The sequence below is a fragment of the Vulpes vulpes genome, chromosome 1, assembly GCF_048418805.1.
Source record: "Vulpes vulpes isolate BD-2025 chromosome 1, VulVul3, whole genome shotgun sequence".
NCBI lineage: Eukaryota > Metazoa > Chordata > Mammalia > Carnivora > Canidae > Vulpes > Vulpes vulpes.
This window is the reverse complement of record NC_132780.1, coordinates 114745726-114867621: the sequence shown is the minus strand read 5'-3', so window position 1 is coordinate 114867621 and position 121896 is coordinate 114745726. Positions and strand designations below refer to the sequence as shown.

Genomic DNA, 121896 nt, shown 5'->3' with positions numbered 1-121896 from the left:
GGCCCTGCGTGCCTTACCCCAAAGCATGTCCACCAACCCTTGATTCTGTGGGTGTCCCCATCACTACCCTTTATTGACTATACTTGATGGAGCTGCTGCTTAATATAATGGGAAGCATATGGGCTCTGCAGTCAAAAAGCCTTGGCCTTCCACATTGGTCCTGTGTACTAGTGTGTGACCTTGGGTGACTCATCTAACGGCTCCTTGCCTCAGTCTCCTCGTGTGTGAAACAGTGCGCCCACCCAAGAGGCAGGCTGGACAGGATACAGACAGCCCCGTAGAGCACGTGGTCGGGGTTCAGGAAGCAGCACCACCAGTGTCGCAAGGTACTGCGTGTTCACACTAAACAGAATTCCATCTGAAAGAGGGTTTAAAAAGCTACTGCTTTTTAAAGAATGGCTATGTGCCGCTCAAAAGATAGATTCAAAACAGACGTTGTTTTTGCCAAAAAAAGAGAAAAAAGTCACGAGTAGCTTTTTACAGTAACTGTGTCTGTGGTGCTCTGCTTTCTGGACCACACACTCTACGATTTAGGAAGTCATCCTGTTCCCAATTGTAAATTATCTCCTGGGCCTGTTCCTTTTTGCGCTGAGTTCCCTGTCCTCCCACTCTTTCCCCTGCTATTCAGGACTGCATATGGCTTCTGAGAAAACCATCTGAGTTTCCCATTTATCTCACAGTTTTTATTTCTTCCTTTGCTTTCCTTCACGTGTGTGCACATGTGCTCGCACGTGTGCAGTCTTCCCCTGTCCTGTGTAGCCAGAGATGACTAGCCTCTCCTTGGGTCTCTCTGCAATGCTTACTACTGTGGGTACAGGTCAGCTTCTGCCGAGGAGGGAATTCCACTCATTCATTCATAGGTTCATTCCTTCCTCCCTTTGAACACATAACATGTGCTGGCCATGTTGCCAGGCACTGGGAATATAGAGATGAATTATGATCCCTAAGAAACTCCAGAGCTAACAGGAGAGACAGATGAGTGAACATAAAACCTGAGATACCACAAGGTAAAATACCTTTAAAAGGATTGTAGTTATGGGGTGGGAGAGAGGATTCCCATGAGTTCAGTTTCTACCTAGGTAAGTCAGAGAAGGGAACTTTGAGCTGGGGTAGGAGTTTTCCAGGAGATGATATGTCCATCTGAAAGGAACCCTGCAACCTCACTGCTGTTTTGCCATCCTTTAATCAACCCTTGTCATCTCCCTGAGACATCTGTCTGAGGATTATCCTGTGGTACCACAGGTTCACACATTGGGCAGGCCTTGTCGCATGCTCTGCCATCTTGCTCTAGGGATGAGAATGTCTGGAGGTGAGGTCCCTCCACTTTCCTGTTTACCTTAGTGATGTGGTGCTTCACTCCTCTTCCTTCCTTTCCTTCTCTCTCAGAGGAAGAGGTCCTTTCTCTTTCTAAAAGCAGCTCTTCCTCAGGGATTCCAAGCCAATTTTGACAGAGAGAAATAAGAATAGAACTTTCCAGGTGAAGAAAACAATTTCAACAACTGTGTCAACATGGGAAAGTACCATGGGTGTTTGGAAAACCGTGAGTAATCCAGATTTGCTGAAGCTATCTAGTCTAATTTAATCTTCTTGATGAGTATGAAAAACTACATATTCCTTTAGGAAATACATAGTAAGTGGCATGACTTAGGACTGTGGCTTATGCTTGCTTCAACAAAAACATTTATTTGAGTGCTTCATGTTTTTTGTTAGTGCAGGTACACACACACACACACACACACACAAGATCATGCAGGGTGGTGTGGATACACAGACCTTGATCTTGAGGAACTCACAATCTCTTAGGGAGGAGGGAATAACAACTTCATATTGTAAAGACTATCAGTGCTAGCAAAGATGTGTGCAGTGCCTCTGGCAGCCAGAGAAAGGAAGAAAATTAAGTTGGCATGGACTGTAAGGGAAACAATATAGATAGATAGCATTTGATTGAGGCCTTCAATAATAAGTACAAGTTTATCAACGAGATAGGGAAAAGTAGGGTGTTTCAGGTAAAGGGAACAGGAAGAAAGGTGTGTATGTGTGTGTGTGTTTAGTGGGATATGGCGTGTGAATATGTGTTCATAGAAGGGCAAGTTGTGTCATGGGTTAGAGCAGTGGTTCTCAATGGAGGTGAGGTAGTTATCCCTGGTGGTTCTCAATGGGGGTGACTGTATGTCCCAGCAAACATCTAGTGGTATATTTGAACATTTTTTGATTGTCATGACCTTAGGGGTGGGGTGCTACTGGTATCTAGTGGGTAGAAGCCAGGGTTGATGCTAAATGTTCTATAATGCACAAGACAGTCCTTTATAACTAAGAATCGTCCCATTCAAAATGTCAACAGTCCTGAGACTCAGACACGTGGGGTAGAGTATGGCAGTCCTACAAATAGTGGCAAGACATGAGGTTGGGAAGACAGATTAGTGTTAATTTGTGAAAGGTCTTATATGCTATATAGTATAATAGAGGTTTCTAGAAAAGCAGGTTTCATGTTTATTCATTTGATTGGTCTCAGTTTACTCAATAATCCTCATTTATAACATAGCTCACTTAAAAGTGATAACAGAGCATTTTCTGTACAAAATTCCATAACTAAAGCTTTGATCACTTGAATCAAGATCTCCTTATGGAAAAGTGTTCATTTGTGTCCCCTTCCTCGTTACCAGCTAGATTTCTTTGCCCTCTGCCACTCCTTCCCCACCTCCCTGTAAGTTGTCCAGGGTCATCTGCTGAGCCTCTGGTTAAGCTGAGCCATGAAGTACAAGGGCTGAGCTCAGGGTAAAGGTGGACCTGGTCCCTTTGAGACCATGAGTGATCTGCTCACTTGTTTAGAATTACAGTTAGGTATGGGTTTTCAAGAAAGATGGGCTCTGATCCAGGACTAATACTGGCTGTTTGTGAACAGAAGTCTGAGGATCACTTTTTCTAAGCCTTATTTATATTGGAAAAGCTGAATTCATATTCTCTTCACTTAATTCAGTACTTTCCCCCACATTCTTGCATTATGAATCCCTGCCCCATCCCCAGAATTTGGTGTTAGAGCCACTCCATTATTAGGAACTTGATAATTAGCTAGAGCTTACTTAGGAAACACAGAAACTTCCAAGGCCTAGTTTCAACCTTCTAAAATAAGGTATCTGTCCAGAAAGTATTTTCCAAAGAATGGGTCCAGGAAGGTTACAGGGCAGGCTCCTCATTCTGATGAAAGACGATTTAGTGATCAGTCAATTACTAGAGACTGTGTATTAGTGCTTCTCAAAACGTGGAGGCCAGAGAACATTTTCAAATACTGGAATTTTTGATGGCACACTTAAGGAGATTAAATGTTATCTACTGTTATCATCCCACAATGAATGTATTCATATACTGAAGTTAAAATGATAACCTATGCCCAGAAAGGAAGAAAGACCACACATTTTATTTTTTTATTTTTATTTTTTATTTTTGTAATACTTATTTAGTGTTTAATATACCTAAGGCAGGGTAAGGCAGGGTTGAGACTAGAGTGAGGCAAGTACAATACTAATTCAGAAGCAAAATTTAAGAAAACGGCAAAAAAGTAAGTCACCAGGATACATAATATTTTCAAACAAGATTTTAAAAAATCAAAATTGATGCAAAAAATCCATTTTGAAAAAATATCCAAATCATAAATACAGACAAGTTTGGTAGTAAGGTGCGAAACTCTTTGCCTACTTTGTCTGATTTAATACCCGAACAACCATATGAAGTTGATATTATTATACGTATTTTTATACATATTTTACTGATAAGAAATGACTCTTAAAGTAGTGAAGAGGTAAAGGAGGAAGAAAGATGGGACAGCTTGCAGTTCCCAGGTTAGGATTAGTGTTTGCTGAGAAATGAGTTCAAAGGCAGACAAAGGTATGTGTCACTCACTATCCATTGTGCCCTGGGCAGTGTACAGTGATCTAGGCAGGACTGGGTGTCACATGCAGGGAGGAGCGAAGACCACACATTTTAAAAGTCAGACAAATCCCTCACCCTTCTTCTCCAGAAGTATATGCTTCAGAGTAGGACTGCCAGGTAAAATACTGGATGCTCAGCTAATTTTGAATTTCAGATAAATAATGAATATTATTAAAGTATATAAGTGTGTCCCATGATAAGTTCATTTATCTGAAATTCAAATTTAACTGAATACCCTGTATTTTTATTTGTTAAATCTGGCAGTCCCACTCCAGAGAGAAAATGAGATGGCAATCTTGTATTTATTCAGTCAGGATCTGTGCCCATATGCTTCTCTGGGGTAAGCGGCTTGTCTCTCTGAATATTATTCTTGTTAAAGATGTACACCACATGTGCCCTTGACCCTAGGCAACTACTTCACCTAGTGTTCAACCGAAGAAATCGTGATCTGCCTTAATGCTGGAGGTGGAGAAAAGGCTACCTGGAGAGGGCTTACTCAGAGATATTGCTCTCTGATGCGGTAGGTTTCTTAAGTATTTTTTTCACTCAACAAGTATTAATTGAGTGCACTTAGGAAAGGTCCTTAGTAAGAAGAAGGAAGTCATTTCTTGTTAAAACAAGAAACAAATAATTCCTGTTCTCATGATGTCTACGTGCTTAAGGGGGAAAAGTTTTAATACTAATCTTAATATCCTTAGCTTTTATCCTAGAGTTGATCTGAGTTAGATGTGACTCCATGTATTGGCTTTATCACACTTGAGCTCCTTGTTACTCTTTGAATACGTTTGCTTATGGCCCTTGATCATGCTTGCTTTTTTGCTTTTGGGGGTAAAATTCTCGCTCTCTGGCATCTCTTACAGTAGATTCTATTAAAATATGCAGCGATATATATACTGGTGTGAAAAGGAAAGCTTTAGAGGCGTGACTGTCCTGAGCACTTTTGTTTCTTGGGTGTGTGCATGTGTATAGGTGTGTTTGTGAGTATATCTGGGTGTACAGATGATGGGTCTCTTGAAAACGCTGGGTGTACAAAGATTATCTCTTTTCTGAGTGAGCCTTCATTTTTAAAAACCATTTCCTTAACTAGTTTAGTTATAAAAGCAAACAGTTGGACGGCTCCAGTAACAACTTCTTGGGCAGGAAAGATGGCTGCTGCTCAGAGCTTGGTTGAGTAGCAGACACCGAAATGTGGCTTGGCTCCGTCCCCTGGCAAAGCATGATGGTGTTAAGTTCCACTAGAGGCCCTGGTACCTTCTCAGAAACCTGCCAAATCAGGCACAGACTTGCTAGCAGCCACAATGGAGGGATCCTACTGACCCATGCCCAGTTCTCAGGAGGTAACTGGCAAGAGGGAAGAAAGCAAAACAAGCAACCAAATCCCTATATACCTTATAAATCTGACTTGGAAATTCTGCCTCAAGGCTGTCAAAAAGTAGAAATAATGATTTCAAGGCCAGTTCTTGGACATTTAGTCTTTAACATAGAAAAAAATAGATCTAATTACTTGATTATCAGCTTGTTTTTTTTTAAATCTAGCCATTCTCAGGATCAGATGACTCTGGTCCTTTGCCTGTGAGACGTTTCCTTGATTATCTGAATCTCCTCTGCTAGAGATAAGTTGATTTGTCTCCATTCTGTCCGAGGTTGTGGAGCTAGGATTCCCTTGGAGAAATGTAATGTAGATTAAGTTCCTCTGCTTGGCTTCTGACTGAAGCCAGAAAGAGGATTTAGAGACAGCAATCTGGGCACGGCCTTTTGCTGCCCTCTGGAGGAAAAGGTGGGTATTGAACTAGCCTTAAAGACTGTTGTGCCCGGTAACAATTTATACTTAAAGCTATTAAGTTAAACTAAAATGTGAATCTACATGTCACAATAGAAAGATATATTAAATAAATGGAGTTTGAAAGGTTTCTCTGTAAGAGTCTTATTTTCAGTAAAGGGATTTTAATTCCACCCCCTATTTTTCTGTTTGCTAAGAACTTGTTTCTTGTTTTTCTCTCTAAATTCTTTTTTTCCTTCAACCATCATTTCATGTACCTTGAGAGAGCTATAAGAATATCATAAAGAATAATCTTTAAACATGTTTAAGAAGTGAAAACCAGCATTTGATTGAGAAAAACTGTCATTCTGACACACTCCAAATCATAAACTCAGATTTATACCTATATATTCAGATCAAAATCCAAACCAAAATTCACCTTAAGAATTCAAATGAATTATGTTAGTCTTATACCTTCTGAGAGTCCCTCAACGCAGGTGAGAGACTTTTGCATGCAAATCATACTTTTTGTTTGTTTGTTTTTTAAGAAGGCTCCCTGCCCCGCATGGAGCCCAGCTTGAAGTTTGAACTCAACAGGAGCTGAGGTCAGGAGTCCGAATGCAACCAACTGAGCCACCCAGGCGCCCTTTCACTTTGATTTTGGATAGAAATATATGCCTAGCTCACCTAACAGTCCAAGCAGTTGTTCCTGGTATACAGTGACTTTCCTCCAGGCAATGATTCCACCAATGGCTCCACCATCCTTTAGGGCTTTATCCTATCTCCTGAACAGGAAAGAGTGTGTGAAAGAGGCAAAATTATTCTAAAGACACTAATTTAGGGATGGCATCCATTGTTTAAAACTCAGTGACATGGTCACCCTAAATTCAAGAGAGGCTAAGAAGAGCAGCCCAGCTGTATACCAAAGAATAAAAGGAGAACCTCGATCTTGTTGTACAGCTAGCAATCTCTGATACATGGTTTGTGTATCATGTTATGAGTTTCAGGCTTTATCGTGGACTTAATATGCCATTGACAGCAAAAGAGTAAAATGATCATATTTTTAATTTTGGAAAAGTCATTCTATCAGCAGCAAAGAGAATGGCTCGGCTGATTGATTGGCTCGGCTGATTGATTGGATAACCGGGAAGAGAGAAATGTTATTCAGTAAAACACAGGAAGAGGTGCAAGTTCACAGGGAGGGGGTGGGAAGTAAGTGCAGTTAGGGACGTGCTGAATATGAGATGCTTTCGCATCATCAGGGGAAAATACAGATACATGCTCTGGTTGCCTGCTCTAAAGTCTGAAGTTCAGGAAAGAAACCTGAGCTGCAGATGGGGATTTGTGTTTTCATCTTCTGGAGGTAGCCATTGGAGCATATAGAGAACCACTGGGCAGAGGGAGAGGGACTGGCAAAGGACACTGAGTGGGAGCATCCCAAGCAAGAAGGAAAAGTGGCAGGATGTAATGTCACAGATGCGCAGGAAGAAATTATTTCAAGTAGGCAGTAGTTAACAATGTCCAAGCCAAAAACAGGATATTTTGAAAAAGAGGCTGTGTGTATATGCTGGTTATTCGATTTATCTACCCTTCTCTCCCTTTCTCTGTGCCCCAGAGGCTGAGACCTGTCAATACTTTACCACTTGAGGTCCTTTGCTCTCTGGCTTCCAACTGGGTTTGGCCAATGGCAGATTAGAAAGCAGAAAAGGGCAAGATATTTTCCTCCATTCCTTCCCTGTTTCTGTGTCTCGTCTCAGGGAATAGGTACATCAGTTGACTTGACTTCAGTTCCCACCAAGTGTCCGGCTCTCCTGTTTTAGTTCTCACTGTGCTACCTTCTTTTTTGTTTCTTCACCCCCAGGAATGATAATGGTTTACCACTCTCCCTACTGTCTGAGTGCATCACCATCACATGGCTGTTGCCTACATCTCTGTAAGTAACCTCTTCTTTTGAGCCATCTGGAGTGGATTCCACTTCCTTCTGGCACACTCCTTGATAAAGCAGTTTTAGTAGGAAGTCAGAAACCAAACTGTCATGGGTTAAAGACTAAGTACATAGTGAAGAAGGAGTTTGACATCCAAGAAATCTGGCCACGGAATTAATTTTTCTCTTATTGTGAAAGGGAAGGAGAGAGAGGACAACCACTATAAATACCCTGAAGTGGAGGGAGGAGTTTGTTCTTTCCAAGATGGAAGAGACTTTATGTTTAAATGCTGATGGGAAAGAGTCCATAGAGAAGGGTATATTGTTGATATTCATGAGTAGGTTCATCTATTGCCTAAAGTGTATGAGAAGGCAGAGTGATTGGAGACATGGAACACAGATGGGGACTTGCCTTAGGTGAAGAGAGGATTGCCTTATCCAATGTAACTGGTGGAATGGAAGAGGGGATGGGTAAGGAGGACAAGAAGGTTTATAGGTTTGGCATTAGGAATTTGAGAGAATTCTTATCTAAGGGCTTGTTTTCTCCTGTAATCACATAAAATTCAGAGAGTGGAATTAATATGGGGGTAGGCATTTGCCAGGCAGATGTGATAAAAGTATAATGAGGTGAGGGGGTTAGGAACATCAGCAAGAGATAGACTAGGAGAATCTAAGCTACATACAAATGGGGATGAAGGTGAAAGGGTATCAATGAGGAGAGAGAAAGAGTTAAGGACTGGTGCTTCAGGGAGGCTTAAGATCAGTTTTATAAGGAATAACTTGAGTAAGAAAGTTGAAAAGACAGAAGCTGATGTGACAAAGAGAAATGTCTGACTTTATGATTTCAGAGATGGAACAATTGTGGATGACAACAAGATTTAGGATATGACTTGTGAGTGCACGAATGGAATGAATTTGAAAGTCACCAATTAGGAATGACTATTATTAATACGATGGCATCATTTTCACTCCAGATATAGATCTTTTTTGCCTCTTCCCCAACTTAGAGTCATACTCTATGTAACATTTTATAACCTCTTTTATTTTTATTTTTTTTATTTTTTTATTTTTTTTAAATTTATGATAGTCACAGAGAGAGAGAGAGAGGGGCAGAGACACAGGCAGAGGGAGAAGCAGGCTCCATGCACCGGGAGCCTGACGTGGGATTCGATCCCGGGTCTCCAGGATCGCGCCCTGGGCCAAAGGCAAGCGCTAAACCGCTGCGCCACCCAGGGATCCCTTTATAACCTCTTTTATAATCTTTATATAACATGAGCATTTCCCTGTGCCATTACATATCTTTGAAAAATGATTGTCACAGTTTTTACCTGTTCACCAAAATCCATTTCCTTCTTCTTGGACTATATTTCCATGGCTCTCCTGCTGATAGGTGTAGCCAATGGAAATGACTGAGTGTAATATGTGCCATTCCTGAGCCAATGCTCTCAAGATGGTGTTTTTCCTGTGTGTTATCTGTTCCCCCTTCTTAGAGCAAGATGCAAATGATAAGGCCCCATGGGAATTCAAAGTCAAAGGGAAGAAGGAGCCTAAAATTCTGAATAATCATGTACTGAATACAATGTGGATGAGAATAAACAGGTTTTGTGTTTGAAACATAATATTTTTGGGTCTGTTTATTCTAGCAGTTTTACCTATCCTGTTTTCATCCTACTATACTTTTTTTAATTCAAAAATTTTATTTTAATTAATTTTTTGAAATTTGAATATAGTCGATACAATGTTACATTAGTTTCGTTTACAACATAGTGAATCAACATTTGTCTGTGTTATGCTATGCTCCCCACAAGTATAGCATTTGACAGATGGTCACCATACAACACTATTACAGTATCATTGATTATATTCCCTATGTTGTACCTTTTATTCCTATGACTTATTTATTCCATTCTTCCACTCTCTTTCACACATTTTGCCCATTCTCCACCTCTTTCCCCTCTGGCAACCATCAGTTTGTTGCCTGTATTTCTAGGTCTGATTTGGCTTTTGTTTACTCATTTGTTTTTTAGACCCCACGCATGTGTGAAATCATATGGTATTTTTCTTGGTCTCCCTTATTTCCCTTAGCAGAATTCCCTCTAGGTCTATCCCTGTTGTTGCAAATGACACAATCTCATCCATCTCAAAGGCTGTGTAATATTCCATTACATATGCAAATATGTATATTGTGAACGTGCGTGTGTGTATATATACATACCACATATTCATTATCCTTTCATTTACCAATAGACACTTGGGTTGCTCCCATAGATTGTCTATTGTAAATAATCCTGCAGTAAATCCAGCAATAAACATAGGGATGCATATCTTTTGAATTAGTGTTTTTGGTTTCTTTGAGTAAATTCCCAGTAGTGGAATTTTTGGATCATATGGTATTTCTATCTTTAATTTTTTGAGGGACTTCCAAACTGTTTTCCACAGTGGCTACACCAAATTCCACTCCTACCAACAGTGCACATCCTTTCTCTATATCTTTGCCAAAACTTGTTATTTCTTGTCTTTGATTTTAGTCATACTGACAGGTCTAAGGTGATATTTCTTTTTTTTTTTTTATCTTTTTTTTTTAAGATTTTTTATTTATTCATAGAGACAAACAGAGAGAGAGAGGCAGAGACACAGGCAGAGGGAGAAGCAGGCTCCACGCAGGGAGCCCGATGCGGGACTCGATCCTGGGTCTCCAGGATCACGCCCTGGGCTGAAGGAGGCGCTAAACCGCTGCACCACCAGGGCTGCCCCTAAGGTGATATTTCATGGTGGTTTTGATTTGCATGGCCCTGATGAGTGATACTGAGAATCTTTCTTTACATGTGTCTGTTGGAAAAATGTCTATTCAGGTCCTCCACTCATTTTTTAATTGGACTGTTTTTTTTTATGTTGACTTGTGTAAGTTCTTTATATTTTTTGAATATTAGCCCCTTATCAGATATATCATTTGCAAATTCCTTCTCCCATTCAGTAGGTTGCCTTTTTGTTTTGTTGATGGTTCCTTTCACTGTGCAAAAGCATTTTATTTTTATGTAGTACCATTGTTTATTTTTTGCTTTTATTTCCCTGGTCTTAAGAGACACTTCTAGAAAAATGTTGCTATGGCCAATGTCAGAAAAATATGGCCTGTGTTGTCCACTAGGATTCTTATGGTTTCAGGTCTCATATTTATTTAGGTCTTTAATCCACTTAGAGTTTATTTTTGTATATGGTATTAGAAAAATGGTCCATATTTCATTCTTTTACATGTAGCTGTCCGGTTTTCCCAGCACCATTTGTTGAAGAGACTGCCTTTTCCCCCCACTGTATATTCTTGGCTTCTTTATCATAGATTAATTGGCCCTATAAGGATGGGTTTATTTCTGGGCTCCCTATTCTGTTCCATTGATCTATACATCTATTTTTTTGTGCCAGTACTACACGGTTTTGATCACTACAGCTTTGTAGGTACATCTTGAAATCTGGAATTGTGATACCTACAGTTTGTTTGTTTTTTCCTCAAGATTGTTTTGGCTCTTTGGGGCCTTTTGTGGTTCCATACAAATATTAGTATTATTTTTTCTAGTTCTGTGAAAAATGCTGTTAGTAGTTTGAATCTGTGGATTGCTTTAGGTAATATGGACATTTAAACAATGCTCCAATTCATAAGCATGGAATATCTTTCCATTTTTTAGTGTTGTCTTCAAGTTCTTCCATTAATGTTTTATAGTTTTCAGAGTACAGGTCTTTTACTTCCTTGGTTAAGTTAAGTTTATTCCTAGGTATTTTGTTCCTATTGGTATGATTGCAAACAGGATTGTTTTCTTAATTTCTCTTTCTGCTACTTGTGTCTAGTGTATAGAAATGCTACAGATTTCTGGGTATTAGTTTCATATCCTACACATTTATTGAATTCATTTATTACTTAGTTTTTTTGTTTATTTTTTTAAATTTTTTTATTTTTTTATTAATGATAGGCACACAGTGAGAGAGAGAGAGAGAGGCAGAGACACAGGCAGAGGGAGAAGCAGGCTCCATGCACCGGGAGCCTGATGTGGGACTCGATCCCAGGTCTCCAGGATCGCGCCCTGGGCCAAAGGCAGGCGCTAAACCGCTGCGCCACCCAGGGATCCCTGTTTGTTTATTTTTTTGTTTTGTTTTGTTTTGGTGAGGTCCCCAGGGTTTTCTACATATAGTATCACGCCATCTGCAAGTAGTGATAGTTTAACTTTTTCTTTACCAATATGGACACCTCATTTTATTTTCTTGTCTGATTGCTGTTGCTAGGACTTCTAGAACCATGTTGAATAAAAGTGGTTAAGAGTGGGCATCCTTGTCTTGTTCCTGATCTTAGAGGAAAACCTCTCAGTTTTTCACCATTGAATCTGATATTAGTTATGCATTTTTCATATATGGCCTTTATTATGTTGAAATATGTTCCTCTAAGCCCACTTTTTTGAGAGTGTTTTAAAATCATGAGTATTCAATTTTGTCAAATGCTTTTCCACATCTGTTGAAATGATCATATGACTTTTATCCTTTCTTTTGTTGATGAGTACCACACTGCCTGATTTGCAAATAATGAACCACCCTTGCATTCCTGAAATAAGTCCCACTTCATCATGATGAATGATCTTTGAATGTAGCTTGTTAATATTTTGTTGAGGAACTTTGCATCTATGTTCATCAGAGATATTGGTCTTTAAGGTTTTTTTTTTTTTTTTTGGTGTTTTATCTGGTTTTGGTATCAGGATAATGCTGGCCTTATTTGAAAATTTTCCATTCTCTTCTGTTTTTTGGAATAATTTGAAAATAGATACTTTTTTGGAAATATTTGTTAGAATTCACCTGTGAATTCATCTGGTCCTGGATTTTCGTTTTTTAGGTAGTTTTTTTTTTTTTAAATAACAATTCAATTTTGTTTCTAGTAGTTGGTCTGTTTAGATTTTCTATTTCTTCCTGATTCAGTTTTGGAAGATTATGTTTCTAGGAAATAATTTATCTCTTCTAGGTTGTCTAATTTGTTGGTATATGTGTTTTTCTAGTAGTCTCTTATAATCCTTTGTATTTCTTATGGTGTCAGTTGTTACTCCTCTTTCATTTCTAATTTTATTTATTTGGGTCCTTTCTCTTTTTCTTTTGATGAGTCTGGGTAAAGGTTTATCAATTTAGTTGATCTTTCCTGAAAACCAGCTCTTGGTTCATTGTTTTTTGTTTTGTGTTGTTTTGTTTTAGTCTCTATGTCATTTGTGCTATGATCTTTATTAATTCTTTCTTTCCACTCACCTTGGACTTTGTTTTTCTTTTTCCAGTTCCTTTATGTGAAAGTGTAAATTATTTATTTGAACTTTTTCTTATTTTTTGAGATTGACCTGTAATGCTATATGTTTCCCTCTTAGAACTGCTTTCACTATGTCCTAAAGACTTTGGATTGTGTTTTTATTATCATTTGTCTCCATGTATTTTTAAATTTCTTCTTTGATTACTTCTTTGACCCACTGGTTGTTTAGTAGCATTTGTTGAGCCTCCACAAGTTTGTGTTTTTCATTTTTTTTTCTTGTGATTTCCAGTTTGATACCATTGTGGTTGGAAAACATGCATGGTATGATTTCAATCTTAAATTTTTTGAGGCTTGTTTTGTGGTCTAACATGTGATTTGTTCTGGAGAACGTTCCATCTGCACTTGAAAGAATGTTTTCTGTTGTTTTGGATGGAATGTTTTGTATATCTGTTATGTCCATCTGGTCTAATGTATTAATCAAAGACACCGTTTCCTTACTGATTTCCTGCCTGGATGATCTGTCCATTGATATAAGTGGGGTGTTAAAGTCCCCTACTATTATTGTCTATTTCCATCAATTTCTCTCTTTATGTCCATTAATACATGCTTTATGTATTAGGTGCTCCAGTGTTGACTGTGTTGATATTTATAACTGTTATATCCTCTTGGTGGATCAATCCCTTTACCATTATGTAATGTCCTTCTTTGTCTTTTATTACAATCCTTGTTTTAAAGTTTGTTTTGTCTGATCCAACTTTTTTTCCTTTTGCTTCCATTACATGGTAAATGTTTTTCCATCCCTTCACATGAGTAAGGTGGAAGGGGAATGTAGACTGTATCCTTCAGACCCTTCCACCCAGAGAGTGTTCATAGCTCCCCTCTCACCACAGCTGCCAGCTGGTAGAGTTCTAAGCTTGGTTCTTTTTATGCTAGTTGCTCTTTTAAACCACGAGTTTTTTTCTGTGCCCCAGCATGACTGCAGCTAGTATGGGTTAAAGGGCTTGGAGCTTGCTAAAGCAGCAAAATTGGCTATAGTGTCTGGACCCTGCTCCAGCCTGTGCTTTCAAGGTAGAGGAGGGACATAAACTCTTATCATTCTCCAGTCCCTGTGACTCAGAGAGTGTTCCTGAAGCTTCTCTCGCCATTTGGTGGAATTCTGGGCTTGCTCTTTCATATGCTAGTTGCTCTTAAACCAAGGCATTTTTTCCTGTGCTAAAAATTAGCACTATTTTGCAATTATTCTGGAGTATAAACTATCTCTTTCCATGTCAAACTTTATATTTGTCTCCATGGAGCAAATGGATGATCCTACTTGAGGTATAGCTCTAGGATGATTCTTTCAAGTTGGGGTGGGTCTTATGGTTTTTATAGGGTCTTTACACAGGACTTCTCAGACACAAAGTAACAGCCTACTCCCAGATTGTCAGATTTTCCCAAATCAAATTAGATAATTCCTATCCCCAGTTTTGGGAGTCCTTTTTACCAATCAATGCCCTAACTTGTATATACAAGACTTGAGAGTCAATAAATTCAATTTAGGTTGGAATTCTTCAACCAACAAAATTAAATTTGGGGTCAAGTTCAGCCCTGCAGCTTATAAGAAATAAGTGATTCTTGCAGGACCACCACAGAAGCTCTCTGATTCTCTATGGCTAGAGTTAAAAGTTAAAGATCTGAGCTTGTCATTTTGTGTAGGCTCTCCAGTGCACTCAGAAGCATCACTGCTACCATAATTGTTATCTAGTCCTCTTGGGGCTTCAGTAGGCATTTCATCACAATCAACTTCAGGTAAGTAAGCAACAAAATACCCCACAGCATGGGTTTATCATATTTCAGTTCCTCTTGATAAGGAGATCATTACTGAGTTCAAAGCTAAGGGACATGGCCAAACCAACAATATCCCATTTTGAGGGGCTGTTTCACAGGACTACTTCTTGTTCTGAGTATCATAACAGTCAGGGTCCATTAGGAAAATAGATTCATACTATTCCACTAGAGAGAATTTAACATAAGGAACTGGTTAAATAGATGTTTAAGAACTGAAGAGCATACATGCAAAAGCAGTTACAATTCCTGGAGCTGAAGAAACAAGGGGAAAGGTTTGGGATTATCACAATATAGACTTTTGGAGGAAGGGATCTGCAGAATTAGGACCAAGATCTTAGAGGAAAGAACACCATCCAGGTGCTGCTATGACCTCTGAGGGGTCAACTAGTTCTGCTAGCATGTCAAAAGAGTCAGAGACTAGAACAAACTGCCAGTACCCAGGATAAAGAGCTGTTGCAGAGTAATACTGTTAGAAGGGAGTAAACAGGAAGGAACAAGTCCTTTTCCTCCTTTTTTCTGCCTTCCATCCTCCCTCTAGTAGTCCATATTAATGTAATTACCAGCTGGCAAAGATGATTTGGTTTTGCAGAGTCCCAGCCACAGCATCACAGAGCAAAGTATAGAAGGGTAGGATTGAAATTGAGAAGCCACAGTAAGATGGCCCAGAATGCACATGTTTCTAAATACAATGGTGCACACATGTGCGTACACACACACACACACACATCCTGAGACTGGTGTACACTATTTTGGCATTAAATTTTTTTTCTCATTATATTAACACACATTTCTTTCCTTATTTTCCTTTCCTTTAAATAGAAAATACAAATAAACTCAAAAGAAAAAAGATGTATCCCACTGCTGGAAAGATGACCATTGTTAACACCTTCATTTAGATTCTTCTAGACCTTTTTTTCAATGTGAAGGGGTGTATTTTCCATGAAATTGGAAATTTATATACAGTGTTATTTAAATTTTTTTTTTTACTTAAATTCAATTTGCAAATATATAGTATAGCATCCAGTACTCATCTCATCATGTGCCCTCCCTAATGCCAGTCACCCAGTCAACCCATCTCCCCACCCACCCCTCCTCTTCAACCCTTCATTTTCCAGAATTAGGGGTCTCTCATGGTTTGTCTTCTTCTCTTTTTCCCCATTCAGTTTCCCCCCTTCCCTTATGGTCCCTTTCACTATTTCTTATGTTCTACATATGAGTGAAACCATATGATAATTGTCTTTCTCTGACTGACTTATTTTGCTCAGTATACCTTCCAGTTCCAACCACATCAATGTAAATGGCAGGTATTCATCCTTTTTGATGCCTGAGTAATATTCCATTGTATATGTATACTACATCTTCTTTATCCATTCATCTGTTGAAGGACATTGTGGCTCCTTCCACAGTTTGGGTATTGTGGACATTGCTGCTATGAACATTGGAACATTGGGTGCAGGAGTCCCATCATTTCACTACATCAGTATCTTTGGGTAGATGCCCCATAGTGCAATTGCTGGGTCATAGAGTAGCTCTATTTTTAACTTCTTGAGAACCTCCACACTGTTTCCAGAGTGGCCGCACCAGCTTGCATTTCCACCAACAGTGCAATTTTAGCCATTCTCACTGGTGTGAGGTGGTATCTCATTGTGGTTTTGATTTGTATTCCCTGATGGCAAGTGATGTGGAGCATTTTCTTATGTGCTTGTTGGCCATGTGTAGGTCTTTGGAGAAATGTCTCTGTTTCTTGACTGGGTTGTTTCTGTCCTGGGTGTTGAACTTGATAAATTCTTTATAGGTCTTGGATACTAGCCCTTTATCTGATATGTCATTTGCAAATATTTTCTTCCATTCTGTAGGCTGCCTTCTAGTTTTGTTGACTATTTCCTTTGCTGTACAGAAGCTTGCTTTCTTGATAAAGTCCCAGTAGTTCATTATTGCTTTTGTTTCCCCTGCCTTTACAGATGTGCTTGCAAGAAGTTGCTGTGGTTACATACAGTGTTCTGAGCTGCTTGAAAAAAAACACCTTATCGTATCATCAAAAATTGCTCACATCAATACATAAATTTATTTATTTACAACAGTGGGTTCAAAACTGTTCTTATAACACTTAATGGGAGGGCCCTGCATTCTACCATATATCTCAATCACAACAATTCCACTTTTACTTGTTTTACATATTTGATTTCCGTGGGGAAAAAGAATTCAGTGGCCAAAATATTAGAAACCAACTGTTTCATCATATAAGTATCATATCATTTTCCACTTTTATGATAACCAAAGATAACTTTATATTTAAATTTTTGTAGAAAACCCTAGTAACATGGGGTATCATGCTTTTTATGTTTCTACTCATTTGACAGTACCTGAAAATTATTTTAATCGGCATTTCTTGGATTACTAAGATGGCCAAGGTTTTATTTATTTGATGGTCATTGTGTCTGTGGCAGTCTTTCTTTACAGACTCTACATTTTCTAGGCATGGATCTAAAACCTTACTTTCTGTCTAATGTACAGAGCCCCTGCCTCTTCCACACCTTCCCCTCACTCCCCCACCCCCAGTTCAAGGAAGCTCTGACTTGAAATATCCACTGCTTATCTGCAACCCCATTTCCCTGCCCTCTACACTTGGTAATGATTGTATATCCTCCTCCACAGACAACACAGATGCTTTTGCTCTGGGGTCCCTCATCCTCCTAGTACCCCACACTAGACATCACATCTAAAGCTATTTTTTATTTTTCTTCCTGGCTTGGATAATAAAGGCTTTTTTTATCTTTAAATCAACCCCTTTACCTGAATACTTGATCCTATCCTTGTTGGTCTCCTCTGGATTTAGTATGGTGCCTGGCAAACAATGGATGCTCAAAAACTATTGAATGAATAATGGATCTTGTTCTATTAATTTTCTCCCTTCTATCTCCGTAGTATGGCTAGCTTCTCTAACTCTTCTCTCTTTTTGCCTCCTTTCCTTTAGTCTGTATGTGAGCAAGTCATTTCCTGTTCATAATTGTCAGTTTTGTGTATTAACTGGGCTAGGCTAGAGTACCTAGTTACTCAGTCAAACACTAGGTGTTTCTGTGGAGGTGTTCTACAGATGGAATTGTCAGCTACAATCAGTTAACTTTATGTGAAAAAGAGATTATCCTGGGAAATCTGGGTAAACCCAATCCAATCAGCTTAAAAGGTTTTAAAACCAGAACTGAGGTTTCCCTGAAAACAGGAAAGAGGAAGAAATCCCATCAAACAGAAGATCAGTAGCTTCAGCTCCTGCTTGAGTTTCCAGTTTGCTCTTGTTGGCCTGCTATATGGACTTCAACCTTGACTATCCAACCTCCACAACTGTGCATGTCAATTCTTTCAGATAACTTCTATGTTTTAAAAGCTATCCAAGTAATCACAATCAGCCAGTTTTGGGAACCAACAGCATTCAGGGTAAAACCCAAGTTCTGCCCAGGATCTGATACCACAACTCCCAGCTTCATCCCTCAGCACATACCATGCTCCAGCTATTCTGACCCAAGACTAATGATTCTTCCAACCCATGTTGTTTAACTCTTTTGTCAGGGATGTCCTTCTTCCCTTATCTGCCTGAGAAATTCCTAATCATCTTTTAAAAACTCTATTCCAGCATATCTAGTCTCTTACTCAACCAGTAAATATCGATAAACTATGAAGTTATATATATGTGTGGTTTAACCACATTAAATATGTGTGGTTCTTTGTATAGCAATTATACCTCAATAAAGCTATTAAAAAATAAAGCTATTAAAATCTACTGAGGTCTTACTATATGCCAGGCTCTGAGCTAAGCATTAAGAGAAAAAATTAGTAAACTATACTGGTAGTACTGCCTTCAGTAAGCTCAGATGCTGTTGGAGAGAACATACAAGTACACTAATACAATACGGTGAAGTAAATTTTTTTTTACTTAGATTTTGTTTACTTATTCATGAGAGACACACAGAGAGAGGCAGAGACATAGGCAGAGGGAGAAGCAGCTTCCTCACTGGGAGCCTGAACAGTGAAGTAAATTCTATGAGAGAGTACGTGGTAGCTGAATAATGGCTCCGCAAAGATGTCCACATCCCAAACCACGGACTCTGTGACTGTTACCTTACATTGCAAAACAAACTTTGCAGATGTGATTAAGTTAGATTCTGAGATGAGATTATATTGGATTATTTTGGTGGGTCCAATGCAATCACCAGGGTACTTCTAAGTAGGAAGGTGGATGAGAGAGAGAAAAGGAGGGTGGAGGGAGTTTGAAAGATGCTACATTACTGACTTTGAAAATAGAGGATGGGGATCCCTGGGTGGCTCAGGGGTTTAGCACCTGCCTTCGGCCCAGGGTGTGATCCTGGAGACCCCGGATCTAGTCCCACGTCGGGCTCCCTGCATGGAGCTTGCTTCTCCCTCTGCCTGTGTCTCTGCCTCTCTCTCATGCATAAATAAATAAAATCTTAAAAAAAAAGAGGATGGACATATGAACTCAGGAATGCAATGGAAGTGGTCTTTAGAAACTGGAAAAAATTAATGAATTTTCCACTAGAGCCTCCAGAAGGATCCAGCCCTGCCAACTTTAGTCCAGTGGGATCCATTTTGGACTTCTGACCTCCAGAAATATAATTCTTTTAAGCAATGAAGTTTGTCATGATTTATTACAGCAGCAATAATAAGCTAACACAGAGGCCAATTCAAAGCACGATGGTAATATATAAAGAAGTCTCTATATCAAGCTATGGACTGGGGAATGGGATTTCAGGAAGAACCACCAGGGGAAGGAAGACTGTGTTTCATAGAGTTGATCCAAGTGGAGGAATTAGTATTTGCAAAGGCATGCAGGAAGAGCTTGGCAAATGTTACAAGAGGACAAGATGATTACTCCGATGAAACAGTAGAAATAAGAACAATATTAATTCTGGTAAGAGTAAATATGTTTGTATGCCAGACACTGTTCTAAAGCACTTTACAACCCTAAGGAAGAGGCTACTATTTTCATTTTACCCCCTAGGACACTAAGGTTTGTTGGAGTTAAGTAAATTTCCTGAGGTCATAGAATTAGTAGTAAATGGCAGACCTAGAATTATAACCTTGGTGGTCTGTCTCCAGAACCCATGGGCTGCCTTTCTAACACGTTATAGACCTTTCTCAAGTAAGGTGTCGTCAGTGTGGCTGAAGACAATCTACCAAGAAGTTATTAATGAGGTGAAGATCAGCAGAGCTTGCAGCACCAGCTTGCTGTAAACACTGATGGAGGATGGGGGTGCCCGACAGTCGGAGAGATGGGGAACCTTCCTGGACGGGCTTGGACAAAGTAAATCTCCTCTTCTGTGTTTCAAATACCACACCTTGCGTAAGCCTCTTTATTTCGTTTCTTCCGCTCCCCCTAATGTCTGATGCGGAAATGGGGGTGTACGGGCGGCCTCCGGGTCTACACCTGTAAAATGCCTTTAAGTAATTCCGAACTTCCCCGTAGGGAAGCCTCAACACAAGGCAGATTCCTACCCTCTTCGGCGATTCTGAGTAGGACTGGGACGGAGCTTCCCCCCACCCCGCCCCTCCCCGGGGGTTTCGGATCCGCGGCCAGGTATCGGAGACCAGGGACTGGACGACCGTCCTTTCCAGGCCACTGTATTTGGTCCACGATTCGCGAAGGCCCCGCCCCTCGCCCGGGCCCCGCCCCCCCGCCCGGCCCCGCCCCGGGGCCCGCCCCCCGCCTTCTTTCTCCCCCCGATTTCCTCCCTTCTCTCCTCCCCCGGTCGCTCCGTTAGGTCTCGCCCAGCTCCGCCCTTCCAAGCCCCTCCCGGGCCTCCCAAGATGGCCGCGGTGCTGGCGGGCCCGGAGCCGTGGAACCGCGTGAGAATCCCGAGGGCGGGGAGCAGCAGCGCGCTCACCGTCCGGGACCCCGACGCCGCCCTGAGTGAGTGAGGGGCCCGCGACCGGCACACGCTTCCGGAGGCGGCGTCCGGCGGGCCCGGCGCACGTGCGCGGGGGGCGGGGCTTCCTGGGCCCGCGGGACTCTGGGAAGGGGCGCGGGGCGGGACCCGGCAGAGGGCTCCCGGCGGCCGCTGATGCCGGCAGCCCCGCGGGGCCCGTGGCTCGCTCTGGAGTCGCTCACTAAACCCACGACGCCGCCCGCACGGCCCGGCCGGAGCCAGCCCCGCGCGCAGGGGGCGGAGAGGGGGTGCAGCTCGCCTTGGGCAGGAGCGCTGCCCGGAAGCCCTGTGCCGCGGGCCGCCAGCCGCCCCGTTCGCCCTGCAGGCTGCGCTGAGCTCCCGCGAGGGCGCCGGGGCCGCCGCCTTTACCCTGCGATCTTTCGGGCCCCCAGGTCCTTAGCTGTGAAACGGGGTTCGGGGCAGCCCGGGGGGCTCAGCGGCTGAGCGCCGCCTGCAGCCCGGGGGGTGACCACCCTGGGGATCCGGGATCGAGTCCCGCGTCGGGCTCCCCGCTGGAGCCTGCTTCTCCCTCTGCCTGGGTCTCTGCCTCTCTCTCTCTGTCTCTCATGAATAAACAAATAAAATCTTTAAAAATCAATCAATCAATCGGGGTAAGTCCTCCCTACCTCTCCCTGGCTGTTAGCATCTAATGATGTTATGAGGGGAGCGTGCTCCTACACCTGTGTTTTAGCCATGGTCCCTGTTTTTAGGCAGAAGGGCCCAGTATTGGGAGCCTGGCTCAGGGGCCAAATCGGATTTGAATCCTGGCACTTCGCTCTGCGGGCGCGGGCAGGCCGGGGGTGTCGTGTAACCCTCTCGTGCCTCGGCTCATTTTCAAGTGCAGGTAAAAATAGTACCTGCCTCATAGGGCTGTTTGGAGGAAGAGTCACTGTTAAAAAGTGCTTGGAACAGGGCCTGTATGGTGAATAGACCTTCAAGGGATAGCATTAAGTACAACCTATCAAATCCTCACACCCATCTCACCATCCACCCAACCTGTGCAATGTATAGATTCATTTTGCCTCTTCCTCTATTCAAAAATTCTTTAACAGGATTTCTGTGAGGCCTGGAAATTCAGCAGCTCCTCAGAGCGGTCCATTCTGGCTTCTTAGAGTTGGGCAAGATGAAGTTCTCCGTGTTCTACAGGAATCCGTCTTTGTATTACATCCATCTGGGAGGCTGGCGCTACCCTTACTGCCACCTGGAGACATTAACTCCAGCTTCTGCTTCACAGCTTTTGAGACTAGGAAGCAGTTCCCTCCTCCTGCTGAGCACCCCGTGTTCAGTCAGGCCTTCACCAGTATAACTTGCAGTTGCCACACTGGTTTCTCTTTTCTGAGTATATCCTTACCTGAAAGTAGTACCCGCATACAGCACCTTTGCTTTTAAGGAGTTTATCCATTCTGTCTTGCTAGGGGATTTTTACTTTTTTTAAAGATTTTATTTGTTTATTCATGAGACACACAGAGAGAGGCAGAGACACAGGCAGAGGGAGAAGCAGGCTCCACGCAGGGAGACCCACGCGGGACTCGGTCCTGGGTCTCCAGGATCACGCCCTGGGCTGAGGGCAGCGCTAAACTACTGAGCCACCCGGGCTGCCCCTAAAATAGGGGATTTAGAGAAGTTTATAACACATACCCCACTGTCAAGGTACTTAGGTGTAAGTATACACCAAATGATTGCAAAGTATTCATATGAAAGATTAATAAAAATCATAATAACATAGGATACAAAGACACTAACAGAAGCTCTCCGTGATTTCTGGACTCTATCTCATCGGCCGCCATTTTCTATCTTCTCACTTAGAACTGTTCATTATGTTCTTATAGTTGTTTGTTTTTAATCCACTTAATAAGGAAAGATGTTCCTTCAGAGTATTTTTACATAATAAACTTAATGTAGAGATACTTACTAAGTCTTATTAATATCTCTGGTTTAGACCTCTGTGTTGCAGCTGTAATTAGAGAATGCGGTCTTGTTACACTGTCACTGAAGAGCCAAACCTTAGATGCAGAAACAGATGTGCTATGCGCAGTCCTTTACAGCAATCACAACAGAATGGGGCGCCACAAGCCCCATTTAGCCCTCAAACAGGTAAGGAGGCAGCCTTGTGTTAAAGACTCAACATGTTTACTTGATGAAAATGAGATCACACTGCCACCTAATACTTTGTTATTTAGGGAAACTCAATTACTTGTGATTCAATAGATCCTTAGTCCACAACTGCCTGTGGACTTTCATTATTGTTTCCCCTGAAAGCATTTCAAAAACCAATTTATTCAGAAAGGAACCATGTTTAATTCTTTCTCAGTCTTGTTTCTAGTGGGTAATTTTCATGAAAAGTTTTCTTCATTATATGTAATCTGTAATAAATTACAGTGCTTTTGCCTAGTTCACAGATACAGTGATTTGAGCAAGACAAAGTGTTGGATTAAGAGAATTTTCTGAACACAATAAAAATCCTGAAATCATAAAAACAACACAAGTTGTGTGCTGTGGGGCACATAATCTAATCAGTAATATATTAGACTGAATGGTTGTATAACAAGTTATGGAAAGTGGTTTCCTATAATTTTTAGAGTTTAAGACAAAATGGGCCCTCTTTGTTAGGGACTACATCGTATAGTCAAGTCTAAGCTGGGTTCCTTATAAGCTCATTCATTCATTCACCTTATTCATTCTGCAGGTATTTTTTTTATAACTTTCTATGTGCCAGGCACTGTGCTTGGTGCTCAGTATACAGGGGTGAAAAAGACAGACATGTTCTCTAACCTCACAGATTTGTGCTCTCTGGTTAATTTTCCACTCCTATTACCTAAAGCAAAAGAATGGAGATTTCTTCATCAAAGAAAGATCTGGGAGCATGGTCTTTCTCTTAAGTTTTCTTCTCTGGGGCAGCTTTTCATCTCTGCACGAGTCTTATAAAACCACACTTGAATGTATTTCATATTGAACATACAGACTGAACCTATTTTTTCCTTCTGGCTTCCAAGCTGTAAATAATTATTCAGTCAGAAAAAATTGGTGTTTTCTCTGCTTCTTCCTTTTATTTGGCTCTCCCATTCAGTCAACTGATCAGTCAAAACTTCCTCTGCATCTAGACCCATCTTTGAGTTCTGGCTGCATCTTCTTTTTTCAGACCTTGTCAACTTTCAGTTGCCTTGCTATCCTAATTGATCTTTCCTCAACTCCAGTCTTTACTATACTCTGGCATATTCCATATGCAAAGCCAGGTTAATCATCCTAAAAAATAGCTTTGATTGTTTTCTAATGGTTCTCCTGAATAAAGATGAAACCTTTTAGCTTGACTTATAAGATCTTCCATGATCTGGCCTTTTCAGTTTTCTTTAGCTCAGGCTTCTCTCTCACTTTCATATATTTTATATTCTAGTCAACCTGAACTCTTCACAAGTTCCCCTGATCACCATGTTCATTTTCTCCCCTGACTTTTGCTTACCTGGTCCTGTATGTTTAGAATGCCCAGCCCATCTGATGCCTGGTAAAGGCTTTCCCATCCTGCAAGTCCCATTCCAAGCCATCTGGCATTGATAAACTTCTTCCTAAGGTGTAACAGGAGGGCATATTGTGATAATCTCATTTTAAGTTGCATTTTTTGATTATTAATATAGTTAACTCCTCTTTTATGACTGTGCGCTATTTGGGATTCCCCTTTGTGCTTCTCTTATGATATTGAGTATGGTCTGCATGTGGCAGTTATTTGTGTACGTTTTGTGCTCCCTACTATAGGGAATGTGTTTTATGCTGCTGCAGCTACTATCCCCATTCCTACTACTGCCTTCTATCTGTTTAACATTTCACTATTTACACATTACTGTCATCCACTTGACTTTTTTCTCCCTTCAAGGAAAGCTAAGTAGGAGAATTAGCATGCATCCCTCTAATGTTTCCATACATACAGCACAGAAAATAGTCTTGATTCCCCTTTCTGTATAATACTTTTGGTATATGAAGACTGTTCTTAGCTTGTTTCAGTTCTCTTTGCCTTGCTACAATTCTCAAAATTATTTTCCCTTATTTGTTTTGAATCATAGCTCACATACTGTATTTCCCAAGTTAATTTTACCATCTTGGTTTGTCAATACTTCTCTCAAAGTATAGTGTCCAAAATTAAAAACTGAAAAGATAGGTGCTAACCTCCAAAATTTGAAGATTATTGCCTCTCTTGTTCTGAAAACTATGCTGTTATCACAGAATCAACTCTGAAAATTTTCATTAGTATGTATGTGCTTTGGCAAGATATCTTTGCTAGTATCAGTGTCCCATTCAGATTTTAGACCCTCAAAATCCAGATGCAGTCCTGTACATGCCCTTTATGTGGTATTTCCTGAGGACTATAGAATTCTTACCACATTTTGCATAATGGATAGCTCTTACTTTTTTTTTTTTTAAGATAAAAATGCTGTTAGGTGCCTACTTAACACTGTGCTAAGTACTGAGTTATAGTGGGGGATAAAATAGATGAAATATATTGCCCTCATGGAGCTTACATTGTAGTTGAAAGGAGAAAGACCATCAATCAATTAGTCAGTTGATCAAATGTCAGATGGTGGTAAGTGCCATGAAGAAAAATAAAGCAGGAAAAGGAAGAGTGCTGAGGGGATTGCAATTTTAAAGAAGGCATATCTTTTATTTTAGTATTTAAATACTTTATACGTCTTATTTTTACTACTAGATTTTTATAACAAGAGAAATAGTAGATGTTCAGTATACATTTGTAAAGTGATTTGTAAAATCCGTCACTTGCCTCATTTCTGTGGCCATTTCCAAACTGTTGAAATTTAGTAGTTAATTAATTTACTATCTTGTTTTAATAGTTTGAGAATAATCTCATATTTACTTTGATGCACTTTATAGCATCAATCACATCCTGGCATATAGTAAATTTTTAGTTATAACTTGACTTGAGACATATGTTTGGCTGGGTTAATTTCAAATTTTTAAGCAGGAGCAATTGCTTTTGGGGTGGATTACCCTAAAATAAAGTTATTCTCTGGTATTCAGTATATTTCCATACTTTTAACTTTTGCATTTATTTGCTTTCCTGGTCACATCAATGGCCATGTCAGTATTATATGAATTTGAGCTGCTCTTCCCCTTTCAGGTTGAACAATGTTTAAAACGTTTGAAAAACATGGAATTGGAGGGTTCAATTCAACATCTGTCTGAGTTGTTTTCTTCCAAGTAAGTGGTCCAGTTGCTTTCTGATGGGCTTTGTGGTGGGTTGGGAACTCATGGTCTTCAATATGATCACCCTTTGGGGACTTTTCTTTGCCTGGTGCTGGGATATAACCCAACAGGGGAGCTTTACAAATTTTGTTTTAATAAGGGGCACCTAGGGGACACCTTTGTGGCTCTGGGGTTGAGCGACTGCCTTTAGCTCAAGGCATGATCCTCGATCCGGGATTGAGTCCCACATCAGGCTTCCTGCGAGGAGCCTGCTTTTCCCTCTGCCTGTGTCTCTGCCTTTCTGTGTCTCTAATGAATAAATAATTACATCTTTAAAAGAAAAAATAAGGGACACATGGTTTTTGTGATATTCTCTCCTCAGTGGGAGGGACTGGCATGACACTGGTAGGGTAGATTATATTGAAACATTATTACATAATCTACCAGTCATTATTGAACATAACTACTTCAAATTGAGCTTCTAGCTCATCTGCACTTGAAAACTGTACTTTACAATTAATGAACTTTAAGAATGAAAGTAACATTCTTTTCCATTTTTGTGAAGCAAAAACCAGCCAGTAACTACCAAAGCATGTGTTATTCCCAGCCAACCAGTGGTCGAATTGGTGCTCATGAAGATTTTGGGAGCCTGCAAGTTGTTACTTCGCTGCTTGGACTGTTGCTGCAAGACATTTCTGTATCCTTAAATTAACTAAAATGCTTTCTTCTGAATTGGAATTGTTTGGATATACTTAATAGTATTTCTGTTTGAAAGCTAGGAGGTTTGTGGAAGTTATAACCTATTAAAATTTTGCTTCTTGGCCTCCTTTTCCTAGGAATTGCCTGATAGAGCCATTGCCAGAGACTACCAGTCTTCATCTAGCACATACTACCCTAAGGGCATTGATAGAAATTCTTAGTCGTAGAAGCTAAATAATGAGAGCTCTATTTTTTTTTAAATTTTCCATGACTGAAATAGAACATGTTTAAAGCTGAATTTCTTCAAGAAAATTCTATTTCTAATCTGTTTCTTTCATAAATATAATTTATAAAACCCAAATTACTTTGGTTTTGTTTTCCAACTTTAACTTGATTCTCCAGCTTGACTGTGAAACATCTAGGTTTGCAAGAATTCATTATTTTAAACCTTGTGATGGTTGGGCTGGTGAGCAGATTATGGTATGTATGTATGTACAGACCTCTGAAATAATTTTTTTCATCTAACTCAGCCTAGGTTTTCATATTTGTTTTCCCATGGGATGTTAATGGTGCAGGGGTTCCATTTCTTCACTTGATCAGAGTTTATTTGGGGTGAATTGGGAACCTACGTGTTTGGTCAGGTCTTTGATGTCTTAACCTGGGTTTCTTGAGTACTATTTCCAATCTTGTTTATTCTGCTTATTCTTAGAGGTAACGACATTAGAATTACCAATAGCTAACATATTATTCTTTTCTGTAATAAGAACAGCTTTAATTTTTACTGATTATAATAATAATACATGCTTTATTTAGACACATTCCAAAAGAATAGAGAAGATGTGAAGAACCTGAAATTTGCCTAAAATCTCACCACCTAGCTAAAACCATACATAAGATATTGATGCATATCCTTTGAGACATCTTTCCATTTAGTACTTTATTTAGTTTTAAGTAACATTTTTTTTTTTTTTTTTTTTTTTTTCCTGTTTGGGCTAGACTAATCTGACTCTGCAAATATGTGCTGGAGCCTTTTTTTTTTTTTTTTTTTTTTAATCTATAGTGGCAGACTGATACACATTTATTTTCAGCTTTGAATCTGTTGTAGTTATTACATAATTTGCAAATTATAATTACTGGCTAATTCATGACTTCCTATGTTTTTTTCTAGGGTTCTCTATAAAGGTATTTTGAAAAGGCTGATCTCTTTATATGAGCCATTGTTCATATTGCTTCAGGAGGTCTCTAGGATTCAACCACTGCCTTACTTCAAAGATTTTACCTTTCCTTCTGATATTGCTGAATTTTTAGGACAGCCCTATTTTGAAATCTGTAAGAAAAAAATGCCTACAGCTTTTGCAGCTAAAGGAGTAACTAAATTGTTAAATAAACTGTTTTTAACAAAAGAGCAATCACTGATGTCTAACAAAGAAACTGTGCTCAGAATTTCCAAAAAAGCTAAAGAAATGAGGATCAGTACACAGAATACTGTGGATCTTGGGCAGCCAATAAAGAATAAGAAAATCATCAAAGGTAATTTGCTTTGATATAACACATACTCTTAAAATTCTCTTTATTTCTTTTGTAGTATTTTGGCAAGAAATATCATATACTTAAGAATTCATTGATTTGAAATAGTATGCCTAAGCTTTTGTATCTGTGGTCTCTCTATCTCTGCAGAAAAGTCATCAGAATTTGACGTGAGAGTTTTCTGCAAACAGTTGAAACACAAAGCTATGCAGGTTTGTCTGGCTTATAATTACTATGGCTTATGAGTTCTGCTAATTTGTAGAGTAGATGTCACTTAACCAAGGGCAGAGATCGAATCTTTGTTTTTATCCCCAGCTCTTAGCTTAGTGCTATTATAGTTCCCAGCCTATGCTTCTGAATGAATAGAAGTACTCCCAGGGGTCTAAAATCAGGTTATAGAATGCCTTTAAAAACATTCTATTCAGAGTTCACTAGAATTTTAAAGTGTCCCTAGGACCCATTCCATAGGTGTGGAATATATTAAGAGAATAAGCTTTGGGGGCACCTGGGTGGCTGTTAGTCAAGCATCTCACTCTTGATTTTAGCTCTGTGGTCAGACAGAAATGGTTTTAGTCCTGGCTTTAGTTGTGACCTTATGTAAGTTTCTTGACCTGCCCACACCTCTTTTTTCTAATATAGTATGCATCTCATAGGGTTATGTAGTTTTAATGCATGTAAAGTGTTCAGCAAAGAGACTGGAGTATGGTAAGCTCTTAACTGATGTTAGATGTTATTAGCTACTGTCATCGTTACTGTCATCCTCATTTTTTGTCATGAGGTTTCTCTTTCCCAGTTTAAGCTTTAACATGATTCCTCTTAGTGTCTGTCACCCTCTTTCATGTGGTAACTACTTGACTTCTGTTACCATCTGTCCTCTCAGATTGTTTTCTCCTAGTTTTCTGCATGGATTATTTCTTTTTTTCTATTTAAGAACTTTTAATCATTTCTGATAAGTCAGAGTACTTTCTTGAATGTTTACAAGGTGTCTAGTTTAGATTTATATTCTGTCCAATATATGAGTTCCATCATCATCATGATAGTCATAATAATACTAATACATATATTGCATTTACTCTTGAAATGCTTTGCGTGTATTATTAGTTCCTACAATCCTTGCAAAAGCCTTGTAAGGTTGTTGCTGTTATTATTGTTTCCATATTTCAGGTGGGAAAATCGAGGCCTGGATAGGACAAGAAACTTGCTCAGGCATACCACAAATACGGGGCAGAGTTGGGATTTGAATGCAAGCAGTTTGGGTTCACAGTCTTTGTTCTTTACCATTATATCAGTCCCCCAAATCATTTTCTCAACTCTGTCTCTAGAACTATGGCTCTCTGATCCTTGAAAGTTCTGTAGTCCCAACCAGCTGTTCCTGGGTGAGCTGGTTGTGAAGCAGTTTGGTTGGTCAGCAGCCCCTATTCATGACTAGTCACTACCACAGTTTGAGCAATTAGCACTAACAGGCTCAGCTTCCTTTTAAGGTCAGATTTCTTTTATCAAGTCAGCAGCACACAATATTGATAGGTCTCTACTTTTATATTTTCTACTTTTTTTTTTTTTTAAAGATTTTATTTATTTATTCATGAGAGACACAGAGAGAGAGGCAGAGAGAGACACAGGCAGAGGGAGAAGCAGGCTTTATGCAAGGAGCCCGACGTGGGACTCGATCCCAGGTCCTTAGGATCATGCCTTGGGCCGAAGGCGGTGCTAAACCGCTGAGCCACCTAGGCTGCCCGATATTTTCTACTTTTTATGTTTTTCTTGAGAGTCAGAAATTTGGAACAAGTTTTGAATGAAAGATAAAAGCAGACCTAGTAAGTGGCATATTTTCATAAAAACAAAAGTTGATACAATTCAAACTTTACTTGACAGAGGGGGTTGAAAAGACAAAGGTGCCACATCAAACGATGGCTGAATTGGAAGTGTTGCTCAGTTAAGCATTTTTAACGTACATTCAGCATCATTCCTGTCTTAGTGTGTTTTCAGCAACATTTATGACTCATCATTGAGGAGTAACTCAGGGTATAGAAGTAAGTGACAAACAAATTTGTGGTAGTGTATTAGTATCAAGGAAAAGGGCTCTTCAGAGATTATTTTTCCTACCAGATGGGCTTTGACCAATATTTATTCATGTAGAGTTTCATTCTTATGTATAGATTAAATAGATATGTTAGAATATTTATATTTTCTGTCTGAATTCAGTTATAGATAGGACCTTTGCTGCACAGAGGGGAAAAAATCTTGTGTTAGAAGTGATGGATAAAAAATTAAGATTTTTAAGACAAAGGAAAGCACATTGAGCTTTAAGTTCTCCTTCTTTTATTTTATTTTATTTTATTTTATTTTTTTAAATTTTTATTTATTTATGATAGTCACACAGAGAGAGAGAGAGGCAGAGACACAGGCAGAGGGAGAAGCAGGCTCCATGCACCGGGAGCCCGACGTGGGATTCGATCCCGGGTCTCCAGGATCGCGCCCCGGGCCAAAGGCAGGCGCCAAACCGCTGCGCCACCCACGGATCTCAGTTCTCCTTCTTTTAAAAAGACATTTTCTAATTTTTATAGTCAACTTTTATCTGTTGTTACATATTTACAAGTCAGTAGCAAATCCAATATACTTTTCTCACCTTTCCATATTTCAGGAGACTAAATGTTCTCAGTCCAAACTAAAGGCAACCAAACATTCTCCTCAGAAAGCAACAGGAACTCCCAGTGCCAAAAGTTTTGTGCAAAGATTTCGAGAGGCTGAGACTTTCATTCAACTTTCTGAAGAAATCCAAACAGCTATTTTATGGTGCAGGAGCAAAAAACTCAAGACTCAGGCCTCCTTTCTGGGTAACAAACTTCTTAAAAGTAACCGGCTTAAACATGTGGAAGCTCAAGGCTATAGGTAGGTATATACTAAAAATTATATTCCTTTACTTTTTCTGTTGTTACTTAGGGCAAAAGTGTATATATTCAAGTCAGCTTTTTAAAAAATGGAATGTCCAGTAGCCCTAGGGGGGCTAAGAGAAGGATCTATTCAAACTGCAATTTTGTTTGCTTTTGTTGGGTACAGCTGTATCATTGGGAGGAAGAAAGTTGGTTAACTGGATGTATTCATTTATATTTTTCACCATTCCATGTGTTCATTCAGAAAGCCTTAGGAGTGTCTATGGCATGCTAAGCCTGGGGATAGGTTGTGTAAGACAGATTTAATCCTCATGGAGCACTAGCTCTAGTTCTCACTCTAGTAGGAGACAGCCAGTCTGCCCACCTCATGCAGCAGGATGAGGGTGTGAGAGAAGTGTCTGCCTCTTATAAGGACACACACCAGACTCTGGGTTTTGGGTCAGGCAGTGTTCATTCATGGGTGCCTAATTCTCCATATATTGATTTCTCCCTTTTCCTGATTTAGATTCGCAGAACTGCTTAAGGATGTGAGCCAGTATTACTTGAAACATAACACTGAAGTTATGAATGAATTGTTGGAACTATTTCTACATTAGAGTCATTTAAAGATCTGTAGCATCTAAAAAGGATCTATTCTAGGGTGAAAACTCAGCCTGAGATGGAAAAGGGGTAGATGAGTTACAGATAATATATTTTAAGAGTTAATGAGAATGGTAACAAAGTGGTATTTGGTTAAACCTTATTCCCTACCCCACAAAAATACTGCTCTTTAGTACTGCCCTGTTTTGCTGCTTCAGTATGTTATATATTACAGTACATTTTAAATTTACTTAATGTCCATGATAACTCTGTGAAGTAGGCAGTATTACTCCCATTTTGTAGCTGAGGACATAGGGGATTTTTCTCATATTGTTAACAGCTGGAGATCTAGAACTCAATTCAGATCCTCTGGTTCTTCCGTTTTTGTTTTTCTTCTATTTCCATTTCAGTTAGGAAGTACGCTTACCCTCTTCCCCACTTAAAAATCGTCACTTACAGTAAGACAAGAAAAGTGTTTAGAAACTGATCCTCCTGAACTACTACATTATAAAGAGCTTCCTCAAAGTTACATATTTATTTAAAAAGGAAAAAGGGGAGGGTGACAGGGTATAAGTTACAGACCCATGCTAATCTTTTGAAATCTATCACAGTGAGGCAGTTAGCAAGGCACTGATGTACCTTGTCACCATACCTTATTCAGAAGCAAAACACCTAAACTAATCAGCTATTTGAATTCTGAATTCCCCAACTTGAAGACGACGTATGAGTCACAATTAGGGTAGCCCCAGGTGTAGGTGGTCTATGTCAGCAGCTCTGTCTTCTCATTCTTAAACTCCCTCCTCCACTTTTATTCCTTTCCACTTGTTCATTCTCAGCTACAACATGAAGTTGTTTATCCAGAAACGCATTACTGCATCCAGGCAGATTGTTCTATTTGTGATACATCCTTTCCCCAGCTCCACTATTACACTCTGAACTTTAGCAGTTATCAGGGAAAAGCTCTGACACTGAAGTAAGGAGGGATCTCACCATTCAGCTGTCTTGGTAGGCAGTTGTAGGAGCTACTTTATGTTGGGAACATAATGGGGGCATACTTGGCTACACCCTGAATCAACAGGGAAGCTCTGCTCTGAAAACACAGATTTGGGTTGAAGCTCCTATTTTCATATTTTTTGTGATGATTCTGGGGTTGTACACTTGTAGGCATAGGACTTGTAGATAAATTGTGTACTTTTCTTTTGGGAGTTGGTAAAATAGAGACAAAAGTTTTTGAAAATGTTTTTCTATGTCTTAATCCCAGATTTTTCCTTTCTCTTGCTGTCTTTTAAAGTTTGCCAAAGAAATTAGAATGCATAAAAACATCTATTTGCAACTGCCTTCTTCGTGGCTCAGGAATCAAAACTTCAGAGCGTCTTGTGAGACGAAGAAGATCTCAGAATAGATTTTTACTGGGACAGAGGAAACCGCAGAGAAAGTTGCAATTGACTCTTTCAAAAGAAATTCAGCAGTCCCCTCAAGGGACTCAGAATGCTACAGATAGCAGTAAATGGAGACTCTCGCACTGTACAGTTCATAGAACTGATCTCTACCCTAATAGTAAGCAACTCTTGAGTAGCAGAGTTTCAGACCCTGTCATACAAACTAAAGAGAAACAAATTCATGAAAACCTTATAGGAAGCAATGAAAATGAAACTGATTCATGGAAAATGATGCAAATGGACAAACATAATACATCAGGAACGATTAAGGAGACAGATGACATTGATGATATTTTTGCTTTAATGGGAGTTTAGATGCTCAAATATAGTGCTCACATTTAAGTGCTTAACAAACTGGTCCAGTTTTCTGCTATTTTACGTGAAACTGCTAAAAAAAAAATCTGCAAGGACTTGGAAGTGCTAAGAGGTACTCAGAGGAGCTGCTTTAGTATAACATTGTACAGCAGTTCATTTCCGTTCAATAAACGTTTATAGTAACTGTCATTTAACTGACAAGTATTTGACTATTAGTCAAATTTTGACTTTTAACTTTGTACCAGGGGTTAAGATGAAGAAACTACCATATCCTATCTTTGAGAAGCAGATATAATTCCTTGGTTAAAGCTGGTGGATCCCTGGAACAACAGAATTAAGAACTGAGTGAATAGGTTTATAAAAACCTACTCTGTGCCTTCAGGTATATGGGGAGTTGAGTGGGGTGGGAAATATCAAGTGACCTTAAAAGGTCACTTTGGTCTTACTGGCTCCGTTTGTAGGTAAAGTAAATCCACTGCTGAACACCGTTTGTAGCTTCAATGCCTGTGCTATCTTGATTACATATTAGAATCCATCATCACAAGGGACTAAAAATTTTGCCACTAACTGTATTATCAGGGAGACTGGTCATGCCATTAGTTTACTTCATTTGTTCACTTTATCTCACAGGAGGGCATCTCACAGGAGAACTTACGGAGTTCTCCAAAAGTTTTTGGCTTTTTTTTGTTTTGTTTTTGTTTTTGGTTTATTTATTTGGGTGCTAGTGACAGATTCTAAATAAACTTTTTCAAAAAGGATGTAATGTGACATGTGGTTATTATACCTGAAATACAACAGGAAAACAAAGTAGAAATAGATGAGAAAGTCAAATGAAAAAAATAAAACTTAGCTGACACAAAATAGACCCAGGAGTGAGGTCACACATAAATTTATAATTTAGTGCTGATGCTGTCATCTGACATTTGTATACTGTTAGCACTGTTGCTCAGGGCAAATCGTATGTATTTTTGAATGGTCTAGTTTACTAGAATTAGGTCAGTAAGCTATTTGTTAAGAAGTCTGTAGCCTTAAGTTTTATCTTACATGTAGATTTATAGAAAAATAAAACAGTGCCTGGTATGTACCACATCTTTCTTTTCCTTGGCCACCATCACTCTATTTCCTTTCCATTCTTTATTTGGCCTATTCTTTCTGTACATTTTCCTGCTTATCTATACTAGTGGTTCTCATACATTGTGCTGTTTTGAGAATCACTTGGTGGGTTGTTTAAAAATGCAGATACCTTTCTGAAGAGACTGATAAACACAGCCAGGGGATGAGGACAGAAGCCTGCATGACCTCATGACCCTGAGATCTAAACCCAAGCTGGGATCAAGAGTCAGACTCCCAACTGACTGAGCTACCCAGGTGCCCAGAAGCCTGCATTTTTAACAAGGAGCTTAGATGATTTTGATGCAAGTAGCCTGCGAAGCAGAGTTAAACACTGCTTCAGCTTCTTTTTTTCCTGAAGCTTTGCTAAACATCTTGATTTACTTCAAAGTCCTTAATTTCTAGTCACTTTTCATTGTTTATATTTTTCCTGTCTTCCTACCAAGTGGTAGAAGCTACTTGGTGCCTTATAACATAGATAATACTAAGGAGATCTCATGACCAGTCTAGAAATAACCATCAGCTTTTACGATTCTAAGATTTAAGGTCCAATCTTGTTTCTGCTTTTATTTGTTATTTGCATATGACTCCAGAGTTAGGTTCCCTGGGCTTAGACTGCTTCATGTGAAGTGGCATTATAGTTCAAGGATCATAAACTCTGACAGCTGAAGGAGACTTTGGAGATTATCCCTCAGTGGAAAAACCAGTGTTCAGTAAATTGTCTAAGGAGGTAAAACTATAAAGCCTGGATTGGACTATAGGCCTAACACTTTCTTGTACTTCATTAATGTTTCTTTGGAGTAAATTTCTTCATCTCCTCCTTCTCCCCTATTCTAGATCAGTTAATCTTTCCAAACAATTTAGAATTCTAATGTTTTAAATTTTAAAAAGTGAAATCTGTGATATACAAATCATGTATTAGTAATAAATTAGATTAGAAACTTCTGTTAGTGGGGCACCTGGGTAGCTCAGTTAAGCATCCAACTCTTGATTTCAGCTCAGGTCAGGATCTCAGGGTTGTGAGATTGAGTCCCATGTTGGGGTCTGTGATGGGTATGGAACCTGCTTAAGATTCTCTTTATCCCTTTCCCTCTGTTCCTCACCCCACGCCCCAGCCCCTCCAAGAAAACTCCTGTTAGTGTGTCATCACAGTGAATACTGATTTTCCTGCCCTGGTAGCATTAAAACACTCCTCTCATTTGTAAGAGCACTATGCTGAGGCCTCCCATTCCAAATCCACTTAGCTTTTTTACTTCAGCCACTGCTGTGCCAACCAGTTTCCAGCAGGAGTGGACAACTGCACTTTGCCTCCTGTTCCAGAGACCCCTCACTTCCTGCTCCTTCTGACAAGTTGCAAGAACCACTTGGCACTTAGGCATGCACAAACTGGAAGAATTGGGGAGAAGGCCACTTCAAAGACAACTCAGAGGCACATTTCCTAAGGCTCCTCTTCTAGAAGGTCCCTCAAGATCAAGACTAGTACTTATGTGATGTCCGACTCCTCCATCCTTGATTGACTCTCCTTCCTTCTGTTTCCTTTCTTCATCACTCCTGTTCCCTGGAATCACTTCCCAAATAAATGACTGCATGCAAACTTTTGTCTTGGACTCTGCTTTTAGGAGAACCAAGGCTAAGACGAGCAGTAAAGTAACACTGGCAGGCAAAATGATGACTTCTAAGATCATTCTACTGTTACCATATATTTTACTTTGTGAATACCTAAAGGTTTTTTTTGTTTGAGCTTAAAACACTGCTGGTTAGAACAGACCAGTGCTATCAACTATGAAAATATATTCATAATTGAATTTCCCTAAAAAGCCCCAAAGTTGTTTTACAGCCTTAAGGTTTTATCTGGGGCTACTGCAATAATCTTGTAATATTCACTCTCACTTTGAAAAGCTAAGCCACTTACTTACATGAATAGGTCAGTAGCATCTTCATAAAAATCTTTTCTGTTAACTTTAGCTCAAAGGAAGGCTTTATCTTTCCATTCTGAATCTTACTGTACCAATTCTAAACAGGCTGAGCGACTTTTTTCTCGCCTTTTGCAAATACCAGTTTTCTCAAAAAAAACCTAGTTTTTGCTTTTTGTCTTTCACTAAAGAAAATGTTTTCTCCTCTATGACAGGAGGTTTTCTGTGATAAATCTGAGGTTTGCTGTTTCTTGGATTGGTTTCACTTTATAAATCTGTAAACAGATATCCTTTACACATATAATACCATTTTAATCTCTATAGCTTTGCAAATTATAAATGAAGGGCAGAGAAATCAAGTAATCTGCCCAAAGCCCAACATAATATTAGAACTGAAACTTAAATTCTCGTCTTCTGATTCTGAATCCTGTGTTCACCTGAAGGTGAATGACTCCAGCCTCATCATGGACTGACTGAAATTTTATCAAGAATATTATTTTATTTTCAAGTAAGGACTCAGAAAAAAGATAAATTAAGGCATTGAGAGGAGCATTTCTCTTCCATCTCCCTATAAGTGCTTAACAGAAAAGTAACCCCTTTATTAACTACTCAATTTTAATACTTAAATATACATAATAAACATTGTCTTTAAAAGGCAAAAGCCCAATAAAAACACAGCATCTCTAGGTAGCACTAAATAGGTTTCATATTATGGATTTCTATATGCTCTTGTTTGCCAGTTTGTTAAAATAGGAACATTGCTAAAACAGGAACTGTTAAAATAAAACAGTATCTGTCCTAATGAATAGCATAATTTATTATTTATAAACTTCTTTTTCCCAGCACAAATTCATTCTTGGTTTGGGAAGATGCAGGTTTTATTTATTTATTTATTTATTTATTTATTTATTTATTTATTTATTTATTTATTATTTATTTATTTATTTATTTATTTGACTTCATTTATTTATTCATGAGACACACACAGAGAGAAAGAGAAGCAGGCTCCATGCAGAGAGCCCGATGCGGGACTCGATCCTGGGTATCCAGGATCAGACCCTGGGCCAAAGGCGGCGCTAAACCGCTAAGCCACCCGGGCTGCCCAAGATGCAGGTTTTAAAGCTGAAATGATCCTTCTGCAAATTAATAGGTACACAACATTTAAAACAATGCTGAAATTCTAGGTGTTCAACTCTAGTTGGCATAAAGGATTTTGAATCTTCAGCTAAATTAGAGGCCATCAGTCTTAAGATTTCCTGTTATATTTGCAATAAAACATCTCAACAGATGGATTCCAGAATAGGTCACAGAACTGTGAAAAGAAAAGAAAAATTTTCTTTACTTCAGATGTAGTAACGTATCTGAATTCATCTAACTTAAAAACTCTTTTAAAACTCTTGAGTTTCATATATGAAACAGAATGTCTTAATTTTTCCTCTCTTCTGCCAGCCTCTTCTATTTTAAAAATGATGATCCATATTCTCAGAATCCTAAAAATTTCACCTTATCCACCAATTTGCCTTTTATTAACCAGACTAAGTTTTTTATTTTTTATTTATTTATTTTTTTATTTATTTATGATAGTCACAGAGAGAGAGAGAGAGAGGCAGAGACACAGGCGGAGGGAGAAGCAGGCTCCATGCACCGGGAGCCTGATGTGGGATTCGATCCCGGGTCTCCAGGATCGAGCCCTGGGCCAAAGGCAGGCGCCAAACCGCTGCGCCATCCAGGGATCCCCTAAGTTTTTTATTTTTGAGGTATAATTGACACATTAGCTTCAGTTGTATAACATAATGATTAGATATTCGTATATATTGTGAAAAGGTTGCAGTAAGTCTAGTTAACATCTGTCATCAGGCATAATTATAATTTTTCTTTTTCTTACGATGAGGACTTTTAAGATTTGCTCTCAGCAACTTTCAAATATGCAATACAGTATGACAGTCACCATGTTGTACATTACATCTCAACGACTTATTTTATAACTGGAAATTTGTACCTTTTGATCCCCTTCCCTGTATCCCCTATCCTCCATCCTCCACCTCTGACAACCACCCATCTCTTTATCTATGATTTTGCTTTTTTGTTGTTTCCCAAATTCCACATATAAGTGAGATCATATGGTATTTGTCTTTCTCTGCCTGACTTACTTCACTTAGTTTAATCCCCTCAAAATCCACCAATGTTGTCACAAATGGCAAGACTTCATTCTTTTCTTCATTCTTTTCTAATGGAATTGTATTCCATTGTACGTACATAAACACTACACTTTCTTTGTCCATTCATCTATCAATGGACAGTTAGGCTGTTTGGTATCTTGGCTATTGTAAACAATGTTGCAGTGAATGTGGGGGTGCATATATCTTTTCAATCAGTGTTCCTGTTTTCTTTGGATAAATACCTATAAGTGGTATTTTCAGATCATATGGTAATTCTCTTTTTAATATTTTAAGGAACCTCATATTGTTTTCCATAGTGTCTGCAGTGATTTCATTCCTAACAGTGCACAAGGTTTCCCTTTTCTCTACATTCTCACCAATGCTTATTATTTGTTTTTTGTTTTTTTTTTTTCCTTTTTGATAATAGCCATTCCAATAGGTGTGAGGTGGTATCTCATTGCAGTTTTGATTTGCATTTCCTTGATGGTTAGTGATGCTAAGCATCTTTTCATATTTTCATCTTCTCCTGTTGTTCATATGTCTGCTTTCTTTGGAAAAATATCTTCAAATCCTCTGCCTATTTTTTTATTTTTATTTTTTTGCTATTGAGTTATAGGAGTTATGTAATAAGCCCCTTATCAGATATATGATTTGCAAATTCTTTCAGTAGGTTGCCTTTTCCTTTTGCTGATGGTTTCCTTTGCTGTGCAGGAGCTTTTTTACAGTTCAGTGTAGTCCCTTGTGTTTATTTTTGCTATTGTTGCCTTTGCTTTTGGTGTCAAATCCAAAAAATCATTGCCAAGTCTGATGTTAAGTGTGTAGGTTTTCTTCTAGAAGTTTTATGGCTTCCGGCCTATTTTGAGTTAATTTTTGAGTATAATATAAGACTGTAATCGAAGTTTCATTCTTTTGCCGACACCATTTACTGACATTGCCCTTGTCCCACAGTATATTCTTGGCTTCTTTGTCATAGTGACCATATATATGTGGGATTATTGGTGGGCTGTTCTGTTCCACTGATCTATGTATCTTTTTTTGTATGCCAGTACTACTTTTTTGATTACTGTAGCTTTATAATATAGTTTGAAATCAGGGAACATGATACCTTCAGCTTTGTTCTTTCTCAAGATTGCTTTGGCTATTTGTGGTTCCATACAAATTTTAACATTGTTCTATTTCTGTGAAAATGTCATTGGAATATCTTCTATTTTGCTTTTTATTTCCCAGACTAAAAGTTTTGATCTTTTTAGTTTGTTTTTTTTTTGTGACAAAGACTCAACAACCTTAATACTTTAGACCGTTTGTTATTTTTAAAAATTATCACCATTATTGTGTCTATTATTGTCTACTCATCTTACTATATCCATCTATATGCATCCATCCATTTGACAGCTGGAAGTGACCACATGGTTTCTTAGGATACATGGACTTTTTTGAATACACTATGACTTTTATGGATATAGGAATGGTATATACCTGTATATAAAACAAGTAAAATATTTTCTCCTGTACTCCTGATTCCCTTCTTGATAAAATACAGCATTTTAAGCTTTTTGACCAACGCTGTCTGCTTGAGAACAGCCCATAATGATTTCTGGGTTATAAGTGAAGTTTAGCATTTAAACTTTGCCTATAGCCTTAAAGGCCAACATTTGCTGGACTGTACTTCCACCTTTCTCCTACAAGGATCATATAAGAAGAGAAGGAAATAAAACCTGACATATTTTATAATAATTATTTCGTGAACAGGCCAAACTTCTTTCTGGAGGGATGGACTAGGACTTGGTCATGAGCATAAAACCAAGGAATGTGTTTAACTATTTTCTGAATTGGGTTTTGAGAGCTACAGAGTATAGCCTGCCAAATTTCTGTATGTGGTCCCTATGGTACAGTGAATGCTGAAGTTCTTGAAAGTCACCAGGCTCCTACACCTCAGGTCTTAGACTTGTATGGCTTCTGCAGTACTTTGGTCACTTATGGTGAGTACAGAGGCAACAGTGATTCCAGGACCATACAGCAGAGAATGCTGACATATTTAAAGAAAGGATTATCTCTAAAAAGTACTGAGAACCTGATAATCTGGGTTGTTGGCCTAACCATGCTACTTACTGATTTTTGGCAAGAAAGGAAATTAACATTTATTATATGGCTGTGTGTACATCAGTCACAATACATTTTATTATTCTTCTAACAATCATATTTTTACTAGGGAGAAAACAGACTCAGAAAATGAAGTAAGGGATCCCTGGGTGGCGCAGCAGTTTGGCGCCTGCCTTTGGCCCAGGGCGCGATCCTGGAAACCCGGGATCGAATCCCACGTCGGGCTCCCGGTCCATGGAGCCTGCTTCTCCCTCTGCCTGTGTTTCTGCCTCTCTCTGTGTGTGACTATCATTAAATAAATAAATAAATAAATAAATAAATAAATAAATAAATAAATAAATAAATAAAAGAAAATGAAGTAAGTTGCTTTAAAATCTATAGTCAAGAAGTAAAGATTTATTTATCCATGACAGACACAGAGAGAGAGAGGCAGAGACACAGGCAGAGGGAGAAGCAGGCTCCATGCAGGAAGCCCAGTGCGGGACTCAATCCTGGATCCTGGAATCAGGCCCTGAATCAAAGGCAGATGCTCAACCATTGAGCCACCCAGGCTTCCCTGTTCTATTTAAACAAATATCTCTCTGCTACTCACTTCACTTCTTTGACTTACAAATAGCCCTAATTAGGCATAGAGATGTTTACTCTGAGGACCAGGTAAGTGTTATGAATGATGTAGTGACGTAACCACCCCAAGACCATCTGTTTGCAGATAGCTCAGTTGTTATTAATGTCCAGCCACAATCCAATCTGATTGGTCTGATGACATATAGCTCAAAGAAGTGTGGAACTACTGTTAGATCATTCCCTTGTTTGGAACACTATAATTCTATTAATGTAGGTCAAGAAAACACTGTCAGTTTTTTCCAGCCTCACTGAACTGTTAATTCATATTCAACTTATAGTCAACTAAAGCTTAATTTTTTCCCAATAAATGCTGCTCTTAAGCCACAATCTGTCCATCTTATGTTTGTGCTGCATTTTTAGTGAAGGTCTTACTTCCTTCTTATTAAATAGTTAAAAGAAACAGCTATTGGGGATCCCTTGGTGGCTCGGCGGTTTGGTGCCTGCCTTTGGCCCAGGGTGCCGTCCTGGGGTTCTGGGATCGAGTCCTGTGTAGGGCTCCCGCTGTGGAGCCTGCTTCTCCCTCTGCCTGTGTCTCTGCCTCTCTCTATGTCTATCATGAATAAATAAATAAAATCTTAGAAAAAAAAAAAACAGCTATTGTCCTATGACAATGCTCAGGGCTCTAAGAAGTAGGATTTCACTCCTGCCTGTAGGAATCTCCATTGTACAGATGGGACACAGACAAATGAACAGGATAAATTCCTGAATGAAAGTCAAGGGAGAAGAGCATTTTGTAGAAATGAGTGAATGAAGGATTTTGACAGGCATGTTCATAATTACAAACAATTTAAATGTGATCTGGATTGGTAGGACCTTGAATAACTGATGAAGGGACAGTTTCATATAAAACTGTTACTTGGTTTCATTATTTCTTATAGCAAATACTATAGTGCCTTCCATAAAGAAGTTAGAGTAAGAAAATCATATGGAAATGATACTGTATCTTTGCTCTAGTACAAGGCACTTACTACATCCAAGGTATATGCTCAAAGTACACTCATATTTCATCACTAAACTATATCAAATATCTCAAAATTGCCAGCTCGAGAAATAACCATTCTGTCTGCTACCAATGCTTAATTCTAACTTACGTGAAGCATTTCTTTTTTAAAGAAAAATTTTTATCCCTCACAGCCTGAAAAAGGTTTCTTTCATAAAAATAATGTAGTTTTTTTTGTTTGTTTTTGAAAGTGAGAAAAGCATGGTAGTATCTTTATTGTGGCTACTGTTTAGCTGATTTTAAAAAGTTAAAAAAAAAAAAGTAAAAAAGTTTGGGCAGCCTGGGTGGCTCGTGGTTTAGAGCCGCCTTCAGCCCAGGGCGTGATCCTGGAGACCAGGATCCAGTCCCACATTGGGCTCCATGCATGGGGCCTGCTTCTCCCTCTGCCTGTGTTTTTGCCTCGCATTCTGTGTGTGTCTCATGAATGAATAAGTAAAATCTTAAAAAAAAGTAAAAAGTTTTCACTTCTGCTGTCATCTAGGGTTGAGCTAGGCTGAGGCAGAAAGAGAAGGAAGATACCTACAGGGAAGATCCAGCAAAAGACTGCAGAAAGCAGACAAATTAGAGGGAAGAAAAAATAAAAGTGCTGATGGGTTGTACCAATAAATCATGGTTACGTGTGTAGTCTTCCAAACTCCTCTTATTTTAAGTGATACCTCAATCAAAGAAACGCTATATAATATATAACAAATACAAACTAAGAAACACTATATATATATTTATATGTTTTGTATGTATTTATATATATATATATTATATATGTGTATCAAACACAAAGGATGTTAGTTACAAAATAATTCAAGTCTTACCTTACAGGAAACAACTGAGGAAAACATCCCTGTGTTTCACTTTCAACAAATTTTTGGATCTGAAGCACTTGTTTTAAAAGATGTCCCTTGGAAGATTTGTCAATTTTTGTTAATACCATCTGTAAGAAAACAAATATGCAAGCATTGGAAATAAAGATCTTATTAATATACAGTTTTACACACTTTAGCTACAATTTTTAAAAAAGATTTATTTATTTATTCTAGAGAGAGAATGAGGGCACAGGAGGAAGGGCAGGGGGAGGGAAAGAGAAACCTTAGCTGACTCTGGCTGAGCATAGAGTCCCATGCAGGGCTCAATTCCACAACCCCAAGATCACAACCTGAGCCAAAAACAAGAATTGGACACTTAACCAACTATACCACCGAGGCATCCCTAGCTACAAATGTTTAATAACAATTAGGTGACCTTTGTAAGTTTCTTAATCTCTCTATACTTATTTTTTCATCTATAAAATAAAAGTGACACCCCCAAAAGGAGTTACCATGAGGATTAAATGAGTTAATGCATGCAATGTATAAAGCATGTATGATGTGTTTGCTGTTTAATGGTGCTTTAAATACACAAAGCCATAATATCTTGGATTCAAGACCAGTGAAAAGGACCCTTGAGCCATATTTGCAATTGACATAAAACAAATGTTTCATGCAATCACTATATATGTTAACTAAGATACATAGAATTATTGGGTTGATCCATATAAAATTGCCAACTTACAATCATTTTTGACCAGGAAATAGTTCTGCCTTAAATGTAATAATATAATGGAAAACTAGAAATCAGGCTATTTGTATCTTATATCCACTACAATTATAGGAATGATTACAAAATCAATTAAAAAGTAAAACTTTGATCTATCAATTTTCCTGGGGAATTTCTATAAAATTAAATTTCCTGAAATAATAACCTATGCTTTTCAGTTATAGAAAATGTTAATGGCAAAAGGAGTGAGAGGCAGAAAGTCTGTGGTTTCTAATGACTTGTGAGTCCCTCCAATTGGGAATCTTTCCTCATAAGAGCAAATATGCTGAAATTTAAAAGGAGGCATAATTTTTCTATCACAACCTCTTTTCCAAAGAAGAAAGTAATATTTCCTTAAAGTTAAAACTGAGAAAAATATATGATTTCACAAATTGGTATCTATGATACCAAATTAGGAATGCTATATCACTTAATAAAACCAGTTTGGCACTATTGAGTATTTTCTGCTATATGAACTATAATCCAACCTTTGGCTCCTCATACTAATTGTAGTTCTAGCTTTTGCTTCACAGGGCTTTTGCAAATCCCCAAATTCCATAACCACAAGAATACAAAAGTGTTGCTGACTAGCAACATGGTTGGATTTGCATTAAACTTTACTGATACGTTTTAGTGGTCTCCTAACTTTTTTTGAAACCAAGTTATAGTCAATGGGTTCTTCACTCTTCCTTTGGAACTCTGGGGTGCTATTTTATCTGGAGAACTCATGAAGCAAAGAAAATATAGATACTAACCTACTAAGTTGTCTATTCTAGGAAAACAACAGAAAAAACAGAGGTATGATATTCCCAGAAGAAATTTTCTTTTCTTAAAGAATGTAAAAATCCTACCTGTGTATGCTGGAGCCAGCTATTTTCTTGAAATGATTCTTAAACTTCAAAAACTAGCAAATTTTTCAGTTGCAATTTCATTGACATTTTGGTAAGTACTATATGCAAACTGCTGTTAAAAAGCCACTAACATGTTTTAGACAAGTATTTATATTGCCATTAAAAAAAATGAAAGGGAAAAGCACTTCGGAACACTAAATGAACAGTTTAAAAATACTTTGATTATAATTTTGAAAACCTAACGCTGAGAGAAAGAAAAGAAAATAGAAGTACCATAGAACTTACCTATTAAAGGCTGATAAAAAGATTATTCAAAAACTACTCTTGCAGAGGTAAGATCTGCTCTCTCACTAAAGAGAGAGCAGACACACACACACATACACACACACACAAACTCAAGTGCACACGCATATACACAAACTGGTATTTCCAATAGCAACCATAATTCAAAAGAAATACTTACCACATAAGGTAATGCAAATTCTTCACACATTCCTATGGCAATATTGTCGGTTTTTTGAATTCCAACAACACTATCCACTAACAAAAATGTTCTCATCAAACTATAAGAATGCAGAAATAAAAATTAATGACAATATAAAATATACTCATTCATTTCTCCCCCTGACCCTTACTATCCTAAGAAATTTTTCCTTTGGATAATTTTCACTCCAAAATTTAAAAATTTTTTAGACAAAAGGAATTCTCGGTTCACCAGAAGTCCATCCTACAATCCAAGAAATCTCAATGCTGTTACTTTCAATCACTAAATTTACCAAATATTAATTTATTTCAATAGCAAGTATTGGACCTAAGATCCCCTGCCAAGGACTGGACACAAAGATGAATGAGTCTCTTCCTTTAGAAGCTTGAACTCTAGTGGGAGAACAAGAGATGACCTCAATTACCTATAAGTTATCACAAAAATGTCTAAATTTTCAAATAATACTTTAAGACTAACAGGTAAGAGAAAACAGACACATTATGTTTTGTATTTTTTTGTGTAAATATTTCATCTTAGTTTCTATGTAAAGCTATAACAAGCAAGATACTTGCAGATACTTCTTTATACTTCAAAAGTTTGTTTTATATGTTGTGGTAATGCTTGAAACATAGAACTGCCATTTGACTACTTATGGAGACAACAAAAGTAACGTTTATAGATGACGTGGTGTCAGAAGTATTTAAAATAGGGCAGCCCTGGTGGCTCAGCAGTTTAGGGCCGCCTTCAGCCCAGGGTGTGATCCTGGAAACCTGGGATTGAGTCCCACGTTGGGCTCCCTGCATGGAGCCTGTTTCTCCCTCTGCCTGTGTCTCTGCCCCTCTCTCTGATGAATAAATAAATAAAATATTTTTAAAAAGTATTTAAAATATACTGAGGTTTATTTATTTATTTATTTAAATATACTGAGGTTTTTTTAAATGTGGTAAATACCACAATATAAGAAAATTAATGAACTCTGCTGAAATACATTTATAATCTCAATTTAGAAAACCCCTTGAATTTAACATTAAGCTAATCTACAGGAAAAAAATTAAGCAAGCATTATATACCTTGGCCCTAAATATTATATTACAGAATATTATGAGAGTAAAATGTACTTTCTAAAAGAAGTCACTTGATAATGTGAAGTCATAATGTGGAGAATGTTAATGTTCCATTAATGAAAATGTGCTTTTGGATTAAACTTATAAGAAAATTTTTTCCTTACTTCCTTCGTTCTTTTAGATAGGTCTCTACCATGTCAACAAAATCTTCGGGAGCTCTATAGCCATAACCTGGCATGTCCACCAATGTAAAATATTTTCCAACTTTGAAAAAATTCATTTTCTTTGTGTGTCCCTGATAAAATAAATGGAAAAATAAAAGCTTTCTTAAAATATGTCCTTTACATGTTTAATGACTCAAAATATTTTCTATTCAATCAGCAAATATTTATTAAGAGCCTAAGTGTCCTGAATATAATCCTAGCTGTGCTGATGATGATACAGGAAAAGATAAAAGAGAAGTGGCTGGTGATAAGCTTAGATGACACTACTTCTTCCCTCCAATTCATTCTTAAAAGAATCTATATGACTTAAAAAGAATTTTTGATTAGGAATATGTACCCAAAATATGTTGGGAGTCTTTTCATTAGCTCTCTCTCTCTCAGTGAAAAGTTACCTTGTAATAGTGTCACGCATTAGTCAGTATTCTCTGATGAATAATATATTTCCACTTTAAAGAGAAATAAATTATGGCACAAATTGGTTAAACTAAAAATACTTACTGCCAGTCACATAGGTTTTCATAAAACCTAGATGCAAAACCTGATAAGACTACTGCTTCCCTAGAATCAGGATGTTTTGCATGTTTCATTAGATGGTTTTAGTGCTTTCATTAAACCATTTTTAAAAAGAATGTACAGCACTATAAAATATATGTTAAACTAAAACGATATAAAGATGATAAAAAGTCATGGTCTCGTGTCCAATGGCACTATTAATCAGAAAGCAAAAGATTAAGATAAACAATTTAAAAAGTAAATTGTTTGGAATTAGAACAGATATTTTCAGAGGAGTGTCAAGAATACATTTCTTCCATTGTCCTCTCAAAGCAGGAAGGGAACCCACCCTACCTAGAAATGAGAGGTTAGCTGTATTATTTGGTGAGACAGAGAAGGCCTAAGGATAGGAGGTTTAATGAATTATAACAATCATTAGCATCAGCAATGGAGCCAGGGAATCAACTATATGAAGAAATGGGGAGCAAGAGAAGACTAGTGAAGCTTCATGGAAGGGTTCCAATGCAAGTAAAAGGGGGGCAGTGAGCCGTAGGTTAGTGGGAACGTTTGCCATGGATAGATAATAAGCTGAGGAGAACTAGGGCTGAGTTTTAAGGACACGGTATCTTAGATATTGGTGGTGTGCATTATTGAGAAAGAGTAAAGGAAATTTTAAAAAGGACAGAAAGCTACTATAGCAAACTGGGTGGGATAATCTCATAATTTGGCCCTGGGTAAACTGAGGTCTGCCTAATATATATATGTATATGTATGCAAGTTTCTCTTTATCTTATCTATATCTATATATAAAGAGAGAAGGGGTAGGAAAAGGGAGGGAGAAAGGAGTTAGCAGAGTATACAAGATTATAGGAGAAAAAAACCGCTTCAAAGCAGTTTCCTCTAAAATCATTCATTTCGGGAATATAAAAAATAGTGACAGGGAATAAAGGGGAAAGGAGAAAAAATAAGTGGGAAATACCAGAAAGGGAGACAGAACATGAGGTGGGTAGGGGGTGGGGCTGACTGGGTGGCGGACACTGAGGTGGGCACTTGACGGGATGAGCACTGGGTGTTATTCTGTATGTTGACAAATTGAACACCAATAAAAAATAAATTTATTATTAATAAAAAATAAAATCAGTGTGGAACTAGATGATCATTCTTAAAGAAATATAGAATGGCAATAGAACACTTAACCTGGCAACTCTTTTGAAAAGATTTGGACAAAAGATTTCCTCAAGAAACTGGCAAGACAACTAAAATCCAGACATACTTCCTTTTTCTTCAGGGAAATATACAGGCATTAATAAAATGTCTCACTTTACTACTTGTTTGAAAGAAATCATTGTTCTAGGAAGTTAACAAGTATGATTGCTTGTAACTCTCTAGGAAGTTAACAAGTATGATTGCTTGTAACTCTCAACATTAGTCACTTTAGTCATTTCAGAGATAGTTCAGACATGTTTTAATTTCAGTATGCTATTTCTTTTATATCTCACCTCCCCAACCTTTCCTTCAACATACCGGCTTTTTGGAGACTCTGACTTCGACGTCTGGGGCCAGTGAAAATAAGGCTTTTATTAGAGAGGATTTTCCAACATTGCTTCTGCCTATAAAACATACCTTATACAAGGAAAAAGAAGATAACTGAATACTAGGTATATATATTCATTTTTGTTATATGTTGTACTAGCTGCAAAAATCTGTCAAACTATTGTCTTGCCTAGCCATGTAGAAAGGTGGTTTATGTTTAGTCAAACCTCAAATTCTAACATAGAGCTACTATCTACTGAATGATTCCCAGTGCCATGTACTGTTCAAAGCACTTAACGTAAATTTTCTTATCTAGGGACACCTGGGTGGCTCAGTGGTTGACAATCTGCCCTCAGCTCAGGTAGTGATCCTGGGGTCCTGGGATCGAGCCCCACATCGAGCTCCCCACAGGGAGCCTGTTTCTCCCTCTGCCTGTATCTCTGCCTCTGTGTGTCTCTCATGAATAAATAAAATCTTAAAAAAATGTTTTCTTACCTATTTTTCCAGTATCTCTATAAGGTAGGTAATACTATTATCCCCATTTTACAAATGATAAAACTAGAGACAGAGAGAGGCTAAAAAAGCGGCCCAAAATTATATAGCTAGAAAGGGAAGAAGTGGGAATTTAAACTCGGAACATCTATATCCAGAACCTGTGCCTTGAATTACATTATGCTACTCAAGAATATCTGGGACATTTATTAAGCATTCCATATTAACAAAGCTTTTTAAAGTTAAAAACTAGACGCATTCCGACAAAACTTATTCTCAAGTACAACTACAAGTCTGAAACTGCCAGGAAACTGATTTTTCCCCCCCAAAAAAATCCCAAAGTAGACTGTAACACCACTGTATTTATAGGTTATTCCTCCCCTTTGACCTCTCACTCCAATTAAGGTTTTCTCCTTTAGACTTCTATAGCCTAGAAAGGAACATAATGTTCCTGATACTAACCATTAATAGACATGACCCTGCTTTTTAACATGGTATTGAAGGAGGTACAATACCAACCAGTGTTTTTTTTTTTTTTTTTAAGATTTATTTCATGAGAGAGAGAGACGGGCAGAGGGAGGAGCAGGCTCCATACAGGGAGCCCGATGTGGGACTCCATCCAGGACCACTGAGGCACCGAGGCTGCCCCCAACCAGTGGTTCTTGGTGAAGGTGGTATCACCCTCTGGGGGGGGGGGGGGGGCTTTGGGAATCTGTAAGGGTATTTCTACTTATGGATATGACTGGGTGGCACTTGGTGGAGCCGGGGGACGCTAAATATTTTGCAAGACTGGGGTCTGTCCTTCAACAGGAGTTGATCTGAGTCCTGCAAACATTTCAAATGCTCTGCCGGATTAAATCCAATAACAGTATGAGTAAGACTGAATTAAAAAAAAAACAAAAAACGAATTACACAAAAAGTCCGGAATTCAGAAGCTTCAGTCAAAATCCGGTACTATCTCAAAATCTTTAAATGACCTCCCTACACCCTTAGCTCCCACTACTCAAACTATCACACCAGTTCCAATTAGGACAGTTTCCACCGCCCTGGTGCAGTCCCAAGTAATGACATCCGTAAGGCACGCGTTAAAGGCACTCTCCGTGGAATTTCACTCACGCTGTTTAAGACAATAAACCTACGTGGTTGCCATGTCTATGTGATTATTATTTTCTGGACGACAGGAAACCGAGACTGGGTGAAAAAGACGTACGTTTAAGGGCCACCACCTTTGTGGGACTATTAAGACTTTTCATTTTCTTCACTCTGTGTCGTTCGTCTCGGCACGTTTTCCCCCACTTTCATTAAAAAAGAAAGAGATCACAAAAGGCCAGTCAGGTTTTTTTTTTTTTTTTGAACTGGTATGGGCTTCGCCATCTTTTCCATATCCATTACCCAAAAATAACTAAAACTACACGTGTTTTCGTTAAATTCTATGCGTGAATTCTATGCGGATTTGGTTAAAATAATTCTATGCGTCCACACAGAGTTGGAAAATCTCTCTCTCAAAAAAATAAAAAAAAAAAAGAAAAAAGAAAATCTCTGTCGGTGCCAACGATGGGCGAGGGCAGGAGGCCCCAGTCGCCGCGACCCGGGGGCAGCGGCGGCTCTCACCTCAGGGTGAGGGAGGTCCGGGGCGTGGTCGAGACGCACGGCGGAGCTGACGTACTCGATGCGGTGCCGGCCGCCGGCGGTGAAGACGCTCTCCGCCTGAGAGATGGCCTCCAGGCTCGGGTCAAAGGTCTTCACGTGGAGGCCCAACCTCGAGTCCGGTGTGAGCTGCCGCTGCAGCTCCCGTAAGGGGAACGCGAGCTTCGTCATTTGTCTCGGGGGCAGCCTGAGAACTTCCGCGAAGGTGCGGAACGTGCTGCAAGCTCGGCTCACGCGGCCCGGAACCGCCGGCCGCTCCAGGAGCCTGCTCGCGGCTCGCCGCAACCCCCGCGCGGTCATTTTGCGCTCCCACAAGCCCCGCGGCGTGTGGTCTGCGCCTGGGGGACGCGCCGCTCCCGCTACGCCTGCTGGGAATTGTAGTCTCATCCGGCCTCACACGTTTCCGCCCCAGAGCTGGAGGCGGAGGTTTCCTCGCGGGGGCGGAGAGGCGGGGGACTCAGAGGAACTGCTGGTTGAGTCACACGCAGCCGCCCGCTGACGACTGTGCCTTTGACATGTATTATCACCGTGAAGCGGTTGTTAAGACAGTTACAGAGGTGAAAAGACATATTTGGGCTGCGTGGCCCTTGAGTGTCAAACGAAGGAGCAGATGTGTGAAACTCTGGTAGATTCCAGGCCTGTTTACCCCTCGCTGTATCCGGTGGTGTCACGGATCATCGACGTTGATGCGGACGTTCCCATCACTCGGCGAAGATGTGATGAGCTGTTGTAGAGCTGCGATGGATGCGCAGTCCCAGAGGGAACTGTCAAAAGTCCGGGAAAATCAGGCCACATCAGTGTTAAAAGATTCAGTCTGCTGGATGGGGTGTTGCCATGGTACCCTTGGTGTTCTTGAGATAGCTTGACTGACGGTTGGCAGCATGTGGGTTCCAGGGGGTCGGTCTGGGTGAAGTAGCTCCCTCTGCAAAGGACCTAGCCTCCTGGCTGGGCAGGGTTTCAGGCCTTCGATTCAGAGTAAGATTTAAATCCCAGTGGGGAAGAGGAACGTGGATTAGGAAACCAAGCAGCTACTTAAATCATGCAGAGTTTGCAAACATAACAAGGAGGTGAGATAGGGCTTGAATTGATCCAAGGGCATCGCTCTTCCCCGGGGAACTGTGCGAATCCCACCCTGGGTCTAGGTCCACAGCACTGAAGTTAGCATGTATTTTGCTAAACAGAAAGAAGCTGGGAGAGGCCGATAAATGAGGATTGTATTCATGTACTGAACCATTATGTACTCCCCTGTATGATACTGTAGGGTACATTATCTAACAGAGTGGGAAGGCATCCCCTGCAAGATTCCATCATTTGTTAATTCATCAAATATGTAATGAGCACCAACTATATGGCAAGTGCTACACTGGACGCTGGAGATGTATCAGAGAATAAACAGAAATGTTAATTCTGTCCCCATGTTATTGTCTTGAGACAACAAATAAGTAAAACAAGGAATATATTAGATGATGAATGCTTAGGAAAAGGCCAAAGAGGAGTCCCGAGGTTGTGTGTGTGTGTGTGTGTGTGTGTGTGTGTGTGTAGCCATTATGTTGAAGTCGGATGGGCAGCTGGCTCTGCCGTTGTCACAGTGGTAGAATGTGAGTCCAGCACTCATGATGGCCATTCTTCCCAGCTACGTGGAGGACACCAAAGGCACTTGAAGAGACAATGATGCCAACACACAAAGAAAAACCATATCGAGAAGCGGGGGTCCAGGCAGCGTGACTCCTGATGAGCTATGTTGACTATCATGTTCTCTGTCCTTCAGCTCTTCAGTCACACAAGTCATTATGTTCCTCACCTTCACTAGACTGTATATGGACTGGACTGTATATGACATGGATTTGGCTGCAACCAAGAGTCCTGATTAATATAGCACTGTAGGATGTTGTGTGGTTCCTCGTGTAAATCCAGAGCCATCAGACTTGTGGGATAGTTGGAATGTCCTAGGTAATTTTCAACCGTGTTATAGAGAAGTCATGGTAGAGCTTTAGGGCTTAAAGTTAAGTACCTGTGACAGCAGATTAGGCAGGCCAAAACGTTATCCTCCCTTGCTGTATTGGCTGGACTTTAGGGAGTTTAAGTCTCCTTTCCACTCACAGTATTTCCTCATCCAGTGGGTATTTATCATCTTTGGTAAAGGTCAGTAATCTAGATACACTGTGAAAATCATCAGAGTTCAGGATGTGTTTATGGTTCATCCTCCTGAGAAAAAGTACCTTGTGTTTGACAGTTTAGAAGGTAGTTTACCACAAAATTAACAAGATCTTACTACTTAGTATGACTTGGGGAGGTATTATATACTTTGCATATATTCCTTAGCATTAGCGTTTATTGCTACAATCTGGCTGGCCTAAATGCCATAGTATTATTCTGTCACCTTCATCTAAGGAGAACGGGAGGAACACAGAACAGTGGCAGGATCTTAGCATTAGGACAGGGTTATCTCAATTGTTCCCTCAGTGATCTCTGTCTCTATAATGATTGGCCGTTAGTTCTGGGGTGATCTCAACTTATGTTCAAATTCTATAGGTGTCAAATTTAGGGAATGGCAAACATTGTAGGCTGAACTAGGTAGATAGAGTCAATAACATCAGAGAATCAGCAAGCATAGCATACATGTAGATCAACTCTCATCTAAGGCCAAGAAGTTTGCATGCTCTGCCAGAAGCAAAGGCAGAAATTCTAGAAAACTCACTTCTAGATGCAGAGAAAGGTAAAGATCTGAGTGTCCAATTTACACAAAACATTTTCCTACCATACTCTTCCCTAGTAATAGTAATTAACATGTATTAAGTGCCTGCTATGCCTGGAATTGACCTGGGTGCCAGGAATAAAAGAAAAACAGGGTCACCATCTAATAGGGAACTCCAACTCTTGTAATAGGAAGAAAATATTGGGAGAAAAGAAGAAGGAGGAGGCATTATATGAATGGGAGCACCATGGAAGAACCTTCCACATGTAACTTAAATTGCTTAAGTTGTAATGACTACTATCTGAATGAATGCAGCAAATTTAAAATGCATTTATATTTTTCTCAAGTTTTCTGCACAACAGCTCATTTCATTTAAAAAATGTACATTAGGGGGATGCCTGGGTGGCTCAGCGATTGCACATCTACCTTAGGCTCAGGGCGTGATCCCAGAGTCCCAGGATCAAGTCCCACGTCGGGCTCCCTGCATGGAGCCTGCTTCTCCCTCTGCCTATATCTCTGCCTCTCTCTGTGTGTCTCTCATGGATTAAATAAATAAGATGTTTTTAAAAAGTTTCTTAAAAAATAAAACTAAAAAATAAAAAAGTACATTAGGGACTCCTGGGTAGTGCAGTTGGTTAAGCATCCAACTCTTGGTTTCCACTCAGGTGGTGATGTCAGGATCATGAGATGGAACCCTGAGTTGGGCTTTGCACTCATTGCAGAGTCTGCAAAAGTTTCTCCTTCCCAATCCCATGCTCCCTGCTCCCACTCTCTCTCACACACTTTCTCTTTCAAAGTAATCAATTAATTAATCAATCAATTAAAAATACATTTTAAAAAGGTGCGTTAGGGGCCCCTGGGTGGCTCAGTCAGTTAGATGTCTGCCTACGTCTCAGGACCCTGGGATGGAGCCCCTGGTTGGGCTCCATGCTCAGCGGGGAGCCAGCTTCTCCTTTTCCTTCTGTCTCTTCCCCCGCACTCCTGCTTGTGCTCATGCTATTTCTGTTTCATATAAATAAATACATAAATACAATCTTTTAAAAAAATGTACATTAGATATCCCCTAACATGTTGATACAAGTTTATGGTGCACACATGCAATGTGATGTATGACTTGTTTCTTTAATGTTCTAACTGGATTGTAAATTATTCTTGAGATTCATTGTTTTACCATCAATCTAGAACAACAGAGATGATCCTCTTCTTCTGGAACTCAACACAATTTAGTTTCACTTTATATTTCATTAATGTCGCTTTAGAGACTATCTCTAACTTCAGAGAGGGTTTTTCCTTCAGAGAAGCCTTTTGAGCTTTCTTTTAAGGTTGTTCCTGCTATACTAAGAGATTTCTTTAAAGAGATCTGGAGATTAAATATCAGACAGTGCTCATGTGTAGGAGGTGAGTTCTTAGAATGATTTGGGTTTGGAGGAAGGGTAATGTAGAGCTTCACTTCCTTCAAAGTTGTTTTTCTCAATAGAAAAAAAATGTTTTATGTAGTCAGTTTTTCTCATTTGTAATTGTGTGTTTGATTTCTGTCATACTTAAGCTATTAAAATATTTTAAAACACTCTTCAACTTGTGTTTTTATATTACTCAGGTTCCTTTTTTTTTTTTTTTTTGCCAGAAAAAAAAAAGCATGGATTTTGCTGTTCTCACTGATGACTTCATTAACATTTTAATTCTTTTTAGCTAATTGACCAAGTTATTTTAATGGGTAAATTTACCTTGTATATCTCTAATCTATATCTTCATTGCTTTATTGTAAGTGAATGGTGTGTTCTCTGGCACCCTGAGTAGATGAGATGCATTCCAGGGGCAGAGCTGTTGAGATATATTCAGATCATTTAATTCACTTACAAATAGATTTGTCATGTGTTCCCAAGACTACTCCCCAGATTCAGCGGTCAGAATTCAGTCCTCCCCAGATTAGGAGGACTCACAGTGCTCAGCATGTGATTGTACTTTTGGCTATGATTTATCACAGTGAAAATACACAAAGCAAAACTGGTTAAGGGGAAGGCACTCAAGGTAATGTCTGGAGGTCAGTCAGCCACAAGTTTCTAGGAGTCCTTTCCCAGTGGAGTTGCACAGGATGCACCTGATTCTGCCCATAATATGAGAAATGTCTCCCAGGAACACTTACTTGAGCCTAGACTCTAGCATTTGTATTGCAGGCTGTTCATATAGTAGTAACTGACTCTAGTCACTGAAATTCCAGACTCTTGGAAGGAAAGCAGGCGCTCAGTATAAACCTCATTTTATCTTTCATACAAACAGTAGAGTTTACACTGAGCCACTCTTGTTATTTAGGTAACATTTTCTAATCAAGTTCCCAGACACCAGCCAAGCGCCAGTCTGTAAACAAGCCCTTCTGGAGATTGCAGTCATAGGCCTGCTATGTTAACTCTTTTCTGTACATTGATAAAAAGGTTAAAAATTTTAAATAATTAGTTAATTTGAGAGAGAGTAGGGGGAGGAAAGAATCCTAGGCAGACTCCACACTGAGCACACAGCCTGACTCCGGGTTCCATCCCACGACCCTGAGATCACGACCAGAGCTGAAACCAAGAATGGGAGGCTCCACTGAGTGAGCTACCCAGGTACCTTTTTTTAAGGTAAAAATTTTAAAAGTAAGAAGTTCCTCATCTGCACTTATTATGAAACTGTTCACTTGTAGGGAAGTCAGTTATGTTACAGGTTCTGCTCTAAATACAAATAACTTCCCTGGAGATTTTTTAAAAAGTGGAACAAACCTTCTCTAGTCTTCTTTAGTCTTTTTAAACTAGAACTTTGTGGGAGGTAGCTAGGTCAGCTACCTATAATGAATCATGGGGCTTCTAGAGAGCAGTTGGCACTGAATGATAGTGGTTGAGTTGGTGTGAATAGCAGATCCTAGGTTGACCAGGTGTGCTCTGCTGCAATGTTTAGCTGCTGTTGAGTGCAGCTAGATCCTTGACCATTCATTCCTTCCAATCTGCTTACTCACTCTCCTCATGGGCTGGATAGTACATTTGTTTTGTTTTATGATTGCTTTTATAAGGGAGTAATGCCTAGGGTAGAAATACCAGGGAGTTACCTGATAGGCAGGCCCTCATGGGTGGAGGGCACAGGAGTGGTTAAGTGTAGAATGTAATGTTAGAGTCTTCACGCTGTGATGTTCCCCTCTACCGCCTAAACCAATACAAACCAGGGCCTAGACCTTCACTCTTCTCCCCAGATATTTGTTATTTGCCAAGGTAGCTAACTAATTTTACCATGCTAATTGAGCTCACAGACTCATATTATGAGCCCTGAAGGAAAAAAAAATCATTCTGGAAGTAGTACAGTGAACAGACCTGGTGCACAAAGAATTTAAAATAAAAACAGTAAATATTATCAGAGAAATACAGGAGAATATAGGAAATATGAAACAGGAAGCTTCAAAGGAGAATAAATTAGAAATATTGGATATTAATATATTATTGTTGATGTAAAGATCCCAATTGTTGGATTTCATAACTGAATAGTAGAATGAATACAGCTGAAGAACAAAATAGTGACATGGACAATCAGCTGAAGAACAAAAAAGTGACATGGGCAATCAGTTGAAGAACAAAATAGTGACATGGACAATCAGTTTGGAGAATATTCTAAGAAAGGGGTAAAGTTCTAAGAATTAGGAGGTGGTAATGAGATAAAAAGTTAAAAAGTTGTGCTACTTAGCTGGCTCAGTTGGAGAAGCATGCGACTCTTGGTCTTGGGGTTGTAAGTTCGAGTCCCATGCTGGGTATAGAGATTACTTAAAAATAAAATCTTTAAAAATAAATTTAAAAATTTAAAAAGTTAAGACCTGTTGGGTATAGGAGAGGAAATGTTATTATCAGTATGATTGGAGTCACTGTAAAATAAATGGAGGGATATTAGTATTTGAACAATAATTATTGGGGTACTTGAGTGGCTCAGTCAGTTGAGCATCTGACTCTTGATTTTTGTCTCAGGTCATGATCTCAGGGTCATGAGATAGAGTCCTGCATTGGGCTTTGCACTCAGAGTAGAGTCTGCTGGAGATTCTTTGTCCTTCCCACTCCCTCCCCCCTGTTATCTCTCCCAGCTTGTTCTCTCTCTCTCTCTCTCTCTCTCAAATAAGTAAGTAAGTAAGTAAGTAAGTAAGTAAGTAAGTAAGCAAATAATAAAAGAGATCTTTAAAAAAAGAATTATTGGAAGTTTCCAGAATGGAAGATATGTGTTTGAAAGGGCTTATATGTATATCAATATATCATCAAGACATATGATAAAACTCTATACCTAGACATATTAAATTGACATTTTAGAGCACCAAATTAAAAAAAAACAAATGCTACAAGTTTCAAGAGGATAAATGCAGGTCAACTACTAAGCAATAAAAGTCAGACTAAATTTTGTGAGTGGCAACACTGGATGCAAGAAAAGAGTAAAGTAGCATTTTTAAAGCATTAAATAAAATAAAAATCAAGCTTAGTAAATTTTATTGACCAGTGACACACAAAAACATATTCTAAAATCTAGAACCAAAAGTCTGGTCTAGACCAGTGCTACTCAAAGGGCCATTCAAAGAACAGTTTGAAAAAAAAAAAACAAAACAAACAAACAAAAAAAAACAAAGAACAGTTTGTTATCCATCTCGATGAGATAAGGAGCTTGTGTGGGAATGTACATCAAATCAGTACACTGCTTCTTTTACTGAGAAAATCTTGCTAAGAAAAAAAGTCAGCTGAACTAAACTAAAAGCTTAGTAATAGAGTGATTTACACTGGCATAAAGCTTTTTTTTTTTTTTTTAATTGCAAACTGATATCCATTTGTGGACCAGCACTGGTTTATGAACTATCTTTCCAGTAGCACTGCTCTGGAAGCTACCAACATGGGGTAAGTGTGGGTATGTAAGACCCTAGGGACAAAAGAGTAAGCTTGGAGGTTTGTCTTGGTTTTACGGTGTAGAGAAGATTTAGGTATTGATAAACTTTAACACTTTATAGGGAAAAATAAGCAAGAATATAAACTTATCAAGTTGGATAATCCACTGTAAGACTGAAACCAGGATGTAGATCTTTCAAAATAAAACAAGAAAATTACATTTTTCTAATAGAAGTATTAGGGAAAAAAAAGTAGATAACCTTAAATAGAATGGTAAATAGGGAATTAGAAATAAGATGGCTGAAATAAGACCTCATATCACAGCAACATAATAAATATAAATAATCTAAACCAATAAAGTGATAAGATTCTTATGTTGGTTAAAAAAAAACCAAATAAGATAACAAAATACAAGTTTCAAATCCATCAGATAACTTTATATTCTTTGAATCAAAGTTTAAGATAAAAATAGATAGCCTTTTCTCTTCTTCTAAACTATTTATTGGAAGCATGAGTCAGCTAAGGGGATTAATATCTAGAATAAAATAACTTTAGTACATTATAAAAAATATGTATATAGCTAACCCCAAATAGATAAGAAGCTAGGCAAAGCATATGAGTGATCAATTCATATGAGTGGGGAAACTAAATTGTGTAGAAACAAGAAAAGGATTTATGACATAATTACATAAAGGCTTATATCTCATCCAAACATAGAAGGACCATTAAGAGAACACTTAGCCTACATAATAGTAATTAAAGTCAGCCATCTTTGATATCTTGCCAGCATTTTTTCTTATACAAATCACAGGTTACATTAAAAAAAAATCTGTTTCAAAGGTATATTTGTTAAGATAGGAAGACAGAACATATTTTATTTAACAATTTGTTATCTTGATTTATAACTTTAAAATATTTGGCCTGTACCTGCACTCTCACCTGGCTCCACAAATATTAGGAATGGGCCTGATAAAGGAGGTAGAATTATAAAATAGAATCATAGCAGGCCTTTATACTTACTGTGGAAAGTTATACCAGTACCACAGTGGTTAAATGATGTATTAATTTCCTATTGCTAGTGTAACAAAGTAAGTTAGTGACTTATAACAACACAAATTTATTGTCTTATAGTTCTGGAGATCAGAAATCAGAAATGGCTTTAACTGGGCTAAAATCAAGGTGTTGGCAAGGTTGTTTTCCTTCTGGAAGCTCTAGAGGAAATTCTTCTTCCTTGTCTTTGCCAGTTTCTAGCAGCAGCCTGAAATCCTTGGCTCATGATACCTTCCTCCATCCTCAAAGCCAGCATATAGCATCTTCTATCCCTCTCTTTGACTCTGACTCTGTCCTCCCTTTTCTTCTTATTTATGAAAAACTTATGCTTATATTGGACTTACTCAAATAAGGCAAAATAATCTCCCCATTTCAAGCTCCTTAGTTCAATCACATTTGCAAAATCCTTTTTGCCATGTAGAGTAACATATTCACATATTCTAGGGCATAGGACATGGATGTCCTTTGTGAAGACATTACTCTCTCAACCAAAAATGCAGCACGGAATAGGGAGGCAAGTAGAAATTGGAGACCTTGGAGGAATTCTGTAATATTTGTACTACAAGGGAATATATTTTGGAAGAAGAAAACAGTGGTATAAAAGAGTATAAGTAAGGCATTAATAAAAAAAGATGTTTAAGAAATATTTCAGCATGTCACTTCCCCCATATTAGTTCCAATCTGTGGGTTGAATCTTCTTCATTAATACTAATATCCCAGGGACAAGGAGTTGCTATTTGCTTCCAAACTGGCCTAAGGCCAAAAAACAAAACAAAACAACAACGACAACAAATACAAAACAAAAAACTGGCCTAAGACAAATATTAAATACTCAATGACATATTTCTAATGCCATCTTGTACAATTCTGCAATGATGACTGCTCTTGAAGCCTTCTTGGGTACAGGTCTCCCACCCCCGCATTCTTTCCTTTTGTTCAGTCACACCCTTAGGTACACCCTCCAGGCATAGTGTCTTTGATCTGCTGTGGCATATGACCATGACTCACATCGACACTCTCCTGGGTGGCCCCCAGCAGGTGCCCAGCCTCTAGGGCAATCAAAGCAGGTCTTTAGGGAGATGGGGTTATTGAGCTGTACTTGTCCTGTGGCATCTGAGACACAATTCTGTCTGTAAGCCCTCTTAAAAAAAAAAAAAAAAATTTCTTGTCACACTGGACTTGTCAGCTTTTTTTTTCAGACTGAAGGCTCCTTCAGTCTTTGGAGGTCATTTTGCACACATCTCCCTTTCATGGAACACCCAGGAAAACTTAACTCTCCGAAATCACAATAGTTTATTTCCCTCTTTTCCTGATCATTTCATATTGTCAAACCAGATTTAAGTGGTCATAAAATGCATTATCTTAAAACAGAAATTATTTAATACATGTACAATGGACAAAGATAAAAGCAGCCTACTCTTCACATCACATATTCCCCAAAGTATCTACCAAAAGTCACGGTGCTGTCCCTCTGGATGGAGGTGTCTCAAGATAGATATTGTGAAAGTGACTGACTTTTGAAGATGGAGGGATGACTGCTGGTGTTTCCATGGCTGTTGTTTCTGGGGTTCTCGTTTTGAAGAATTAGGTTTTATAGATCAACTTATGATGCAAGCTCATCCCTGGTTCATTCTCTCCAGGGTTCTTAAAACTAGTGGGGGCTTAGTCATAATTGGTTTACTTATTCTTAAGACAAATTTGTTAGAAGTTTCTCATGGGTCTGATTGCTTTATCATGTTCAGCCAAGTAAAATATAGAAACACTAAATCAAAAACAAAAAAAGATCTTATCTATCTTTTCTCAGCACGGAGCATTTAACATCTAAACATTTTCAAGTCTTGTAACCATTTTTTCCCCTAAGGTGAGATAATTTTAACAGTATTCTTTAGAAAATTCCCCTAGACACACTTTCAAATCATATTAAACCACTCCAAAGCTATTGGCAGTATATTAAATCAGAATAATTTAATAAGAAGAAATGAAGCATATAAGAAAGAAAGGTCACTAGTAGGAAAACAGTCAATGGAAAAATAATTTAGATAGATGTTAATGCCACATAAAGTACTCAAGGAAAGATATCTTACTGTAGGACTTTTGACTTAAAAAAATGTTTTAATTTGTTATATGGAATACCTGAGCTTTTATATTCTATTAACATGATCAATGTGACAGGTGACCAAAATAAACAAAGATTTGAATAGAACAAACTGAAGGAAGTTGTATGAAATGGAGCAGCTGCCAAACACAGGGTTCTTCAGCTTCTGTTGTCTTTTTATCTTGCTGCCATCCAAAAGTTAAGTGACATAGTGATTTATTTTTATAAACCATGCTTTTGGATTCATAATTTTATCCTTTTCTTTTCTAATCCAATACAGTGGACACTGGTGAAATGGTCAAGTTCAGGAAATATTAAAAGGAGGAGTCCGAAAGACTTGCTGAGGGATTGTGCGACAAAAACAAAACAAAACAAAAAATTGGTAAAGAATCAAAGGATAAGACTTCTTCTTCTTTTTTTCTTTAAGATTTTATTTATTTATTCATGAGAGATGATTCTGGCCCCAGGATCATGCCCTGAGCCAAAGGCAGAGATGCTCAACCGCTGAGCTACCCAGGTGTCCCAGATGAGACTTCTATATCTGGAAATGGCAGACAGAAATTTACATTAACCTTCCCAATGAAAGAAGTAGAAAAGTGAGAAATAATAATAATTGTTATAATTCTGCAGGAATTTATCAGGGAACTTGCAAGGTAACAAAAAATTACCTGGCCAAGATTGAGAAAAAAATACATAGATTAGTGAAGCTGAAATTTGGAACTGCTTTTACTTTGGGATATTTATTAATCTAGATGACCTGACTGAAAAATTAAGGGATGTTTTGAGAGCCTTTTGGGGGCAGGGATCAGAGGGAAGAAAGGGGAGAAAATAAAACCATTCCTCACGTAGACTGCAATGTAGCTTTCAGGCACCTGGTGATTTACAAAATTTGTCCTAACAGTGGATTAAGATGATCCCAGATTGCTAACTTCACAGATTCCTGGTGGACCTAAATGAACATTGTCTCTGGAGAAAGATAAAATCATTAAAAGTCCTCAAATTATTTCTATGATTTGAAAAGCAAAACATAATATCTGGGACCGGAAGAAATTAACTTTACAGAAGGAAACAAACAAAAAAACCTGATAGAGAACATTTACCCACAGGCACTCTAAATATTGGAATTATTAGAGACTGTAAAATACCCTTTTAATATTCAAAGATTAAAAAAACAAAATTAAAACTTTTGGTAGAGAACTAGAAATTATAAAAATGACAGTAGTTTTGAAACAAGAATAAAATAAACACTCTAGAACAGAAAAAAACAATATAGTAACCAAAAACTAAGTAGCAAAACTGAAGTGTGAATTGGGGAAGTTCAACTTCAAGTCATAATCTTAACAGCTATTTTAAAACTAGGAAAAACATTCTAACATTTTTAAACTTCCAAATTTAACTCTTTAAAGTTCAGCCAACTCAGACTATTTTTTAGTTATTCATTGAAAATGTTACATCGTCGTATAAAAGATAGACAGCATGGTCAAATATGTAATTTGGAAACAAGACTTTTAAATCACTGATATATTAAACAATGACAGTTCAAAAGAATATTTGTCATCCTCCTGAAAATGGTCTATTGTAAATTAAATGAAATTGCAGACAGATATCAGCTTTTTATGTTTCATATTCTTTTACTAGGAAGTTGCACAGAAGTCATTTATTATTAATTTAATACTATCTGAAACTTTGAAGTTTCAGATCCCATTTGGCTCATTCTGGAATATTTCTTTTTAAAATTTCCTGTCCCTTTTTTTAAAAAAAATATTTTATTTATTTATTTATGAGAGACACACAGAGAGAGAGAGAGGCAGAGACACAGGCAGAGGGAGAAGCAGGCTCCATGCAGGGAGCCCCATGTGGGACTCGATCCCGGGACACAGGATCACGCCCTAAGCCAAAGGCAGACACTCAACCGCTGAGCCACCCAGGTGTCCCTCCTGTCCCTTTCTGATTCTCTTTGTAGAATAACTTTCCTGAACATCAGCTTTTAGCCATGGTTTATGAGTTAGCTTTTCATTCTTTTCCGTTCATGTGTGTGTTTTTCTGGACTTCTCTTTTGTCATTCATAGATGAAAATAACATAACTGCCTCTAAAGTCCACCACCATCCCCCACTGTGAGAATTGCCATCTAGTCCCTAAGTGGCCAAAAATCATCTCAGAAGACTTGCTAAGAGGTGCACAAGGGGGAACGAAGAGGTTCAACAACTTGGTCAGGAGTTTGCAGAAAGAGGTAATGGGAGGGAGACCCCCAGCTATCTCTCTCTTTTCTAATGCCATGGGAAAGGGGGCTTCTCTTCTGGCCAGCTCCCCTCCCCATTCCCCATGTTCCCATCCCCCATGTCTAGTTCCTCTTGAGGGAGGTGGGATGTGGGGCTGTGGGAAGAAGGTATAGTGTGAGTAGGCCCCAGGAGAGGGAGGTCCTGGCATGGGGTGGGGATTCCCTTTTCACCTGCACCCTAATGCAGAGTTCCCACAAGTTTACTTTTTTTTTTTTTTTTTTTTGAGAGAGAGAGAGAGAGAAAGAATTTGAGCTGTGAGTAAGATGATTGGCAGCAGTAGAAGGAGAGGGAAAGAGAATCTTAAGCAAGCTCCCTGCTCAGCATGTTGCCTGACATGGGCCTCGATCTAGTGGCCCTGAGATCATGACCCAAGCTGAAATCAAGAGTCCCACACTTATCCCTTGAGCCACTCAGGCACCTCAGTTACCTTTTCAAGGTTTTTATTTAGTAATTTGGTATTTTTGGGAATGAAAGACAATTGTTTGATTGGCATACCACTCTACTTGAGACCAGAATTGGATCAATTATTCTCCAACATTTATCCACATGGCAGGCATTGTGAGGTACCACTTGATTCCTTTGGTGAAGGATTTTTTGTTCCAGTGTTTATAGTGTTGTCAGTTAAAGTCAGATCCTGCATGGATTGACTCACCCAATGTCTTGCTCCTTCTTAGAGTTATATCTGATGACTGATAGATGCAGAAGTATAAAATATGGTCATTTTAGCATAACAGAGAACAACTCTGAAGGGCATTCAAGCTCCAGAGCTCCCAATGGGGTTAGCTGAACTTGTGGGCCTACCTTATTGTTTTATTTCTGGTTCTGTCCACCCTAGTTCCTGTTCCTTCATTTTTACAAGTGACGAATTCAAGGTTATTCCTTAATAAACATCTTTTACACTAAACTCCATTTTAGATTTTGCTTTCTAGGATATTCAACCTTATAACAATTTTATCTCAAATTTCCCAGGAATGAGGCATGGAATCTATTTTCCATCCATCCATCCATCCATCCAACCGTCCATTCACCAATCCATTCAACAATCCATCCACCTCTTTCTACTACTGTTTTTATTAAGCCATCCTGGTGTCTCAGATGATTACTATTCTTTTCAATAATATTTCTTTAGGTCATATCTATTCTATCCATCATGTAGTCAATTGTTATGTTTAGCTAGCTTCCAAAAGATGTAAATAAATGTGCAATGTGAGGTATGCAATCAAAATCACATCAAAACATTACCAAAATCTCAAAGTGCTTGCTATTATTGAATTTATGAAATAAATTTATGAAAACATTAGTTTTAGTTTCACCAAATTATCTCCAGGGGGCAGCAAAGAGTAATCCTAAATTAGTAATTCTGCAACTAGAGAATTAGGGACAGAGCAGTTTTTTTTTTCTTTCTTTTATTACTTTATTGCTTCTTTTCCCTCCTTCTCTCTTCCCTAAGTTCCCCACTCTTCTCTCTCTCTCTCTCTCTCTCTTTTTCTCCAAAACAGATGACTATGAAGCTGTAGGAGTGCCCAAATGGGCAAAATAGTGAGTGAATAGATGAATAGATTTAATAGAGATAAGGAGTGTAGGAGAGGTATTGGAGACAAGACAGAGAGTTAAAATTTAAGTAGTAAATGAGGCCATATTTATAAAGTGTTTAGAACGAGGGCCTAGATGTTAAGCTGAGGGTTTGACATATGCTATTTACTATGGATGTGGTGAGGGAGGCCTAGAATTAATATTTAGAAAAATATAGTGTGGTGACTAATTTCTCTGCTCTGGTTTGACTTGCTGAGATTGCATATATTTTATTTTCAAACATTTGCAAATTTTTCTTTTTGCATAATTTGTGACTTTATATAAAAAAATAATGATTAACTCTCATGTGATAGGGAGAAGCAAGCAGTTACTTGAGCTCTAGGCAGTCAGGACTCAAATCCAGGAGGTGAAAGGATAGGCAATAGAGAACAAAGAGTCAAGGGTAAAAGGCCATTAGAGACTGCAGTAAGTATTCAAGATCCATGCAAAGCTTCTACGTAATGGACAAGCGAACATCTTCTTAACTGGCTTCAATTGCGACTACATATGAATCTGATTCTGGAATCATCTGGCCAGAGGAAGTTTACTTCAAAAGCACTTATAGGCAGATAAATCAGTTTTTGAGTAAATCAACAGTCCAAATTTGGGGGCATTAAATCTTAAAGCAGCTCTAACTTAGTAAAGCTTTCTGAGTCTTTTCATTTCAGCTACCACAACATTAATCAGCATAATATTGTTTTCTTTGTCTCCCATGTGCACTGATTCTTTTTTTTAATTATTTTAATTCCAATATAGTTAACATACAGTGTTATATTAGTTTCATGTGTATAATATAATGACTCAACAATTCTATACATTACTCCGTGCTCATCATGATAAGTGCACTCTTTAATTCCTGTCACCAATTTTGCCCATCATCCCCACACATCTCCCCTCTGGTAACCATCAGTTTGTTTTTTATAGGTAAGAGTCTGGTTTTTGACTTGTTTCTCTCTCTCTCTCTCTCTCTCTCTCTCTCTCTCTCTTTTTCCCCTTTGCTCATTTGTTTTGTTTCTTAAATTCCACATATGAGTGAGACATATGGTATTTGTCTTTCTCTATTTTGCTTAGCATTATACTCTACAACTCCAACCATGTTGTTGCAAATGACAGGATTTCATTCTTTTTTTATGACTGAATGATATTCCATTTCATATATATGGACACTTGGGCTGCTTTGCAATGTCTTGGCTATTGTAAATAATGCTACTATAAACATAGGGGTGTATGTATCCCTTTGAATTAATGTTTTTAAATTTTTTTTTTTGGCAAATACCCAGTACTGTGATTACTGCATCATAGGGAGTTCTATTTTTAACTTTTTGAGGAACTACCATATTGTTTTCCGTAGTGGCCACAACAGTTGCCATTCCCACCAACAGTGCAGGAGGATTCCTATTTCTCCATAGCCTCGCCAACACTTATTTCTTGTGTTGTTGATTTTAGCCATTCTGACAGGCATGAGGTGATGTCTCATTGTAGTTTTTTTTTTTAATTATAGTTTTGATTTGCATTTCCCTGATGATCCATGGTGTTGAGTATCTTTCTTGTCTGTTGGACATGTGTATGTCTTCTTTGGAGAAGTGTCTGTTCATGTCTTCTGCCTATTTTTAAATTGGATTATTTGTTTTTCTGGTGTTGAATTGTATCATTTCTTTATGTATTTTGGATACTAACCCTTTGTTGGATATGTCATTTGCAAATATCTCTCGTTCAGTAGGTTACCTTTTAGTTTCGTTGATTATTCCTTCAGTTATGCCAAGCTTTTTATTTTGATAGCCCTCATGTGCACTGATTCTTAAGTGGCAGTATTGAAGAGAAATTGGAAGACTGAGGGAGTAAATGTTTGGGTTTCTGGTTTGAGCCAAACCTTTCTCTTGATCCTGTCTTTCTCTTCTGCTCTGCTTTTGGGCTCCTGTGCCAAGGGACACAACTAAGGAGAATCTGGGGCCTTTAGATTGTTCAAAGAGGTACATTTACTAGACAAGCACATTTTTCTCTTATTATATTTAATTTCATGGCATTTCTTTGGCTAGCAAACTCCTGGTCCCTTTATTGTTTTTCCAAGCACTTGTTCTCTATAAGAGCTAAGGGCTAGAGTTGGGAGGTTAGAGGTCCACTCCCCTAACTTTTGGATGGAAGAGGTAAAGGAATGGGGAAGAAAGGCTCATCCTCCCAAATCTACTTTGAGAATTCTAAGTATTTTGAAACCATTCTCTTGACTCTTAAACTGGTAATTGTATTTGTAGTCTGACTGAGATGAGAATGTGAGAGTGTGTCTTTGAAAGTTGTTGGCCTGACACTCAAACCAAAGGAACTGAGTGGAGAGAACACCAGGCTAGCAAACATGAAACTTGGGTTTTTACACCCATCTATGTCACCAGGTCACTTTGAGATCTTAGGCAGGTCAGTAAGTCCCTTCTGTGCTTTAGTTTGGGCTGTGGAATTGAACAGGCAATAAAATAGATTATCACCAAAATTTTTTTGATGATATGAAATGATTGTGAAAAAAATGCTCATGTCAATAGAATACTAAGTGGAAAGGACAGGCTACAGACTTGAGTAAGAAACTTACCTAGAATCATCAGACTAGGGCCTCAACCCTGGGTCTCTCCTCTATCAAAACGCAAGATCTTGACCTCTTTAACCTTGGCCTCTACATAGAGGAAACCAGAATGCTTTATTTAATTAATTAACTAACTAATTAATTAATTTAAAAAATATTTTATTTAAGAGAGAGAGAGAGAGAGAATGAATGGTGGGGAGGAGCAGGGGGAGCTGGAGAAGCAGACTCCCTGCTGAACAGGCAGTCTGATGTGGGGCTCAATGCCAGGACCCCCAGGTCATGACCTGAGCCAAAGGCAGCCGCTTAACTGACTGAGCCACCCAGGCGCCCCAGGAATGCTTTATTTTAAATGACATTTCGTCCCTGATTTTTCTGACATCTAGTGAAATATTAAACAATGGGGAAGTTCCTGTTGCTATAGTCCACCATCTTTACATAGCACATCTCTTTGCATACTCCAAGCCCTCAAGTGCCTGATTCCACTGTCTCAATCAAATTGGTTCACTAGAAAGAAAGCTTGAGAAGAGGAAGGGAGGAAATATATATATATATATATAGTTTAATGTTTGGCAAGAAGGAAGATGAAACTGCTAGCCTAAAAGAAAAAAAATGCTTGTTGTTTAATCTTTTTCCTGTTTGCAATATTTCTTCCCCTTCCTGAAGAGTTTTAGTCTTGGTGTAGCAAATAAAGGATTTCTTTTCTCCCAAACATAATCTAAGTGCGTATGAGGTAGCCACAGGAAGGCTGAGGGTTTTTTGGTAAGTCTGAATTCCAGATGTGTAATAGCTAAAGATTGGTGTTTATTTGTAATTTGGCTCAAATGATCAGTCTGGCTCTTTAAAGGTGAAAATAAATGGAAATAAATACTAAATTGTGACAGACTTATATCCCCCTCAAGATGTCCATGTCCTAACCTCTGAAACTTGTAAGTAGTTAAACTTACATGAGAAAAGGGACTTTGCAGATGTGATTAAGAATTTTGAGATGTGGAGATTATCCTGGATTATCTGAGCAGTCCAATGTACTCACAAAGGTCTTTTTTTTTTTTTTTTTTTTTTAAAGTAGGCTCCATGTCAGCATGGGCCTTCAACTCATGACCCTGAGACTTGAGCTGAGATGAAGTTAGATGCTTAACTGACTGAGCCACCCAGGCACCCCTCACGAGGGTCTTTATAAGAAGGAGGCAGGAGGGTTTACGATCCAAGGAGACTTGACAACAGAACAGAGGTGGGAATGATGTAACCACAGGCCAAGGAATGCCGGTGGCCCCCAGAAGCTGGAAAAGGCAATGCACGGGTTCTCTCCATGTGTCCAGAAAAAACACAGCTCTGCTGACACCCGGCTTTTAGCCCTGTAAGGTCAATTTTGGACTTCTGACCTCTAAGACAAATTTTTGTGTTTTAAGCCATTGGGTTTGTGGTAATTTGTTATAGTGCCAGTAGGAAACGAATACAATTATGATTCTTCTAGAGTTGTGGACCTTATGGACAGTAATTTCACGCAAGAATTTTCAAGGGAGGATATTTTATTCCAAACTTTATTACTGCGGCTATACTCTTCTTCAACTCAGAGAAGCTTTCAAAAGTTACCATGATTGGGAAATGTAAGGGGATGGGCCAAGGACAGATAAATATCCTGTTGTGCTCTGTAATCCGAGTTTAGACGAGTCTGTTTATCTTGGGCACATTCAGTGCTTTACTGTAAGGTTGATCTGTGTGCAGCAGAAGTGAGAGAGGGACCAATGAGCTGAAAGAGGACTCAATCAATCTGCTTCCTCTGTTTCTGGTTCGGTGCTTCAGACAGGAAATCTATTGCTGTGTCAAGTTCCAAAGAAGAGTGTCTTCTGTTCCAACTTACTAATCAGCCTAACACACAGAGTGGAGGGAAGAGGCTGGAAGGAGAAGTGTCCCTGCTGCTGATGGGCTAAGAGGATCCGGCACAGAGCCGCTGACCAGAGGAGAGCCCCACCATGTCCACAGCTTCTTTCATACCTGTGTGGAGGCAGAGTACTCAGTAGAGGGCACAATACGAGAGATCAGAAATGCCCTGTGCGGGGAGGACTTTTGAGCTATGGCTTCTACTGGGTTTGACCATCTTCTGTGTGTTTGGTAAGTCTGAAATCTTTGTGGGAGAGTGACAGGAGAATGACTGGTGACAAACATGGCTTAGCTTCTGCTGAGCTTTCTTTGCCTTTCTTGGGGAGGGAGGCCAGCTAATGCTATCACAGAGATGGGGGAGGGGGCTCCTCTCAGGTTATGTCACTCTATTCTCCTCACTTGGCTCTTTGTCTTACTTATTTTACTTTTTATCCTACGGTACTATAGGCATCTCTATAGTTTGTTTCACTGCCCACTTCCTTATTTCTCCCGCTCTCCCCCCACCCCCCACTTTTCTGAGCCAAGCAGAATATATCAAATATTTTCTAGTGGTAATCCAAGCCATCTGGGTTCTCTCTACCCTCTTCTCTCTTTAAAAATAAAAAATAAAAAAAAAAATAATAATTCCACCCCACTTAAGTCTATATTGTTAACCATATAAATTAGGAAAGTTTATTCCTTTTAATCACATTGTATGACCAGGTGCTTTTTAAAATAGGATGCGCTCGAAGTTGAGTGGTGTATCTGTGAGGTATGTCTGTATTTATCTTTAAGATGTGTAGGCTGTAAAAGACACTTTCTGGATGAGAGGACACTGCAACATCTAGGTTCTTGTAGGAGTTGTAGGGCACTGGGGGCTATGGTGGGGGTGTCCTGGTTTCACTACAGAGGGCTGGTAGGAGTTGATGTGGGAGGGAGTTTTCAAGTTTCGCTTTTAGTAAATGGGAGCAACTGCAAGGGAACAGCGTAGTTGGCATTACATTTTATAATTTGATCATTGAAAAAAGAAAAAACTTTTAAAGTATTGCCTACTTTCCAGCAAAAAAGTCTTACTGGTAAGCACAAATAACACAACCATACTGTATTACCTTTCCATGCAGAATTTTCACATGCTTTATATCCTTTGATATGCTAAGCAAATCAGTGAAGTAGGCATGGAAGACAATTTTTCATTTTTAAAAAGTAGAAACTGAGGCCTAGAGAGGTGAATTGATTTGTTCAACACCACACATCTATGGCAGAGCCACACCCAGTTAGTTCTGTGACCATCACTGGACATTTGAATAGGGCTATGCTTTTCACTAAAAAGCACCACTATTTATAACACCACTGAAAAAAAAATTATGCTGCCTATGCTTGGCTGTAAGCGTAACGGATTACTTACTCACTTGAAAAAAAAAATCAAGTGATCTAAATCTTTCTGTAGTTGAGACCTAATTGTGGAAAGCAAGGACCCAACTTGGCAGGGAAGCCAGCTAAGCAAAGAGCTATTGATTCATGTCAAGTTGCACTATGACTTTTGGGTAAAGGAAAAAAAAATAAAGATAAAAAAGTACTTGATAATTTTAAATTGTAATGGTCTAAAGGTTTGAATTTTAAAACTATACAGCTAGAATATACTACCTAAATCAAATCTCTGAAAGCCGTGCTTGTATAATTATAAAGTTTTCGAAATGCTTAGCATCAAGATACAAAAAAGCAAATTATATTACATGCAGAGATTTGCATGATAAATTTATCGTGAAATAATTCAGAATAATGAGAAGCAAACTACTTGGGGCATGAATTTATGTGTTTATTACTAATACTGCTTTGTTTTTAATACTGCCAAACAGAAATAACACATTTTATTGTACAAGATGAATTCACAAAGGTGCGTAAAACACTAATGACTTTAATGAAAAGCACAGCATTTAAAAAATATATTTACTTTTCTGTTGACTTATTTGCCTATAAATTCAAGCAAAGTAGTAGTTGGTAGACAAGGTTTGTTAAGGAAATACCTGAGGGGAAAAATTAAAACAACCTAAGCGGTCCACTGTCCAGCAAGTTTCTCCACCTCTGTGTCTGGTCCTCTTTCCTCACACTCTCCTTACTTTAGCTTATTTTATTCTAGATCTTTTTCTTGTATTAATGGATAGCAAAATTACTATCTTAATCAATTTGGTTCTACCTTTTATAAAAGTCACTGACTAAGATTATCAGGATTAAAATTCTGATTTAAATTATCAGAAAATCAGATATTAATTAAAAGGGTTCCTCCACTTTTCTTTGGGCTGATTTTGATCATTTGTTGTTATTTTCCACTAGGGGGCAGGCAGTAACAAGAAGAGGAGATAAAAAAAAAATCAAAACTGTGGGTAGCTGAAAAGGATGGAGGAAAGAAAATTAGAAACAAATGCCAAAAGAAAGAAGTCTGTCTTAATTTCAGATTATATAACACTGGATTATTTATGGAGGGTGTGAGGGTGTGTGTGTGAAGAGTGCCTAAAATTATTAGCAATTAAAATAGGGAGATCAAGCTAAGATGAAGTAATTGAATTGGCCAGTCTTGAAATTACTTATGAATCTAGTAAAATCCAAAGACGAGATTGTTTATTATTACAGTAGATTCTTTTCTTTTTTGGAAGCAAGAATTCATAATAGAAATGTTAAGACTTTTTGAAGTCTTAATGGAGAAAATGGATCTTGGATGATAAATTTGGATAGATGGGGAAAGATAGATACACAAGTTGAAATTGGATGTATTATATTATTAATGCCCTTTTGCTTCCAGATTTCATCCATGCATTGAATATTTTGATGCTTTTAATTTTCTCAATAAAATCTCAGTCTCCTTTCCCTGAATTTCTAGATCCTTATATATCTCTGTGTTAGGTTTAAAGGTCTGTCATGAGATGAAAATTTAACCACTAGCTGTGTCATCTTTAAGAAATTGCTTACCCTCTTTAGACGATAATTTTCTTATTTGTGAAATGAAGGAAATGTATGAGACTTTCAAGAAATATAGAGTTTTCAGATAGGAGAGACTTTAGAAACCTTCAAATTAAATCCTTTCATTTTATACATGGGCAAATAAAGCCCAGCATTGTTCAAGGAATTACTAAGGCTATCACTCAACTTTTTAGTAAATGAACTGATCTCGAAACTCATCCATAATATCCAAAATATAGTGTAAAAAAGATGTGCCAAATTATGTCTGGGAAAATCTGTCAGTTAATAAGTAAGGGCATACCTGTCATGTGTTAGAGATTGTGCTTCATGCTGGGGATACTTGGACAAGACAGACATAAATCACACTCTCACGAAGCTTAGAATCTCAGAGGAGAAGCCAGCATTAAATAAATCATTGCACATAATTAAATAATGTGAAAGAAGAAATAGAGAGTGACAGAGAAATGTGTAATTGCTAAATCTAGTGTGTTCTGTGAGGGTCAGGGAAGAATTCTTTTGGAAGTGATGTTTGAGATGAAGAGCAGAAAAGAGCGAGGCCAGGGAGAGGTGAGGGACTAACATTGCAGGCAGGTCAAACAGTTTGTATGAAAGGCAGAGGGAGCTAAGCTATGGCTTCAGTTGTTAAAAAAAATAAAACAAAAACAACAACAAAAAAACAAGGAGAAATCAATTGTATGGAGAATGATGAGAAAAGATGCAGAGAGAAAGATGGGCACATGAGACTTGGAATGTCCTCATTAATGTGCCTAAGGAGAAAGACATCAGAGGCAAAGCACAGGGATAGTGGTAGAGGCTGACAAAAGGGTTTTACAAAGAAAGGAAAGTGATTAATAGCACCCGCATCGTCCAAATAACCCAAGTGCGCTAACACTGAAGAAAGGCCAAAAGTTTGGCTCTCAAGGAGCTGGTGACCTTCAAAACTGTGTGCTGAATGGAAGGGTGTAGGAGCCACAAGACTGCTGGTGTCGAGGAGACAGTGGGTATGGAGGAGATTTAGACTGTGGTCACAGACCACTCATTCTAGACAAATATGATTTAAGATAAGAAATCTCCTATTTTGTATTTTAGTTTCTTTCTTTTTTTGGAAGCAAGAATTCATAATAGAAAAGTTAAGCTATAATACATATGAAAGAGAGAGTTTTCATTTTAAAAACATGTTATATTTCATATGGCTAGAATGGCAAAAACTTTTTTTCCTTTCTGTTCTGCTTCCATAAGAAGATACATTTGTCTCAGGAAAGAAGTTCTGAAATCATTATGTAACACTAACATAACAAAAGATGATATTCTTTTTTTTTTTTTGGCCCTGATTTGTTTTCTTTCTTTTTTCTTTCTTTCTTTCTTTCTTTCTTTCTTTCTTTCTTTCTTTCTTTCTTTCTTTCTTAGCTTTATTTGTTTGAGAAGAGAGAGGGGGGTGGGAGAAGCAGAGGGAGAGGGAGAGAGAAACCTAAGCAGACTCCTTGCTGAGTGCAGAGCCTGATGATCCCACGACCCTGAGATCATGACCAAAGCTGAAACCAAGAGTCTGATACTTAATGAATTGCACCATGCAGGCATCCCAGCCCTGGTCTTCAGATCCTAGTTTTCTATAATCTCTTCAGGTACATGTCATCTGCACATAATGGTACTTTTATTTAGAAAATTCTTCTCTCTCTGTCTTTGTCTCTCCTTCTTCTTATTGGCTTTTGTCTATTGGACCTTGTATTAATTACCTATTGTTACATGATAAATTACCACCAAAACAAATATTTATTTTCTCACAGTGATGAGGGAGGGAGGGATGGAGGGAAAGAGAGAGACAGAGAGAGACAGAGAGAGAGAGAGAACATCGGGACAGAAACCACAGTCTTTTTATAACTGACTCTTAGCACTGACATCCATAATTTTGCTATATTTTGCTCAGTAAGTGAATAAATGAATCCTACCCACAGTCAAGAGGAGGGAATTTTACAGACATGAATATAAGAAAGAGACAATACTGGGAACCACCTTAGGAGCTGTCCACTACCTCAAGACTAAGATATGTTGTTCAGGGTACATTTTTCACACTTTTCATTTGCTGTTATTGTAATTTCACATAATTATTTGATTAATGTTCATTGTTCCCAGTAAATTGAAATTCCATGATGAATAGGCATTTATTGAGTGCCTAGCTACTGCAATTGAATCAATGAATATTTATATAGCCTCCAGTTGCCCTCTATCAGTCCAAAAGTTCTAATATAACTGATAGGGGATCACTCAGCTGCCATTTGAATGAAAACTACTAGATCATAATCTGATCATAATCTTAGAAGGCAGAAACCATTTCCTTTATTTCCAAAATTTATCATAAAATTAATACATTAGTCTTTGGGCAGCTTTGGTAGAGAAAAGATTCACATGAGTCTTTTATTTCAAGCATTTCTATTTGCTAACAGAATTTGGAGGTGAATTGTTGATACTTTCAATTATTCCTACAGGGCGATACTGCTTTTTAATTACATATCAGAAATAAAAGTATAATTTGGGCTCCCTCCTTCAAAAGTTACAAAGTTCATGAATTTTTTTGTTTGGCTACCTTGGACTTTCATAATTCTTAGATCACAATGTGAAAACTACTGCATTAGAGGAAGAAATATAGTTAGCCTGTTTGGGTGGCAATTCATTCTCAATATCAGTAGAAAAGGACACAATTTAATTCCACAACTTCTTGCTTGAATGCATTCGTAACTGTTAGGAAATAATACTTTCAGGTCTAACCTATACCCACAATATGCAGTTTTATAAAATGCAAAACAAACGCTCACTAATTAAAATGTTAAGTTTGGTATTTTAAGCTTTCTAGAGCCAGAAGATTCAAAGTAAAGGTTTCTGTATTGTATTGGCTTTACTGTACTGTTGATTAGAAAAACTTACGTGCTTAGTGTAGTTAAATAAAGATTGTTCTAACAATGTAATTTGAGTTTCCAGGTCTTTGTGTGATTAAGATCTCAGTCTCAAAGTTGCATTTATTTTAAATAAAACCTTGATTCTTTAGGTAAGGTGTACTTCCTTATAACTGGATTTAATACCTCAGTCTGCAATGTATTTTGAATACCTTTCATGAGTTATTCCTTACTCATTAATTAAGAACGATAGTCTGCATTTTGCAGAGGGGAAACCTAGAGCATATGAATTCACTTGATTACCTAAAATGATTCAAAAAAGAAGCAGAGTAAGAAGTAAAACTCATATCTCTCATATTTTGCAGCCATTGCTTAATCTAAGATGGTCCAGCACCATATTTGTTAAAATAATTTGTAGAGTTTTGAAGTTTGAAAGACCGAAGTATAAAATGTAGAATGAAATAATCATATTTTTTGGTTTTCCTTATGTAAAATATCACAATATTTCCATAGATTTCAATGTATTGAAATGTATTTCAGTATATTCTATATTCTGTTTTTTTAAAGTAATAAAATCATTCAATGTTAAAAAACAAGAAAGATGACAAATGAAGATGGAAAGACCATAATAAGCAATAGGAATGACTTCTAGTTAGTTAGTACTAACTTAGAGGCCCCAAGTTCTATACAGAAATGTCAAAAGAAATGCAAAAATAGAACTATACTATATGATTCTCTTTCGCAGATATATGGGAATCTTATTAGAGCATAGCCAAGTACTTTAGGCTCCAGTTTTGCCTATAATTAAGCATTATTTTAGCTTAAAATTCATTTTATTAACCTCCTTACTGCTTTGCTTGCCTTCTCCTAAAAAGTCTGCAAATGAATGAAAGGGTGAGAAGTCTTTAACTTTTTCATTTCTCATCCCCATACACTGGATATAATACATGAATCTTAGCGACTATAGTAACTATTGGAATATGGCATGATCCACATTCTAATTAGGTTACTATCAGTTATTCAGTCAAGGGTTTTTATTGGGAGTGATGAAATATCAACAATGCCTATCTCTCACTTTTTTAGTCAGGACAGCAGACCACAGGATTTTAGAATAGATAAAAACTGTTTAACCTCACAAAAAAGCCATGTGCTCTTTCTGAGAGCACCTCCCTCCCCCCCTGCCTCCGAACTGGAGGAAGCCTTTGGAGTATAGCTTTGCACAGTCATGCCCATACAATGTCTGTTGTGTGGGTGATAGACACTTGTTCAGGCTTATGACAATGACGACTGGTAAAGGAAACTTCTGGTGCTCAAAGTGAGTAAGAAGTTTCATTTGTACTAAAATCACAAAACAATCTTACTTCTACTGATGCTTTTAACTTAGATGGAAAAGGGTTTTTTTTTAAAACCTTATTTTCAGCATCAAGGGTTTTTCCATTTGTATTTTGTTTTGTGTTTGTGTGGATGCATGTTCTAATGTTATGTGTATTAAAATCTGATGTTTCTGATACTATATTTACTTCTATTGAGGGACAATTATGTATAATTAACTGTACCCATTTAAAAGGTACAGTTTGATGAGTTTTGACATATCCTGTGAATCCTCACAAACAAGATGCAGAACATTTTCATCATTTGCCAAACATTCCTCCATGTATGTTTGCAGCCCATCTTTGCCTTCGTCCCCATTTGTTTGGCATCACAGATTAGTTAGCATTTCACATTCGTAGGACTCCTTTGTGTAAGGTATAGTGTATACTCTTTGTGTCTGCTTGTTTCACTCAATGATGAGTTTGAGAATCATCAATGTTGCTGTGGTTCCTTTTGTTGTTGAGTCATATTCCTTTATAGGGAAAATCTATCCATTTATCTGTTGATTGGTATTTAGGTTGTGTCCAGCTTTTTGTTATTGTGAATGAAGCTGCTATGAACATTTATGCACAAGTGTTTGTGTGGACATATGTTTTCATTTCTCTTAAGTAAATACCTAGGGTTGGAATGGTCAGGTAATGGTGGGCACATGTTTGACTTTTAAAAGAATTGCCGGAAGTTTTCCAGTATAGTTTCCACTACCATTAGCAATTTGATTATTGAAAATAAAGATTTTTTTGCAATTATTTATGCCATTAAGTTATATTGCACTAGCAGCATATAGTCAAATTGCTGTGCTTTGAAAGTCAGTTGGAATAGCTGCTCTATATGTGGTTATGTAACCAATTCTACATGCAGTTAGTTAGGTTCATTTGTTTCACTTTGCTTAATAATTTTAGTTTTTACAAGTAATTTGATTATGCTTTATAATTGTCTAAAATGATTACATGGTTCCAAAGTCAAATCTATAAAATCAGAGACCGTTTCTATTTTTGTTCTTATTTTGTCCATTTAGTTTTGAAATTATAAGTAAGGAAAGAAAGAACACACACACACACACACACACACACACACACACACAAACACACACACATATATGTATCCTTCCCATCATAACTTAGATGAACAGTAGTATACTATATACAATTTTATGTATCCTGCTTTTTCCACTTAACAATATACCATGGAGATTACTCCATAACAGTTTATAGAGCTATCCCTTATTCTTTTTAAGAGTTTCATTATATATATAATATATCTCAAATATATAAATAAAATCTTTTATTTTGTGGATGTACCATAGTTTAGAAAACTAATCCCCTACGAGCGGCCTTTGGGTTATTTCTAAAAGTCTTGTTATCACAATGTAATGAAAAGCCTATGCATATATTCTTTCCATACTGTTGCCTGTGTATCTTTAGGATAGATTATGAGAATTGGTATTGCTGGGTGAAAAGAGAAATGCATATGTAGTTTTGCTATATATTGCCAAATTTCCCTCTGTTGAAGTTGTAACGTTCTACATTCCCACCAGCATTATATCACCATGCCTATCTGTCCACAGCTCCAAAGTACATTGTCAAATATTTGGCCATTGGCTGTTTAATGGGTGAGAAACGGTATTTCTGCATAGTTTAATTTGCATTTCTTTTACCATGAATGATGTATGAACATCTTCCTATATGACTAAGAGATTTTTGTGCTTCCTATGTAAACTAACTGTCCATGTCTTTAGAACAGTTTGCTGTAAGATTGTGTTTTTAACCTAGTTTGAGTCAGCTACATACCAGGGAGCTGGGCAAACCACTCTTCTAAGCATTGGGGCTGTGGAAGGAAAAACATATGAAAATCCCTGATTTCATAGAGCTTACAATCTAGTGATAAATTTGGCCCACAAATTTTGGCAATCGTCTACAATCCTTCTCCTTAGCTTAACTGTTCCCATTCAGATTCAGAATTCATAATGCTTGTGTCCATATGCCATTATAATCCAATTCTAATGACTTGCCATTTGATATACTTTTTCAGACCTTTGTCTCTGTTTCCTCAAAAAATGTGGCTTGGACTTGCTTCTTCAACTCTCTTAATTTAGATTAATTTGGGTAGTGTAATTATCGTACTGCATTTCTTAGGATCCAAATCTTGGTTTCTTTTCACTGTAGTAAGACCTACTTGCACAAGAATAGTTGGGGAATTAGAGCAGCTTACAAGCTGGGTGGTTTTGGCCAAATTGCTTCATTACTATGAGTCTACATTTCTTAATCTGTAAAAAGACGATAAAAATTTACCTGTCAGGATGGGGAGACTGAAATAAATAACATATGCTAGTTACCCAAAATTTGCTCCTAGTGAAAGTGCTCAAAAATTATTTTAAGGGGTGCCTGGATGGCTCAGTTGGTTAAGTGTCTACCTTCAGCTCATGATCCTGGGCTCCTTGGATCCAGCCCTGTATGGGACTCACTGCTCAGGGAGGAACTTGCTTCTCCCTTTCCCTCTGCCTTTTCCTTCTGTTTGTGTTCTCTCTCTCTCAAATATATAAATAAAATCTTTTAAAAATTATTTTAAAAATAATGTTTTATTAAAGAAAATGGAAGTTAAGAAGAGGAACAGATTCAAAATTTCTCCAGAAAAACACTGTGCATGAAATCTTATCCTAAAATGTTTCTCTTTGCCAGTCAGGTACAACCACTCTAGATGCACTAGAAGTGTATCATCTCCTTGTGAACACTTTCTAGGAGTTCGTGCCTTCTACGGTGAACCTGCCAATATCCAGATTCAACTCTAATCATACATCCAGTTTTTCTCACTTAATAGCAACAGTAAACTATTTGTAATTCTTTGAAAATCCCATGTAGCTTTCTATCTTCTTCTAAATGACTTTCTTTCTGTGTGCATAAAGATTTCCTTCTGTCTCCCTGAAAAAACTCATCTACTGAGATCCAGCTCAAGTATCATCTGTTGTAGAGAATTCTCCCTAATCTTTTACACTTGCTCTTTTATAATTAAACACTTCTGCTTTTTAACTTCTGGGCGTTGTGTTTGCTTCTATCACCACTCTGAAAACTTTACCTTATAATTGTATACATAGACCTTCTTTGCCTAGACCTTAAATTCTTGGAGAGAAGAGGGCATTGTTTATTATGATGTCTCTATGCTCAGTGAATACTTTGCCATGTGTAGTGCTAAAAAAAAAATGTTTATTAGCAGTTCCCACTTAGAGCTTGCCTTACAAAATTTGAATGTAATAGACAGTTGTTTATATGGTATGATTTCAACACAGCTTAGGAAAATCCTTTTTTGCTCCAAACCAGCTCCCAATGAACACATCACTACTAAACTTTATCTATTGAATGGTCCTGAAAAGCCTGTAATGAATAGTAAAATGCTTTCTTTCACAGTTGGAGGTAGATTAAATGCACATAAGAAATGACTTGAATGGGGATGCCTGGGTGGCTCAGTGGTTGAGCGTCTGACTTCAACTCAGGGCATGATCCCTGGGTCCTGGGATGGAGTTCCATATTGGGCTCCGGGCAAGGGGCCCACCTCTCCCTCTCCCTATGTCTCTTCCTCTCTCTGTGTCTCTCATGAATAAATAAATAAAATATTAAAAAAAAAGAAATGACTTGAATGTAAAAACAGGAGGGCGGTGATAGACACTTTGGATCTAAAATAGAGGTATGCCAAACAGATAGGGTGTTCAAGTCAAAAGTTCATACTGGGAAAATTGGCCTGAGAATTCTTGCCTGTCATTTATGTTTTTATTGTCAACTGCAATCCAAAAATGGCCTGAAGAATGTGAAAAAAAGTCTGATTTAACTAGGAGTCAGAAATACTACTGTGTATTCTTTTGATCATCTCATATGTCTTTTCAGAGTGCATAGGTACAGGAGCAGAAAGTCCTGGTACACCAAACAGCTTAACACAGTACCAAACGGGTAAGGACAACTACAGCTTGGGTAATGGTCATCATGTATTGATTCGACTAGAAGCATGCTTGATGATGGTATACTTTTTATGTTTAAGATCTTGAATAGTCTTACATGTATTTATAGACTATATTGTCTGAAGTAGTCTAAAAAAATATTATTTATTTTATTAAGAGTGTTCATAAATTTTTCATTCTAAAATTACTTCTGTGCTTATTTAGTGCCTTTTTCAAGAATGTGATCACTAAGCAAACCAATGGTGTGTCAAAAATTTTTCTCATTCAATTTTTGAAACATAAGTTACATTTTTCATTCAATTTTTGGAACATAAGTTTAAAAAAATAGGTCTTAGCAGATATTTGTAATTTATTGACTGTGTTTCCCACCCAGCCCTACTGTCTATGAAAGTTGCCATTGTAGTTAGATTTTTCTTTATATTTTAAGTTTTTATTTTTGTTATATACCTCACTTCATTGAAAAATAATTCCAGTGATTCTAAAATGCATTTCTGGACTTATAAGTATACTTTCTAACTGCACTCAATTATTCACTATATAGAAAAATTAGATTCCAGGTCAACTACTGGATAAAATAAGTAAAGTAGCTGTATAAACTATAAATAAAAGGATTGGAAACAATGCATCATTGGTGCTCCCCCCAGAATGGTGGGTTGAATGGTGTCCCCTCCCTAAAGAAATGTTCAACTGAAGCTTGTGAATGTGGCTGCATTTATAAAAATGGATCTTTGAAGATGTAATTAACTTAAAGCCCTTGAGATGAGATCATCCTTGATGAGAGTGGGTCCTAAATCCAATGACAAGAGTCCTGAGAAGGGAAGAGAAAAAGAGAGGACACAGGGAGAGGCAGTACGAAGATGGAGGTAGAGATTGAAATGATACATCTACAAGCCAAGGAACACCAAGGATTGCTGGCTGCCACTAAAAGGTGGAAGAAGCAAGGAAGGATTCTTCCCTAGAGCTGTTGGTAGGACCAAGCCCTGATAACACCTTGCTTTCAGACTCCTGGCTTCCAGAAATATAAGGGAATAAATTTCTGTTGTTTTATGTGACCACGTTGGTCATTACATGTTAAGGCAGCCCCAGGTGACTAATACAAAGAGAAATTAAGCTACTTTTATACTATAAATGTATTTTATTTTAAAGATTTTATTTATTTATTCATGAGATACACAGAGAGAGAGGGGCAGAGACACAGGCAGAGGGAGAAGCAGGCTCCATGCAGGAAGCCCCACATGGGACTCGATCCGGGCACTGCAGGATCACGCCCTGAGCAGAAGGCAGATGCTTAACCGCTGAGCCACCCAGGCACCCCTACAAATATATTTTAAAAAACAATTCACATTTGTCTCCGTCTGTCTCTCTCTCTCTATATATATATATACATACATTGTGAAAGTGTTAAATTCGACTTCTGATGTTAACAATGTAAAACTTTCTGAACTTTAAAGAAAATTTAAAGCTTTCATTTATTTTTTTTTTAAAGATTTTATTTATTTATTCATGAGAGACAGAGACAGAGACAGAAACACCGGCAGAGAGAGAAGCAGCCTCCCTAAAGGGAGCCCCATGTGGGTCTTGATCGCAGGACTGAAGGCAAACGCTCAACCTCTGAGCCACCCAGGTGTCTCTAAATCTTTCATTTAAAGAAATTAAAGAAAGAAATCACAGGACCGTTGATCAAAGTTGATGCCTTTGTTTTACTACTTTGATGTACATGAAGCTTCAAGCAAGATTGAATAAGAACACTTTCTATTTTCAATGAAGATACTTGATATGAAATTGGCATTCAGGGATCCCTGGGTGGCGCAGCGGTTTGGCGCCTGCCTTTGACCCAGGGCGCGATCCTGGAGACCCGGGATCGAATCCCACTTCGGGCTCCTGGTGCATGGAGCCTGCTTCTCCCTCTGCCTATGTCTCTGCCTCTCTCTCTCTCTGCGTGACTATCATAAATAAATAAAAATTAAAAAAAAAGAAATTGGCATTCTATGGTAATTAGAAGCATTAAGAAGCATTTCCAATATCATAAAAATAATTACAGGAATATTTGTGAAAATAAAGCGGTTTTTTTCTCTTCTGAAAACAATAATTTTGTACACTTAAGAGTACATTCCGACTTGTGGGTTTTATCTCCAGCATGAGAAGTCCCAGGGATAATTTACTGATATTCCCTCTCAGGGCATTCTTTGGAAGGAGGCCTCTTTTGCTCCATTATAGGAGAATTTGATATCTGGTTCTAGAGGCAGATTTTTCTATGCACCTCTACTCACTGGAATACCTTTAATAGGCAGAAGGTCTCTTTCACACTCCAGCCTTCTGGGAGATCATTGCGAAAGATGCTTGAAAACTTCATTCAAATCAGTTGTGAAGACATCAGTTAATGCCAGACCAGGTTCTTCTAACAGAATCCTGTACTATCCAGATACGGAATTAGTTATATCTGATAAGAATTAAATTGCCAATATTCCCAGACAAGATGGCTAAAAAAGAATCCACTGAGATGGTAACAGCTTAGAAGTTCAGAGCATGAACATCATTTGCTTTGTCACTAAAAGTAACAATATCTACAGGGCATATTGAGTAAAATCCAAAGGCTAGAAGAAACTCTTTAGAGCTATTGGTCAAGACTGAGTTTCTTGAACTTTCCATTGACAACAGTCTGTATCTTTAAAATAGAAGCAGTGTTCAGGGCTGCAGAGGCCAAAATGACCACAACAGAAAACCATCATGTACTAGACTAACCTTTGTCTATCATGGTGGCCCTCTCTTGGTCCCAGACATCTCTCTTAGCTAGGAAGGGGGCAGGACTTATTGCAGTTTTCTTATTCCTCTTTCTTACTTCTTATTCCTAGCCAGTCCTTTTAGGTGCCCTTAATACTTGCCACACTTCATGTAAAGTAAGGAAAAGAAGGAAAGAATGAGGGAAGAAAGGAAAGAAGGAGGGACAGGAAGGAAGGAAGGAAAGAATTACTATTTATGGTAAAAATAGAATAGGACATTTATTTCACTTGAGGGAGAACTTGGAGTGGTCAGTGGAGATTTAGTTTATTTTTAAAAGGCAAACTAAGCAAGTACCAAGTAAAATTCTGAATAGATGTTTATTATTTTTATTTCTCATTGTGGTAAATGCAAGAAATTTGAACAAACAGTACTATACGTTCAAATTAAGAGTCACTAAACTATGGCCTATGGGCAAAATCCAGCCAGCTCATTTTTATAATTAAAGTTTTATTGGAAAAAAGCTATGCCCATTTATTTTTGTATTATATATGGCTGCCATCTTGCTACAATGGCAGGATTGAATACTTTCAGTGGAAACCATATGGACTGCAAACCTTAAATGTTTATTCTTTGGTCGTTTATGGAAAAAGTTTGCAGATTTTGATTGTTCTTTTCCAGTAATCCCCAGCCCACCTTACTTATACCCTTTATTCCTTTTTTTTAGTTTTTTTTTATAATAAATTTATTTTTTATTGGTGTTCAATTTGCCAACATACAGAATAACACCCAGTGCTCATCCCGTCAAGTGCCCCCCTCAGTGCCCGTCACCCATTCATCCCCACCCCCCACCCCCCTCCCCTTCCACCACCCCTAGTTCGTTTCCCAGAGTTAGGAGTCTTTATGTTCTGTCTCCCTTTCTGATATTTCCCACACATTTCTTCTCCCTTCCCTTATATTCCCTTTCACTATTATTTATATTCCCCAAATGAATGAGAACATACACTGTTTGTCCTTCTCCGATTGACTTACTGCACTCAGCATAATACCCTCCAGTTCCATCCACATTGAAGCAAATGGTGGGTATTTGTCGTTTCTAATTGCTGAGTAATATCCCATTGTATACATAAACCACATCTTCTTTATCCATTCATCTTTTGATGGACACAGAGGCTCCTTCCACAGTCATACCCCTTATTCCTAATACAACTTAGAAACTTCCTTTTGACACTCCAAATGGAAACTACAATACCATCATCAAAACTACCCACATCCTAAATTTTCTCTCATTATAAACCCTCAGTCTTGTTTGCTGGTGAACAAAGGAAGAAACTGTCAGACCTTAGACTTCTGAGAAGCTGGGAGAGGTCTGGAAAGGCTGTTATATTGTTTTTAATGGAGGTTTAAATTCTAGAATATCTAAGTTATAGCTTGATTTCAGTAAGCCCTCTGAGGTCAATTCTGACTTCTTATCTGTTTCTGGAGTAGATTCTTGAGTCCAATAGGAGCTAAATTTAATTGTTATCACATCATTCTTTGCCTTCCTTCCAGGCCACGTCAGTAAAACTTAGTTGCCTCAAAAAGCCTAATTATTTTAGAGGCTTGAACACCGCTTATTTCTAAGACCTTTAGTGAATTTCTTTATTTTTTAATGTGGTAGAATTGGGTACATAATTAGAATGAGAGCAAGAGGTATATTTTTATAAGAAGAGGGCCATAAAAAAAAAAAAAAAAAGAAGAGGGCTCATAAAATGCTTATTAAATAGTGATCTTATAAACCCAGAGGAAGAACTTTGTTAGGTTCTTAAATCAGAGAAGCATTAGTTTTTCATTGTTGTTTTTAAAAAACAGTACTTAAATGGGAATTTCTCAGAAATCAAGTTCGAAGTTGATTAGAACTATTTTGATTGTCAGTAACTCTACAGAATGCAAGGGAAGGAATACATGTGGATCTCAGGCGCTATACAGATTTAGAAACTTGAGCTAGGTGAATAATGTCCTTTTTCTTCTTTGTTTCTGTGACATTCTTCAGAAGGTAATTAGATTAGCCAGGCTTCCTAAAAGAAACAGAACAAGAGATCTATTGGTCTACCTACCTACCTACCTACCTACTTATCTGTGTAACTAGAGAAAGATTTATTTTAAAGAATTGGCTCACATAATGGTGGAGGCTTGGTGAATAGAAAATATGCACAGTGGGCCAGTAGCCTGGAGACCCAGGAAGAGTTGCAGTCTGAATCTGAAGGCAGTATTTTGGGAGAATTCCCTTTTCGAGAAGGTCAATCTTTTTCTATTGAGGTCTTCAAGTGATTGGATAAGGCCCACCCACATTCTAGAGGGTAATTTGTTTTACTCAAAGTCTACTGATTTAAATGTAAATCTCATCTAAAAAATACTTTCACAGATGCATCTAGAATAATGTTTAAATACTCAAGGTGCCATGGCCTAGCCAACTTTAAGTTGACACATAGCATTAGCCATCACGGTAGGAAAAATGAGAGGGGCGATGTTGGGGGGAGGCTAATCTTCTCAATATGGTTCCAAAATACTTGAGAAAGTACTCTGATTTGGCAGCTGGGTGAGGTACCCACCACTGACTCAAGCAACTTTAATCTTGGGGTCAATTTGAAAAGCCAATACAAAGACATGTAAGTTTGTCTTCAGGTGGTGAGAGATTTCTGAAGGGTGTCCGAGTGGAGGGGATCACCCCTGTGTTACAGAATCATGTACACAGCTGCAAGGTAAGGTATGAACTGAGAAGAAGAGAGGTTTGAGACGGAGAAGATGTTAGGAGCCTTCTGGAGTAATGCAGAAAGTACTATACTGGAAAAGTACTATACTCAGCTCAGCTCAAGTGAGCCACCAATGATGGACCAATCCACTGTGACTAGGGAAGTGACGGAGTCAGGTTACCTTGTAGGAAATTGCTGTCAAGTAAAAAACATGGTGTCCCATAAATGGCATCGCTGACTAAGAGTTTCTATGTAATTTTCAAGTGTTAACATGTATTTCCACTTACTGATGGAAAAACTTCTAATTTCTGCCTTGCAAAACTTTTTGTTAAATTTATTTATATTTAACTTATTTTCTATCATGGTGTCTATAAGTTTTGGGGATATATAGTACCTTGCACTCCATTTAGGCATCAAAGATTGATTTCTTTTACTTTCTTCTGAATATTTTCTAGCTTCAACAAATATTTTACCTGTGGAAAGAAAGCAGAAAAGCATCACACCTCCTGTGGAAGGTAATATGCTTTTTAATTTTTTTCTAGAGGCCAGTACTAAAGGGAGGAAGTGTTCAACATCCTTAGAAACATAGTTGACAGTCTGGTCAGGGGGACAATTTTGAGCCAGTTGAAGAGCATGGTGATCTGAACGCAACGGGGTGAGGGACCATGTATGACCCTGATCCTCCTCTCCTAAAGCAGTTCAATTCCCTGTGAAGATTATGGAGCTCTCTCTATCAGGCACTGTGCTAAGAAAGATGAGCAAGATGAACTAGACTGCCAGAGCATCCTAAGGGGGCTCAGTTTTATGGGGGAACCTATGAAATAAAGGAGATAAGCCCTCCTCTTAAGAGCCCTCCTTACCTCCTATCAAGGAGATATGCCCTGGGAATGTAGAGGAGAGAGAATGAGGACCCAGGCTCTGGAAAGGCTTCACAGATGATGCAGCATGTGAATTGACTCTTAAAGGAAGAGGAGTGTTTTCACAGAGAGAGAGAGAGAGTGCTGTGTAGGCCATCCCAGACTGCAAGAACCATTGAGGAAAGACCTAGATATGAAGCTGTGCTTGGTGTTTTCTTTCTGAGGTGTGGGGCAACAGAGAGGTGATAAGATTGCAAAGGTGAGTCAATTAGAAAGGCCAGTACAAAGACATGTAAGTTTGTCCTCAGGCAGTGAGAGATCTCTGAAGGGTGTCCTAGTGGAGGGGATCACCCTTGTGTTACAGAATCATGTACGTGGCTACAAGATAGGCTATGAACTGAGGAGAAGAGAGTTTTGAGACACAGATGTTAGGAGGCTTCTGGAGTAATGCAGGTATATGGCGATGGGGTCTTAAACCAGGGTGTGGCAGTGAGAACAGAAAGGAAAAGGGATTTGTCTGTGTGCAGAAGGCTGGAGGAGACTGGAAGAGAGTCATAGACACAGGCTGCAGAAACACTGGGACATGCCTGCTGGTTCTGGAGCAAATATGAGAATCTACCTGCTACCCTTCTGTGAAGCTGGAGGTGAAATCACCATAGTGGATCACAGGGGAGTGGAGATTTATTGTTAGACAGGTACCAACCCATTGAGTGTGGGGGAGTGACTGGTAATTGGTGAATTGTCACAACAAGTATGAACAGAGAAAGAGGATTAGGAAAGGATGAATAATACCAATCCCATAAGAAGTTTCCTATCAGGTGAAGAGGGCACTGCTGGAAGGTCATAAGAATGGAACAAAGTGAAAGAACAGAGACTATCATGGTGCTAGGGATCCTCACCATTGTCGCACTTCTCTGGAGATTGCACCCCTATTAAAATGCACATATTTATTGGTTACCTAGTAGTTTCCTTTAAAAGAATAGAGTCACACCTTGAGGATAAATAGTAGTCAAAATCAAAGCCTTAGACTGTTCACAAGCTGAAGGGCAACTACCCAGAACACAAAGAGCCCTCACAACATGCTGCTCACCACCCTCTCCCTTTCTGGTTTCTGGTTGGAGCCCAGTTGAAGAGCATGCTGATCTGAACGCAGCGGGATGAGGGACCATGCATGACCCTGACCCTCCTCTCCTAAAGCAGTTCAATTCCGTGTGAAGATTATGGAGCTCTCTCTATCAGGCACTGTGCTAAGCTTCATGGGGAAGTCATAAACATGCTGCTCACCACCCTCTCTCTTTCTGGTTGCATCTTCAGCGTCCTGCCCTTGGGCACATGTATGCTCGCCCACACCCACCTCTAGCTCCTCTCCAAGCCATGGTGTTGCTGCTCACTTCTAAGCCTTGGCCAAGTTGCAGGTTCCCCGAGCATGGGGTGTGGAGCCACGTGCATGGTGGAAGGAGCATGAATTTAACTGGCCCTCAGATCTACTCTAAACAAACCACCCCCTGCTTCCTGTAGTTATGGGATCTTGATTTGGCTTTGAAATGCAAGGGCTTGAGTCCATAATACAAAAGGCAAATACAAGATACCAAAAGAGGAGAGGAGAGATCTCAAATGCGGAGTTTAGCACAAAAACTTCACCCACATAAGAACTTTGCCCCGCCACAGCAGGTTCCACTCATGTTAAAATGATGAGCTCCCTGCCACTCACCTGGGTACAGCAGGTATGTGATATGTGATGCTCCTAATGTATTCCCAAGCCCCCCCCCCCCCCCCCCCCAGTCATGGATGCATTATGTGTGTTTATGGGAGAGCTGGAGTTTCTATACTGGAGAATACTTGCAGGCTGCAGGGCGGAAGTTTTACTTTAAAGATAGACAAAAGCAGTGAACTTCTTCATTTAATTCTCATAATTTGGTAGAACATACAGAAATGAAATCTGTGAGCAGAGTTCCCAGTGGGACTGTGTGGCAGTGTGCGTGTGACTCAGTAGGAAGGAAGGAAGGATGATCTGCTGATTTTGTCTTTGGGATTCTCCAAATAAACAATAACTTAAGAAAGTTCAGCTTGCTCAACCTGAATGCCATCTCACCCTTTTTTTTTATGTTTATCTGAAATGGCAACGTTAGGGATAGGCATTTTGTTCTGATATTACTGATCTGTTCTTTCAAATCAAAACTTAGGAGGAGAAAACCACATCAGCAATTTTCCATTTTCTATTTCGAGAAGACCAAAAGATTAGATTTGGATGACTTTGTCCTTTAATTTATATTGTTTCCTTTTTGTTTTATACCAAACTTCTGAATTAATTTTAAGCCCTTTAAATATTTCTTGCACATATAGTAAATATACTTTATCTAATAACACAAATGTAGGAGAGAAATGGGTTCATCTCTGGATTAGCATAATGTATTCTATACATTATGTGCATTTTTATTTTTTACCTAAGTCTAACATTTTTGGAATAAGATCACCAGGAAAGTCATGTGTAATATGTTGTGGAAAATGTGCACACGAAGTTGTTCACCACGCTTCTGTTTTCTCCTTCTCTTTGTGTGTGTGTCCAGCCAACACTTCTCTGTCTGTATTTGTGGATACAAGGGTTGTGCTCCATTGCCCTAATGCCACCTCGGATGCTGTGATAGTAACATGGGCAGTAACCTTCAGAGACCAGACTTCCTGCAGCAGAGACTACAGGACAGATAACAACAAGACCAGTGAAAAAACTTGTACAGACGAGAGAATATCCTGGGACTTCAGACCTGATCAGAACTTTGCCCTTCAGATTAATCCCGTGGCCATCACTCATGAAGGATATTACAAGTGTGAAGTGGTCACACCTGATGGGAATTTCGGTCATGGGCATCACCTCCGAGTGTTAGGTAAGGAGCCTCGCGTACTGTGGTGTGCCAGAGAACCAGATCTGAGACTGAACCAAAGGTCTCTCTCTAGTCCATATCGCATGTGTTGAGCCTGAAACATTTTCCCCTGCATCTCTGCAGTGCCCCCTAAGGTGGCCCTGTCTCTAGGCGAGAATGGAACTGCCGTGTGCTGGGCGGTTGCAGGGAGTCCAGCTGCACAGATCTCCTGGACCCCAACGGGAGATTGTCACACTGTGGAAGAACGACTGGGCAATGACACAGTGACCGTGCAGAGTACATGCCACTGGGAGGACCGCCAGGTGTCTGAGGTGTCCTGCTTTGTCTCCCATGTGACTGGCAACAAGAGTCTGTCCATTGAGATAAATCCAGGTTAGTGATTCGAGGTTTTGCGTGATATCTTCATTTTCTCAGAGAAGTTATAGAACGAAAATGGAGGATGTGGAGCATTTCACTCAAGGATGATGTCCCCATCCTCTTTTTTATGTCCTTCTCCTCCATCATTAAGAGTTATGTCCAGAAGAAGAACACAGAAAATTGTTTTTAAGAAGCCATATTTTAGAATGAAGTTTATTTAATTAATTAAAATAAAAAGAATTTCCACTGTATACAAGTAGTCAGTTGGCTTGAGTAGTTTACTTTTTAATTAATGCTTATGGTTTTAGGAGAGGATGAATTGTATTTTTAAATAAATGTTTGTTTATAAGAAGGATCGTGTCACTCATTAAGTTTCTTCACAATTTTTTAGTTTGGTGGGATTTTCTTCCCCAGGTTCTGCCTAGAATTTCTTAGGTATACTATAATAATCTCAATCATTGATTTAACCTTTACTTTTTATTTTCCTAAATATATATGTACTTAATGTTAATTATCACTAAGCTCACTGAGAAGATTAGAAAACCCATCTTAATACTACTGTCCACATGATCAAATTTTTTGGGTAATCCATCAGTTCTATCTTTTTTTTTCTTAAAGATATCCTGTATGAAGTTTTACATACTCTTGTTCTAACCTGGCCTAGTTAATCACTAACCTGTGGCACAACCAGCACAATCAGCACAACCAGAGTGTCCTGGACACTCTCTTTCCACAGTGCTCTGTATTCCAGACTTTTGCTAGTTTTAATCTCTGTGTTTTATGTATGAGGCTTTCCTTTCCTCTCTGGTAATCCTTGGCTATCCATTCATTTCAAAGTGAGACTTCAAAAATTACCTGATCTGGAGCTATGTTATCTGTGGGTGATGCTATCAACTAGTTAGCTTCAATAGGCCAAAAGGAGGTAAATGAAAAAAAAATTAAATATGGATTCTTTGGTTATCTGAAGGTCTTTTCTCTGGACTGTTTAGGTTCTGCAGAAAATTATTCTCCAGTCTATTGTCTTAGAGGGATAACCCTGACTATTGGTGTGATGGGAGCAGGGAATAAGAGTGGAGCATGTGTGTCTGTGTGTGTGTGTGTGTGTGTGTGTGTGAGAGAGAGATCGAGAGAGAGAGAGAGAGAGAGACTGTAGAACTCAGACTTTTCTTTAATATCTCCTCTCTCCTGGTACTCCTTCTCCACCTTCTACTATGTCTGGATCCTTGACTCTGAATCTCTTCAGGTCATCTTTTCTGGGGCCAAACTTCTTGTTTCTGCTGTTTGAGGGAGGTATGGTGGCCTGGCTGCACAGGGTGGACTTGGCAGCCTGTCTCTTCTCAGTACAGACCTTCAAAGAAGCTTCCAACTTTTAGCTCACACCTCACCCCCCACACACTTGTCCCTTTTTATTAGACTTAGCCCTTCCTATTCCAGTGTCTTCTTGGTGTTCTATGGATATTAAGATTCTTACTTATTCCACCCTAAATTATTTGTCTTCTTCTGTACATTTTTCACCTAAAAACAAGTCGAAATTATTCATCTCCTCATCTTCATCCATGTTCATTTTCTATATTTAAAAATTCTACTTAAAAAATTTTCCTACTGATAATTAAGGTTTAAGAAGAAAGAAGAGAAAACCCACGTCTTGAAACATTTTCCAATATCCATTGTTAAATTGATTTTTAAAAACATTTTAGCAGTATTTACTGAGGAGAATAATTGTGCCCTGTGTATGCATGCAATCTTACCCCTGCTATTGTGATGTGATGTTATGTTTATGAACTCTCAGAATCGAAAGGACTGTCTCATCCACTGCCAGTTAGTCATTAGATCTCCTCCCTGTCACCTTGCAGGAGGGATCCTCAGCTTCTGTAGCTATACTTCCAATGAAAGGGTATGTATTCTTTTAAGGAGAGGGTTTCAAAACAATGCTATTGCTTTTGGCTGTAAATTTTTTTTCTTTTTCAAATAAAAGACAGAGAAATGCAATGTTTAAAAACAGTTTTAGATAGATAGATATCTCCAATATTTTACTTTTTAGTTATATTACATATTTTAAATAGATTGTAGTTTTTAGAGCAGTTTTAGGTTCTCAGCAAAATTGAGTAGAAATTACAGAGTTTTCATAAACCCCTGCCCCAACACATGCACAGTCTCCCCTCTCTGTCCATCTCCAACACCCTGATACATTTGTGAGAACTGATGAGCCTACATTAACACAACATTATCACTCATAAAACATAGCTTAATTAGGGTTCACTCTAGGTGTTTAGCCTACGCGTTTTAGCAAGTGTAGAAGTGGCACATATCCACCATGGTAGTTTCATAGAGAGTAGTTTCACTGTCCTAAAGGTCCTCTCTGCTCCAGCTACTCATCCCTCCCTCCACCCTAGCCTCCAGTAACCCCTGATCTTTTCATTGTCTCCATAGTTTTGCCTTTTCCAGAATGTCATATACGTGGAATCATACAGGATGTAGCATTGTTAAATTGGTTTCTTTCACTGAGTAATATGCATTTAAATTTCCTCCATGTCTTTTTATGGCTTGATAGCTCATTTCTTTTTAGTGCTAAATAATGTTCCATCATCTGGATGTGCCACAATTAAACCATACATTTTTGTGTCTATATTTACAGGTTACAAATCACCACTAAATTGGAATATTCTATATATCATCCTCTCTGTTTTGATTTTATTCATCATCATCATAGGTTGCGTTTTGCTGTTCAAAATCTGTGGCTGCAGGTATTAACTGATGCTTTTTCTTCTTCAGTTTTATTGGGCTAGAGGGGGTCAGATATATGGAATGATGGGGTAAAATTAATATGTTAACACCAATTCTCCCGTAATCAAGAAGGGTGTCCTAAAGGTGTTAGCTTTGGAATACTCTAAATGACAAGAGACATTTGCTTGGTTACTTGGATGTGTGAGCAGGGATATAGGCCATTTAGGACAAGATCTTGGGAGAGACAGTGTATGTTTTTCTGTATTTGAGAAAAGAATTACAATAATTCATTTTGTACCAAAAAGATGTGTCACATATATTCCAAAATCAGGCTTCTGTTGCATAATTCCACTCCTTTTACCAAATAAAGAATTATTTCATTTAGGTGTATTAACTACAGGCAGCATTCTTATTTCTGATAATTCCATTCTATTTTATTAATGGCTTCTATAAAAAATAAACCACACTTGTCAATAGTATACTGTTTTGTTTTCCCATTTTTAATTAAATAATGATATTTTCTGCATTCACTTCAGCTTATTTTTATTTTTGCAGAAAATGCAAATTAGGAAGAAAAGAAGCCACTACAGTTGTTGAGGAGGTAAGATAACATTAAAAAGTTTGCAAACTTTTAAGCCACAAAATCGAATATAGCTGTATAATCGTACATTGCATCAATATTAGTATTTTAGTTAAAAGCAAAAAATCGAATTTCAATATGCTAACAGTCAAGTGTACTTAGTTTGTTAATTACCTACCATGTACTATTTATACACATTCTGAACAATATTTTCATTTCAAGAATTGTTTCCTAAAAAACACATAATGTTTGCCAAATTTGGAATGTAATGTTTAGAGAAACTGAATTGATCTTTACTCCCCCATGAAACCATCTCCAATTGTTTCCTTTCCGTTTCTCCATACCATCATTTCCCTTCTACCTGAGCTAAATCTTCTCCTGCTCGATAATCTCATAACTAGTAGCTTATGAAGTCTTTGATCCTCTCCTTTGAAATACCTCTTCTATTACTTTATTCTACATTCCTACTATCAAGCAAACTTTGTAATCTCACACTGAGACTTAGATAAGCAATACATTTTTTGACAAAATAATAGAAAAAAGTCTTTCTTTTTTCTATTATATCCATGTAAGCACAGAGACACAAATATAAGCATTCTTGGTAGATACTAAATCTGTGGGCATCTGTTAGATCAACATAGGTAGTTGATGATTCATGGCTGTTTAAAATTGATTTTGACTTTGAATTCTTTCTTAGGATGAAATGCAGCCCTATGCCAGCTACACAGAAAAGAACAATCCACTCTACGATACTGTGAGCAAGGGATGAGGTCTCAGGTGTTACAAAGTGAAGTTGAGGGCTGTGTGTCTCCATATTTCATAAATTACTGGAATCTAGCAGCAGGACAAATGAATTAAGATATAGCACAGCTACTATTATGTTTTTCTTAGAGTTCTGGCAAGGAAAACCCATTTTGAGATTAGCTTTTCAAAGATACTGAGAAGACATTTAAAGGTTTGAATTCATATCCTTATACAATTGAAATTTTTAGAATGTTAGCTGATATTAGCTATTTCTCTGAAGAACTGATATTGATACAAAGAAAGTAAATGCTCATGATAAAGCTCAAATTGTTCAGTATGGTAGATAATGAAAATTGAGTTTCCTCAAGAAGGAAATCTGCAGAAGGAACAATCAACATCTTTTATGTATTCATCCAGAAAATTTTATGTACATATATATCTGTACACCCAAGGTATGTGTGTACATTTATGTCTATTTACATATCATACCTATCTCCTTGTTAAGACAAAGATGGGAATATATCATGATGCTCCTCTGTAGTTATAGAAAGCTAATAATATAATAGGTCTTGGAGACCTTTTATATCAATACAAGCAGAGCTACCTCATTCTTTTTAATGGTTGTAAAATTCCATTATATGGCTATATCATAATTTAATTAACCATAGCCCTAGTGATAAAAATTTAGGTTGTTTTAAGTTTTTTGTTTGTTTGTTTTGGTATTATAAACAATACCATATAGAATGTTACTTGTGGATATGTCTCTTTGTATTTGTTTAAGTATATTTATAGAATAACTTCCCTGAGTGGAACTTCAGGTCAAAAGGGTTTGTGCATTTTTTTATTGATGGATATGTCAGATTGAACCAATTTTCATTCTGTCAACTGTGTTTGAATGTGCCTTTCCATATACTATTATTTTAATATCTGCAAGATTCCCACTTCTTGTTTTTAACCAACAAGTTAACAAATATGGTTTAAGGCTATAATAAAAATTACACTATTTGACAAAACTCGATTTATGTTTTTCTTTCATGTTTATGAGAAAGAACAGGAATAAGAGAGAAGGAACACATGTGTGGGATTACTTTCTGAACTCATCATTAGCTAACGCCTAAAAGTTTTTTCAGATTTGATAAATTGAAATTTTGTATTTTTATGATGTACATTTTATTGTGAGGTATTTAACAAATATGTTCATTGACTATATAAGAACTTATATACTATGAAGAATATATTATGAAGGACTTCAGTATCCAAAAAGTATGATCTGTGTGCTAAGAGAATGCCCAAGGGATGACATGACCCTTTGCTTTAATTTTTTCTGTGGAATACACTATTAAGAATGTGTATACAAATTATTTTTAATATTATGAAAAAATGTATTTTATTTATGAAAACTTGTGAAAAAAACCAGTCTGCTTCTCCATCCATGAAAAACATTAAATTTTTTATCATGGTGGAAATTAAATCAAAATCCATTCATTTTTCAACTATGCCATGTGAAACATTTAAGACAGCTCTTACATCACTGTCATCTTCCTTCCAGGTGATTTGGCTACACTAGGCTTTATTGTTAAAAAGATTCTTGGTTTCTTTTGGGGGTAAAACTAATTGAATGACATGTAGCACATGATTTTGACCAAAGCATTTTGACACCATTTGACTATGCCCCCAAAACAGTCCATTTGGTTTCCCCATATAAATGTTACTAAGCAGTGCATATAATAGATATCAGACACTGTCCTTGACATTTTCTAAATTCTTCATCCACCTCTGAGTGAGTTAATTTGGTTCAAAAAATCTAAATATTACTGAAAGACAAAAAAAGCAAAATTGTGTTTACATCTTAACTTGATAATATATGTCAAAATAACCTGGTAAATGACACTTTAAATACTTCAAGATAGTTTATAAATGCTAAATTATGATGTACAGGAAACAAGTATACTAAAATCTTCCACTACAGGGGTGCTAAATATGGTTGAACAGGTGAATCATGTGGGGAAATAAAAAACTATATAGATTGCCTTCATGTCGCCTTGAAAGCTATGCTAATAACATAGCTAATAAGCTTCAGAGACAAGGCTTCCTTCATTAGAGCCACAGGACATATAACAATGAGGCCAATTCCTTTAGGTCCAAAGTTAGCTTGTATATTTGAATATTTTCCAATGTTTTGAGGGAGGCTTGTATTGCGATGTATTTCCCTCATAGGACCACTTGCTGTATCCCAAAAAGTTTGAACGGTTATATTTTCATTTTCATTAGTTTCCATGAATCTTTTTAATTCTTCTCTAATTTCCTGGTTGATCCATTCATCTTTTAGTAGGATGCTCTTTAACCTCCATGTGTTTGAGTTTCTTCCAAATTTCTTCTTGTGATTGAGTTCTAGTTTCAAAGCATTGTGGTCTGAAAATATGCAGGGGACAATCCCAATCTTTTGGTATCAGTTGGGACCTGATTTGTGACTCAGTATGTGGTGTATTCTGGAGAAAGTTCCATGTGCACTCGAGAAGTATGTTGCATTTGGATGGAATGTTCTGTAACATTCCAGAAATTTATTTGGTCCAGTGCCCTTGTTTCTTTGGTGATGTTCTGCTTAGAACATCTGTCATTTGCAGAAAGTGCCACATTGAAGTCTCCCAGTATTAGTGTATTATTATCTAAGTATCTCTTTACTTTGGTTATTAATTGATTGATATACTTGGCAGCTCCCACATTAGGGGCATTACTATTCATAATTAATAGGTTTTCTTGTTGGATAGATTCATTAAGTATGATATAGTATCCCTCTTTATCTCTTATTACAGTCTTTGGTATAATCTCTAATTTATCTGATTTGAGGATTGCCACCCCAGCTTTCTTTTGAGGATCATTTGAGTGGTAAATGGTTCTCCACCCCTTCATTTTCAGGCTGGAAGTGTCCTTACGTCTAAAATGAGTCTCTTGTAGACAGCATATAGATGGGTCTTGCTATTTTATCCAGTCTGATATCCTGGGTCTTTGATGGGGTCATTTAGCCCATTCACATTCAGAGTAGCTATTGAAAGATGTGAATTTAGTGTCATCATATTACCTATACAGTCCCGTTTTTGTGGATCATTTCTTTGGGCTTCCTCTTTCTTTTACAGGGTCCCCCTTAATATTTCTTGCAGAGCTGGTATTGTGGTCACATATTCTTTCAGTTTCTGTCTATCCTGGAAGCTCTTTATCTCTCCTTCTATTCTGAATGACAGCATTTCTGGATAAAGTATTCCTGGCTGTGTGTTTTTCTCATTTAGTACCCTGAATATGTCCTGCCAGCCCTTTCTGACCTTCCAGGTCTCTGTGGAGAGGTCTGCTGTTAATCTGATATTTCTCCCCATATAAGTTAAGACTCTCTTGTCTCAAGCTGCTTTAAGAATTTTCTCTTTGGGCAGCCCAGGTGGCTCAGTGGTTTAGCGCTGCCTTCAGCCGGGAGTGTGATCATGGAGACCTGGGATCAAGTCCCATGTCCGGTTTCCTGCTTGGAGCCTGCTTCTCCCTCTGCCTGTGTCTCAGCCTCTCTTTCTCTCTCTCATGAATAAATAGATAAAATCTTTAAAAAAAGAAATTTCTCTTTATCTTTGAAATTTGCAAGTTTCACTATTAAATGTTGAGGTGCTGAATGGTTTTTATTGATTTTCAGGGGGTCCTCTCTATCTCTTGGATCTGAATACCTGTTTCCTTCCCAGATTAGGGAAGTTTTCAGCTATGATTTGTTCAAATATACTTTGTGGTCCTCTCTCTCTCTTAGCCTCTTCTGGAATCTCAATTAGACATATATTCTTTCTTCTCAAGCTATCATTTATTTCCCTAAACCTTTCCTTGTGGGCTCTTAATTGTTTTTCTCTTTTTTCCTCAGCTTCCTTCCTTTCCATCAACTTGTCTTCTATATCTTCTACTCTTTCTTCGACCTCATTAACCCTAGCAGTTAGAGCATCCAGTTTGGATTGCATCTCAGTTAAAGTATTTTTAATTTCAGCCTGATTAGATCTCAATTATGCAGTAAGAGTCTCTAGAGTCCTTTATCCCTTTTTTCCAGAGCCACCAGTAACTTTATAATTGTACTTCTGAATTGAATTATAATTGTACTTTATAATTGTACTTCTGAATTGAATTGTACTTCTGATATTGTATTTAAATCCACGTTTAGTAACTCTGTGGCAAAGAATATTGCTTCTGGTTCTTTCTTTTGTGGTGAGTTCTTCCTTCTAGTTATTTTGTCCAGTGCAGGGTGTCTGTATGAGTGGACTGAGTTAAAAATATCAACTGCAACCTAAGTAAAATACACCCTAGATGATTCCAAAGAAGTCAGAGACCAGAAAATAAAAGAAAAAGAACAGAACAAAATAAAACAAGAAGACCATTAAAGTGAAAAACAAATTTTAAAACAAAATAGTAAAAATAAGAAACCAAAAACAAAGAAGAAGGAAAAGAAAAAAGAAAGAAAAAGGGGGGGGGGGAAGGATGGTGGTGGTGAGGAAGTAGTGGTGGAGAGATAATAAAATCTCCATGAGGGGACCTAAAGGGTGAGTCTCTTAGCTCTTTTTTTTTTTAAGATTTTATTTATTTATTCATGACACACACACACACACACCCACACACACGGGGTGGGGGGAAACATAGGCATAGGGAGAAGCAGGCTCCATGCAGGGAGTCTGATGTGGGACTCAATCCTGGGATTCCAGGATCATGCCCTGAGCCAAAGGCAGTTTCTAAACCGCTGAGCCACCCAGGGATCCCGAGCCTCTTAGTTCTGAGTGTATTTTGTTCTGTATGTTAGAAGATACTCAATTCCAAATTTATATAAATCAGCAAAACTTATATAAAGACCCAGCGTTGACCAAAAAAACATAAACATGATAAAAGTGGGGGCAGAATGGGAAGGAAGAGAGAATAGTCTCACAGAATGAACCAACACAATGTTCTACTTGGTTCTGGTTGTATGCTGGTCGTATTTTAGAAGGTACTAACTTCCACCATTGTAAAACAAAATGAGACAGAAAAAAGAAAAATCAAAAACCCATATCTTGTATATATACCAAAATTAAATTGAATACATTGAAGGGAAACCAAAAGTGAAAAATATATCCAAGACATGTAATTGTAGAAATATGAAAGTCAAAAAGGAAGAAGCTTAAAAATAAAGATTTGGTAAAATATTGTAGTTAAGGTGGGAAAAGAGAAAAAATATTGGAAAATTTTAACCTGATATAAAAACAAGTCATAATGAAATAAAAAGGAAAAAAAAAAAAAAAAAAGACCCTTTAGTTCTATATACTATTTTCCCTCAGTCCTGGAGCTTTCCAGTGCTGCTTGTTCAGTAAACTTGCTTTTCATTTGTTCTTCTGGCAATTGTTGTGGGGGAGGGGTCTGTTGCACCTGATTCTCAGGTGTCTGTGCCTGGGTGGAGATGCCCCATCCCTTGCCAGGTTTTGTTCCCTAGTGGTCCTGCCTCTCCCAGGTGCAAAGTAAAAAGAAGAGAAAAAAATACCCATGGCCAGATTTCTAGCTCTGGAGTCAGCTCGCTGCGAATCACTGACTGCAGTCTCCCAGTCCACACTGGCCCAGATGCTCCTGGGCACAGGCTTGGGTGCACTGATCTGTTGAGTTTGGGGGTGCTCAGCGGCAGGAGAGTCCTCACTGTCCTGTGCCCTCCCTGCTTCTGCTTGTCCCCAGGGGGAAATGGAGGATCCCCGGCTTTGTCTTCTTTGGTGCCCTCGGGTCCAGGGGCCTGTGCCACCGGACCCATGCTCCGGGGCTCTCCTTTTCCAAAGGGAACACATGAGAGCCGCATCCATCCATTGTGGGACTCAAGGGTAAAGGGAACTCTGGAGCTGGCCCCAGAACTGGCTGGCTTCTCCCAAATGCCCCGGAGGGCTGCACGCGTCACCCCTTTACTGAGGTTGGACCCTGGTTTGCGGTGAGCTTTCTCCTGGGTGCCCCTCTTTTTATGGTGATTCCAGGAATCTTGATGTTTCACTGCCCTTCCTCTGATTCTGCCCTATTTCCCTACTAAACACTTTTCCGTCAGGGAAAACTCAGGTGTGGATTTTTAAAGATTCCCTTTGCCCAAGGCTGGGCTTTCCTGCCCTGGAGGCTTTCGCCCGGGCTTGTCAAGGTTCCTCTCCCCCACTTGATTTATTTTTTTAAAATTTTTTTTTTTGCCTTCCTACCTTGTTAGAAGTGAAAACTTTTCTCTCTGTAGCATTCCAGCTGTTCTTTCTTTACATCTCAGGTTAAATTCGTAGGTGTTCAGAATGTTTTGAAAGTTATCTAGGTAAGTTGGTGGGACCAAAATAGTTGAGGACCCTACTCCTCCACCATCTTGCCTCCACTCCTCTGATTTCTAATTTCACTCCTTTGTGATAAGAGAACATATTTTGTATGAGTTGAGATCTTTTAAATTTATTGACACATGATTTGTGACTCTGATGGAGAACCAACTTGGTAAATGTTCCATGTGTACTTGAAAATTAATATTCTGTTGTTCTTTAGTATTCTATAAATGTCAACGAGGTGGAGTTGGTTGAGAGTGTTGTTCAGATCTTTTATGTAAAATCTCTGATTATGATTGTCAATTTGTCCCTTTTTCCTTGTAGTTCTATCAGTTTTTGCTTCACAAATTTTGAAGCTTATATAAAGGGCACAACCTTTAGGAATGTTATATACTCTTTATGAATTCACTTCTTTATCATTATGAAATAAAGTTCTTTATCTCTGACAATAATTTTTCTCTAAAATTTACCATGTCTGATATTCATATAGTCTTTCCAGATTTCTTTCTGTTTTAAAATATTTTATTTAAATTAAATCTATCAACATACAGTATAATACCTAGTGCTCATCCCATCAAGTGCTCTCCTTAGTGCCTGTCACCCAGTTACCTTATCCCCCCACCCACCTCCCTCCAGATTTCTTTCAATTAGTGTTCATATCATGTATTTTTCCCATTGTGTTCCTGTTAAACTATTTGGTTATTTATTTATTTATTTATTTATGATAGACATAGAGAGAGAGAGAGGCAGAGACACAGGAGGAGGAAGAAGCAGGCTTCATGCCGGGAGCCAGATGTGGGACTCCAGGATTGCACCCTGGGCCAAAGGCAGGCGCCAAACCACTGAGCCACCCAGGGATCCCTTGGTTTTATATATAAAGTATGTTTCTTATATGCAATATATGCTTTTAAAAAATCCAATCTGACCATGTTTGGGTGTTTTGAAGATTTATTTTTTGTCTTTGGAGAGAGAGCACACATGAGCAGGGGGAGGGGCAGTGAGAGAGGTAGAAAGAGAATCCTCAAGGAGACTACCCACTCAGTGTGGAATCTGATGTGTGGCTCACAGTGGAGGCTCCATCCTAGGACCCTGTGATCATGACTTGAGCTGAAATAAAGAGTCAGCCACTTAACCAACTGAAGCACCCAGGTGCCCCATGACCATCTTTGTTTTTAACTGGCAGATTTAGACCATTTGCATTTGATATGCTTAGGCTGAAATCTGTGAATTTTCTATTTGTTTTCTACTTTTCTTCATTTTTTATTTCTTGTAATTTTTCCCTTTTTTCTCTCTTACTTTTAGAAATTCAGTAATTTTTATGATACTATGTTACATCCTTAGTAGCTATAACTATTTTGTTGATGTTATTTTTACGATTGTTATAAGATGTATAGTATATACCTTCAACTGATTATATTCTATATTCAAATAGTATTATAGCATCTCACATATAGTATAAATATCTTGCAGTAGTATACTTCCTTTCTTCTCTCCTGGCATTTGTGTTACTGTATCATGCTGTAACTTTACCCATGGTATTAATGCTATGTTACACAGTAAACAAACCTAACCTAATGTAACTAACCTCAGTTTGTGATTTAAGCAGTTTAAAAATACTTTTTTATCCTAATTCTATATTTAAATATTTTATTTTTAAATATTTAATGTTAAAAAGATATAAGTATTTTATTAAATGGTTATCTTTTAAAGATGTTTAAATACTGAAGAAAATCTTATGTATTTGCTCTCTGGTTACCACATCCTGTATCTTCATTCCTTTGTATAGATCCATATTTCTATCTGGTATGGTTTTCCTTCTACCTGGGGATTCTCTTGAACATTTCTTGTATATGTGGATTATAAAATGATAAATTTATTCAGGTTTTCTATCCCTCCCCTAGCCTATTTTGCCTCCCTTTTTTAAAGTTTTATTTTTTGCATATGGCATTATAGATGATGGATTTTTTTACTTTTAGTATACTAAAAATGTTGCTCCATTTTCTCCTCACTTGCATTGATTCCTATGAGAAATCTATGATCATTCTTAATATTCTTCCGGTGTGTCTTTTTTCTCTGGTTACTTTTAAGATTTTTATTACCACTGTCTTGAACAATTTGATTACATTGTGCTTTGGTATAGTTTTCTTCATATTTTTTTGTGGCTGGGATTCTTTAAACTTCTTGCATCTGTAGGTTTGTATTTTTTATCAAACTACAAAGATTTATTTTGTTATTATTTCCTCAAAAATTTTTTTCTGTCTCTTTTTCTCTCTCTGTCCTTTGGTTACTCCAAATTTATATATGTGATCACGTCTCTTGAAATTGACCCATAGCTCATGGATGCTCTCATTTATTTATTTATTTTGTTTTCTTTTTTATTGGAGTTCGATTTGCCAACATAAACTCTCTTAATGTTAATATTCTCTTTTCTCTGTGCTTCTTTTTTGCATATTTTCTATTATCAAAGTCAATAATTCTTTTCTTGCAACATGCAATCTGCAGTTAATTCTATTCAGTATATTTTTCACCTTGTACTTAATAATGTACATCTTTAGAAATTTGATTTGGGTCTTAGGTAATGCCTTCTGTGTCTCGATTAACTTTTGTACACATCAACAACAGTAATATTGTAATAACTTTTAGTGCTCTGTCGGCTGTATCTTTCCTCTGTCAGTTTGTATTGGTTTTAACTGAATGTCCTTTTTCCTCATTGTAAATTGTATTTTCCTGCTTCTTTGCCTCATAATAAAAAAATTATTAATATATATAACATAAAATGGACAATTTTAACCATTTTTAAGTGTGTAATTCAGTGGTATTAAGTACATTCTCACTGTTGTTATGTATAAGATTTAGGTAGGTCTTTTATTATATATCAATAACTGGGTTCAAAATTATGATTATTTTAACATTTATTGTTATGCTTATATTTGATATAATATTTAAATATTAGTATATTATACTTTATATTTTTCCTGATTTTTCTGTGCTTGTCTTCCCCCCCCTTTGTCTTAGACATTACAACGCTTTAAAAGTTCTATTTTTATTGTACTAGAAATTGCACACCCCATTTCTATTCTTTCAAGATTATATATATATATATATGTGTATATATATATATATATATATATATATGCTTCAGATCTAGATTTAATCAATATTATTTACCTAAGGAATTAAAGCAGCCTAGGACAGTTTTACTCCAATTGCTTAATCTTCCAGCTGAGAGTTACACTATCTAATTTTGAAATTTTACAATTTTTAAACAACCATTCTCTAAAACTAAGTATTACTATAATGCTTCATAAGACTTTATCCCTATTTTTACCAATTTTTTTTGGTTCAGTATTTCTTCTGGAAACAGACTTTCCTTTTAGAGATTACTTTCTTCTTCCATTCCTTATTTTCAAGTTTTATTTAAGAGCTTATATAGTGAGGGTCTGTATTTATTAGCAATAAGCTCTGTTTGTGTTTGTCTAGGGAAAAGGTCTTTATTTTCTCCTCATTTGCGAAAAATACATTTTTCTAGATAAGTAATTCTAAACAGTTATTTTCCTTCAGCACTTTGAAAATATTCCATTTATTTTGGCCTTCATCATTGTTGTTAAGAATTCTACTGCCAGTACAAGTGTTATTCCCTGGCAAGTAAGTAATCTGTCTTTTCTTCCTGATTGCTTTTAAGTTCATCTGTCATCAGTTTTGTAGTTTCACTGTTGTGCATCTAAAAATGGATTTCTTTTTATTACTCTGGTTCAGAATTTGCAATGTATCCTGAATTTGAGGATTCTGGGTTTTTCTTTTCTTAAAAGATTTTATTTATTTGAGAAAAAGAGAGAGCAAGAGAGAGCACAGAGAGAGCAAGAGGGAGGAAAGGAAGAAACAGACGCCCTGCAGAGCAAGGAGACTGATGCTGGGCTCCATCCCAGGAACCTGGGGTCATGACCTGAGCAGAAGGCAGCTGCTTAAGTGACTGAGTCACCCATGGTGCCCCCTGGTTGTTTTTATTTATTTTTTAATTCAATACTAGAAAGGTATTAGTTATTACCTCTTTTAACGTTTTCATCATTTTTATCTATTTTCTTCTGGAAATCTAATGAAGTCTTTTCTAACTTCTATGACTCAATATATGTTTCATATTTTCTACATCTTTGTCTCTCTGTGTAGTATTTTCTGTGATTTTTTTCAGATTTCACTTAGAGATTGCAAATTTTACTCACTTGTGTTTAGTCTATTTGATCTGTTTATGGTATTTTAACTTTTAGCAATATTACATTTCATTCTGTAGGTTCTATTCAGTTTTTTTAAATCTCTTCTTTGGCTTAGATATCACTTTTAATTTTTATAAACATGTTAAAATAACTATTCTATATACATTAACTGTGTATTCTTTAATTTATTTGAATGTTATAATACATCTTTTTGTAGGTCTGTTTACTTTTTTTTTTTAATTTGTCATTTTCTTCTATGAATATTTGACTCTGTGTTCTTTTTGTTATTGTAACTTTGGATTGTGAACTTATATTTAAGTAATTGATATCTGTGGACATCATGTGGAATCTGGACTCTTGGGGCAGAGGTTTCTTCCAAAGTGGATTTGCTGTTCCTGAGATTGTTACTAAGATGGGGACACTGTATTTTAATTTCTGAGATAAGAGTTTCTTAGATAACACAAGCAATATAAATGTAGCAACTAGATCGTGAGGGCAGTGTGGTAACATATTCATGGTAGAATTTTTTTCATTGTTCTTATAAAAATAAGAGGTAAGAGTATGAGAAGTAATTTCCTCTTCTTTCTTTTTAAATAATAACTATTTAAAATTTATCTTGACTTTATCTGGGGAAAGGGAATCTCCATTTCTACTTTCTGCTTTGTCTGGGTCCAATGTTTTTCTATTCCCTACATGGCCCTTAAAAATCTAGCATGTTGGGCAGTCTGAAGGCAGCATGTTAGTTCTGCCTTCAGCCCAGGGTGTGATCCTGGAGGCCTGGGATCGAGTCTCGTGTCGGACTCCCTGCGTGGAGCCTGATTCTCCTTCTGCCTGTGTCTCTGCCTCTCTCTGTGTGTCTGCCATGAGCAAATAAATAAAATCTTTAAAAAAAAAATCTAGCATGTAGATTCCTAATACCACTCTTGATAGTTTTTGGGTTAAATAAATCTTTCCAGTTCATATTTGCTGCCTTTCACTTTTGATTCCAGAATTTGTCTTTTATTACCTTAAGCTCTGTTAAGCATTAAAAATTTATTCATACTTCAGCACTCATTTATGGTATTTTTACTGTAGATTTTTTCAGAGTACACATGATCAATATTTCCAGAAATAGGAGTCCTAAATAGAACTAAAATCAGATCCTACATTAGATCTATTTTCTAAATTAGGTCTAATTTTTTAGCAATCAGTTATTGGTAATATGAAGATATGTAAAAGTATAAAACACATTGGCAATGATTAGTATATAGTCAAATTCAGACTATTCTAACACTGGAATGCTGGTATGTAAATCACTTAATTGTAATATAGAGATGAACAGAAAAAAAGTATTAAAAATAACTGTATGTTACATAACAATAGGTAAGTGGATATGCAATATAAAAATATGTAAGTTGTGACATCAAAAACATAAAATGTTTGGGAAGCAGTAAAAGGGTAGAGTTTTTATGTAAGTGAAGTTATGTTGTTATCAGCTTAAAATAGACTACTATAAGATGTTTTATATAATCCTCATGATAACTACAAAGGGAAAACCTCTAGCAGATCCATGAAACATAAAGAGACAGGAATCAAAGCATACCAATACAGAAAGTCATTAAATCACAAAGCAAAACTGCAAGAAAAGAAGAATGGTACAAAGGATCTACAAAACAGCCAGCAATGAAAGTACAGTAGTAAGTCCTGACTTTTCCATAATTACTTTAAATGTAAATGGATCAAGTTCTCCAATCTAAAGACAAAGAGTGGCTGAATGAATAAAAAACAAAATCCAACTCAGTGTTGCCTAAGAGACTTATTTCAGCTTTCAGGATACACATAGGTTGGATGTGATGGGATGGGAAAAGGCATTTCACACAAATGGAAAACAAAGGACAGCGGGGTAACCATGCTTATATCAAACAAAATAGATTTTAAGTTAAAACTTTAATAAGAGATAAAGATGGTCATTATATCATGATAATGGGGTCAGTTCCTCAAGAGAATATAACATTTATAAATATATATGTCCCCAGTATTGGAAAATCTAAATATATTAAGCCAATAGTAACAGATCTGAAATACAGCAATATGATCATTATAAGAGACTTCAATACCCCACTTAGGAAATTAAAAGGAAACATTAAACCTGAAGTATAATGTAGACTAAATGGACCTTACAGACATACAGAACATTCCATCTAGTGGAAGCAGAGTACATATTCTTTCTGAGTGCACAGAATGTGTCCAGGATGGATCACAAAGTTAAGGCAAAAACAAGTCTTATCAAATTTAGAAGTTTTATTATAACAAAAAGCTTTTCCAAATACCATGGTATGAAATAAGAAATTGATAACAAGAGGAAATTTGGAAAACTCACAAATATCTGGCAATTAAACAACAAACTCCAGAACCACTAATGGTTAAAAGAAGAAATCAAGAGGGAAATAAAAAAAAAATCTTGAAGTAAGTGAAAAAGGAAATACAATATACCAATACTCAAAAGGTGTAGCAAAATAAGTTCTAAGAGAGAGGAAATAAAAAATCAATAACCATCATATTCACTACTGAAAACCTGTAAGCTTTCCCCTTAAGATTATGAATAAGACAAAAATACACACTTTTGCTACTTCTATTCAACATTGTACCAGAAGTTCTAGCCAGGGAAAATACATAAGAAAAAGAAATGAAAGGTATCCAAATTGCAGAAGAAGACCCAGAACTATGTATTCACATATGACATCATCTTTTTTATAGAAAACTCTAAGCATACTACCAACCCCACAAACCCAACATAATTAGGACTAATAAATTCAGCAAGGTTACAGGATACAAAATTAAAGTCAGCATGCAGCAATGTGTTGTATTTCTATACATTAGCAATGAACAACCTGACAAGGAAATTAAGAAAACTGTTCCATGTAGCCAAATAGTTACAAGACATACATTAAAAAATATAAAACATTGCTGAAAGACTATAAAAAAAATATCAATAAATGGAAAGATATATTCATGGATTAAAGATAGTATTGATAAAATGACAATACTTTTCATAGAGATGTACATATTCAATGCAATTCCTGTCAAAATCCCAATGGCCTTTTTAGGGGCAAAAATGGGAAATCCTCAAATTCATGTGGAATTTTAAGACTCAAATAATCAAAACAATATTGAAAAATAAGTATAAGTTTTGAGAACTAATATTTCCAATTTTAAAACTTCCTACAAAGCAATAATAACCAAACAGGTTGGTACTGACCAAGGCAAAGACATGAAGACCAATGAATGGAAAGGGACTTCGAGTCCAAAAATAAAACCACAATTTTATGGCCCATTAATTTTCAGTGGGAGTAAGAATAGTCTCTCCAAGAAGTGAACAAAATAGATCATCAGCTGACATCATATTCAAAAACTAACCCCAAATAGATCTAAGTCCTAAGTGTGATTGGTAAAATAATCAAACTCTTAGAAGGTAAACATCTTCACTACTTTTAGATTTGGCAATGATTTCTAGATTGGCATCAAGAGCACAACCATCCAAAGATAACATATAGAGAAATTAGAGTTTGTCAAGATTAACAACTTTTGGGTACAAAGTTTTATGTATCAAGAATGGAAAACAACTTATAGAATGTGAAAAAATAATTGCAAATGATATATCTGTTAAGATTTGAGTATCCAAAATACAAAAAAAAATTTATTACTCAAAACGAGTACTGATACATACCACAACACGGATAAACCTTGAAAACATTATGTTACATGAAAGAAGCCAGACACAAATTGCCAAATACATTATCATTCCATTTATCTAAAATATCTAGAATAGGCAAATGCATGGAGACAGAAAGATTAGTGATTTCCAGTGGCTGTGGGATGAGTGCTTATGACTACAGAGTTTCCTTTGGGGATGATGAATATCTTCTGGAACTTGGCAGTGGTGATGGTTTCTTTACATTGTGAATGTACCAAATGCCACTGAATTGTACACTTTAAAAAGGGTAAAATGGTGAAATTTGTTGTGCATATTTGACACAATAAAAAGAGTGCACTTCAGTTATGTTTAGGCACATCTACAAATAAGGAAATGAAATTTTCTTTTAATTTTTATCTTTAGGTACACCTGGGTGGCTCAGTAGTTAAGTATCTGTCTTTGGCTCAGGTTGTGATCCTGGGGTCCTCAGGTGGAGTCCTGCATTGGGATCCCCACAGGGAGCCTGCTTCTCCCTCTGCCTATGTCTCTGCCTCTCTCTCTCTGTTGCTCATGAATAAATAAATAAAATATTTTTAAAAATTTAATTTTTAAATTAAATTTTTTATTTTGAGATGGTTGCAGATTCACAAGAATTTGTTAAGAAACACCCTAGAGATCCTATGTGCCTTTAATCAGTTTTATCTAATAGTAACATTTTGCAAAACTACAGTAAAATAACAACAAGGATATTGACATTGATCAAGATACAAAATAGTTCTCTCATGCCATCTTCAGTTTTCTTTTTTTCTTTCTCATCTGTATTCCTTATATTTAGTTTTCTTACCTTATTGCACTGGCTAGAACTTTCAACACTATATTGAGTAAGAGTTGTGAGAGTAGGTATCCTTGCCTCACTTACTCTTTTAGGGGGAAAACATTCAGTCTTCCACAATTATTTATAATGTGAGCTGTAGGTTTTTATAGATGCTCTTTACCAAATGGAGAAATTTCCTTTATTGCTTTTTTTTTTGAGAGATTTTTTTTTCACAAATTTGTGTTATGCCAATAGATATGTTGAAGACCTATCCCCAATGTGACTGTACTAAGAAGTAGGGCCTTTAATGGGGTCATAAGGATGGGACCCTAATCTAATTAACTGTTATTCCTACAGGAAGAAGAAAAGATACCAGAGGTATCACTTGCTCAAGCACATACACAGAAGAAAGCCATCTGAAACCATAATGAGAAGACAGCTCTCTGTTAGCCAGGAAGAGAGAAGCCTCACGAAATCCCTCCTGGTACTAATTTTGTGGTATTTTCCTACAATAGCCCTAATGGACTAAGAGAATTGGTTGTAAAAGTGATTGATCAATGCTTTTTAGTTACCTGTAACATGGAAGAGCAAAAAAAAAAAAAAAAAAAAAAAAAAAAAGAGAGAGAGAGAGAGAGAGAGAAACTTTAAGGAAACAAAGAGAATGGAATTTTCTTTTTTCCTTTCTTATTTTTCTCCTCCTCCTCCTCCTTCTTCTTTCTATATTGTTTCCAAAGTCATGTATCAACTCATTTAAGTTCTACAAAGTTGGAGTAAATAATTCTAGAGGAATTAAAAATTTATGTAAATTTTGATTTTGGTGACTGTATTATAAACTGCATCTCTACCATTTAAAATTCTATGTTGAAGAATAGTTAAGAATAACTTTTTAGCAATATATTCACATTCTGAGAAAGGACTAAGTATATTTGTTCCTTTAAGAAATAATTTATAAGAAAATTTTAGAGCATCATAATGACCATAAAGAACAAATAATGCCCTAGAATGATGGTGTCCAATATGTTAGTTGTTAAACACAAGGTCTGTGGACCACTTGAATTGTGGTTGAACTCAGTTGAGATACAAGATGTGGCATATTGTCTTGGTAGAAGTGGTGATGTTTTGTGTAACTAGCTCTCTGCAATGGTAGGGAAAAAATGGCACTACTGGTTTGGAAATGTATTAGTTTTCTAAGGCTGCCTTAACAAAGTACCACAAACAAAGTGGCTGAATTAACAGAAATAAGTGTCAGTTCTGAAGTCTAGAAGTCCAAAATCATGGTGTCAGCACGGTTGTTTCTTTTTGAGATTTATTTGACCAAGTTTTTTCTTTTTTTTTTTTTTAAGATTATTTATTCATGAAAGACACAGAGAGAGGCAGAGACATAGGCAGAGGGAGAATCAGGGTCCCTGTGGGGAGCCTATGTGTGACTAGATCCCAGGATGCCAGGATCATGACCCGAGCTGAAGGCAGATGCTCAACCACTGAGCCACCCAGGTGCTCCAACAGAGTTTTTTTTTTTTTTTTTTTAATTTTATTTATTTTATTTTATTTTTTTAATTTTTTTTTTAATTTTATTTATTTATGATAGGCACACAGTGAGAGAGAGAGAAGCAGAGACATAGGCAGAGGGAGAAGCAGGCTCCATGCACTGGGAGCCCGACGTGGGATTCGATCCCGGGTCTCCAGGATCGCGCCCCGGGCCAAAGGCAGGCGCCAAACCGCTGCGCCACTCAGGGATCCCTCCAACAGAGTTTTTAATGCCATTTTTATTTACTTTTGTGGCCAGTCAGTTCCCTTTCTTAAGCACTTGATTAGGCCCATCTCTCAATCACTTCCTTATTAGGACTCCCACCCTGGTCCACCATGCACCTGCAGAAATGGCCCCAGGACCAACCCCAGACACCTAGGGACTGGGGTACTCATGGACACCTCAGGAGCCCTGCCACCACATACATGCTTTGCAGGCAGGATTATAAGTGTTTCCACTTACCCCAAAAATGCAAGGATGGCATTACATTAATAATATTCCCATCCAAGGAGTTTTGTTTAACATACTCATTAGGACATACAAGTCCAACATCTTTTAATCCCTTTTGGATTCTGGAGGCAACATATTTCTCACTTAATTTTACTAATCTCTCTGATGCTGCTATCTACAGATGAACTCCTATTCCCAAAAAACTCTAAAACCTACCCAATTAAAATCAATAGGCCGTCCCACTAGCGCTAACAGAGACTCGTTCACTGTACAAGCTTCAGCACCTCTTCTCATACCTCCTGGGATCTCTGGACTACCTATAATGGCCATAAATAGCCCATGAGTTTCTGATACAAAACCCTGCCCCTCACTGTTTGCTAAGTCCAAAATCTTAATTACTCTTTAGTCTCTGCCAAAACATACATCGCTACACTCCCATGTCTAAAGAGAAACCTGGTAGAGGGTATTACCATCTGTGCTATTCTAAAAATTAATGGATATTGTTACTTTCTCCAGGAGACAACTACTTTATACAGGTCCACCCCCAGCCCCCTGGGGAGAGGACCTCCCAATCCCCACTGCCTTCTCCTGCTTCCCACTTCCAGTTTGTCACCATAAACTCCCACCTTGCATCTCTGACCATGATCACCACAACTTGCTCTTCCCCTTGGTTACAAATATTGCTGATCATTACATATTCCTTAATGAATATAGTTCATACCCTCTAGCACTGTAACTGTTGGACGTGTCACCTGTACCAAAGAACACACCAAGATCTTATTGTCATAAAAAAATACAACTCATACTTGTAACATACTTTACAACTCAACCAGGGTATTGTTAGAGATCCTGAAAATTCCAGATACGTGATCTAGGTTAATGCCATATAACGGCTATGGACTGACCTACAATACTCTACTTATTTTCCTCTCATAATAAAATGATTTTTATGCTGTCTAGGGCAACATATGTATTCAAATACCTCAAATAATGAAGCTCAAAGTTGATGTGAAGATCAGTAGGTCAATTTTAATATAGTTTTTAGTTATTACAAAATACTGGCTTGACCCATTTGTGAGGTCCTGACTAGAGGATGGTCAGTTTCTTTTCTTGAGACCTAATTATTTCCACATCCTACCTACTTTCCTTATCTGGGCTTTCACACTCTAGGCCCCTGGGCCAAGTACTAGACAACAAAGAACAAACTCAGAAATTATGCATAAAAGCCTGGGAAATTATTTAAATTAGCCTACCCCGGAGCCCTTCAAACCTTTTTTTTTTTTTTTTAAGATTTTATTTATTTATTCATGAGGGACACACAGAGAGAGGCAGAGACATAGAGGGAGAAGTAGGCTCCCTGCTGGGAGCTTGACGTGGGACTCGATCCCAGGACCCTGGGATCACGACTGAGCCAAAGGCAGATGGTCAAACACTGAGCCACCCAGGTGTCCTCTTTAAAACCTACCTTCACCCCACTTGTCATGCCTATACTGCATTCTACAGTTCCAGCTTTGTGTTACCCTGTCCAGAGAACAAGCTCTGTGTGGCCCAATATGACAGCCTTCTCTTCTTTGGAGCTATAAATAACAAAGTTCTGTTTCTCTATTCAAACGTCCTGTGTTGTGTCCCACTATCAAAAGAACCTTGAAATCTTCTAAAGCAGGAAGGAAGAATCTATTCCTTGCTTCCTCCTGTCTTCTGGTGGTTTGCTGGAAATCTTTGGAGTCCATCAGGTTGTGGGGGGTCTGCCTTGATCTCTGCCTTCATCCTTATATGGCATTCTCCCGGTACACATATCTGTGTCTAATTTTCCTCTTTTTATAATGGTATCTGTAATTGGATTAGGACCCACCCTCCCCTAGTGTGGCCTTACCATAACTAATTACATCTGCAATGACCCTGTTCCAAATAAGGTTACATTCTGAATACTGAGGGCTACAGTTTCACATGAGAATTTTGAGAGGACACAATTTAACTCATAACAGGAGGTATTGGGCAGCCCGGGTGGCTCAGTGGTCGAGCGCCTGCATTTGGCCCAGGGCGTGATCCTGGAGTCCCAGGATCGAATCCCACATCAGGTTCCCTGTATGGAGCCTGCTTCTCCCTCTGCCTATGTCTCTGCCTCTCTTTCTCTCTCTCTCTCTCTCTCTCTGTGTCTTTCATGAATAAATAAATAAAATCTTTAAAAAAAAATAACAGGAAGTATTTATCAAAGTTATATGTTATGTCTATCATATGACCCATTGATTTTATTGTGTGGTATATACGCAAGAAAACAAATGCATATGTAGCCAAAATATGTATAAAACAGAAATGTACATAGAAGATTTATTTGTGTTAATCCTGAGCCAGAAAATCCAAATACACAGCAAAATGATGAGTAAATTATGGCATGGTCAGATTAGAAAACCACCGTAGTGTTACAAACACGAGCTATGTAAACGGTTTCATTTATATGGAGTTAAAAACTGGCAAAATGGTGATAGAAGTCAGAGTAGTGTTTCTCTCTAGAAAAGGGATATTGACAGAGAAGGTGCATGAAGGAAACTTCTTTATAGTGGAAATGTTCTTACCATTGATTTTGTAGGAGATTATCTGAGTTTATACATGCATAAAAATTCATCATGCTGTACACTAAAGATTTGTATATTTTTCTATATGTAATTTATGTTTCTCAAAATTCTACTTTCTAAAGAAATTGCTATATTATTTATTTTGTCACTTCAGTACTGTGGGAGAACCAATGGACTGTAAGCATTGGCTTTTTTGCTTTATTGCTCAACAAAACTTGGTGACATTTCCTGTCCATGGGTAGTTGGTGGCTAACCACTCCAAATGCATACTCTGAAGACTTCAACTTTGAGGGAACTGATCTCCATCAATATGTGCCAAGTAAGTCTGGTGCTATGGCATTTTTAGCAAAAAATAAAGCTCTTTTTCAGAAGTCAGGAGTTACTTTATCCACTCATAGAATGTTTTTTATAATTTGTCCTAGTTGCAGTGGTACATTTGTATATTATTCAGCAAACCTTCATATTTATCTTATGTCAGTGGTGCACTGACTAGTTGTTTAGCTTAGTGCAGCATAATACTGGGGGCCCTGGAATGGAGTGAAACTGAAATTGTGTGACTAGACAAAATGTAGTGTTTCCTCTAGTTTTTTGGTTTGTAATTTTATTGTCTCCATGATTTCTTATTTGCTGTTTGATATTTCTAATATTTCTCTTTTGATATTTCACCTTTGATATTTCTAATATTTCTAGCACACGGATTAAGAAGGAAACCTTAAATTTCTACTTAGTGTTTTAAAATTTTAAAATAGAGGCAAAAAAATGAATGGGTAAAATTTGTATCATAAAATGTGAACCAGAGAACATAAGAGTATATAAATAAATAATTATTCAAACTCAATGATTTTAAGGTCACACCAGAACATTTTATACTATTTTGGTTTGTTTTATGTTTTGGGGTTTTTGTTGGTGTTGTTTGGCATTTTGAGTATTTGGTGGTCTCCAAGCTTCCAAGAACTTTGATTTGGAATCTGATAGTAACTTGGGGTGAAATTCTCAGTCATTATTTCAGATAATTCTTCTGTTCCTTTTTCTCTTTCTTCCTCTTCTGATTTTTCCATTACATGTGTTTTACATATTTTTATAGTAGTCCCACAGTCCTTGGATACCATGTTCTTTTTATTTTTAAGTATTCTCTTTGCTTTTCAATCTTCCACTGGTGTATTCTCTAGTTTAGGGCTTCTTTGCTCAGTCATATCCCATCTAATATTAAGCTCACCAGTGACATTCCTCATTTCTGTTACAGTGTTTTTTATTTAAACTTGTCAATTTTGCCTCATGTATTTTGAAACTCTTATTAGATATACGGGCATATCTTGTTTTATTGTGTTTCACTTTATTGCACTTTGCAGATATTGTGGTTTTTACAAATCGAAGGTTTGTGGCAAACCCTGTATGGAGTAAGACTATCAGCACCATTTTTCCAACAGCATTTGTACACTTTGTCTCTCTGTGCCTCATTTTGGTAATTATTGCAAATTTGAAACTTTGTTATTACTTTTTATTTGTTGTGTTGATCTGTGGTCAATGATCTTTGATATGACTATTGTAATTGTTTTGTGGTGTCACTAATCATGCCTAAGTGACATGTATGTGTGTGTGTTCTAGTTCTCCCACCAACTGGCCATTCCCCCAAGTCTCTCTCCTTGTCCTCAGGCCTCTTTCTTCCCTAGACACAACAATATTGAAATAGGATAATTAATAATCTCACAGTGACCTCTAAATGTTCAGGTGAAAGGAGGAGTAACGTATTTCTCACTTTAAAATACAAGTGAGAAAGGATTAAGCTTATGGAGGAAGGCATATTGAAAGCTGAGATTGATCAACAGCTAGGCCTCTTGTGCCAAGCAGTGGCCAAGCTGTAAATGTGAAGGAAAAAGATTGAAGGAAATTAAAGGTGTTATTCTAATGAACACAATAATGATAAGAAAGTGAAACAGCCTTATTTCCTTTATGGAGAAAGCTTGAGTGGTCTGGACAGAAGATCAAACCGGCTACAACATTTCTTTAAACCAAAGACTAATCCAGAGCAAGGCCTTATTTTTCCAATTCCACGGAGATTGAGAGAGATAAGGAAACTGCAGAAGAAAAGTTGGAAGCTAGAAGAGGTTGATTAATGAGGTTTAAGGAAAGAAGCCAACTCTATAACATAAAAGTATAAGGTGAGGCAGGAAGTGCTGATGTAGAAACTGCAGCAACTTATCCAGATGATGTAGCTCAGATAATTCATGAAGGCGACTACAATAAACAACAGATTTTTAAAGAAGATAAAACTACCTTATATTGAAAGAAGATGTTATAAAGGACTTTCTGCAATTCTATTGCCTTTCTCCTTTCATGTACACTTGCGTTATTATCTTTTTTAAAAAATATTTTATTTATTTATTCATGAGAGACATAGGGAGAGAAAGGCAGAGACATAGGCAGAGAGAGAAGCAGGTTCCATGCAGGGAGACTGATGTGGGACTCGATCCTGGGGCTCGATTCTGGAACCCCAGGATCACACCCTGGACATGAAGGCGCAGGCGCTCAACTGCTGAGCCATCCAGGCTCCCACATTTGTGTTATTATCTATCATTTTCCAGGTTAGGTAAGTAGAGAATCAATGAGTAATGTGACCTGTTGTGTACTTCTAATGTACATAGCTTTTTCTGGAGGGGGAAGAAGCAGGTGTTGAAACCATATATTTCTTCTTCTTTTTTAAAATTATGCTTTTATTTCTTTAACATTTTCCACACGTCTTATACCCTACATTAAAAAATTCCAAACTCTGAAGTTCTGAATCTTATTCTTCTCTTTAGGAATAAGAGTGGGCAACCAATAAAAAGTGCATAATCTCATTCTGTGGTTGCATTTTCTTCTCCTGTATTTTGTAATTCTGTAATGTGAAGTCATAATTATGTGCTTTGAGTTTGAGAACTACTTTGAGTGAAGGATTATCATTTTCCGGTACAGCAACTAACCTAAGTTTTTACTCACTGTTATAGACTGAATGTGCCCTCCAATGTTAGAACTTAATCTCTACTGTGATGGTATTTGGAGATAGAGGCCATGGAAGGGAATTTTGAAATGAGGGTGGAGCTCTTGGATTAGTACCCTTGTATGAAGAAACCCAAGAGAGATTTCTCCCTCGCTCCCTCTCATTCTCTCTCTCTCTCTCTCTCTCTCTCTCTCTCTCCATCTAGCCCTCCCAAATCAGAATACAGTGAGAAGGCAGCTGTCTACAAGCCAGGAAGTGAGCTTTCACCGGACACAATATCTGCTTGTGCTTTGATCTTAGACTTCCCAGACTGTACAGCTGTGAGAGAAAATGTTTGATATTTAAGTCTCTCTATGGTATTTTTGTTACAGCAGGCAAAACTGACTAAGAAACTCACCCTTAATTTGGTTAGATAGGGAAGCCATATCATCAAGAGGATATAACAATTGTAAATTTTTATGCATCCAACTTTGGAGCACCTAAATGTATAGATCCGATATTACCAGAACTGAAGAAGTAGACAATACAGCAGTTGTAGGGAACTGTAGTACCCCACATAAAAATGGAAAACTCTTTGCTACATTAGAGTCATTAAGGTAACAGTAGGCTTGAACAACACTGTAGACCAAAAGGCCTAACACACATGTACAGAACCTTCCAACAACAACAGCAGAACACATTGTTCTCAAGCACACACAGAATAAACCACAAGATAAACGATTATATCCTTAATTTTTCTAAAAATTTATTTATTTTACAGAGACAGACAGAGAGAGAGCAAGCAGGGGGAAAGGCAGAGGGAGATGTAAAGTGAGAGAATCTTCAGCAGACCCATACTGAGTGTCGGTCCCGATCCAGGGCTTGATCTCAAAACCCTGAGGTCATAACTTGAGCTGAAACCACGAGTTGAACACTTAAGCAATTGAGCACCACCCAGGTGCCCCTTAATTATAATTTTCAAAAAAATTGTTGTTTTCCAAAAATTAGTTCAATATAGAAGTTTACAGAACCTGAATTTGAAGTAGATTAGGATTGTTTTGATTGTCGGAAACTGTATAGAATCCAAGGGAAGGATGCATGTTGGTCTCAGGGACTAAGGAGTTAGAGATGTGAGCCAGGTGAGGAGAATCATTCTATCTTTCCTTGCTTCTGCTTCAATCTCCCAAGATGGGTGTATTAGGGTTCCTTGTAGAAAAAGTAAGAGAGAGAGAGAGAGAGAGAGAGAGAGAGCGGCTGTAGAACTCAGACTTTTCTTTAATACCTCTCTTCAGCCTGGTACTCCCTCTCCACCTTCCACTATGTCTGGATCCTTGACTCTGAATCTCTTCAGGTCATCTTTTCTGGGGTCAAACTTCCTGTTTTCTGCTGTTTGAGGGAGGTATGGTGGCCTGGCTGCAAAGGTGGGAGTGGACTTGGCAGCCTGTCTCAGTACAGACCTTCAAAGAAGCTTCCAACTTTTAGCTCACACCTCAGCCCCCACACACTTGCCCCCTTTAATTAGATTTAGCCTTTCCTATTCTAGAGTCTTGGTATTCTATGGACACTAAGATTCTTAATTATTCCACCCTAAATTATTTATCTTCTTCTGTACATTTTTCACCTGAAAACAAGGTGACGTTATTCATCTCCTCACCTTCATCCATTTTCATTTAAACAGTCTATATTTATAAATTTTTCCTCCTGATAATTTAGTAAGTTTAAGAAGAGGGAAGAGAAAAGCACATTATCTTAAAACCACCATGTTCCAATATCCATTGTTAAAGTGACTTTCAAAGAGATTTTAGGAGTATTTACTGAGGAGAATAATTGTGCCCTGTGTATGCAGGCAATCGACCCCTGCTATTGCGATACGATGTCATGTTTATGAATTCTCAGAATTGAAAGAACTGTCTCATCCACTGTCAGCCAGTCATCAGGTTTCTTTCCTGTCACCTTGCAGATGGATCCTCAGCTTCTGTGGCTACCGTACCAATGAAAGAGGATGCGTTCTTTTGCAAGAGAGGGTTTCGAAACAATGCTGTTGATTTTAACTGTAAAAATTTTTTTTCTTTTTCAAACAAAAGGCAGTGAAATGCAATGTTTGAAAACAAACCATTGAAAGAAGGAGGAGGGGCAGGACGTCAACCTGCTTAGCCTCCACTCACCTCACTCTGTTGCCCTCAGCCCCATTCAGGGTACAGCAGGAGCAAGGTCATAAAGGGATTGCCTCTGGGACTGGGTAATCCCTTTGTTGACTTCTCTTGTCACACTGAGCTTCATATTGCTGCCAGAGTTAATAAAAATCGTTGGAAGTTGCTGCCATGCATTTATGTCAGTTCTGAGGTCCAGAAGAAAGGTGACTTCAGGATTAGATTGTTTTGGGGCACCTGGATGGCCAGTGGTTGAGTGTCTGCCTTTGGCTCAGGTTGTGATCCCGGGGTCCTGGGATCAAGTCCCGCATCGGGCTCCCCTCAGGGAGCCTGCTTCTCCCTCTGCCTGTGTCTCTGCCTCTCTGTGTGTGTCTCTCTTGAATAAATAAATAAAAACTAAAAAGATAAAGGATTAGGCAGTTTTTCCAATTACCTTCTTTTCCTCTTTTTCCAATTACTCCCCACTTATTTCTGAATTCTGGAGATGGGAAACACTTTGCTATTACTGCAACTGAGAAATCTAGTCTTCACATCCCTCTATATGAATTCACCATTCATGGATCCTTAAAGCCATAAAAATCTAGATTGAGGATGATGTCTTGCTAACATCAGAACTGTGAAGACAATTTTATTTTAATAATTATTTGAACTGTTAATGAGTCAGAACTGTTTAAAATAAAATCACAGAATTTCATGAACTCTGAGACATTGTTGAAAAGTATTTTATTTTGTAGTTATATATTTTAAATAGACTGTAGTTTTTAGAGCAGTTTTAGGTTCTCAGCAAAATTGAGTAGAAGTTACAGAGTTTTCATAAACCCCTGCCCCAACACATGCACAGTCTCCCTTCTCTGTCCATCTCCAACACCCTGATACATTTGTGAGAACTGATGAGCCTACATTAACACAACATTATCACTCATAAAACATAGCTTAATTAGGGTTCACTCTAGGTGTTTAGCCTACGCGTTTTAGCAAGTGTAGAAGTGGCACATATCCACCATGGTAGTTTCATAGAGAGTAGTTTCACTGTCCTAAAGGTCCTCTCTGCTCCAGCTACTCATCCCTCCCTCCACCCTAGCCTCCAGTAACCCCTGATCTTTTCATTGTCTCCATAGTTTTGCCTTTTCCAGAATGTCATATACTTGGAATCATATAGGATGTAGCATTGTTAAATTGGTTTCTTTCACTGAGTAATATGCATTTAAATTTCCTCCATGTCTTTTTATGGCTTGATAGCTCATTTCTTTTTAGTGCTAAATAATGTTCCATCGTCTGGATGTGCCACAATTAAACCATATATTTTTGTGTCTATATTTACAGGTTACAAATCACCATTAAATTGGAATACTCTATATATCATCCTCTCTGTTTTGATTTTATTCATCATCATAGGTTGCGTTTTGCTGTTCAAAATCTGTGGCTGCAGGTATTAACTGATGCTTTTTCTTCTTCAGTTTTATTGGGCTAGAGGGGGTCAGATATATGGAATGATGGGGTAAAATTAATATGTTAACACCAATTCTCCCGTAATCAAGAAGGGTGTCCTAAAGGTGTTAGCTTTGGAATACTCTAAATGACAAGAGACATTTGCTTGGTTACTTGGACATGTGAGCAGGGATATAGGCCATTTAGGACAAGATCTTGGGAGAGACAGTGTATGTTTTTCTGTATTTGAGAAAAGAATTACAATAATTCATTGTGTGTACCAAAAAAGATTGCCATATTTATTTCATATATCAGGATTCTGCTGCATAATTCTACTTTCCTCCAAACCAGAATTAACTTGTTTGGGTATATTAACTACAAGTAGGAGTCTTATTTCTGGTAGTGATTTCTGATTTATTTTGGCTTCTATAAAAAATAAACCACACTTGTCAATAGTATACTGTTTTGTTTTCCCATTTTTAATTAAATAATAATGTTTTCTACATTCACTCCAGCTTATATTTATTTTTGCAAAAAAATGCTAATTAAAAAAAAGCCACTTCAGTTGTTGAGGAGGTAAGACATTAAAAAGAAGTTTTACCATCTTTAAGCCACAAAGTCAAAATATAACCATGTAATTACAATTTGGATTAATATTAGTTTTTAGTTAAAAAGTAAAAATTCTAATTTCATAATGCCAATAGGTATACTTATTTTGTCAATTATCTACTATGGACTATTTATATTATGAGCAATATTTTCATTTCAGGAACTGTATCCTACAAACACATAATATTTGCCAAATTTGGGCTGTAATGTTTGGAGAAACTGAACTAGTCTTTTCTCCCCTATGAAACCATCTCCAATTTTTGACTTCCCTTTCTCCATACCATCATTATTCTCTTCTTACTTGAACTTAAATCTTCTCTTGCTTCATAATCTCTTATAACCAGTAGCTTATGAAGTCTTTGACCCTCTCCTTTGAAAAATCTCTCCTATTACTTTATTCTTTTCTATTTCTACTATCAAGCAAACTTTACCATCTCACACTGAGACTTAAATAAGCAATACATTTTTTTTTTTTTACAAAATAATAGAAAAAGTCTTTCTGTTATGTCCATTTAAGCACATATACAAATATAAGCACTCTCGGTAGATACTAAACCTGTGGGTACCTGCTAGAGCAAGACAGATAGCTGATGACTTCTGGCTTTTTTGAATTGATTTTGACTTTGAGTTCTTTCTTAGGATGAAATACAGCCCTACACCAGCACAGAGAAGAACAATCAACTCTATGATACTGTGAGCAAGGTGAAGAGGTCTCCAGAGTTTCAAAATGAAGTTGATGGGCTGTGTCTCCATACTTCATAAGTTACTGGAATCTACCAGCAGGACAAATGAATAAAGATACAGCACAGCTACTATTTTGATTCTCTTAGAGTTCTAGCATGGAAAACTTTTTTGAGATTAGCTTCTCAAAGATTCTGAGAAGACAAAGACATTTTAAAGGGTTTGAACTCAGAGTCCCTGGGTGTCTCAATGGTT

General features: G+C 37.8%; 3 protein-coding genes across 12 annotated transcripts; 2 read left to right on the top strand and 1 right to left on the bottom strand.

Moving 5' to 3' along the window:
* Positions 1–3412: 3412 nt before the first annotated feature.
* On the bottom strand, positions 3413–51988 carry GTPBP8 (GTP binding protein 8). Of its 7 annotated transcripts, none has more exons than XM_025990051.2 (7): positions 50500–51988; positions 48388–48486; positions 46312–46442; positions 45063–45162; positions 42989–43107; positions 24094–24196; positions 3413–6471 (listed from the first exon to the last, which is right to left on the bottom strand). In XM_025990051.2, exons 1-7 carry the CDS (start codon positions 50920–50922, stop codon positions 6460–6462), a joined length of 987 nt encoding a protein of 328 aa, XP_025845836.2. In that variant the 5' UTR covers positions 50923–51988; the 3' UTR covers positions 3413–6459. The 7 variants fall into 7 exon arrangements, with proteins under 7 accessions (XP_025845836.2, XP_072579235.1, XP_025845835.2 ...); XM_025990050.2 differs by lacking the exon at positions 3413–6471 and adding an exon at positions 12941–16705; XM_025990053.2 differs by lacking the exon at positions 3413–6471 and adding an exon at positions 16743–20137.
* NEPRO (nucleolus and neural progenitor protein) lies at positions 20387–34031 on the top strand. Of its 2 annotated transcripts, none has more exons than XM_025990047.2 (9): positions 20387–20620; positions 22576–22730; positions 25759–25838; positions 26389–26520; positions 26925–27002; positions 27691–28052; positions 28200–28261; positions 30691–30938; positions 32811–34031. In XM_025990047.2, exons 1-9 carry the CDS (start codon positions 20518–20520, stop codon positions 33271–33273), a joined length of 1683 nt encoding a protein of 560 aa, XP_025845832.2. In that variant the 5' UTR covers positions 20387–20517; the 3' UTR covers positions 33274–34031. The 2 variants fall into 2 exon arrangements, with proteins under 2 accessions (XP_025845832.2, XP_025845833.2); XM_025990048.2 differs by lacking the exon at positions 20387–20620 and adding an exon at positions 20800–21028.
* A 5893-nt stretch (positions 51989–57881) lies between the features above and the next one.
* LOC112913430 (cell surface glycoprotein CD200 receptor 1-like) lies at positions 57882–95282 on the top strand. 3 transcript variants are annotated; one of them, XM_072723063.1, is made up of 11 exons: positions 57942–58113; positions 61527–61628; positions 63316–63477; positions 69465–69773; positions 80608–80670; positions 86584–86643; positions 89553–89867; positions 89988–90236; positions 92857–92965; positions 93501–93546; positions 94223–95282. In XM_072723063.1, the coding sequence occupies exons 4-11, from the start codon at positions 69707–69709 to the stop codon at positions 94292–94294; spliced, it is 981 nt and encodes a 326-aa protein (XP_072579164.1). In that variant the 5' UTR covers positions 57942–58113; positions 61527–61628; positions 63316–63477; positions 69465–69706; the 3' UTR covers positions 94295–95282. The 3 variants fall into 3 exon arrangements, with proteins under 3 accessions (XP_025845831.2, XP_072579164.1, XP_072579174.1); XM_025990046.2 differs by lacking the exon at positions 61527–61628 and having other exon boundaries at positions 57882–58113; XM_072723073.1 differs by lacking the exons at positions 57942–58113; positions 61527–61628; positions 63316–63477; positions 80608–80670 and having other exon boundaries at positions 69320–69773.
* The last annotated feature ends 26614 nt before the right edge of the window (positions 95283–121896 follow it).

Coding starts and splice junctions, on each gene's coding strand:
- NEPRO (XM_025990047.2), top strand. CDS start 20,518: ATGGCCGCGGTGCTGGCGGGCCCGGAGCCGTGGAACCGCGTGAGAATC. Junction 20,621..22,575: donor GGACCCCGACGCCGCCCTGA/GTGAGTGAGGGG, acceptor TCTCTGGTTTAG/ACCTCTGTGTTGCAGCTGTA. Junction 28,053..28,199: donor GAATAAGAAAATCATCAAAG/GTAATTTGCTTT, acceptor CTATCTCTGCAG/AAAAGTCATCAGAATTTGAC.
- GTPBP8 (XM_025990050.2), bottom strand. CDS start 50,922: ATGAGACTACAATTCCCAGCAGGCGTAGCGGGAGCGGCGCGTCCCCCA. Junction 46,443..48,387: donor TCAGAGTCTCCAAAAAGCCG/GTATGTTGAAGG, acceptor TTATTTTATCAG/GGACACACAAAGAAAATGAA. Junction 16,706..24,093: donor TTCTAAACATACAGGACCAG/GTAAGCAAAAGT, acceptor TTTTTCAAGCAG/CTCAGAACACTGTATGTAAC.
- LOC112913430 (XM_025990046.2), top strand. CDS start 69,707: ATGCCCTGTGCGGGGAGGACTTTTGAGCTATGGCTTCTACTGGGTTTG. Junction 90,237..92,856: donor GTCCATTGAGATAAATCCAG/GTTAGTGATTCG, acceptor CTATATTTACAG/GTTACAAATCACCACTAAAT. Junction 92,966..93,500: donor TTCAAAATCTGTGGCTGCAG/GTATTAACTGAT, acceptor TTATTTTTGCAG/AAAATGCAAATTAGGAAGAA.